At 39.3% G+C, this 144,179-nt stretch overlaps 1 protein-coding gene across 1 annotated transcript; it reads left to right on the forward strand.

Annotated features, from left to right (window-relative positions):
- Positions 1-19,808: 19,808 nt before the first annotated feature.
- LOC306863744 (protocadherin-1-like) lies at positions 19,809-101,341 on the forward strand (the record flags this gene model as incomplete). The annotated part of the gene is made up of 4 exons (XM_079407275.1): positions 19,809-20,600; positions 21,270-23,456; positions 77,433-77,652; positions 100,968-101,341. 4 exons carry the CDS (start codon positions 19,809-19,811, stop codon positions 101,339-101,341), a joined length of 3,573 nt encoding a protein of 1,190 aa, XP_079263401.1.
- Between the last annotated feature and the right edge of the window lie 42,838 nt (positions 101,342-144,179).

A 144,179-nucleotide genomic window follows, 5' to 3' on the forward strand; every position in this document is an offset into this window, starting at 1 on the left:
TTGGCCCCATTCATTTCCATTGTAAGTCCTTCACTGTAACAGATTTTTGTTCTTTTCTTTAAATCAATATTATGGCAGAAATGCTGTCTATAAATTATATTCCCAGAATATTCCTTTAAGTGAAAGTCTCTTTCCTTCCATTGAATTGCATTGTTGTCTATAAGAAGCAATTGAGGTATTAAGATCCCATTTGTGATTTTTCTTTCTTATGGGCTTTTTTCCCCTCCTCTGTGAGTTAAATAACCACTGTACACCGCCTGAGAAAATACAAGGCCAAACCTTTCTTCACTGTTTTTGACCAAACTTATATCCGGCCCATAAACGTAGGCACCCAGAGGCAGGAAGCGTAAATAAAGTAAATTGCTATAGGATGCCATAACATGAGGCTGTTTGAAATAGAGGGTGAAGTGACAGTCATTTAAAAGCTCATCTGGCTGGGCTGGCATGGCGTTATTCAACAAGACAAATGGCTGGAGTAGTCAGCTTGCTGTAGTGGCTTCACCAGCAGCCAGAGGAAACCTACTTAATAGATATTACAAAGCAAAGCGAGAAAGTTCTGCACTACTCTGCTCACACAAGCTATTTCTTAAAGGCCGCCCATGTTTCTTTCCCTACAGTACCTCTCCTCTTTTAGCCATCTCGGCATGCTGCGTTTTTCTCTAAAGCTTTCATCACCTCTCCTCCCCAGCTACCTTCAGCATCGCCTACACACAGCTGCCTCGAGCTTGACTTCCCGGGCAGATGCTTCCTCTGGACACTAGAATAGAGAGAGTATATAAGTTCAATGTGCATGATACTGACAAGGACAGCACAAGATATTTAACCGCAGTCAAGGAGGAGGAAAATATAGAGACTTCATCTATTATGGGGAAAGGTGTTATTTCAGCTATGGGCACTTTGGCCCTGACTAAACTCGCTTAAAACAAACTTTTCACACTCTCGTGGTTTAACTTGTCCAATAACAAAGTTCAACAATGTATATATTCATACATCGCTGGAGAATTCTGTCATGTTTTCTGAAAACCAAGAATATTTCCAGCACATATGAAATCCTGTATTGTGTTTAATGTCGATCTGAGACGGAAATGATGATGGCAGGAATGACGTTTTGGTGTTTTGCATGATTGGTTTTCGAAATTTTTAATCAAAGTAATATTACAATGACCAAAGACTTGTTATATTCGGCAATTTTAACTAAACCCCTGTCCACCGAGCCGTCGTGTTTTGTTTATGTCTGGAAGGCTACTTCACAGAGTGCGCTCTTGCAGGGTTTATTATAAGTGATGCTTATTAAGCGTCTTTGTGCTTGTTGATTGGGCTCATAAAGCAATCCAGTTTATGAAGTTAATAAAGTAGGCAGGTTAAGGTCACTATATTTTGATATATGGCTTATTTCCAATATAACACATTTGGATTTTTTTTTAGCAAAATCTGGTAATATTAATGAGTCAAAAACGTACCCAGTGATTTCTTGCACTGCACATATAGAAGAGACAAACTCTGATATGATTTAAATTAGTCATGAACAGCTAGTTGTTGATTTTGGTCCAAAACAGTGTGCATCATTTTTGTAAATGCGGTTGTCGTTGAATTTTTCAGGAGTCAAATCGTTGTAGAATGCAGTTGTCAATTGTAAATTACTGAACTGTGTGTGTACAAAACAGAACTAAGCACCAATGATCACCTGCTTTGTTTTCCCTTTGGGCTAAATTCACAATACAAGGCCAAACCAATCTTCACCGTTTTTGACCAAATTAATATTTATCCCATGAAAAAACACAAATGAAAAACAGTTACTTGTCAAGCTTTTCTGTATTTTTTTTTTTTTTTTTTTCTGAAGATGAGAACATTTCCACTATGTCTCAAAATATGTCTTGTTTAATATCAATCTGAGATGGAAATGACAATAGCGGAAAGGATGTTCAATGTTTTTTGGAATAAAATGGATGCCTCATTTGTCTTCCTAAGGCTAATTTCACAGCTAGCATATTAAATATCTGAAATACACACAATATACACATAATATTTTTTTATACTTTTGGCCTAATTTGACAATTGCAGCTTGATTGGAAATGAATAAAAAATATGAAATCTTCCTTGATTTCCTTTTGTTTTCTTCACACATTACATATCTCATATTTCATTTCAAGCAGCCTGTCCACTGACAGTTTTGTTTCCATGGAAACAAAGAACACTAACTTATGAAAAAACTTTATTGGGGACAAATGGTTGGTTTTAGAAAAAAAATACCACAACAACTGATAAATAATCACTGGTCTCTCTCTCTCTACGTGTATGTATACACACACACACACACACACACACACATACACATGTATATGCTTTCTCCCTCCCCTCTCTTAGTTTAAAAGCATGCAATAGTAATATTTTAAAAGAGTCTATAAACATAATATTATCATAACTTCATATAGCATAAATTAAAATGTGTTTAAATTCTGAAACAGCTAATGTTCATTTAACAAACGTTTAATAAAAAGTACCCAGATGCAGATGGATTTGTAGAATCAAATCTGTGTACAGTATGTGTGTGAGGGAAGAAGAAGGGTTGTAAAGATGTAGGGGCTATTTGTGATAAGTTGGTTGACATCAGTTGATAACACCGTGTGTGAGCCAAAACACCAGACTCTTTGAGCTGTCAGTCAGGTTTACACACACACACACCTCCATCTTTCTCAAACCTATCTGAGATGTCAGATTGGATAGCTAATAGCGCCATCGATGTGGAAATAGCATCTCAAAGCAAATAAGATGCTGATGTCTCTCAAACAGGAAGAAAATCAATTACACACCGTTTTTAGTTTTGCTGCTCTGAGACATAAAGGCCAAACACTATCATTATCAACAACATGAAAACAAATACAATACGAACTGACAGAATCACATGAGCAGCTATCTAATAGATGTCAATAGAGACTGACCAGCAGAAAGCAATTATATTACATAAATCAAATACCACTACAATGTAGAAGTAACTGCAATCAAATTGCATTTTCTTACCTCAGATGGAAACAGGTTTTGCTGATAACTTGTTTACATTCTGAAGTTATCATTTTACCTGTAAAATGAGAGCTAAGTAAAGAAAAAAAAAGTGAAACCTAGTCAAATTATAGAGTTAAAGGACCTCTGGCCAGTCTTATCAATGCAGAGTTAATTTTGCACATGATAAATGTTTATGTCACTGTTTCTATACTTATTACATCTCTATGGATATGAGCTTGAATTATCTTACATTGTATTTTCGTTTTAAGACTGATTAAATTGCACATTTTGTCATACTTAAGCAAGATCGGCATCCAATGGTGTGACATTGCTCTGCCTCGTTAGAACAACTAATGTACTTCTCTTATTAAAGTCTATTTTTCAGGATATTGAGTGTCTTTTTCCCCTTACAAATCCCTGTTTAACCTTGTTCTTGTTTCTTCGATTGCACATTTTATATTTTATTTCTCCTAATGATATTGTGCTACAACAATGACATTGTTGTAGGCTAAAACCTGATAATGAGTTCTGGTTCCATCGTCAGTGGGTTTTTGAAAGGGGTTTTGATCAAATGCCTGAAATAAAGTCTGTGATTAGCACAAACTCAAGATATTTTCGTGATTTATTCTACGATACAAAAAAAAAACCCTTGTGCATTTTTAAAGCTTTTACTTGCCTTAAAAAAGGCAGTTGCTAACAAGGAATAGGACTACAGAGGTTTCAAGGACATTAAACATTATCACCAAATAACAGCAAACAGAAAAACTCATCTACTCACTAGTCTGCTTTCACATCCTTTATAACCATGCTCTTGCTAGTTTCAGCCTCAGACGTCACGCCCACGGAACACTGGCTAAATGTCTGAGGCTTATGACACACTTATCTGGAAACACTTCAGAAGTTTCGAAGTCGTCATCGGATTGGTTAGATTATACAGGATTTCCGGGAGATGTGTGTGTTGCATTCTTTAACATTCCGTCTGGAGACAAAAATGCATGGCGCCAAACCCCCTCACGAAAGAAGAAAGCCGTCGTGTCTACAACTGACGACGTGCGCTTGTCAGGATCAACTAAACGCTGAATTTTCAAAAGTATGTGAAAAATTTTAAGTTCGCGGCATAGAATCTTTAAAATATATCCGTGAGATTTACACACCTGTCTGTTATTGTGACGACATTTCCATGCCCTGAAACGTGACGCAGCACAAAACGAAACGTGATTGGTTGCTTTACCTGTCAGTCATATGGCCTCTTGGGTGGGCCTTGGCCATTCAAAGCAGCCAAAGTTCCCAGACCTTCAGCCATCAATCTATGCAAGATTAAGCTCTTGCAGACTATTCTAACTCAAACTCTCAGGATTTGTTTTTCTTTTTTTTTTTTAAAGTTGTTGCAAGGTTCATGGTGGTGACATTAAAGTCATGCAACAGTAGTTCGTTAATAGCCTAAGCTCAGCTTTTTACTTCTGCCGATTGTATTTAGGCCTCAAAATTCATGAAAGTTGTGTTAATTTGTGAATATTATGATGAACAAAACATGTAAGAATTATAAACTCTTGTTGGTCACAGACCTTATTTTCTGCAACAATCCAAAAGCCAATGGAAAAATCCAATTGGGTTTTTGTAGAAGGAACTAGGGCGTTGCAAACTCATGGTTCGCCTACAAACATATGTCATTACTGGAGAACTCTATTAAACGTTGGTGTAAAATCAACATTTCAAATACTAATGCTCATATGCATTGAATTTTAGCACCATTTGTGGTACAGACATCATGACCAATGCATCAAATTGTCTGGTAACATCTTAACAGCCATACAGAACACTCTGCAATCATGTAGCAATGCCCTGGTAACTACCCACAAAACCTTACCGTATGTAGTTGTCAAGAACACACCTGAAAGCATGACAACACAATAAAAAGAAATTATCTGATTTGTCCTTACATGTTCTTGGTACGCTTCCAACATTCAATCCTATTGTTTGGATGTATCAACTATAAAACACTTTTGTTGCAATCAGCAGCACTTTCGATGCAAATGAGCTCTTCTGTTTTCAAGATCCCGTTGTGACCGAAACAAAGACAATGATGACTATAATGCATGTTGTTCCATCAATTTCTCTTCTGGTATTTTCGCTAGAAGAATAGACACGTAATCATTTGTCTGCAGTACACCATTGTTACTGTGAAATTTCAAATCGTTCTCATTACAAATTGGAGCCCACTGATTTACAATGGACATAGAAGTCAGTTATAATTACTCTGTGATATATGGGGGTTATTATACCATATTGAACCCTATAATACGATAAAAGGCCTCCATGCCATCCACCTCTTTCACAATCTGTGGGGGCGTACGCCGCCTCAGAGCATTGAGGTGTGACAGACCTTTGATGAAGGACTTCATTTAGACCTGTTTGTGCAGTGGCTGGTCAGTCTGAGCTGAAAGAGACCTGCGGGGGATCGCGTTAAGAGACCTCTCATTATAGAGAATGAGGCATTATGGAGTCTTCAAGCCCATTCAATGGCCACATACGGTTTATGTGTTTGCTTTTGGAATTTCTTTGTCTCGCTGGGATAGATCACAGGAAAGTGCCGGTTAGATCTCAACAACGTAGAGTCGAGGGGATTATGCCACCTGTTCGCGGTGCCAGGACTCATATTGGACAATGCTCAGTTTAAGTGAGGACAAATACTGGCCTCTGGCGAAACTGGCAAGTTAAAATTGTACACTTGCCACTGGAGAAGATGGAGACTTCCAAACTGTTACATAAAAATGTATTACATATACAGTATGAACATATTCAATCCAAGCCCTGAAGCTGATTCAATCTTCAGTTAATGTGGGAAAAGGAGAAGGAACTGTCTAAAATTTTGAGCAGCTTGGGCTAGCACAATGTTCTCACCAAACCCAAAATAGCTTGTGCCAGGGAAAAAAAAGTTAAAATTACAGTTAGAATTATTATTATTTTTGTATTTATTTTTTTATGGAAGTCCGTTTCTGCCACTGAATAAAAAACTAAAAAAGGTAGTTATGGCCGTTTTATCTCACAATTCTGACTTTTTTCTCAGAATTACGATACAAACTCTCAATTCCGTTTTTTTTTTTTTTTTCTCAGAATTGTGAGATATACTGTAAACACACTATTGAGAGTTACAAAGTCAGAATTGTGAAATATAAACTGGCAATTCTGACCTTTTTTTCTCAGAATTGCATGTTTGTATGTCGCAATTCTGACTTGTTTTCTTGCAATTGCGAGTTTATATATTACAATTCTGACTTTTATCTCACGTTTTTATCTCGCAGGTACCTTTTTTTTTAAATACAGAACAGGCTTCCATAATTTTTTAATAATAATGAAACATTTAAAAAGATTTGTTTATGTCCTTACCAAAAGGATATTTTGGGAACCCATCCATGGTAGTTCTGTGGACTTTCTGCAAAACCCCCCTTTCGGAACCTTTTATTTTTTTAAGGAAATGCCATTGTGTCTAGAATGAGGAAAGTGCATCACGTGCAGTCATTATGAAAAGACATGAGCCACTAGGCAAAGGAGAGACACAGACAACACCAATATTTGCTTGCTAACAATGCTAACTAAGAGTAGAAACATAATGCCAGCACAGTTTATTTTCCAAGCAGCATTGTCTGAGGCACTCTAATGAAAAATAATTATTTTAGCTTGTTCTCTAAGAGAGAATGTGCAATTTTACATTCTGCTGCCTAATGTTCCTTTGGATGAACGCCACGCACATTAATCCTTGTCTTTGCATTTAACAAAACTAAAGGTTTATAATCATCATTACTATTTATTAATTAAAATTTTTCAAGCATTGCTTCAGCAATTTGAGCTACTGTGAAAATTAGTCCTCCACTGAGGTAGCCAAGAAATCAGCTCTGTTCCAAAACCTAGTGAGTTGCTTCTGTATAGACAGCATTGTAAAACATCATAGGCACACTCTCGACGTGAAGACTGTTCCAAAGTGTAATTTATTAAACTTAAACTTAATTATGCTGGCTCCTAAGACACCATCTTTTGCCCAAATTCAAAGGCAACATATGTATCCTTCACGGAGAAAGAAATGAACAAAGAAACAAAGTTGATTATAAGGAATTTTTACTTCTTTCAATACTGAAAGTTATAAATAGTTTTAAAAACTGACTTTTTAACACAAACGTCCTGTATGATATGCATATTTATGCTAATTAAACTCATTCCTTTCATGCTGTGTGAATTTATATCAATTGTGTTTTGAGTTGTGTTGTTCACTGTTGCTGCCTAAATTAGCCATTTATGAGGTTTCATTTTAGCTAGAATGATGCCTTAGAAGGGAGCTTCCTATGTAGTCAGCATGCAGCTCACATGGTTTTCAAATTTAAAATAAAATTGTTCAGAGGTTTATAGTGTTTTTGCATTTCTGTCAGTGAATTTTGTCTACTGTATGTGGAATAATACCGTTCAGCACTCTGACACAGCGAAGGCAACAAGCCCTCGCAGAGAAACAGCCAATGTCAGGGATTTTTCTAACATTATATGATCTCTATACTTTCAAGGCTTCAGATGATAGGGTATTTGATGGGATTGTAGGAATTGTTATCTGTAGAATGTGAAGCTTCCTTCCATAAAGTCAGTCGGCTGGAAAAGCAAACTCGCTGAGTTTTCAACCATTATACCTGCTCTGTTTTATTCAAAGCTTTCAGGTGAAGATCAGAGGTTTGGCAGTCATGACAACTCACTGTGTGTTCTGTCGAAGTCTAATAAAACATTACAGAGTGTATGTATTCTGCAGAGTGTTTATTATTTATTATTGTAGCACAACATCTGCAGTCAGTAAAGGGGCCTTCATGCTGACAGTGATTTGCAGAGACAAAGTCATTCATTTTCTATGAGAGTTTGTGATTCTGGCAGCACGAATGACAGTGCCAGTTGTGGGCGTGTCCAGCTATGTCACAAAGGTGATAAAAGTTTAACTTTATGAAAATTAACAGGAACTCGATGCAGCAGCTACCAGTACGAATGAAAACAATGGAGTTCATGTGATCCGTCAATAGAGAGTGATTTTATTGTTCTATATGATTTGTCTGTGCTCACATGGTGCGATATAATTATGCATGGAAACTATGTTAGAAATTGTCTGCATTGAGTTTGATTCATGCATTGATAATTGTTCATCTTGTTCATGATATGATTAATTATGCACTACTGTAATTTTTTATACAAACACTTGTATAAAAGCCTCCGGAATGAATTTTGAGCAGGAAGAAAACAGATTCTGTTTAAAATAGAATGAAAGCGTATTTTTACCAGCAAACATCTCATTTGGACAGACAGACAGGTTATAGATAGATAGATAGATAGATAGATAGATAGATAGATAGATAGATAGATAGATAGATAGATAGATAGATAGATAGATAGATAGATAGATAGATAGATAGATAGATAGATAGATAGATAGATTTTTAAATTACAATTCTTCAATTCTGATTTTTTTCACAACTCTACTAGTTACATAGCCCGTCAATAATGTTAGCGCATCAAGCAGTAGAAACTAGTGACCAACAGTATTGTGACCCGATGACCTCTAATAATAATATCTCTGTGAGCGTGAATGGGGCATTAAGTGGTGTTTTTTAGGGGAAGGCAGAGCTGAAAGTGTTGGGTCAACCAAAATATAGCTTTTACATAAGGTCAACAAACCATCTGAATACCAATGTGCCCTTAAATTCAGAGATCCATGTGGCACTACTAGCTAAAAGTGTTTGGCCTTCTCTGAACACTACTCTCCTGTACCGTGTTCAAGGCTGGATCCACCGCTTCGTTTGAAAGGCGCAATTTTATCAGGTTCCTTGGGCAGGAATGTCTTGTTCTTCATGCACTGGCTCTATGCTGTCATAAAGCTGTTGACCCTGAAATATGCAGAAAAGGTTCCTGCCAGGTTTTGTTCCTAAGCCCAATTAATTGTTCCCTGCGGCCTTGTCACGTGTATCAGCCTCGGGGCTGAGGTATTAATTCACACGAGTTTCTGTAAAACAGTCGTTTTAATGTGTAAATGTCAGTTTGTGGAAACAAAAAATGCCCACACACATTATGCTTTTCCATTCATTACTAAAATCATCGGTGTGATTGGGGAAAAGAGTGAGTTGCAAAAGAACAATGCGTGTATCATCCGCATGTATACTCTGTGAAGTGACTATGAGGAAATGTCAAAACCATCTCATGATCAAGAGGAGAATAATCAAACTGCTTTGCTTGTGAAATAGAGCACTAACCAAAGCAACTCCTCTGCACCGCCCTCTGAGTTTGCTATCCCATTATGCAGTTTTATCCCCTTTGAATATTTCTGAATATATTGATTGGCAGTGGGGAGTGTCATTATCGCAAACTGTGTGAAGAATGAGTCACTGCTATTACACAATCAAAGAACAAAAACTGCAACAAAAGACGGGTGATTTTAAAGTCTCTCACCTTTCATTAGCACAGGTTTCAGGCTATACAAAACCTGGACGTAGACTTTCTTTTGTGAGACAAGTTGCTTCTGTCTGGAGTATTTAACAGAATTCTGTAAAATATGTCTTTACCACTGTTTGGGTTTCTAACACCACTTCAACAAGGGGCAAAAAAAAAAAAGAAAAAAAGGCAATTTGATGGCAAGTGTGTTTTTTGTTACCTTTTTTGGGGCTGTAATCCTTGTGCGTAGGTCTGCAAGATTTGGGAAAATAAAAAATATAACTGCAATTTTTTGCCATTTAAAATGTATGTCTGTTTGTAGGGCTATATAATTTGGCCCAAATTTTGTGCTTATATTGTATATCAATAAGGCTATATACTACAACTACTAATAATTATAATTATTATTTATTTTTTTATTTATTGATTGATTGAACATTTGCCTACCCCTTTTATAGCTTTTCACTTCACTAGACATTTATTGATGGACTCGTCGTCGTCGGCATCCTTCCGTCTACGTGAGACGATGGTGTAGTTTCCAGTGCCGCCACCTTGTGGCGACGCTGGAGTGTCCTCTCCAGTGGAAACTACGAAGCCTGGGCAGGGTAGTATGGAGAATCAGCTGTTGCCCATGCAGCAGACTCCCCCTCTCCGCGCAGCTGGTGGATCCAAGGGAAAGGCGAATGCCGATACAGCTTGGCACCAGCGGCGTCGCAGGAGTTGCCGGAAGGACGTTGAAGGCAACGTCGGACCGCCTTTGGGACTCCATCTCCGGATTTGAAATGGGGGTTTACTCCCCTAGCCTTCCCATGGGTGGGTATAGCCGCAAGGCAGCGGAGGTTTAGGATCAGAGTTTACCTTCTCCTAGATGGGCTACCAATCAAGGTTAACGAGCCCCATCTGCCGAAGCAACTGGTTTTGAGGTGCCAGAGACCTTCACCCCTTCTCCTGGTCCGCCAGGCTTAGAAACTGAGCCACTCGAGAAGGCCAGGAGCTGGATTTTGGTTGACAGAGGCTATCTGAGACGCACGCCGTTTGGGCATTTCTAGAGAAGTGAACGCTTATCTCCCACTTCCACCCCGGCTGTATCAACCTTGGACCACTTGATGGACTAGAGTCATACGAATTACCTGTGGATTATTGGGGCGTTTTTATCATTTGTCTGGACTCTCATTTTGACGGCACCCATTCACTGCAGAGGATCCATCGCTGATCAACTAATGTAATGCTACATTTCTCAGAATCTGCTTCAATGAAGTTACAAACGCATCTACATCTTGGATGGCCCTAGAGTGAGTAAACTTTCATTTATAAGTGTATGATTCCTTTAAGTAAAGTATAAAAATGACTAAAAAACAAAGAAGAAAAATATTATTGTTGTATTAAAAACAAATTGATTTACACTACAACTGTAAAGTTACAATGCTAGGCAGTCGTGGCCTAATGGACTTCATAACCCGAAGGTCGTGGGTTCGAGTCTCGGGTCCGGGAAGGGATTGTAGGTGGGGGAGTGAATAACCAACGCTCTCTCCACCCTCAATACTACAACTGAGGTGAGATCCTTGAGCAAGGCACCGAACCCCCAACTGGTCCCCGAGTGCCGCAGCATTGGCTGCCCACTGCTCCGGGTGTATGTTCAATTCTATGTGTACACTTGGATGGGTTAAATGCAGAGCACAAATTCCGAGTATGGGTCACCATACTTGGCCACACATCACTTCCCTTTCCCTTATATTTATGGCTGTCTTAGTTTCTTCATTTTTACATGTTAAACCAACTTTTGTTTTGATGGAAAACCGCAGGGAGCCCTTAAAGCTTCCGTTTTCTGCTTCTTATTACAAGTATGGGAAGGTGGTTGCCAAATACACATTAAAGCGACTCAAACTCAGAGCAGATGCAGAGATGAGCGTTTGTGTGGAACAGCATTTACTGCAAACAGAGCTGCTCTGAGACACTGCAGACACCTCAGATAATGAGCTGCTGGTGTGTAAGAACACAGTGCCATGCTTCACTCTGAAAAACACAGCACACATATTTATTTAATTAAATCGCAGCCATTGCGAATTGATAATCGCATATCGCAATCTTGCTTTTATTTCGCTTAATCGTGCAGCCCTACTTCTGAGACACAAAGACATAGTGAAAAAATGCCGTCTCATACGTAGCTGACCTCTGACCTCCTCCCTGTTGCATGTAGGTGGGCACAGCGTGGGTGGAAGCCTCGCTTTGATTGGCTGGCGCCAGGCTCGTGAATGATTGACAGCGCTTAATGAGAGCCCAGGAGAGGTAACCCGACAGCTGTTTGTTTGCTGCTAATGAGAGACTGGTAGAGGAGAGAGAAAGGCTCACACACTGGAACTCTTTGAAAGAGGCTGCCTTCAGAGCGCCTAGCAGAAAAGAAGAAGTCCTACCTCTCCCTGAGGGCCGTGCTCGGGGGTCTGCTGCAGTGAGCCGCTCTGGAGGCTCCTGGATTCTGCCACCGCTGTTCTCCACAGATCGGATTTGATGTTTGCACAGAGACCAGGGAGATGCGGCTCGTCAAAGCTTTGCTGTGTCTGTGATAATTAGGTTTAACAAGTTTGTATTGATCTTTCATAAAAGATGATGATATAAAAAGATGATGAACCATTTTTAGGATTTAGGTCATGTGATTTTGGTAACGATGCACGGTGGATTGGCTCAGTTTTATCTATAAAGAATCATACTTCAATTATTCTTTCTCTCTGAGCTTTTATAAATCCCCCACATTATGGTGGAAATAATTAAACGTGTAGTTTCCAACCCAAAAAAATCGTAAACGTCTGTTGCACTCTTTCCGAAGGACAAACTGCCTGCTGTTTTTCTTTTATACAGACCTCCTCTCGGCTGGTGGGAGCTGCATGATTTTAACAGACCGCATCAGGTGGCATGCCGTTACACCCAGTGTTGGAAACATCTACCGTGTTGAATACATACAGGGCTAAAAATATTGAGTTGAATCCTGTTTTGCAATGTAAACTCTGAATTAAGCATAGCAGGTTCTACTTTCTGCTCCGCTGGTCTCACGACAATCAATAAAGGTCTTGGCAGACTGTTTTTAAGGTACTTAAAGTGATAGTTATGGCAACATTGGAAATTCTGTCATCGTTTACTCACCCTCATGTTGTTCTAAACCTCCAAAACACAAGAAGAGATGTTTAGCAGAATGTTTTCTCTACAATGAAAGTGGATGGGCACCAGGGGCTGTCAAAATCTTTGTGTAAAATCTTGCTTGACCGCTTCAGTCATTTTTCACTTTACACCATTTTTCAAATTACATAGTTTTCAAAAGACATGAGGGTGTGTAAATCTTCATTTCAGGTAGATGATATCATTGAATGAAGGATGAATGAGGGTTCAGAAATTCACATGTTAATTTAATGCTTGAATGAGATGAAGGTAAACTTGCTGGCTTGCTGTCCGTAATGGAGGGCTTGAGAATGAAACACAATTCAAGCTCTGAACTGTCTTTTTGACTAGCTAAATACTGAATATAAAATAGAAATTAGTAGAAATGGAGGTGGAGTTAGGGTGATTGACAAGATTAGATGAATATACTTCTGCCAAAATTGAATTTAGAACTCCAAGATGAGAGAATTAAATGTCACCATACAATCACGAGTACCAAATCACTGGTATTTGCATGACGTTATCTTGCTATCGTGGCTCTTAAGATAGCACAGATGCTAACAAAACACCAATTTTGCCATCAATTCATGGGAATGAATCCAATCTTCTTTCAGATTCTGAAAGCGCGGTTTATGAATCCTTAACATTACAGTCCAATTCACATTCATTTAAATATACACTGTATGTATTATGAAAAAACTTCACCGCATTCAGAGATGGATAAGGTCACCGCAATGAAGTCACCGGAGCTACTGTGAGTGCAATTGTCATTTTTGCTTTAATGACAAATCTAAAACAAAGCTGACATAATAAAAGTTAATTTGCAAAAACAGATAACTCTGTTTTTAACAAATTAAAAAAATATATATTTTTTTTCATTGTGCATTCCAGTTAATCTCAATCAAACTGCAGTTGGGTTATTTTGATTAGGTTAAAAAATAATTTAAAAATATAGCTATACAGATAATTTACATATTGATACAGATAGCTACAGATAATTTACCTATTGATCAGATTATTTCAGGTTTCATCACTTGATACCCCTTCTGTATTCAGATTGAGCTCAGTCAGATCGATTGAGGTGTTTACATGAAGGCTTTTCAATCAGATTAAGCCATCAATCAGATTATTTGGTTGCATGTAAACATGGCTACTGTGACAAAAAACAGTGTTTTTTTTTATTTCATTCTGATTTCATTGATGCAATTATGGCATGAGCCCACACCTGCCCCCTAATTTAAACAAGAAAATAAACATAGGCTATAACAGATGCAAAAGTAGATGTTTCTTTTCTTTTCTTTTGCTGTTGTTAAGTGTTTTCATTCAAAGGTTAATCACGCATCTCCATTCATTCCTATATGTGCTCATTTCTATACAGTATGTTCAGGGATGATGTCTAGCCTTCTCTTCACACCAACTGTTACACAATCCAGCATCCTTTCTTCAGCATGAGAACAACAGCCGCTCTGTCTGTGTGTGTGCGCGCGTGGGCGATGGGGGAGTGGATTTATGGGGTAGATTAGAGCAAACGTGAACACGCTTTGCCAGCCGTGTGTGCATTCAAACGCCCGTGGGTGGCGCCAAAAGAGCAAAGAGCGCTCAGCTCTTAACTGTTGAATGCATCAAACTGTATTTGTTCACTGGATGCGATTCCAACTCGATCAATACTCATCACATTTTACGACCAATTGCTCAGTATTATGATCCATGCACGAGCAAATAATGACACAGCGAGCAGAGCTCCGTGGGTGACCCTTGGGTCTGATGCTTAAAGACTTTGAAGCCACCTTTTTAAAACTAACAGCTCATTAAATGAAAAACAGATAAAGACGTTTGCTAAAAGAAATGATGATAGATGCGACTCACCCATACGCGAACCGTTTGCTACCGAAGAGTTTCAAAAACGGGTTCAAAAGCGATTATTTTAATAAGGCCATCGCGTGGTCCATGCCATGTGCTCTAAAAGGACACTTTTGATTACATTTGATTTATAGGCATGTTTAGTGTAATGTTATGCCTACCAGCTCAGTTTCCTAGCCAACCGCTCATTAAATTACAGAAACATTTGCAACATTTGGAAATTTTAGTTTGTATACCTAACTGATTTTCGGCAATTTACGTAGACCCTAACTCACTTTTAGGTCCATCAGTTCAGTCCAAAGGCTCTTACCATCGGACCACATTTCTCGTTCCGAAGTAGGCGTTTTGAACACAAGAGAGTTCAAAGATCAATGACTCGTGAACCGATTCGGTCAAATTCTGCTTTTGTGAAAATAATTCATTGAAAAGGTCTGACCCGTTTTATTCACGAATCTGATTTGCTAATAGGAAGCAATGAAACACAATACAAAGGATATGGGCCATATATATTAGGCTATTAACAATTATAATGTTTTCCTAACCTAATTGTGCCTTTTTCATCAAACAGCCTGTGGCGCGCGAGAGCCCCACCTCCTCCGCCTGAGCGCGCTTCTAGAGGGGAACAGCGCGCGGTGCTGAGAAATCTCTTCACTCACTCTCTCACATGCATTGAAATGCAGGATTAACCCTGTGCGGAGAAGATCCCTGTGCCAAAACTGCGTTGATAGTCTACTTCTGAGGACAGCGAAGAAAACCCGACTCCATACGTTCTGCCATGTACTGTTACATTTTTACAGCATTTCTGGTACATTATGCGATCATTCCGTAACGAATAACAAGTGTGATCAATTTTGAGAGAACCTGTACTCTCCTGAAATTAGTGTTTGAGGATTTATGGACTGAAACAGGGGAAGTTGCTGGCATTAGAACTGTTCCTCTGTTGAGAAACAACATTTCAACACCCATCATCAGCCGTCATTTCTAATTCAATAACACTTAAATGAGTGCAAACGTTATCAAACTGACGCGGAGTCCTGGGAATGGCGAGGAAAAATAACGCGGCCACTTATGGATTGGTTTCCAACGAAAGGATTGTATGTTTTCTTGATGTCTGGATTGTGTAAAGCAGGTGTTTAGGGGTCCGTGTAACCACGAAGGAAACGTCAGCTGTAGTTGATCCTCAGACGAGAAGCCTCGGTCTCGGCAGGAAAAAGTGATCGACGAAGGTAGGCAGCGAACTTTATTGACGCCACTAGAAAATGAATAAAGCTGAGAAGGAATGCTCGATATGTCGATGGGTCATATTTAAATATTCCATACACGGCTGAATGCCGGTGCAGAAACTATAGTGATTTTGAAAGATTACGTATCGATGTCAGAGAATTGTGTGGCAGCCCGTATTATTTAGAGATTCCGAACCACATTTTGATTTAGACGGGGCTTATTGTGCTGCAGAATCAATCGAGCTGTTCAGGTTTACATACAAATAACCAAACGACACTTGTTTGTTGCCACTAGTAGCCTATTTAATGCGACGCGAATTCACGAATCGTATGTATTAGTGCAGCAAACGTTTAGCAGATCTTTTGGTGCGTATTTTAAGGTACCGAACATCTAGTCTTAGGAAAACGGCTGCGATTAAGATAGTTGACGAACGACCAGTTGAATGTGCTGTTTGCTGTGCGCTACTGAGGTCATGTATAACACTATTATCGTTAATAACTCGGCATCTAGCCGCACGGGGCTGGATTGTATTCCACAGGGCTGCAGATATAAAGGAAATCGCAGTGGAGCGCCCACCTGGTCTGGCTGGGTCAACAGCAGGATCAATGATTGGTCAAATCCCTGTAAGACTGATTACAGGATTCCCCCATCCACCATCTCCACCCACAACCCTGTCTGAGCTCAAAGGAAACGGATGGCGTGCATCTATGGGGTTTATAAAAAAACAAACAAAAAACAAATAGATAAATCTTTCATACCTCAAGTGAAATAATAATAATAATTATTATTATTATTAGGCCTATTATTATTATTATTATTGCTACATATATGATCACATATCAATAACTAAAACAAAAACTAATAATGAACTTAGAAAATAAGAAATGATTCTACTCCTAATGATCTTGTGCAAAACATAAAAATAGTGCATGGTCTTAAACAGCCATTACTGAATTAATTTGCCTGTAAAATGACCCAGCGTTTGTCCACTGGGAAAGGTATGGCTAATAATATGGGTAACTGATTTAATTGGACTGAGCTGAAATGCTAAACCTGTTGAACCTGAATGAATGCGATAACAGATGATTTACAGCACTGCAGAAAAATAAAGGTCACAATACTTGAGGGAAAATAAAATGTCTGCATGAACTATCAGTCTCAAGAGCAGAGCGAAAATGACTTCAGAACTTGTTTAGTGTGGCTTACATCCATGTTCATTTCTGAAATTGTTGCAGGCATCTTGTGCAGTGTAAGCAAGGCTTGAAATGTACTGAGGGTTCTGTCTGAAAGTGCTTGTGCTGTATTTTCAACAGACCTCTGAATATTCTCAGCACTGTATGAGATTGATACACTGGCTAAATGTGGCTGGTTCGTTTAGATTGTCTAGGCGTTCACTAGGGAAGTAATACACAGTGAACATATGCTCTGCTCTTTGCCTCTCCACAGCGTGTAACCAACTGATGTCTTTGAAACAAACCCTATAGTTAATGTTATCATCAACATATTTTTTGGCACTTTCACTTGAGTTTAGAGCTATTATAATAACCTTTTGTTCAAGAATTACTCCGTATAGCTAAAAATCAACAGCACTTAAATAGTTTGTTGAGTGTTTGTAGACTCTTATCGGGATGAGATGAAGTGCTTATGCTCTTGGGCTGTTTGAAGAGTCAGCGTGTTAAAGTAAGAGTAAAGCGTGTTTCTGTGTTTTACATTTTTATTATTATTATTATTATTATGATTTGCTGGATCCATGTATGAATCTTTTTCAATTTATTGTGGCTGTTGAGGGAGTGAAAAATGATAAAGGCTTCTACACCCTGTCAAAGGTGCCATGAAAAAGCAATCAAATGACCCCCCCCCCCCCCCCCCCCCCTCCACATTTATTCAAAAAAATGTGTTCACTTCCCTGTGAACCGCCCCAACAAAGGCAAAATGCAATCACTATGTCAATGCTAGAATAGAGGAAAAATGGCTTCAAAGTTTTTTGATTGATTTTATACTCTGTTTTCTCTGAATCTGAGGATAGTTCAGCTAGACCTGTCTGTTAGAGGACAGATCATAAACTAAGAGACCCACTTTCGGTCATAACCCACTTTTGATAAAATGTGTAGTTATTGTGCTTTTGTCTTTGTAGGGCAGTGCAGCGTCAGTGAATTTCTATTCAGTTTGAATTGAGTGGTTATACAGTAGAATTGGCTTGAAGGTTCCTCTGTTATAGGCAGTTTTATTGCCTACATTTTTTTTGTCACAAATCATAACATGCACTAGTCAATGACTTGGAGCAGCATACTTAAAGCCCTTAAGGTTTATAAATTCTGAGAAGAACAAAAAACCATAATGCAGCAAAACAACACAAAATTGCATTTTCTCTACTAATGTACGGGCCAACATATAATCACCGTTATTAGGATTTTTACATCTGTAGCATTAGATCCAGTGTTCCAGTCTCACTGCATTACTAGGGTCCACCTTCCCACTGCCATGAGTGTAAGTTATTGCCTGGGCCCTCAGAGGCTGTGCTTTATGCCACAGTCCCTAATCATGTTTTTACCCTATACACTATCAGCACAGCTACATCGACAGGATGCTGCCCTGCAAATGCAAAAAGAGGACACATCAATACCAGGGCAATTAGTGCATCAATATGCTGCACTCCAAATCTTAACAGATACGAAGGAATTGGATTTCTGATTGGATTTCTATGTATTCTTGTGTTTAGCTATTTTGTGTAACACTTATTTACTTTCTTTTGGATCATGGCCGCTTGCAAAGCCTGTATCGATTCTGGTTTGACTCATGCTCCATTCTAGATGTTACATGGATGTTTTGCATATAAATATACAGGAGCTTCAAAGACCGCAGCATTAAGTGCCCCAGCTCAATGAACTGTCTACTGTCATTTAAAGACACAACATCTTCTCAGTCAGGAAATAATTAAACTCTAAAACTATTTGGTGCTTAAAAAGGAGAGAAACCTGGATCCAGGGGAATATAGATGCAGATGCTAAAATAGAGGATAATGATTAATGAAGAGGCCTAGCAGGTTGAAAATCAAACATGAGAGCAAAACAGTGTGTAAATTAGCCTGAAACTTCTGAGCCTTGATAAGACAGATATTTCTCATCTGTCTTGAATAAATCTGTACTTTGAGATAAGGGCTGGCCTTCAGGTGCTCTGTGACCTGGGAGTGCAGCGTCTTAATATACCAGTGTTTCACTGAGGGGAATCTTTCAGCCTACATTCTGTGATGCTGAATGGTTCCTTTGCTGTGTTAGCAGTCTTCTTCGTACCTTTTGTCTCATCAGCACTTTGCATTGAGAAATTGCCTATTTTATGTTATGGGCCAATCAAATGAGTGTAACCTTCATTAAAGGGAAGTCATCCAAAATAATAGCCCCATCACTGGCTGTGAATATGCACTGGATTAAGCATATGTTGAGGAAAGTGCATTATAAACTGCATATAAGATGGTTTAATTTATGTTGTAAATAGTACAAAGCTTGCTGAGCTGTTGTTTCGAGCCTAACAGTAACCCATACCTTCTTATTAAAAAGCCCATTAAGAAGTGTCTCATTGCGTGTTCTAAATCATTAATTTTCAAAAGCAGCTTAGCTTGGACAGACACTCAAAAGAGTGATAATTAACATTTTCCTGTGTGGTATTAATAGAGATGATTTAACTCCCAGATTTAAGAAATGAAGCTTTTTTGCAGTAGTCATGCTATTGGTGGATGGTTTCAAACACCTTTTTGAAATACATTTGTACAGTAGGTCTTCTTTGTCTTTCTTTACATACAAGTAATCATCTACTCAAAAATGAGGATGATAAATAATGTAAGCTAATGAGAGAGGAGGCTTTTAGTGGTGTCGGGGGAAGAGGCATTTTCCGGAGAGCTTTTACAACTCTTAGCCTTGGATTTAGTGCTCGCAATGTGTACACAAAACAGTGTGTGCTGTGTTCATTCTGCTTTACCCTTGTCTAGTCCCTCGCTGGTAAAGTAAATTAAAATAAAAGAAAAAAGGAAGTTTGTTTTTCTCTGTTCAGAAGAGTACTACATGACACACTTGTTTACGATTTAACATGTTTTTCACACTGTTTTGCAGACTGAGGTGTTACCTCTCCAAGGGCCCATGGATCTCCCTGTGGTGTTGTTTCTGCTGTGGGGACTGTTCCTGGACTTTCTGAGTGGTGCGGTGGGTGGCATTCTATACCGTGTGCATGAGGAACAACCTCCGAGCACACTGATTGGCAGTCTGGCAGCTGACCAGGGCCTACCAGACACTGGACACCTGTACAAACTGGAGGTGGGCACTCCCTATCTGCGGGTGGATGGCAAAACTGGAGATATCTTTACCACTGAGATCCCCATAGACAGAGAGACACTGAAGGATTGTCGTAATAAAGGCAAGCCCTGCTTTCTTGAGTTTGAGGTGTCCGTCACAGATCTCATTCAGAATCAGAGTCCACGGCTGATAGAGGGAAGGATCGAAGTGCAGGATATCAATGATAACACGCCACAGTTTCCCTCACCTGTCCTTACCCTCTCAGTTCCAGAGAACACCCACCTGGGGGCGCTCTTCTCAATTCCGCTGGCCACTGACAAAGATACGGAGAGAAATGGAGTAGCTGACTACACCCTAACAGCAGGACCAGAGGCTGTAGCACTCTTTGGTCTGCAAGTTGCAGAGGACCGAGGTGAAAAATTGCCTCAACTCATTGTATTGGGAAGCCTTGACCGAGAACGGAAAGACTCCTACGATCTCACCATCAAAGCTGTGGATGGAGGCAATCCACCTCGCTACAGTAGTGCCTTGCTGAGGGTCGTCATTGCTGATGCTAATGACAATGCACCCCAATTTGAAAAATCCTCCTACGAAGCAGAGGTCGCAGAGAACAGCCCGATTGGACACTCTGTGTTACAGGTAAAATGGCAAACATGCTAAGTCAACCTTTAGATCCAAACAAGGCAAGATAAATTGCCTATTGCATCATGTTGGAGTGTGAAATTTTAATGAGCGCTGCTTTTCCAACCTCCCAGCTGTCTGTTCTTTACTTTGATGCCTTACATCAGTGGAGCAGGGCCTGACTTACCAAATTAATTTTCCTTAATTATGACAATAATCCAGCTTGATCATCACATACATGTTCATCTAAATAATAAATAAGTAAAAAAAAAAAATCACATTTGGTTAAATAAAATACATGTTCATTTTGTTAAATAAGTAAATCACTATAAACTATTGAACTATTAAAGTTGAATCTGAAAAATTAGATTATTGAAATGATCTGAGTAGTCAGTGAAGTTTCGAAGGAACCTCGCTCTCTATTGACAGCTTATGTTCCAGAAATCCTGTCATGCAATGCTTTGACTATTTTCCTAGTTTTGTGCCATAAATAGATTCACTCTGTTTAAATACCCAACATTTAATGCCCAGTGTCTAATGAATGTTGTTTTGCAGTCTTGTCCTGCAGTATTTTTTGTACATTATCTTGATTATGTGTAAAATCCAGTTTGCTGTTATCTTAGTACTTTACATTTGAATTGATTTCAGTCCAAGTCAAGTTTTAATAACTAAATTTTTCTATTGCAGGTGAAGGCTAATGATTCAGACTTGGGTCCTAATGGTGAGATTGAATACACGTTACATCAGGCCATTGATCCTGTGCCGAAACTTCTCCGGATAGACCGCTCATCAGGTATCATATATGTCAAAGGCCCATTGGATCGTGAGGAAATCAACAATTTGAAGTTTTACGTTGTTGCACGAGACAAAGGCCCCTCACCCAAAAGTTCTAAAACATACGTTTCTATTGATGTGACCGACCAGAATGACAATGCACCAGCAGTGGAGATTCGAGGCATTGGTCTTGTGACCCATACTGATGGAGTAGCAAACATTTCAGAGGATATGCCTGTAGGCACTGCAGTGGCATTGGTACAGGTTTCAGATAAGGATGAGGGAGAGAATGCCGTGGTGACCTGTGTGGTTGCTGGTGATGTTCCTTTCCAGCTTCGGCCAGCCAGTGATTCATCAGTTGACAACAAGAGGAAGTATTTTCTGCAGACCACAACACCTCTGGACTATGAAAGGCTTAGGGACTACCGGGTGGAGATAGTGGCAGTGGATTCAGGCAATCCAGCTCTGTCCAGCACTAACTCGCTAAAAGTCCAAGTGACTGACACAAATGACAATTCTCCCATTTTCTCACCGACACTGTTTGAAGTAGAGTTTGCTGAGGAGAACCAGCCTGGAGAAAAGGTGGTAGATGTAGTCGCCTCAGATGCAGATAGTGGCACTAATGCAGAGCTGGTCTACAGCATTATTGCAGACTCTTCAACAAGGGGACTTTTTGATATTGACCCTAACTCAGGTGAAGTACGTGCTCGGAGCCCTCTTGATCGTGAGCACAAGGAGCGCTACGAGTTCCGTGTTACTGCAGCAGATAAAGGGGTTCCCAGTCACAGGGGTACTGCCACAGTTGTAATCAAAGTACTTGATCGGAATGACAATGATCCCAAGTTCATGCTGAGTGGATACAGCTTCTCGGTCTTGGAGAACATGCCACCCCTTAGCCCTGTTGGCATGGTAACAGTACAGGACATGGACGAGGGTGAGAATGCTCAAGTGCAACTTTCCGTGGAACCTGATGTAGGCAAATTTGTGATTCAGAATGGTACTGGCACTATTCTGTCCAGTATCTCATTTGACAGAGAGAAGGAGAGCAGTTACACGTTCCGCTTGAAAGCTGTAGATGGAGGGGATCCACCAAGATCATCCTATGTTGGCGTGACCATCAATGTCCTCGATGAGAATGATAATGCACCTGTTGTCACCAAACCATCCAACTCATCCTTCATACGTCTATCTCCCATGGCTGCTCCAGACAGTGTTGTGGAAGTGGTCGAAGCGGAGGACATTGATTCCGGTTCCAATGCTGAGCTAGTATACAGCATTGCTGGGGGAAATCCACATGACCTTTTTTACATCTCTCCATCTAACGGTGAGATCACATTAACCAAGGAACTAACTCAGAAACACAGTGGTCTGCATCGACTGGTGATAAAAGTGAGCGATAGGGGCAAACCTTCCCGTCATGCCATTGCCTTGGTACACATTTACGTTAATGAAACCATTTCCAACGTAAGTCACGTGGAGGCACTTGTGGGGCATAGCTTGTACACCCCACTGGACATGGACATTGCAGGAGACCCAGATTACGGTTTGGCTGCCCAAAGAAGCAACATTGTATATGGCAGTTTAGCTGGAGTGGCGGGAGTGGTCACTGTGATTGTTGTAGTGGTCTTCATCAGGCATCGCCTTCAAAGAGAAGCTAAGAGTGGTTATCAGGCTGGCAAGAAGGAGACCAAAGATTTGTATGCCCCCAAGCAAGGGCCAAAAAGTGGCAAGGGGAGAAAGGGTAAAAAAGGTAAGCCACCAAAGTCACCTAAACCTCTTGGAGAGGATGAGGAAGTCAGCCTTCAAAAGAGTCTGAAATTTAACCTTGATGGGGTCAATGACAGCCCCAGGATCCATTTGCCTCTGACATATCCACCTGGAAGCCCTGACCTAGGCAGGCACTACCATTCCAATTCCCCATTGCCCTCCATCCAGCTCCAGGCCCAGTCCCCATCTGCCTCCCAAAAGCATCAGGCTGTCCAGGAGCTCCCTGCTGCCAACACCTTTGTGGGAACAGGCGGTGATGACAACTCCACCGGCTCAGACCAGTACTCGGATTACAGCTACAAGACCAATCAACCAAAATACAGCACAAAAACGGTACCAATCTTTATTTCTGATTTTGTATGTGTAATGCTGTGATGGAAAATTGGTTTAGCTATCAATTGCTTATATGGGTCATTAAAATTTGGTTCAGAGTGGCAAAGTAGTGGGTGTTGATAAATGAATATTTTGCTATATGCTAAATATTATTCTACTCATTTTGTTTGTTGTGGGTTAAATCACAGTGTATAACACGAAAAGACCATCTTGCCATACAAGAATCTGTCTGTTTAAAAGGTGTCAAAAATGGCTCTTGTATTGCATCATGTACCCTTTTATATATATTCTCTGGTCACTGTCTGAAAATACACTTCAATATACTTTGTGATCAGACAATTGCAAAGGTCCAGACACTAATTTAATTGTATTTTTGTGGTGTGGGTAGAGTGCAAAATGGGCATATTTGCTAGAGCTCATGTTTTCTCAGATTTCTCATGAAATCTGATCTACTCAGTGAGAGGGGCCTGTGTGACCTGCTGCTATTGAATAAGTCCAAAGTCATTTTCTTTGGCTTTAGATGCCAATTCAGTCTGACCCATTTAGATGCCAATTCAACATGCTAATTTCAGATGGAATCCAAGGGGAAACAAAAGTAAAGCAATTGGTGCCACAATTTGTGTGTTAATCAAGGGGAAACATAAGAAATTTCAAATTGAGTGTAATCTCCACTAAGAGTGGTAGTGAAGTTTACTGGGCAGAGGCTTGAGACAGAAAGCAAGGGCACATGGGTCCTGACTCCGTCAGTACCAGTCTGGTGTTTGATAAAGCCAGCAGATGCTAGATGACAGTCAGGGTGAGTACAGGCCTTGCAGACTCACTGACTGGGGAGAATAGTTACCCACGGCAGCTCCCACACCGTGATGGACAGCATATGGCATGGAAGTGACAATAGACTCCAGCTATGGAGAGCGTGCTACATTGGTGTGCATCGTTTCTATGTGTGTGTACTTCCAGGCTTCTGCATGTACTCATGTAATCCATTTGTGTGAATGTGGGCTGAGTTTCCTCTGTGTGGACTGGTTTCAGCAAGTCGACCTAACCGATCAGATTCTTATTCGGTAACATACGTTACATAAATAGATTTTTGTATCTGTGAGAGTTAACTGATAGGTGTATAAACAAGGGACAGATGTTGACTCATGTGACATCTCTTGGCAGATGTGAACTTGTGAGGGATCCCCCTCCATCCCACCCCAAACCCACATCAGGCTTAACAGATTGACCAAAATAAAAAAATTAAATCTCAGCCAAACTGAGGACAGATGTGGAGAGTGGAGCGTGACAGAGCGAATGGTAATATGCTCACCGATGTCTCAGTGCGTGTGGCAATGTGCTCAGGTGCGTGTGACATCCTTGGCTCAAGCTCTCCCAGTTTAAGCTCTGATGAGTGTAAACACAGTGGCCTTGTTTGCCGTTTATTGCCAGTGAGGATTGAGCGTGATGACTGGCTTCACTGCTTTCCTTCCTGGTCCGTAAAAAACTCATTAAGAGGAGTGTGTTTGTTCGGAAAGTCTTCTCCTGAGGTGTGAAAAAAACCCTCAATGCTCAATTCACAGTGGCATGGCCTGACTCCGTGAGCAGAGATTTGTTTGAATGTGTTGCTGTGTGTTGTGTTTGTGCGTGTGTCTTTCACAGTTCATGGATCTTCCCAAAACTCTCTCCCTATTACCTCCAAATGTGTTAAACTGTGTGACAGTTACCGAGGGGACTGCATGGGCTCATCAAGTACAATGTTGATAATTAGCTTGCTCATAGCAAAGATCTTTCACCTTTTTGTGATGTGCTCCTCTCTTTCCGGAACAGCCTTGAGTGAGAGACATAGCACACAGACAGGGATCAAGGGAGAGACCTTCCCAGCTATTTTTAAATGGGTGTGATGAGAGCTTGAGAAGCTGTAAATCTGTGCTTAAATTAAACCCATACAATTAAAATGCCTTATTAGACGGAGATAACACTCCGTTTGCCCCCCTCTTCTCCATAGGCTGCCCTTCATCTCCAACTGGAGGGAGGAGGATTGGGAGGCAGGGATTCAGGTTGGATTTTGGGGTGGGCTTTAATTAGTGAAAAACATCTCTTAACCTTGCAAGAGCCAGTGTGTTGGAAGAACACTCATAAAACACTCAACACACACACTTGGGGCTGGGCAGGTTATGGTATATATATTGAAAGATGATAAAATGTCTCATCTGGCAAAGATTTTGCATCTGTGCCTATTAATATGCATGACTGCTTTGCTTTTACTGATGAGGAAGAAGTTTTATAAAGAGAGCAGTGTGAAGCAAAGTTTAGTTGTTTAAGTTACCGTTTCACAACTTTCCAGTAGAATTCAGTTATATGCAATGTTGGACTGTGTTCACTTTTTTTTGCCTTTTTCACTTTTTTTATGATAACATTATTTAAGTCAAAGAAGAATTTATGCTTTCGTTATTGTCTGTGACAAAGTGACCTACATTCTGACTTGGAGGTAATGACAATGCTTATTAAGTGATTTTTTTTCCAGATGTTAGTTGTTAAATTCCATTCATGCTGTGTGCTCCTGATTATTCAAAAATGTGTAGGATGCTTTTGGGTTTGACAATGTTCATTTACTGCTCAGCTCACACAGCTCAAGTGGTGGAATCACAGACATTATTGGCTGTAAATGGATTATTCAAAACATTCATATTTATATTCGTTATAGATTTTTTCTTTAAAAACATTGTGTGTTGTTAATGATCTTGTGTCGTATGTCGAAATTGTTTATTATTATGTTGCATATTTTTTTGCCTTTGTTAAAAGAAATGCTTTTGTTAGTAATCTCCTTAAAGAGATAGTTCACCCAAAAATTAAAATTCTATCAACAATTACTCACCCTCATATCGTTCCAAACCCATAATACCTTTGTTCATCTTAGGAACACAAATTAAGACATTTTTGATGAAATCCGAGAGCTTTCTGACTAGGGGTGGGAGAAAAAAATTGATTCTTTGATGCATCGCGATTCTCTCTTCAACGATTCTGAAGCTTCTGAGCTTGGTTTTTTCCCACACGTGCGCACTAGAGACGCGGCAGGCTTCATTGCACAGAATTTGCGCTGTGAAACACGTGCGCATTGCTTGACAGTGTGTGCTTCCACCCGTCGTGTTTTTTTTAGATTTGCTTTGGATATGCTTCCATTTATGCCGTTTGGAATGCAGTACTATTAGATGAACGAAACTCGTGCACTGACACACTGACTAATTTTTTATGAAATTGATGTACACACAGTCAGTTATGTTTTCAGAGCAGGACAAAGCATGTGATATATTGAAATAGATGCATTAGTGTGAATGCAGCCTGTTAAAGCTGCCACTGTCTATGATCTCATCAGTAATAATCAAACGGCAATACTGCTGAGGAAAAAAGAAAATACCCATAACTATTTTCTGTAAACTTTCGGATACTTAAAGAGCACTTATTTTAAATAAGTAATTGTTTTAAAAAGTAGCCTGTTTATATAATAATAAAATAAAGTAAATTTTGCATAAAAATTAATTTGATATACAATTTATATGAAAATGTAGCCATGTGCAGTAATATTGAAAACTGAGAATGTGAAGCATCGTGATATTGAGTTGATGATGATAATCGTAATTGAATTGTTGTTACGGGGCTGACGAGACGTGAGACGTGCGGATCCATGTGCAAAGCTTTATTAAAAAACATGGTCAGACAACAGGCAGGGTCGGGAGACAGCAAACAGGTATGGCAGAGGCAAGACAGAGCAATCCGGGGCGCAAGCGTGGGTCGATGATCGGCTAACAGTATCCAAAGGGGCAAGGCAGAGAGATAATCCAGAGACGAGAGCAATAATCCAAACAGGGAGCGAACAGAGTCCAAACGGCAGAGGCAAAGGGTAAATCCAGGAAACAAGAGCAGGGTCAAACACGGCAGGAAAACAAGGCAAGACTAAGGCTAAGACAATGACTATGGCTCTGTAAAGTTGCTATCGCTAGAACAGTGATAAACGCTAACAATACTCGGCCCAGAGCAAGAGCAAGTCCCAGGCTTATATGGTGTGTGGTGGTGATTGAAATGATGATCAGGTGTGGGAGAGATAGAGAACAGCTGTGCGTGTCGTCAGTGCAATGTATTGTGGGAACTGTAGTCCAGTGTGCTGTACGAGTCCATGTGGTGAGTGAGTGACATCTGGTGGCGAGTTAACGGAAGAGCATGGCCAGGATTCGTGACATAGCCCCCCCCCAAGGAGCGGCTTCCAGACGCTCTTATATAGTCCAGGAGGGCGGTGGAGCGGAGGCGGAACAGGGGGAGGGACGGAGGGCCAGGTCCATGAGGAAGTGGGAAGACCGGGGACTGAGGCAGAACCGGCAGAGCAGGACACCCAGGCAGAACCGGAGACCAGGACAGAGCAAGAGCCCACCAGGGTGGAGCAGACGGACCAGGAGCCCACCAGACCGGAGTAGAAGACCACCACGGCGGAGCAGACGACCACCAGACCCGAGCAGAAGACCCCCACGGCGGGGCAGACGACCACCAGACCCGAGCAGAAGACCACCACGGCGGAGCAGACGACCACCAGACCCGAGCAGAAGACCACCACGGCGGAGCAGACGGGGCAGGAACCCATGACAGAGACTGGGATCTGGGGAGAACAAGGACAGACAACACAGAGAGAGCAGAGACAGACAACACTGGGAGAGTCTTCGTTGCAGGGCAGGACGGGACCAGAGCCCACCTGGGCGGAGCAGGAGACCCCCAGAGCCAGACAACTGATCACCATGGCGGAGTAGACGGAGCCGGAGCCCACCAGTGTGGCGTAGACAGGGCAGAGTATCTCCACGGCAGAGCGGACTGGTCAGGAAGCCATGACAGGATCAGGGATCTGGGGAGAACAGAGACAGACACCACAGAGAGAGTCCCCATGGTCACAGGAGCCGTGACCGAGCAGGTCGAGAGTTCACGGACGGTCTCTATGGCTGTGGCAGGACAGGGCGAGAGCTCACAGACGGCCTCTTTAGCCGTGACAGGACAGGGCGAGAGCTCACAGTCGGCCTCTTTAGCCGTGACAGGACAGGGCGAGAGCTCACAGAAGGCCTCTTTAGCCGTGACAGGACAGGGCGAGAGCTCACAGACGGCCTCTTCGGCCGTGACAGGACAGACAGTGAGTTCAGGGGCGGCCTTCATGACCGTGACAGGGCAGACAGTGAGTTCAGGAACGGCCTCCATGGCCGTGACGGGGCAGACAGTGAGTTCAGGAACGGCCTCCATGGCCGTGACGGGGCAGACAGTGAGTTCAGGAACGGCCTCCATGGCCGTGACGGGGCAGACAGTGAGTTCAAGAACGGCCTCCGTGGCCGTGACAGGGCAGACCGTAAGTTCAGGAACGGCCTCCATGGCCATGACAGGGCAGACCATGAGGTCAGGAACGGCCTCCGTGGCCGTGACAAGGCAGACCGTGCGTTCAGGAACAGCCTCCGTGGCCGTGACAGGGTAGACAGTGACGTCAGGAACGGCCTCCGTGGCCGTGACAGGGCAGACCATGAGGTCAGGAACGGCCTCCGTGGCCGTGACAGGGCAGACAGCGAGTTCAGGGACGGGTGCCACCACTTCGGGAGGTTCTGCAGCGGAAGCCGCCACCTCTGGAGGCACTGGAGCAGACTCGTGGACAGGAGAGGCCTCAGGAGCACAGTGTGCAGCCCACACACTCAAAATGGCAACCGCCATAACGGGAAGTACTGAGGTCAGGGGAACAGTCTCTGTAACAGACAGGGTTGAGGCCCTGGGAATGCCAGCTACTCGCACTGACATCAGTGGTGGGTCCATCACACTGGATATCAGACAGGGAACTTGAAGGACTGACCTTAAATCCTTGGGTGTGACAGACTCTGGCTGGAGCACTGTGACGTGGTGTGACTCTGGCTTGACAGCGGAGACGTGGTGTGACTCTGGCTTGACAGCGGAGACGTGAGCAGACTCTGGCTTGACGTGAGCAGACTCTGGCTTGACGTGAGCAGACTCTGGCTTGACGTGAGCAGACTCTGGCTTGACGTGAGCAGACTCTGGCTTGACGTGAGCAGACTCTGGCTTGACGTGAGCAGACTCTGGCTTGACGTGAGCAGACTCTGGCTTGACAGCGACGACGTGAGCAGACTCTGGCTTGACAGCGACGACGTGAGCAGACTCTGGCTTGGCAGGCATGGGCCGAGTATTCTGTTACGGGGCTGACGAGACGTGAGACGTGCGGATCCATGTGCAAAGCTTTATTAAAAAACATGGTCAGACAACAGGCAGGGTCGGGAGACAGCAAACAGGTATGGCAGAGGCAAGACAGAGCAATCCGTGGAGCAAGCGTGGGTCAACGATCAGCAAACAGAATCCAAAGGGGCAAGGCAGAAAGATAATCCAGAGTCGAGAGCAATAATCCAAACGGGGAGCGAACAGAGTCCAAACGGCAAGGCAAAGGGTAAATCCAGGAAACACGGGCAGGGTCAGACACGGCAGGAAAACAAGGCAAGACTAAGGCTAAGACAATGGCTCTGTAAAGTGCTATCGCTAGGTGAGTGATAAATGCAAACAATACTCGGCCCAGAGCAAGAGCAAGTCCCAGGCTTATATGGTGTGTGGTGGTGATTGAAATGATGATCAGGTGTGGGAGAGATAGAGAACAGCTGTGCGTGTCGTCAGTGCAATGTATTGTGGGAACTGTAGTCCAGTGTGCTGTACGAGTCCATGTGGTGAGTGAGTGACATCTGGTGGCGAGTTAACGGAAGAGCATGGCCAGGATTCGTGACATAAAACAAGAGCAGGGTCAAACACGGCAGGAAAACAAGGCAAGACTAAGGCTAAGACAATGACTATGGCTCTGTAAAGTTGCTATCGCTAGAAAAGTGATAAACGCTAACAATACTCGGCCCAGAGCAAGAGCAAGTCCCAGGCTTATATGGTGTGTGGTGGTGATTGAAATGATGATCAGGTGTGGGAGAGATAGAGAACAGCTGTGCGTGTCGTCAGTGCAATGTATTGTGGGAACTGTAGTCCAGTGTGCTGTACGAGTCCATGTGGTGAGTGAGTGACATCTGGTGGCGAGTTAACGGAAGAGCATGGCCAGGATTCGTGACAATTGTATTGTGAAACCAGTAAAGATTCACACCCCTACTTTTAAGATGGCAGTACTGACATACAGAGATTCCATAAACAATAAGCATAGAGACTGCAATTTTGGTTAAAATATAAAGTAGTAAATATATATATTTGCACAGCAAAATAATTAATTGGGGAAAAAATTTAGATCAAGAATCGTTTTGGAATCAGATCGTGACTCCCAATGCAACTTCCATGTTCAAGGCCCAGAAAGGTAGTAAGGGCATCATTAAAATAGTTAATGTGACATCTGTGGTTCAACCTTAATTTTATGAAGCAACAAGGATACTTTTTGTGTGCAAAGAAACTAAAATTTATTTTCTTCCTTCCACAGGGCTCTAGACTCATTATTCCCACTGGTTGCTCTTTTGCGACTAACTTTCTCAGTTGGTCGCACGAGCACAAAATTTTGGTGCGCTTTCGCTTTCACGTTCACGTTCACTTTCAAATTCGCGATCTTGGTGTCACCTTTTACAAGAAAAGATAATTGTCTGTTTTGCTTATATCTATAAACCTTTCACTTTTTAAGACTAAAACAAAAGATGGATTCTTTGTTATTCCTAAAGGGGTCATATGATGCGATTTCAAGTTTTCCTTTCTCTTTGGAGTGTTACAAGCTGATTGTGCATAGATGAGCAAAGGCTAAAGTCTCAAAACCAAAGAGATATTCTTTATAAAAGTTAAGACTCTGCAATGCTCCCCAAAAACGGCTCATTCAAACACGCCCCCACGTGTCTACGTCACGATGTGGAAATATTTGCGTAGTGCCACCCAAATGATCACGCAAAGAGAGAAGGAGTGGTTTCAGTAGCCGCAGTTAGTGCTGATGCAGCTATGTCAGGGAGACGCTGTGTGTTTCTATGCAAAAGCACTTTATTTGGCCTGACGAAAGTAGATACATTTAGGAATCATTAAGATTACTTACAACACAACAGCACAACCCAAATGTTCGAATTTGTGCAACGCATTTTATGGATGACCGTTTCGTGAACCTAGGAGAGGAGGTAATTCTGACTTTGCTATGACAATCTGGCGCTTCTGAATCAGCGACTGTAAGTATGTTTTGTTATTAGTTTAAGTATTTGCTATTGACTGTTAAAATGCGGAGTTTTGCGCATCGTGTGTGTGTGTGTGTGTGCGTGTGTGAGAGAGAGAGGGTCACATCACAGTAGAGTCAGCTGTCTTAATCATGGCTTGTGTGCAAATACATATGAGCATCATCACTGTGTCTGTCATGTGACTCTGTTCCCCTCTCAGGCTTGAACTGATGGTAAAACTAAGGACATTATTAACTGTCTTTACTTTGAAAGCTGAAGCTTGCGATTATTGTAAGGGGTGTTACATTTGCGACGCATGCTTTTGGTTTTCGGCCAATCACAATGCACTGGGTCAGTTGGCCAATGAGAGCAGACTGTGCTTGTCGGAAGGAGGGGCTTTGTAGAAAACAACTGGTTTGAGAGAGGAGGGGCATAGAGGAACTACAATAATGTACAGTATTTGAAAAATGATGTGTTTTTTGAACATTAAAGCATGTCAACATATTCTGTTACACCAAATACACAAAATAATGATCTTTAAAATAGCATAATTTGACCCCTTTAATTAAAAAGCACAACAACAATAAAACAGTAGGCTACAATGACAAACTAGCTTACATAACGTTTATTAACAAAAACTAATAAGATGAGGCATGGCATACACCACATGCTGTATTATATACTGACTAATGAATTACGGAATGTTTAACACTGAGGAATCAAATTTAAAAAAGAAAGAAAGAAAGAAAGCCTCCATAGCGTGATGTGAGGTAAAGAGCAAAGATAACAAGCTTTTCAAAACGAAAACAAAAAGAAAAGTAAAACTAAACTGGCTGTCGGTGACGGGACTTTTTTCAGGACTGTTTTTTTCCCCCACAAGAATACCAACAAGTGCATCTACTCTGGTCTAAGAAGCGGTCTTTTACTTTACTTTAGCTTGAAAGCCAAATCTTCCGTCTGTCATCTTTTCCTCATATTCGCATAATTTTTGCAGTGCGCTGAGCGTACCTTCGCGCTCGTGCTGGCGCAGCAAGTATAAAGGCCCGTTCACACCAAGCATGATAACTATATAGATAGCGATAAAGACATAGTTCTAAAAAATCGTTCTCAATATTAGCAGAGTTCAGACCACAGCTAACGATAAAGGCACAGGGAAACGATATCGTTGGAATCACTTCCAGAACAATCTTTTTCATCTGATGAATGATAAATGACAAATGCGACCATTTTGGTCGCAGTCTAGAGTCCTGTTCCAAGAGTACCATGAAGCATGCGTGTGGTGCTGCTGACACAGGAGCCGATGTTCTGACATAGAACCTGGATGCGCTGTGCCTTGTTTACAAGCAGAGTAATGCACACGAAATACAAGCACATGCACAGAAATTGTTGAATAAAGTCATTATTTTTGTTTTCTTATTTTTGGGTGAACTATCCCTTTAACATTAACGCTGGTCACAGGTGTGTCTACAATATATTGGCTATTTCATTATGGCTTCAAATAGGGCTGTGCAATTAATCGCATGCGATTCTCATGCGCAACTCGGCAGTAAAGCCGGTTCTGTGATTAGCACTAAATCTCCATCACCTGTTTTCAAATGGAGCGGCAGTTAATACACAGAGCCGTAGTTCACTGACAAGCTAGGCAATATCGTGTTCAATATCGCAGATGAATCGCATTCGATTATGAAAACGATATTGCGTAGCTTGTCAGTGAACAATGGCTCTGTGTATTAACTCCCGCTCCATTTGAAAACTGGCGATGGAGATTTACCGCCAATCACGGAGCCGGATTTACTGACGAGATGTGCATGAGAATTGCATGCGATTAATTGCACAGCCCTAGCTTCAAATGTGGTTTGGCCAACTGGAATTATGCATTGGAACTATTGGTTTTCTAAATGTTGTTACGTACTGTAAATGTTAAGAACTTATTCTTTGTTGTTGTTTTTGCAAGTATTTACAGGTGAAGTGTGTGATTTCTCTGCCACTAATGCTATTAAACACAATTGCAAAAATAATATTTGCCCCAACACATTTAAAAAACTGGTTGGACAAACAGGTACTTCTGTCCCAAACTAACACCATTGGTTCAGCCATTAATTCTATATCCAGACCACGGTTGGGTTCCTCGAACAAACAGATTGTAATTCCATGTAATGCTGCTAATGGTGAAGAAATGTCACACTTTACCTTTAACTCACTAAACCGTTTTAGTTCGTTTTCCAGGACAAATAGTTATTGTGATACAGTCATACACTACAGATAAAGTGGTATAAAATTTCTCATAACCTGATATACGATTTATAAGATTCAGTTCACCCTCACTCAGTCAGACTGCTTTGACCATCCAGAGCACGGCAAAACTAAGTAAAAAACTGATGTGCAGGCTAGCAAAGCATTGTAGCTGAAAAATAGCTCCAAGCCAAGCCCTTCCCTGCTATCTCCACTCCATCTCTCTATCTTCATATCTACCATACACGCCTCATATTCTCTGGCAAGCAAAGCTTTGAGATAAGAGGATCTTCCATCAAAATGTTGCCTTTCTACGGAGCGTTCTTCCTTTTCCTCGCCGTTTTTTTTCTTTTTCACTTTACTAAATTATGCACAAAATGTAATAAATGTAATAAATCCAGTATGGCCATAAATCAGCCCCGGCACCAAGAGAAGCTAAAAGAGTAAATAGTACCTTTAGAGCTCCCTACTCTTTGTATGGTTCATCTCCTACTCACATATTCTCTATGTGAAGCAGCCTTTCCTTTATCGAGGCTGCCTCAAGGCCCTTCCCAGAATCCCACATTTTGAGCATCTGCTCAACCCAGCTCTGGCTAATATCCATAGCAGAATGCAGCCGTAAACCTCAAACCTGGCGCCCACCCTCTCAGATCTCCCCTCAGTGAATACAGCCCATAATACTCTCAGACTGCTCCTCATTAGAGCACAATACTGCCGGCACTCAGCTCCCTCTCGGTGGACCAATCTACTGTCAGGTGCGAAGGCCTCACAGGCTCATGCTCAGTGTGAAGACAACTGCTGCACTTATAGGGATTCAAGAGTTCTAGGCACCCTCTCTGCCTCCAGCCTGCGGGAGTGAGCAACTAAACAATTATCAAGAAATACTTTGTAACTATATTCTACAGAGATCACTCACACTGAGGGAAATTAGCACAACAAGAAGAAATTCCATTGCACCTACAGCCAGTGCAATGTGTGTCAACATGGCAGATGTCGTTAAGACAACAGGGTGGGTCAGATATGCATTCTTGTTTGCTCTTGGAGTCTCGCAGGAGGGTCTCACTGGGACTAACAAGTCTCTGCAGGCACTTAGGACAGACTGGTCTTGGCTGACACTTCAGAATCGATTGACCTGGACAAGTGCTCAGGGATTTAGTGCACCGGGCAGACATATTCCAAATTAGTAATCTTGTCCAGTAGCGATAAGACGGCCACGAAGGACAGTTTACAGTTCTTTCTTAGCCATTTTGTAGTCTCAAACCACATTTTGGCCAACAACCAATCTTAGTATATTCAAGCCGGTTCTTCTGCCAAAATGATTCACTAGATATCACCACTCTGTTGGATCTCTACTTCAAATAAATGAGACCAACATGACATTTTCAGTCTGGGCTAATCGATTCTCATGATCTTGACAAGCATGCTGGGATGGGCCCTGCAGAACTGACACAGTAGAATTGGATCATCTCTCTCTGTCTCTCTCTCCTCCTCCCTTCATCTCAAAAGGACAGAAATTCTTTCAGAAACTTAGAGTTTCGAGTAGTGGAAAGGCCTAGCGTAAATCTTCACGCCTCTGGTCCGGTCCATGTACGCGTTGTTGGCGATTTCGATCTAACATCCCAATGATTACCTGTTAAGAGGGATTACAGCCCCTACCCAGGAGGTGCTTCACTGGCAGGAGACGGTTTCTCTGTCACCGAAGGAGATGGCTGAGGCTGTTGAGCTGTTTGACAGCGAAGCACAGCGCACCACAGTAGCACACAGATGTGCCACTAATGATAGTGTCGTCGAAGACAAGGATGACAATAATGCTAATGATCATGGTAATATGCAAGTGTTCACAGTCAGATTAATTTCCTCCCAAATATATTTCTGCACACAAGCACAAGGAGCTTGATTTATGTGAATGTTGTCTTGGAAGCATTTTTCTACATGGGTGTTTATGAAGCGCTGTCATTTTTTTTATTGCGCCAGAGGCAGAGCATCTCTGATTTCATCATATTACATTCTAAGCTATGATAAGGATGAATGTAGATAGGCTGGGCTGACACAATTATGAATAATTGTTATACAAATAATAGCGATCATTAGTTCACTTTTCATTAACAGCGCAGCTTTTTGAAACTCAGGCAACCAGGATATTATATTATAGTGATATATTGATGTACAGTATAAAGACATTTCATGGACTTTCCATATTGGCTTAGACTGTGGATGGTAATATGAGATTGGAATTTAAAGTGCTTGATAATTACGATCAGATCAATCAGGTGATTTTGTAATGACTGTGACAGGCCTATATAGAGTGAAATTCTCCAATATCTGTAGCTGTTTGCCTGAGCAGACGAAAGGCAGTGGCACTTGTATTCTGTGCCTCTGTCTCATTTCACCGCTGACAGAAACACGTTCTTTGAGTCACAGATGGTCAGAGTTGCACTTAATAAAAAATGAGAAGCTCCTTGAGGGAAAGCTATGTAGAGGCTCAGCTCCCTTATGGCATTGCCTTTAGTTCAAATATTTTATCACTACTCATTCCAGGCTCCTTTACCTTCCGCCAGGCAGATTAGTGCTTTTATCAATAAGCAGCTTAGCACCATTGCTTCTCTCAATAATGTGCTATGCCATTTCTCTCCTGCTGCTGTAACTCCTAGATGCTTCTCTTTCTTTCGGCTGTCCTCTATCCCATTTGAGTGGTTTTACTTGTTTTCCTTTACAGTGGTGGATGTACACTGTAAAAAAGGAATGGGTGTAAATTTTATTTTTATTTTTATTTTTTTTAAGTCAGCATAATGCTGATAGGTTTTACGTGGATATTGGAACACAAGTGAAGTATTATTTAGTTTCTCCGTGTCATAAACTCTAGGGGCAAGGCTTCTAAAGCGAGGTGTTTTTAGGGGCGTGATATTCAAACGGCGATTGTTTTCTGCCGCCACATTTATCAACGTACAATCTTTTGTTTCATAAATCACACGTAAATTGATTTGTGCGCTTGGATCTGCGTTCGTTTCTACGTTAGATTGATAAATGAGGCCCAGTGTGTTTCAAACTAGACAATGCTATTTTTTTTAGTATCAGTGTGACTCAAGGAAGCCCTGTATGATAGATAAAATATATTTACTTTTTTTACAGTGGTGCTTCGGTTTTTAGTTCTGTCCTTTGTGTTCTTTCACCCTTCCTTCATCTTGCTTTATCTTTCAATATGCAAATATAAGTTGTTATTTTGCTCATTCAAAGGCCAACAAGGCCAATCAGATTTCTGAGGCGCCAGTAATGAAGTGGCTCATTTTCTCAGTGCGATGAAAAATCAACTTTGCATGATGTAATTGCCTTGTCATAGGCTTTGCATGATAACTGTGAAGCACAACAATTCTCTGTTCGGTGTGTTGCCATGGAGAAATGAGCAACAGCTCAGCACTTGCTGAGGCTTATTTGGAAATATTGATGATATTAAAATTGAAGGCACTTTAAATAAAAAGCCAAACAATCTCCCGAAGACTGAAGATGCACTGAGCCTCATATATTTTCATTTCCTTAATATAATTTTCAGATTTGACAGACTGAGAAGATCTTGTTTTGAAATCTCGCTAACAATACTTCATTTCAGCAAGTGTTGAGGAAACCATCAGGAAGTTGGCTTCCCTACCATGCTTCATCACAAACCAACCTGAAGACTAATGCCAACTCATGTCAGCCCAAAAATGGCATCCATTTTGCTTGTGAATCCAACCGAGGCAGTTTAGTGGGCACTGATTTCAGTCTCTTCTGTGGGTCAGTGGGAAAGTTTCAGCTGAAGAGAGTGAAACAAGGACAAAGTCCTCTCAGACATCTCACCCCATTAAAGCGGTAGAGATCTGAACGTAATCCATTAAGCTCCATTAGGGAGGTATACATTCACACACGCACTAACACCTTCACAGCCTTGCAGTGGTGTGTTGTTACACTTACAATCAACTTTCATTATTCAGACACACCATTCATACATAATGCAAGTTACAAACTGCCAAGAGAAAACACGGTTTCATATTTGACCATGATATGTGTCGCCACAGAAAAGACGCCTAGGGGCAGACTTGCTAGAGCTTTGCTTTTATAAATATACTGTTAACATCACTTACTGCGCGCATACCCTGATCACGATCGCAATTTGCATTGGAAATCAACAGGACATGCCTTTTTTTTGTACAGGAAGGGTGGCAGGAAATGCAGGAACAGTCCTGCAGTCATGATGTGCTTGCTCTAATTCTCTGGTTTTGAGCTGTCAGTGACTCAATCATGCATCACATCCTGGCACAAACAAACAAGAAGATACAACTAAATCAATTCTTCAAATCCAGCATTCATCGTCAGAGGCTTGTCAGTCAAGCCCCTCGACAGCCCCAAGACGGCCTCGCTCTTACTGAGATGTCAACGAGCAGGCTCAACTCCTGACCCCGTCAAAATACAAGTCCTAATAAGATCTTCCACTCTTTGTCTCCACCCCTGAAGAGAATTGCTACATAGTGCAGTTTTGGAGAAACCAGCAAACCAATTATGTTCAAATTGTTCAGCCCACATCTTCAGCGGCAAGCGTGTTTAAGGCGTAGTTTAATATCCGAGGCTTCAAAAGTATTCGTAGTCGTAATGGAAAACATACATTTTAGATTGGATCCTAGATTGTAGAATAATCCACTTACCGGTAAAAAAGTGAGAAACCACCAAAAAAAAAAAGTGCCAAAGAGATATGCTGTTGCATAATTCTCTCTCCTGCTTTTGCTGGCTGACATGAGCAGTGATCATTATTTCTCTCACTGTCTTCACCCCACTGGGAAGGTAGGATATTAGAATATTTCATGAATATTGAGCTCTCCCTGGCTTTTTGACAGTGGCAGAAATGATGTTCTCTGCTGTTTCATGTTGGCACGAAACAGAACAAGGCTTAATTACGTAAGTCTATAAAATGGGGTGAGAAAGAAGAGCTTCTGACAATGTAAATTGTTCTGATGCGTCTCCTTGTATTAGTCTCTAAAGCAACAGCATCAACCGGAATGTAGTCAAGGATGACGAGGAATAGAAAGAAGCGCTGAATGCGTTCAGACAAAAGCGAGCTCCTCAAGTGCCCCACGGAATCAGTCTTCAGTTTAGCCGTCTGCGAAATAAACTTCTTGAACTCAACGATGTGGTGTAACATGCTCAAATCCACCTGGGACCGAGGAATGGTACATTTGCAATTTTATATTGGTCTGTGTATGCGGTGTTGATTTCTATTTAAATGGATGATATTTCTTACAACATTGATTCCGGAAGCTTTTCCCCCGCCCCCCCTGTGGAAATGGTCACTGGTGTTGAATAACATGGCTACACTTGATCCAGATCCAATATTTTCCACCATGTTGGAATCCCTTGTCTGACTAATAACTACGCACTGGTGTGAAAGAGAGCAAGAGAGAAAACGAGAGAAGAGACACGCAGGGAAAGCGTCCACAGCAGTCTAATCCTTTATTTCCCGTGGTAAGAGATTCTTCGGGTGAGTGCACTAAAGCACGTTCAGAGATGATTATTTGCATGGCAGTATCATGCTCTTATCTGTATAGAAGGCATGTTTAAACACAAAGGCCACTGAGAAGAGAAGCAGCGATAGCACTGGACATTGCACCAGTGATAATTATCTGTCCAAAAGCACTTGTCAGGATGATGAAATCCAATTAAAGCGCTTTAAAAAAAAAGCCGGAAAATAGGATAAAACCACAGAGTCGATGCACGGATGGTGGTTGGGTTCATTAGCTCCTTCATCTCTGACCCTGACAGACAGACATGTTTTGTGTAGGTTTTTCTTGCCCTCACTTTCTCAAGCCTCGATGATACAACACAGACTCACAACAATTGCTGCACTGTCAGTACAGATTAGACAAACATCCAATCTCTTTAACTCATGTTTTTCTGTTTCCATAATATGAGAAAATAATTGATGATAATAACACATCATTATCAGTGTTATTTCTATGACTGTTATCAGAATGCAGAGCAGATGCCCTTATCTGCAGTCGCTGACATGGCTCTCAGTTGTCCATTATGCGCTTGGATACACAGAAGAATTCAGGTTAATTATCTAGCTGCTGAAAAACACTCTATTCGTTCCCAGTTGGGGTTTGAACCTGCAGCCAGCGGGTCACCTGCTTGACTGTGCACCATGAAAGAGAGGAAGAAAGGATTGCGTTATATTCAGAAATTGCTCTACATTGCGTTGCCAATATTATAGTTTGCACAGTGACATCATTACAGCTCCATTGGATGTGAATTTGAAAGACACAGAGAGAGAGAGAGAGAGAGAGAGGGTTTACTGCAGTAGCTGTGCTCTGCCATTCATTACACACTGATGCTCTCTGAGTGGACACACAATACCTATAAATGAGTTTATCCAATTCTGCCGGCAGTGCATTCTGGACTGCTACCTCAGCTGCAGCCTTCCTCACATCCTACAGTCATATCAGTCCCAGCAGGGTAGCCAAAGATAGTGAGAAAACATAAGAGGGAGGAAGGGAGAGAGAGAGAGAGAGAGTGGGGGAAAAAATATTTTGTTTGTTACCACCCCTGCTTCATAGAAAAAATAAAAATAAATACCTAAGCTTGTATATTGCAAATGTTTTAAAATCCACTAGTTGGTGGGTTGCCTCGACCAAAGATGGCTATAACACCTGGTGAGAGCCATCCAATAGCATTCCTATTTATCTTAGTGGCACCTGGCGCAGGACCCCCTGGAAAGACACAGTTTGAAATCTACCATCTATGCTTGTGGGCTCAGTCTCAAACCCTTCACTAGTGACTATCTTAAGCTGTGACATGAAAAGCAGCAAACACTGGACAAAAAGAATAATGTTAAGCTTTCAAAAGCCTAGAAAAATACAAGTCTCAACTATAATAAAATTATTCGTTTTTTTCTGTTGGTGTAGTTAGGGCATCTACCAGCAGAGGGCTTACAGGGTCTCTCTAACCAGCCAAATCATGACCTTTTTTTTGTCTGAATGGCTAGTTCACTAATCAAACTTTTGGAAGCTGACCAGACACATTTCTTAGGAACATTTACACTACAGTTCAAAAGTTGGGCTGGTAAAATATTATTTTATTTTACTGTGAAAGAAATTAATACTTTTTATTCAGCAAGGACACATTTAATTGAGTAAAATTGATATTTACAGTGTTACAAAATATGTAATTTTCAAATTTTCTATTCATCAAATAATCTTGAAAAAAGTAAATATAAAGCAGCACAACTGTTGTTGTTTTTTTAATATTGATAAGAATAAGAGAACAAGAAAACATTTTTGTTAAGCTGCAAATCAGCATATTAGAATGATTTTTAAAGGATCATGTGACACTGAATCCTAAAGTAAAGACAAATTCAGCTTTGCCATTACATTTTAACCTACAGTACAATAGAAAACAGTCATTTTAAATAGTCACAGTATTACTGCATTTTCAAATAACACAAAGCACTAACAATTAACATTTACATTTCTTGCATTCCCTGGGAATTGAAAACTTTGACATTGTTTGGGTCTTGCTTCACTGTTTTGAGCTACAGGAAAGCCTAACAACGAAGGAAAGCCAATATGAAAAAAATCTAGACAAACTGGTCAACCTCGCTATCATCATGGCCCATCCCTTGTCTTATACTTCAGCTACAGCTTGGCAGGGTCAACTGTCCAGCTCAGTATGTGTGAGAACGTTCAAGAGGTTTGTCCTTCATCTAAAATAAAGATCTTTTCTGTTTTATGAAGTATAAATAAAGTATTAGGCCCGGATAAAGACAATCAAAAGGATCCTTGAGAAGCTCTGTAGAACAGGATTGAGGATATCCTATAAAGCTCCTCCTCAGGCTAAGAGAGTGCAAGTATATCAGTGTGCATGTGTGTATGTGTGTGCATGCTAGTGGAGGGACTTTGAAGGGGGTTTTAGGGAAAGAATTCTTGCTTGCTGTTATGAGGAAGAAGCGAACCAATCGGACAGTGACAAATTAATCGTAACCTTTTCTCCTCCAAGTGAGCTCCCCCTTACCCCCTCTTCTCCCTCTATTCATCTTTTCCCTCTGTTTCCTGCTTATATTGTCTTTGTCTGCGTTTCTGAAATGTCTTTGTGTTCAGCATGTCTCTGAAGAAATGGCCCAAGGCAAGGTCTCAATGTGTGGCATGAGTAGCACCAGACGCTTAATTCAGAATTTGGTCTGAATCAGGGTGCTGCGTCATTCTGAATTGAAATGGGATAGTGCATACTTGAAATGCCACCTACAGAAATATATAATATAATAATATCATAAAACTATAAACTATATACTATAAATATATTGATATGTATGTATTTATAAACTTATTTAGTCTGCATTTATTCAGCATGTGTTTGGGAGGATAAACAAATCTGTAAATTTTTCAAATTAATTAAACAATTACTATATATATATATATATATATATATATATATGTGTATGTGTGTGGTTGTTTGTGTGTGTGTGTGTGTGTGTGTGTGTGTACAGTATGTACATATGCTCAAATACTGTAAATGTGGAGCCAGTATACAATAAACCTTTAGTTCACTTCCAACTCATAAATGGAAAGGGAGCCATATTGTATTACATATTCTATTACCAGCAGTGACTTAATGTGTATTTAAAATAATATAGTCCAGTCCATATGGGATTTTTAGGATCAGGCTAATACAGTGGGTGATGAAGCTCTTTTCTATCTATAATTACAATCCTTATAACAGACATTTCTGCTTGAATTTTGAATTGAAATGCCAGGCAAGGCGACTATTAATTGCTTGGCTACATCTGCATATTTTTTTTTTCTCTCTTGCACTTTCTGTTTTTCCCTCCCTACTTTGCCTCTTTTTTTGGATGCCAAGCACTGCAGGCTGATAAGAAGAGAAGAGCAGGGCCACCCTGATGCTCACTGAGCCTGTCTATCTCCCCCTCTCCATGCTCGCTGTGGTAATGCTAATGTAACGGGCCAGTCCGCTAAAGCCTCTACACTTCATAACCAAGAACACACAACAATGTGTCACACTGCTCAACTGCTTCGCTTAGCAGCACACCCGTATCTATCTGCTCCAAATAGCATAGGCTACTACAACAAAACCGCCTCACCAAAAGTGTGGTTGCTAAAGATAGCCTATGGTATCGACAAGATTGGGAAAAAAAATATTGGCTGTTTTCAACAGAACGATAGATAGAAGATAATTAACAATACCATAATGCAGTATAGCATGAAATGAGAGAGTTTTGGAGATTGGATTCAGTCCCTTTGAGAGGGGTTTCAGCAAGCTTTTAAAATTATCTAGTGTTCACTGTGGCGTGCAATTATGTGTTAGATTGTTTGTAAGACTATCATGGTTCTTCAGCATTTAAAGACCTTGGAGAGGCAGATGTTTTCATTACTTTGCTAATACTTGAACACTTCGAACAAAATTGGTCTGAATTGCTATACTTATGTAATCACGTTCTAAAAGCAGATGACTCTCTTTGGTTGCTTGCGATGTCAATCACAAGAGAAAAGCACGAGTCTATAATCAAACTCTTTCCCTTACCTTATTCTTCAGCTGCTACCCCATTTATATTTACAAAACACCACTGTATATTACAAAGTCTTCTATTTTGTGGACCAGCAGCACACAGACATTTATGTCAAGTGGAGTCTTGCTCTTGCTGCTGTGAAGCACGTTTATTTTTTCCCAAGTCTGTATTTTTTTAAAGGCTTACCAGGAGATGAGGAACTACTCACACCTTAACTGGGTGGCAAACTTCCCAAGGCATAATTGTTAGGTATGGGAAAACGATGTCATACTCACACTCCAATTTCCATCTAAAAATATCAGACTAGAGAAAGCGGCGTGGAGGCACGAGTCTCCAGAGCACTGATCCTGAAAATAGACAGTCTATTTCCATTTGTTTTATTTGTCAGTTTTGCATACTTTCTTTATCCTTGTTTGCAAACACTGAGTCTTTCAGCAGTCATTTAGCTTTCTTCACACTGAATACCTGTTTAGAAATTCATATTTTTTCCCCTCGTTTCCCTTTTGGATTAATGTCAGCGTAAACAAAAGACCAGAAATGTGAAGTCCGAGCAGAAGCTCTGTGGGTTTTTGTGCTCACAACAAAAAGATTTGTGGAAACTGCAGGATCTCGCCCAGGGATGGATTGTCTCTGATTAGCAGTCCATATGAAGTGTCAACCGGGATTTGACAAGTATTATATGAAGCAGGCAATCCCCGCTGGAGATTTCTCCTGAGCTGAAACATATTGTCTGCTATTGTTCACCAAAGAGAGAGATGCGCCCTCCTGGACGACCCATGTCATTGTGTGATAAAGCTAATTATTAGCCTCAACTCGTTGGTCGTGTTGGCCGTGTTTTCTAAAAACCTGTCTGTGCAAGTTTTTTTGTGGCTTGTGGGAAGAGAAAAAAGTAGCATATTGGTGATATATTGACAGATTACTGCTCTGCCCCACTTTTCTGTGTTCAAGCTTTGTTGTTCAAGATGGCATCACTATGAAGGCACGGATCGGCTCCAATGTAGGGGAATCCTGTGCCATTTATTTCAGCTTGGTGTGCAAGGCTCTGGGGGCCACATCTGTATCACCACTCTGCTTTATTTATCCATCACAATCACAGCACAGCTGGGGTTCCACAAGGGTGTGTACTGAGCCCGTCCTGTTTTCCGGCATCGCCCTGGCTATCCAGCTGGGGTCCAAATGAAGTCTGAACCGCTTTTGTCCTGTATTCGCTTGTTGCGGTTGCAGCACAGCTGGGATTCAAACCAGCCTGCCCTGGCTGTGTTCTACATACCCCATCTCCATGGAAGCACAGCTGGGGAGGGATGCAGCCCCCTATACCATCTCTGCCAGAGCATCACAGCTTGAGCCTCCACAAGTCTTAGGGCAATCCGCCTGAATTGGTTGTGACTGAGAACCTCAAACACAGCATATGAAATGAGCTTCCCTTCTTAATCTTTAAAGCGTTTCTCGTGGAGGAAAAATCTTTATTTGCAACTGTTGTTTTTCTTACCGTCACCGAAATACTTTTTCAAAGTGATACTGGTATGTTTTGATATTCACAGGCAAGGTTGGAATTAGGACTCGGTAGTGCAGTCTGCTTCATAGTATAATACACATTGCAAAAAGTATGATGCAATGCAATACATTGAAATGCATCACGATATTATAATTGGATTGCAGTTGAACTCAGTTTCAATCTTTCTCTTGCCAGCTTCAGAGTTTGTGCTTCTTTGAACTAGCTGCTACTTCAATATTTAACTGTAAGATGGGGAAAAATCTCTCCTTAAAACTAAATGTGCATTTACTTTTAAATTGTAACATATTTATTCATGTTGCACCAGTCAATGTGTTAAGGTAAATAAGTAGAAACATTTTCAAAATGAAAATGTATTCAAAGAGGACATCTTTGCAGTTGAATATATATAAGAAAAAAGTTAATGCAAAAAGTCATCTCGTGATTTTTTTTATTTATGTTTTGACCTACAGACACCAATTGTTCTCTGTCCCCTGTAAGCAATCGCTGGACCATCCAACCCTCCTTAACCCACCAAATTCTATCTCCCAATGCAGTTTCAGTGGATGGTTAGTTGATGAACGCAAAAAATATTCAGTTATGCACTAAGTAATGCAGTCTGTGTTTCTGAAATATCTATGGATTTTACATGTTTTCATTTCTCTTTTCTCAAATAAAAAAAATAAAAAAAGCTTCCTCCTGGCTCTTGTGTTTTTAAAATATTTTTAAAGTTCAGCCTGAATTTAAATAATAACTCCGGCAGTTTTCTGAGTTCTGTAATTATGAGGGATTTTTTTTTTTTTTTGTTAGTTAGTTAGTTTTTTTTTTTTTACATTTTTTAAGTCTGTCTTCCTCAGCACCATGAATATTTGTGATAGATTAAAGGTGGCTTCTTGTTGATAGAGCAAATATATTTAATCAAAGTGCTGATTTGAAAGTGATTCCGATCTCATTTGATATGGCCTGTGTTAGCTGTGTATAGGCATGCTGTGTGATGAAGTCTGTCTGAATTGAATGTAATTTAATGCAAGCTTTTTGTGCATTTATCCATAATAGGGCAGTATGCACTTACAAGCACTGCTGCAGGCTTATTTGGTTGCAGACAGGCAGGCAGGCCATCCCTTGCCCCCCGCTGCCCATGGTCACTGACTCAGAAACAATTACTTATGGGGAACTTTGATGATTTGAAAGTAATTCAGTTTATTCTCCTTGATTTCACTGGTAATAATGCCTGCCTCACAGTCAAGCTTGAAAATACATTTAAGAAAAGTGGAGGAATTTCTCAGAATGTCCCAGTGGTGGTTTAAAAACGATGTGAAATCAAACTGACCTTATTTACTTTACTAACAAATGTTGTTGCGTGACTCATCCAGACGTGCTATTCTAAAGAAAAATGCCTGTTTTCATAATCATTTGCTTTCATAAAAGTGTAATAAATCTGCTCATGTAGCTATGGCTGGGCAGGTGGGAAAAATTACATGAACCAATAATATCATTGCCTTGGGATCACAGTCCAATCAAATCCTGATGGATAAAAACAAATTTTGCCCTGCATTACTTCCTTTTCTATTGTGCTTCACTTAGAAATATGTCACATTATGAGTGCTGAATGTGGTGCAAATGCCATTTCATGTGTTTAAAGTAAACAAAATCACTTTCTTAATTAACATTTATGATTATACGGTGTATAATTCATCCCTATTGTTCCAAAGAAAAAAAATGAAATTCCTTCATCAAACTCTGAAATGGCTTTTCTTTTCAACCCTGTGGGCTACTGGATAATTTAATTGTTAATGGTGATTTAGACATTGTTTTATCAAATTTGCATTAATATTTGGCACAATTCTGGTTTGTATTGCCCATTTTTCACAATCCAATCTAAAAAGTCCTGCCCTACTTTACACTTTTAAAAAAATATTTTTAATTGGCATCTATGGTGAACCGTCATCATCCATGGAAGCTTTCCACTGCACAAACGGTTCTTTATAGCGGAAAAAGATGTTTTATATCAGGGCTGTCCAAACTTGGTCCTGGAGGGCCGGTGTCCTGCAGAGTTTAGCTCCAACTTGCCTCAACACACCTGCATGGACGTTTCTAGTATGCCTATAAGAGCTTGATTAGCTGATTCAGGTGTGTTTAATTAGGGTTGGAGCTAGGGGTGTTGCGATATACCGGTATTGACGATAACTTAGCAGCGCTCTTACTGCATGACTTCAGTGGCGCCGGTGCAACTATAGGTTAAAGAGCTTAAAATACGGGTACGCAAGTTAACAGGTTAAAGTATCAATTTAGATGCTAATATGGCAACATTTTACTATAAGGTTCATTAGTTAACATTGGTTAATTACATTCGTTAACATGAAATAAGAATGAACAATACTTCCACAGCATTTATTAATCTTAGTTCATGTTAATTTCATAGGTTAATTTCAGCATTTACTAATGCATTATTAAAATCACAAGTTGTGTTTGTAAACAATGCACTGTGAACTAACATGAACAATGATCGACTGTGTTTTTATCAACATTAACAAAGTAATGTTAATAAATGTATTGTTAGTTAATACATTAATGTTAACAAATGACATCTTATTGTAAAGTGTTACCATTACTATTTATTCATCATACTGTTGATACCCCCCCCCCCCCCCCCCCAATGTTTCCATAGATATCGCGATATATCGATATTGTGAATTCTTATGGCCACAATAACCGTGATATGAAAAATCTAATATCGTGACAGCCTTAGTTAGAGCTCAACTCTGCATGACACCGGCCCTGCAGGGCCAAGTTTGGACAGCCCTGTTTTATATTATTAAAATGTTGTTCAAATGCTCTAAAAGTTTATTTGGGGAAGAACAATTCATCTTCTGTGGTATCATTATGAAAACTTTGAGTGTATTTTACTCAAAAATGCTACTCTACACAATTTAAATGCATCTTGAATGCCGCTTTATGTTGTCTTTTAAAGGAAAACTGGGGTCTGGATACATGTGGTGGTTTCAGAGATCAGAGATTAACAACAGGGTGCCTTAAAAGGAGTAATAGATGGAGATGGAGTGAGACAGTCTTAGAAAAAAACAAGCAAACTAAAAAGAGAGGTTAGAGTAGCCTTGGATTGAGATCGTAGAGAGGGAGTACTCATGCAAGAGATGGGGTCACATCCCAAACACGAAATGGGGGTCAACTAGCGGAGGGGGGTGGAGGGTAGAATAAAGGGGGGGTAAGTCATGCCGAGTGAAGATATGAGGGAGCCTCATGGGCCGGAGACAGCTGAGGTTGCTAGGAGACAGCGGGATGAGAAGAGATGTGCCGAGCGCATACAGAGAGATAGTGTGCCAGTTTGAAGACGGCAAGCTTTGTGCCAGTGATTGCAGAAGGCTGCCGTTGTGAAGGCATCAGACCAAATGAGCACAAGATACACCAACGTGAGATACTAAACTGGGATCTGTAGGCACGGGCATCTGGATAAACCTTCCCTCCAACTGCAGGCGCGCTGGTCTCGACACAGCACGGTGTCAAAAGGGGAAAATCATTACACGCAGCAGCCCAGCCCTGTGTATGCATAATTTAGATGGAAGATGTATCAGTAATTGGCAGGGTTTAAACATCGTGAGCTGAGGTAATTGAACAGTCTCCCTACTAATGGAAGCATGTCAGACATGAGCTTCCACCCAGTCGACAGTGAGTGACAGGCACGCTGCAGAGCCAAGAGAGAGAAGGAGAGAGGCATACAGACTTGGAGGAAGGAAGTGAGTCAGAGAGAGTGAAAGACAAGTCACTCTTCTCTTTGAGAGGATGTTGAGATGAAGATGTCATTATGAGGAAAGAGAGTGTTTGGCTAGCTCGCAGCCACAAGGCTGCCCGGACAGATTTTGCCTGCTTAACGCGAGCTTTGGTCTGGGTTGTCATTTTGCTAAACAGGCCGAGGGAGAAATAAGAAACACCTTAGAGTCCCTTCGGCCTCCCCGGCGGCAGCCACGTTGAAACTGTCCCATTTACCGTATGACAAAGAAGTCCACCTGTGTAGTAAACGCCAGAGAGCTCTGGATTACCAAAAAATAAAAAATAAAAAGGATCCAAAACGGCTGTCACAAGCAGGAATTGTCAGTGACAAGGAGAGGAGTGAGCAATTTAAACTACTATTACACTGTAAAAAACTCTGAAGCATTGCATCTGTTTCTGTATAAATTCTGTGTGTTGGTCATTCATGGGATTCAGAAACAGTTCAGTTTGGAAAATCCTTACCTTTTTTTCAACTACATATGATTCATTTCCTAGATACCCCACATCATTAGGCAGTAATAGGTAGGGTTGGGTACCGTTCACATTTTAATCGGTACAGTACCGGTATTGGTACCTGAAATTCGGTGCCGGTACCCAACGGTACCTTTTTTCGGTACTTTACTCTCTGTGTAATAACAAGAACATTTATTTCAGTAAAAAAATAAGTCCAAAACTCTCAATTTCAACATTTTGAACAATAGGGCCCTTCAATTTTTTTTCTTTCCAGAAATTCTTGTTTTATTTTTTCTGATAATCAAATAACGGCATGAAACATTTATTTATTTTTAATCAAATGAAAATGAAACCCTTTTTATTTTTTTTGGCAAAAATGTGAGGAGTGTACTCACTTCTGTGAGATACTGTATTTAAACAGTCTTTTAGCGTTTTAATATTCACATACACTAGTTCATGTCACAATTCGAATTAAGTGATAGACCTTCCTTTACTCATCCAAAAATTGACGAATTCCGTGGCATTACGCACTATAAAGTAAATTCCGTTTTTATGAATAGACTTCGCCATCATGTCCGCCTTTTCGCGGAAACCTATATGACCCTAGAAATGTAAGCACACTTCAGAACATTTCAGAACATTTCGGTTTGCCCTGTGTGTTGTGTTTTAAAGAGTTTCAGGGGTGACATAATGTCTCAAGGTCTTTCTCTCTCTGTCTGACTGTCTCTCTCTCTCTTTCTCTATCTCTCTCTCTTTCTCTCTCTCTCTCTCTCTCTCTCTCTCTCATATGCACCCAAATGCGTTCTCAGGTACTGAAATTTGCTACAGAATGATTTGATGTGAATCGGTACTCGATAGTACCGACGCAATTCGGTCGGTACCCTTAAAATTACCGAGTTCGGTACCAAAACCTAGTACTAGGCACAAATCAAACGTCCAAAAAATCATTTTTCCCCACCTCAAGGCATTAAATAACTTTCGTCATAATCATAGGAATGAAGCTACAAAGACACAAATTGTGTCTATGGTCTGTTTTTAGTTTTGTAAATAATATATTTTTTTTTTAATTTAAAAGTTTAAGTCCTTAACATTTCAGATGGTAATCAGCAAGAAATGCTTTCATTCTTAATTGTCTTCCCGATGTTTCCAAATATATTTATGCGACAAGGTGTGACCGGGTTGAAGACTGTAACACATTTGAAGGGATACACTGCCTTCCATTTTAATTTTTGGTTTTCTTTCTCTCTCATATTGTCCTTCTTTTTTGGTCAACATATCAACATGGCCAATATTGTCTTTCTGCTGCAAATGTGGGTGCAATTTGTGATGTATGATGCTTGTCAAAGTTTAAGTGGACATATTACATTTAAAATATATATTTATTGCAAAATATGACTTGTTATGATTTTGGTAATTTACTGAAACCATCTGTATTATATTTTTAATAAAAAGTATTAATAAATTAAGTAAATAACCCTGCCACAAGTTTACAACCAAGTTACAAGTTTGTGTTTTTTTTTTCTCAAAATGGCTATTGCTTCTCATGTAGTGTAACAGAGTAGACAATATATAGAAGTTATAAGTATAAAGTACATTGTGTAAACGTATGGATTAATATAAAATGTTGAAAAATAATAATTTTCCATTATAATATTATGTGACAGGGTTGAGTACCCTCCCTGACTATAATATGCCTCAAAAATATGAATAAAAAGTATGATACTAACCATTTTCTCAAGATGGCACCGCGCATGGCAGCCATTGTGCTTGACTCTCCAGCTGTTTTAGTGTTTTTGTTAGTTTTTCCTGTTTGTTGTTTGTCAAACACGATCAGTTTCACCAAGGAAGAACTGCTGAACATTCGGCAGAACACACCACAAAATATCCAACCGGTTTTCGATTATTCGGATGTTTTGCTGAACATAGTAGTCGGCGGAGCTGCAGCGCTGTTTAGATGCTTCAGGACACGCAGACTGGGGAAGCGAGCCAGCACGCTCGTGAAGCTCAGACAGCGTGGATATTGAATGCCTAGCATCCATCTGGCTAATCTCCGCTTACTCTACCCAAAAAAACGGACGAACTCCTCCTTTCCCCCCCCCCGGTTAAACAAGGACTTTTCAAACTCTGCTGCTCTGTGTTTCACGGAAACCTGGCTGAATGATGCCATCCCGGACAGCGCACTTCATCTGCCTAACTTCATGCTGATCAGAGCAGATTGCGACGCGGAATCAACGGGGAAATCGCACGGCAGCGGGACATGCTTCTACATCAATGAAAGGTGGTGCACAGATATAACAGTGTTAAAGAAGATGTGCTGTTCTGATCTAGAAACGCTCTTCATCAACTGTAAACCTTTCTACTTGCCGCAGGAGTTCTGCTCGTTCATTCTCGTGAGTGTCTACATTCCATCGCAATCACACGTGAGCTCAGCTTTACAGAAACTCGCTGATCAGATCACAGACACAGAACAACAACACCCGGACTCTGTTTTAATCATTCTAGGGGACTTTAAAGCAAATCTCTCCCGTGAACTGCCAAAATGCAGACAGCATGTTACATGTCCCACCAGAGACGGTAATATACTGGATCACTGTTACACAGCAATAAAGGATGCATATCACTCTGTCCCACGGGCAGCTTTAGGACTCTCTGATCACTGTTTGGTTCATCTTATTCCGACCTACAGGCAGAAACTGAAATCAGCAAAACCTGTATTAAGGACTGTAAAGAGATGGACTAATGAGACAGAGCGGGTTTTACAAGCCTGTCTCGACCTTACTGATTGGACTGTTTTTGAAGCTGCTGCAAACTGGATGAGCTCACTGAGACTGTAACATCTTATATCAGTTTCTGTGAGGATATGTGCATTCCTACCAGGACTCATCTAACTTATTAATATGACAAACCATGGTTCACTGCAAAACTCAGACAGCTCCATCAGACCAAAGAAGATGCTTACAGGAATGGGGACAGAGTCTTGTATAAACAGGCCAAATACACACTGGAAAAGGAGATCAGAGTGGCAAAGATGAATTTGCTAAGGATCCAATTCTCTTCCAGTGACACGGCTTCAGTGTGGAAAGGTCTGAAAGACATCACCAATTACAAGACACCATTCCCCGGCACTGTGGAGAATCAACAACTGGCAGACGATCTGAATGAGTTCTACTGCAGGTTTGAAAAAACACCATTCACACCTCCTGCAACCCCCTCTCCCCCACACCTGTACTGCAGATAAGAGAAGATGACGTGTGCCAGGTCTTCAAAAAGAACAATAGAAGGAAGGCACCAGGCCCAGACAGTGTGACATCAGCCTGTCTGAAATCCTGTGCTGACCAGCTGGCCCCCATCTTCACACAGATCTTCAATAGATCACTAGAGCTGTATGAAGTCCCCTCATGCTTCAAACGCTCCACCATCATCCCCGTCCCAAAGAAACCCAAGATAACAGGACTTAACGACTACAGACCTGTGGCTCTAACATCTGTGGTCATGAAGTCATTTGAAAAACTGGTTTTGGCTTATCTGAAGGACATCACCGGACCCTTACTGGACCCCCTGCAGTTTGCCTACAGAGCAAACAGGTATGTGGATGATGCAGTCAACATGGGACTGCATTACATACTGCAAAACCTGGACAGACCAGGGACTTGTGTGAAGATCCTGTTTGTGGACTTCAGCTCGGCCTTTAACACTATTATTCCAAACCTCCTCCTGCCCAAACTAACTCAGCTCTCCGTCCCCACCTCTGTCTGTCAGTGGATCAACAGCTTCCTGACAGACAGGCAGCAGCTAGTGATGCTGGGAAAATTCACATCCAACACCCGCACCATCAGCTCTGGAGCTCCTCAGGGTTGTGTTCTCTCCCCACTGCTCTTCTCCCTCTACACCAACGGCTGCTTATCTAAACACCCCTCTGTCAAGCTCCTGAAGTTTGCAGATGACACCACACTGATCAGCCTCATCCAGGACTATGACGAGTCTGCTTACAGACAGGAGGTTAAGGAGCTGGCTGTCTGGTGTAGTTTTAACAACCTGGAGCTCAACACGCTCAAAACTGTGGAGATGATTGTGGACTTCAGGAGAAACCCCCCTGCACTCCCACCACTCACCGTCATGAACAGTCATTCAGATTCCTGGGCAGCACCATCTCTCAGGACCTGAAGTGGGACATTCACATTGACTCTATTGTCAAAAAGGCCTTTGCCAGCTGAGGAAGTTCAACCTGCCACAGGAGCTGCTGAAACAGTTCTACTCTGCCATCACTGAATCCATCCTCTGCACTTCATTAACTGTCTGGTTCAGCTCAGCTACCAAATCTGACCTCAGAAGGCTACAGAGGGTAGTCCGGACTGCTGAGCGAAACACTGGTACAACCCTCCCCAGTCTCCAAGAACTGTACTTATCCAGAGTGAGCAAAAGGGCTGGCAAAACCACTCTTGACCCTTCACATCCAGCACACTCCCTCTTTGAACTGTTACTGTCTGGTCGACGCTACAGAGCTCTGAGCACCAGAACGGCCAGACACAGAAACAGTTTATTCCCTCAGGCAATCCATCTCATGAACATTTGAACTCTTAATAATAAACACGAAACACACAACATTATCATACTTTTTATTTTTATTTTTTAACACACATACTTATTACATTTCAAATTTGCACCTAACATACCTGTACATACTGAATTGTCTATTTTTTATATTGTGTTTGTGCTATTTTGCATATTGTCCATTTTGTATATTTGTACATTATTTATTTATTATTGTATTTATTTATTTATTATTATCTGTGTCCTGTCCTGTCGCTGTAATTCTGTCGCACTGTGGAGCTACTGTCATTAAAACAAATTCCTTGTATGTGCAAACATACCTGGCAATAAAGCTAATTCTGATTCTGATTCTGATTCTGATTTTCTGCACCACTATTAAAGAAACCTGAATGATGTAATTTCTGGTAAATGATGACACATATGTGTAGAGAAATTATTATGGGCATAGAATGGTTAGTGTGACAGGGTTGAGTTCAGACTGAGGGACATAAATTTAAATTTAAATAAAATATTTTGCCTTTTTTATATATTTTTTTACACAAGAAAGGAACACAAATAAATGCTTACATTATTGTCAAAAATCATAGAAACTATGCACATTTTGTTAATAATTTTCTACGTACAATCTCAATGAAGTGCCTCAGGGACATGACAAAGGCTGTGTTTACACTGCGAGTCTTGATGACCAATTCCGATTTTGTGACTACAGGTACATCTCAAAGAATTAGAATATCGTGAAACATTCATATATTTTAGATTCATTACATGTAAAGTAAAACATTTCAAAAGTTTTTTTGTTTTAATTTTGATGATTAGAGCTTACAGCTCATGAAATTAAAATGCTTGGTTTAAGATAGATGTAAAACAATATTTTATGTTAAAAAACATAATGCAAAATAAAATGCAATAATTATTTTTATTCCTTGTAATGAGCATACCAAAGTATTGTGAAAAGATTCTAACAATTCATTTTGGTGAACCACCACTTTAAAAACTCTTGGGGATATTATGAAATATTACAGAACCCCAGGAATGACCCATATATAAAGCTGAAAAAGCAACCATTCCTCCAATCTTCAGTGTCACATGAGTCATTCGGAAATTCATGTTGAAAACAGTTAAAGATTAAAGCTTCTTAGATGAACAGAAAGTTCAAAATATTTTTAAAATAAACATATCTATCTATCTGTCTGTCTGTCTGTCTGTCTGTCTGTCTGTCTATCTATCTATCTATCTATCTATCTATCTGTCTGTCTGTGTGTCTGTCTGTCTGTCTGTCTATCTATCTATCGGTCTGTCTATCTATCTATCTGTCAATCTATCTTAAATATAGTGCATCACGGTTTTCAACATTCATGTGACACTGAAGACTGAAGAAATAGCTCCTGAAAATTCAGTTGTACATTACAGGAATGACTTTTTAAAATATATTTTAATAGAAAACTGTTTGTAAAATTGTGATAATATTTCACAGTATTTTTACAGTATTTTTGATCAAATAAATGCAGCCTTGGTGAGCAGAAAGATACTTTCTTTCTTTTTCATAAAAAATAAATAATTAAAAATATTGACCAGTATTGTACATTACTTTAACAGAGAGCGACACAAACACACTTATAGAGTTAGCTGATGAACTCTTTGTTTGCTTAATTCTTAATCAGGTGTTTCTCTGTGCATGTTCTCTTCAGGATTTGTGAGTAGTGTAAAAAATCAAATTGACTGATGCTTCAAGAAAAGCTTATACAACAATTAATAACCTTGTGGCTGATGGTTTGTCTTGAAAGGTTTACACAACAACTGTTAAAAATCAATTCTATATGGAGAAAATTAATGCATGTTTTACTTCCAGAAACCGAATGTTGCACTCTGTTGCCTTTTTGATAGTGTTTGTTTACTGTAGAGAGTGTGTGCACATTAACTGGACTGGCCTGATATAACAATACAATTTATATTTGATACTGCTGTTGTTAGCTTTTATAGCTGTTTTGAAATATATTCTTGAAATGTATTCTTGACAATGTATTTGGTTCACACCACCAAAGAAACTCGGCACCAAAAGCCCCAAAGTATCATCAGGTGAGCGAAATCTCACACCCTGAATTGGCCATGTGTAGTAAAGGGAAGTGGAGTGCAAGCGATGAGCTGGGAAGTGGTTTCCGGAGTGGCTCGTGGTGCACACTCGTGCTCCACTCCTCTTTTCTGCTCTCCTCTCTCCCTTCCATTCATGAATCAGAGCCATGAGAGCACCAGCAGCCCTCATAAATAAAGCAAGAGGGGAGGAAGGAAACCTCTCTCTCTTTCACTCCTTCTTTCGAAGTCGCACGGCATCGCTCGATCCTCATTACGTAACCATTGAAAACAAGCCCAGCAAAAACCCTTCGCAGAGGCCTGAGGAGCGTCCTAAGAGAACCTATCGAACGATGAGCCCCCACTTTATTTTTTCACACACGATCAGAAAGCATTACGGTAGATACACAAAGAGTGCAAATGGAACCTTATGCATCACAATCGATCAGATCAGTTCTTTTTTTTTACGTTCTTTCTCCCTCATCAGTCAACTGAAGACCAAGCATGGCTATTGATCTTTGATGTTTGGCATAACTATAAATGCACACAGAGAAGAGGGAGTTTTATCTCTATTGGATTTCTCCTCCCCTCTCTCCTGGGACCCTTCACGCACTCACATCAAAATGCCACTAAAATGCCAGCAGGGAAATGGAAGCATTATTCACCAGACCGCCATTCATAGCAGAAAGATTCTGGCAATTTAAGCCCTTCTTCACATCCTCTTCATTATCTACCTCACCTGAAAATGCCACCGCCTTTCATGTGACTTATCCCCACATCAGACATCCATGCAAATTAAAAAAACCGAGGCAGATTTGGACGGAGAAATAGCATTTCTTTTTTATCGGTTTTGAAACCTTTCTTTTCCAGGACTGTCATTTAAACAATGCAGAAAGCGCAGGCTCAATATAGATAGACAGAATGCGAGGGTGGAAGAGGGGGAACGGTACGCTCTATATTTGATGAAGTGAATCAAAGCACTGCCACGCTAGCTGCCACCACTGGCGTCTCTGCCTTTTTATTTAAATTCAATACATTATTTATTTTTAGCTTGACAAGTTAATGCGAGGTTCTTTGATAGGAACTAAAGTGCAAGGGGCTGTGTCTTTTCATATGTTTGCCTTATATGTTTATGGCGAGCAGCGAGAAAAGAAAGCCTGTCAGATAGACACTGATGAACGCAGCTCTGAAAATGTCACTGAGCCGCCGGAGGTGAGATGGGTCCGCAGACATGTGACATCTTTAACTGGAATGACACAGATCACCGAAAACAAAGTGGAAATTAAATCAAGCCTCTCATTTTCTTGTGAGTGGCAATGAGGAGAGACAGGCAGGCGAACATGCTGCCTCGTCAGACGCGAACACGCTCCTTGAGACACCTTTAGTCAGCTGAGTAGATCACAAATAGGTCCAGAGAGATTCGCCGGGATACCTTGCCATCCCCATAAAGATACCGCAGCGGCAGGCTAAATGACGGAGGAGATTTATGGAGAAATCAGGCCACTTCAGTTCTACTAAATTGGTCTGCGTTGTTCTGCAGAGCACAAAAAAAGTGCTGTTATTAAGAGAGAGTTTGGTGCACATGCCAGGCAGGCCTCATTAATCTGATGTTAGGAACTGCGTTATTGAACGCGGTCTTGGGGGAAGGACTTCAACGGGTTATATCCGAGAAGATGTTGTGTCTGCACTGTTGGAGGGATAAAGGTAATGGCCCACACTCATTTCTTTTTCAGATGCTCCAGAGACACCAGAGTGCAGTCATGTGATGTGATGTGATTGTGTGCTCCCTGCTTTCCAGAAACGACCGGCGCATTTATGCATTTACACTCCCAAGCAAACCCACCCACGTCCAAGGCCGGAGGAACTCTCTCCGGATGGCTCTCAAACACGAGAAATCCATCTACTAAGTGTCATCGCAATGAGTTTCCTACCGCAGCTGGTTTAGGCTAATGAAATGTGTCCACTGAGGACGGCGGCTAAAACAGAGTGAAAAAATAGAGATGTTGTCGACATTCTCTATCCTTAAATCCAAACACTCTTTTTCCATGGATTACCTGCTCACTCAGAGAATGATCAGGTAATTGAAGATAACACCACTTCAGCTTCCAAATAGTACCGTGTCAGTGCTAATACCAAGTTGGCATAACAAGTGGGTCTCAGATTGTCAAGGCACATTTAGGACTTCATAGAGCACCGGTATTCCTTTCTAATGCCTACTGAGAGCTGCGGCTGAGGCGGAACACAGCAAATGTCTCCTTTATTCCTGCATTTGAAGGGGAATATAGCAAATCGACGGTGAAAAATAAGAAAGCGAGGCCAGACTTGGGCGGAGCGTTGAAGCGGGTCCACAATGGGGCTTGTTTATTTTTGGCTACCTAGATTTAACAACCCTGCTGCATTTACAAAGGCTGGTTTGAAAACTAATAATGAATATCAATAGCATAATTACCGAGCTGATGAAATAAAAGAGGATGGGCACCACCCGCTATTTTCCATGAAAAGGGGAAATGGATGAGAGCTCTGTCCATCAGTGTTAATTACATGGAGTTTTATTCAGCTCATGAACTAATTAATGTCTTTTTTGAGGGGAAATCTAATGGACCACCTGGTCATTTCATTAGACGCCAAAGGCCTTTATGGGTTTAAGAGCCAATAAAGCTTGTTCAGGAGCATTCTAATCCAAACCTTCATTGCAAACGAATAAAAGATACACTCATGAATATGGATGTGTTAGCCATATATGTAAAGCATGATAATGAGGCCTTTTGTTAACACTGACGCATTTCTCTCCATCCCTGATGGACAGTGATAATAAGTAATGGTAATGAAGCCTTATGGATTTATATGAGACTTTCAAAAGTTGAAGCACTAGGATCTCTATGTTTGGCATTTAATTTTTTTCTCATTGGCTCCTTCCACAGCAGTTTACACTGGCAGGTAAGACAGCACATCACTTTCAGCTTGATATTACACAAGCCTAGTAACACAGATACAATCTACACACTGTCAGCACACTGTGTATATGTGTGTGTTTGTGTGTTTGAGAGATCACGGTCTGTCAGAAACATGTCTGTCTGAGGCCTTCCAAAACTGTGAGCTAATGCTGTTTGATGTATTAACTAATAGGATGGGGCAGTGGGGGGGGTGTTAGCATGTGTGAGTGTATGTGTGGGAGAGAAACAGAGAAAATGAAGTGTGTTTTGCCTTTGTGTGCCACTAAATGAGAGGGGAGGAGTGTTGAAGTCGTTTGATGTTTTAATAATGTTTCAGGCTGATTGAGTGTCTCTTTGTTAGATGGTTTCAAGTTTCAATCAATCTCTCATTTCGACCAATGAGTAAACACTTTCACAGAAATATGAACAGAAGTCACTCAAATGTGACGGCTTTGATGTGATTATGTGTGTGCGTGCATAGAGTTGAATGGAATATTGTCACTAAAAAGAACTGCAGTACCAAAAATATTATTTCGCAAATTTCGGCACTTAAGCCGGATGACAATGTGCTGCTGTTCTATGTAGTTCGGCAGTGCAAGTGTAACGTGAAGCATATGTAAATGCGTTTACCCATGAGATTCATTAAATGTGCTTTTTATGCACTTAGCTGATTTGACATTATCACAGTTTCATTCTGTAATTTATCTATGAATCAAATCCTGATGCACTGTTAAAACTGTTACTTGGATCTAACTCAATAAAATTAAGGCAACATTTTCCAACTACTTTTTGCAAGTTTAGTGAACTAACTGATATTTTGAGTAAGGGCAACTTAATAATATGCATTTCAATGTATGCAAAAATATTAAGTAGCATTTTCAGAAAAAGCCAATAAATTGAGTACAATCAATGTAAAAAAATATCAGCATATTATACACATTAGACTTAATTAAAATAGGTAACATTTAAATGAAAAAATACTAGTTAATGTCTTCTGATTTATTAATTTTGACCAATTTGCCCTTTCTTTGTTTTGGAAGTGTAAACGGCTTCAAATAATTAGTTGCTACTATGTCAATTTCCAACATTTATTAAATCATTGCATTGCCATATCCAAACAGTAGCAATGAGCTGGACAGTGTAAACAATCAATAACATCTGTATCAGCTTATAAACTGCTGGTTAGTAAAACACCTTTACAGTACAGTGTGTACATAATATTGAAACATTTTAACACTAACATCACAGATCACAAGCATGAGCATCTGACCTCAACTTAAAAAGTACAGCTTAGCATAATACCTTCACAGCGTGTGTGAATATTTTGAAACCTCTTTAGTTAAACATCTCACTGATCCCACTAACTGACCAGTTTTTAAAGTGCAGCTTCACAGCAGGGCTATTTTGTGTATAAAATATAAACTTTTTTTCACACCAGAAATTATGACCTGCAGCATAGTATAAAACATGACAAGGACAAACCATTAGAACATCCTGAAAAATTCAACGTTATGTCCAATGTATAATGATGTTGAACAGACAAGTGCAGAGTGACAGTCATGTCTGAGTGCCTAGGCAAGGAGCTTGTTTTTCAGAGTCATGAACTTGGGGCTTGGTCTTGGGCGCAGTGTGTCAAGTCCCACGAAAAGTCTTTGAAACACCTCAAATGTTTTGGAAACCTTGGATGGATACTCAGGATTAAGTGCATGTGTCAACCCAAGCAGCATGCTTTGGCCAGATTTCCAAGATTGGTAAGGACTGGTATTCCCTCAATGATGATTACTACTGCATCTGGCTCACGGCAGACATAGATGCTCATATTCTTCATTTTCAGGTCCTCATGAAAAGTGGTCTCTGCAGCCCCCTTTGAGATAAAAAATAAAGTATTTAAGACAAACAATCTCCTTTGTTGATGAAAAACAAATACTCCACCATTATCTGCCAAATGCTGGTTCAGTCAGTTCACATTAACAGTGAACCAGACTGACCCAAACCTGCTTTGAGACAATACTTACACAGTAATCAGAGATGAGCTCCTGTCCACTCTCTCCCATATACTCAAAGAGGCATCTCAGAGTGACATCTCTCTTCTTCACTGCAGTGCCACTTGGCTCCTAGTTAATAAAACAATAATGAATAAATTATTTTTGTTGGTAAATTCACTCCAACCCTGTAATGCCATCATTACCCTAGGTCTGTATTAGTTTTCCTTTTTTATTCATTATAATATATTAATAGGTATAACACTTGAGACAGTTTTTTTTTCTAAATAGTCTAATAAACAAACAAAAACACCCATACAAGCAAGATAACTGAAAAACAACCTACTCAATTGATTAATATTGTATCTTTTAACTTTGTAACCACTTTTGCCCCACCTGTATCAGTTCCATCATCAAGTTTTTGATGCGTTGACCAGTTGCTCTTCCCTTGGCACTAAAGAGCTCGAGGACCTTTTGGGTGTGCTTGTCCAGCTGTGACATAAACATTGCTTCCAGGGGAACCGCAGTACATCTTCAGAACTCCTAGTTTACCTGTAGGACAGCAAATGTTTGACTGTTATTTAAGGGGGTTTAAAGATTAGCAACATCTGAACTTTATGCAAAGCAAAAAAGTGAGTCTACTATCTCATGTCAAAGTCACAATTTCCAAGAAGTTCTCAGAAGTGAGTTGTGTCAGGAAAAACTGAATGATAAGTCACTTACCAGGAATGGTTTGAAGAGGGCAGGCCATTTTTCCTTAAATTCTGCCACACCAGGAGACTTGGCAACCACTTCCTGTCTTCTCCTGCTGAACAAAACAAGAATGATTAACTTTAGTTAATTGCAGAATTTATTTTAGAAATTAATCCGAAACCTCATGTAAAAAACCCCACTGAATTTTTGTAATGATATCATACAGCACCTACAGGCAGTTAACTAATTACAATATTGGGAGGAGGGATGTTAATACAAATAAGTCAAAATCTTCTCACTTAAACAAATGGTTTTAAAATGCATCAACAAAATTCATATAAATATATCAAGAGACAGGGGTTAGACATCTGCACCCAATAATTACAGAGCAATAAAAATATGAAATTTGGGTTATGAGTTAGGCCTATGCATAGAGTACATTTTGAGCATACACTTTTGTGAAAGATGAACTATGCCGAATATTTGCTTTACCATAATTGAACAGCTTTGGACTAATTGATAATCACTCAGCTAACGTTAATGTTAACTGTGGCTTCGTGTGTGTCTGTGTGTCCACTACCAATGTCGAAGCCACGACAATGTTTTTGAAGTTACAAACACCTCTGAAACATTAAACTATCACACAAAGACAACATTACTTATACAGCGCACACACACGTAGATTTATACAGTATGTGGCTCAAGTTAACGAGCTGTTTGAGATAGAGCACTTTCGAATTTGGCGGTCGCAAAAGTTTGTAGGAAACAGAGCGATGCTTTTGCAGATTGCACAACACAAACACGTTAATTAGGGTAAAATCAAACTTTTAACAATACAAAGAGTTACTTACATGGGGTACGTGAAGTATAAATTACCCGTCTCCGTGGAAAACCCTGCTCGAATAAACTCCTGGAACAGACGAGACTGAAAGATTTGCTTGTTCTTCCGTTGCTGCAGGTGGGCAGGTCGTGTCTTTTTACGTCTGGTATCAACTTTTAAAATGAGTTTTGTAAAATCAATTTATGGTGAAGTCCAATTAAATTAATTTTATTATAGAAAATATTAAGTTACGAAAATATTCACACTTTTCACTTATTGATAACTCAAAAAACCAAAGAAACAAAAATAAATTAATTTATTGGAATAAATATAGTTTTTAAAATGAAGTCATATGGACAATAGCACTGAACGACTTTTTACAGTGTGGGATGTTTAGAATGCTCATATGAAATATATTTTTGTAAAACAAATAATGAGACCATCAGACAGCTGCAGCAAAACCATTTTTTATAGCATAAATTGGGTGACTTGTTATATTACTTAATTAGAGCAGCTTTGCATTGTGTTTGTTTTGCATGTACAGTTTGATGCAATATAAATATTCCGTTATGTTTGCCATCCAAATGAATTGCTTAGACATTTTGTTTTCTTACTTTTTGTTATCTGCAAAAAATGTGAGATTGATCATGAATTATTTACATTTGACTGAATCTATTCATAGCCTCGTTTCGTTTCATAATTTGCCCAAGGCTGTTTATTTGTTGCATAAACTATTGATTTAGTATCAGTATTGAGGAAACAGAGGCTAGTATCATAATGAAGCCAAAAAGTTAGTATTGATCCAACTCTAATGTATGCAAATGTGTATGTGCATACAGTGAGCATGAACACACTGGAATGTTGCCAGCAAAAAGACTGTGATTTATCTCCAAGTTGGCTTAGATGTTTAATCAAAGGCTGTTTTGTTGCCATGCACTTTAAAAGTATGTGTGTGCCTTCATCACAAGTCAATAATTGAAAAGGTTTGAGTTTTAATGGCAACTCATAATGCTCCCAGAGCTGCCTATTGCTTTAGTTGATGTTTGAGGTTCAAAGGAGCAATGGCCACTGCAGAAATGTAATGTATAATAATGTATTAACAGACAATGTGAATGTGTGATCACAGAGAGCCTTCTTTAGGAACCAGCACTGTGAATGTGTAAAAAATAAATAAATAAAATGGTGTTAACAGTGTCTCCAGAAAACTAGCACAGAATAATTATTTTCACAAGTATGTTTAACCTACGTTTCAATAGATTTTAGTCAGTTTTAGCATCTGTAAATTATTTACACTGGGTTCATACTGTTGTGGAAAACCTGCATATCAGGGATTTTCTAAAACAGTGATCTCTAGGCCTGCAAAAGTAATGAAATGTTTATTTCTGTGCTTATCTTTTAAATATATAACCAACTAGATATTGTTATTTATAAGTGCAATCTCTATAAAACAGACTGTATAATACGTTTATAATATGTATTTTAGCATATATTTAAATTTCATATCCAGTAATCATAAGTCACAAATTTAGGTGGAAAAAAAAAGTACAAAATTGTTATATTTTAATTAGACTGGGCTTGTTTTGTTAGATCAAATTAGCTGTATTGTGATATACTGCTACCAATGTTGCTTACCCATTTGATCTACTGTTGCTTTTAAATCTTGTTGCACTGCGACTGGTTTGACCACAGTTACACAAGGATCAATATTGTGTGATGTTATTGAGGTCAAACTTGGCACCAGGGTTAAAAGTTATGTAACAGCACTAATTTACCTACATTTTAGCAGCATTTTAAGTAGTTTAGCTTTAAAAAAAAAAAAAAGTACTCCCTTTCATGTGTTGTGCAAAGAGGTCCAGATCATTTTAGTCATTCAGTTCATTCATGTGGTCTATATAAGTAAAATGGTCAAATAAATGATTCAAACAGCAAAAAGAAGTCTGCAGCTTCTTAGTCTTAGTCCAGTATTTAACCATTTATATTTTACATTTGTGTTTTCTAGTTTTATTATTTCAGATTTAGAGCAGTAACAATAGTTTCATGTTTGTCTGCCGAGTAAATGGTCTAGTCAATGCATTGCAAATTATAGTTGTACATTAATAAAGAAGTTGGTCCCGTTAGCTATACTTTTTGTTAGTAACGTGTAGTGACCTAACCTAACTAATTAAATCCCTTAAAATTTTAGTACACTGTTTAAAATAATAATAATAGTTAAAAAGAAAGAAAACATAAAAGTAAATAAAACAAATATTCTATCCAGTACAATGTATGAGAAAATTTTATATGAAATTTTCTATTAATCTTTTAAATAAAATATCTAAATGTATGCAAATCAGATATATCACAGAAGGCAAGATTTTAAGCAAATAGTGCTATGAAATAGTGCCTGATTTTTGTAGCTTGACAGAGCTCATCTGCATTCACTAGTTGTATGAAAAACAGCATCATTAACATTGGAACAACATGAGGTTGAGTAGACATGAGATAGAATTTACATTTGGGGTGAAAAAAATAATAATTAAATTGTTGTACTGTATTGGCTGCAAGTGGTTTTAACACATACTGTTGCCCAGGTTTAAAATGTGGAAAATGTGACATAGCCTGCATATGTCCGCAGGGATCGAGACCATGTGTCAGGCCCTTTTTATGTTTTTTTTTTTTTTTTGTCCTTCCAAGCCAATTGTGAATGTCTATGACAGTTACAGTTGGACTGTGAGAGTCTGAATGTTTTAGAAGAGTTGAAAGCGCTCTGTGTATTTGACACGATCACTGCACTGATAAGGTCCCTGGAACTTTATAGCCACGGAAGTGCCGTGTTACATATAGACTCAGGACAGACTCTGCTCCCAGTCTGCCTCTCAGTTTGTGGTCAGAAATGCACTGAAATGAGTTGCTTTAACATGGGACTAATGGGTATCTCTGTCTCTATGTCTCACTATCTGTTTCTCCTAATGTCCTGCAGTAGTGTAATGGAGGTCAGTGTCTGCTGCAGAACATCACCTCTGGCTCCCGATTAGACCACTGACCTACAAAACCCCCCTATAAAGCCCAGCAAAGCCAGTGTCTCAAATCCCAGCATTCTGATTGGCTAAAAACATCTCCAATAAAACTAATGCAGATTCAAATTTGCAGCTTGGAGAAACCTCCTTTCCCTCCCATCTGCTATTCTAATCCCCAACTAGCTGACTCACTTCTTGATTTCCATGAGAAACGACGGGCTATCTTTGAAACAAATCCAAGAGAGAGTGAGAGAGATAGAGAGAGAGAGAGGGAAAACAGTTTGCCGTTGACTTGAACTGCAAAAGAAAACACTGGTTCTGGGAAGGATGGTATTTTTCAATCCCTGTGTTATCCTGGGTTTTGGGAGCAGGTGACAGGACCCTGAAGCGTATAGCCTACATATTAATCAGCAAACTAAGTGTTGAAATGTTGGGAAATCTGCAAACTTACATGTAGACTAATACCTGCCTACTTTTCTCACACGTTTTAAGCTGATTATGGAAGAAAATCTGTGGATTTTATTTATTTAGAATTAAGTTATGTCAAATGATAGCAGAAATGGTAGCATTTTCAAATTAGCCAAAATATTTAATTTACAAAAATACAAGGCACTGGGGATTTAATAAACCACAAGGAGCTTTGCCGCAGGTTTTTACTGAGGTGTAAGTGGAAGACAAGCAGACATGTTGTCTTGGGCTCTGATGGCAATTTATTAATAATTATGCAGTGATATTGAAATTCTGTCCAGGTAATGATGAACTGATAAGTAATGATAACCAACAAATGGCCAATATTAAAATTCTATAAATAAGAATGGACACTATTTCATACCATCTCTAATACTGGCTCATAAACCAATGCTGATATTGTACTGATATATTGTGTATCCCCATTTTTAAAAAAGACAAATTTATTGAAAACGATCCTTCCACCAGTTAACCCAGTTTGTCGATAATGATAAGTAGACGATACTATGAATTCTTACATTTAAACAATACAATACTATAATGCTGTTACCAATCAAATGAAATCAGTATCAACATATCATTGTGTTTGCAATGCAGAGGTGGCACAGAATCTGCATCTGAAGTGGCATTTAGATGCATTTACACTAGGGCTGCAACTATCGATTATTTTGATAATCAATTAGTTGGCCGATTATTCTTTCGATTAATCAGATTTTTTAAAAATCTCTTTTTTTGACAAAAAACACACTATTCCACATTGTGTCCAATGTCCTTCAAACAAACGTGCCAACTGAATGCTATGAAAACAGACAGTGCTTAATTTATTAGACCACCTGTCATAATAAAGAGAAAACAAATATTTTAGGAATCTGTCAAAAAATTGTTTAAATCTAAAAATGTTTTTGTCATTTATTGGGCAAATAACAAACTGAAACAACCAAATAGTATTAATTCACACAATAACAAAAATGGCCTCCTATGCCTTGCAACAGCTTGCATTCTTGCATACTTTTTGACTGTTATTGGGTATCTGAAAAAAAACACTATAAAGTGCTCTGCCTGTCACGGTGCACACACAAGGAGGACACAGGAACACGCAGATGAGGATATAACTTCAAATAATAGTCTTTACTGATGATATCAAGGCAGGGCAAGACACAGACAGGACCACCGGGGAGTAACGAGTAGACCAGACGAAATCAAACTCGACAGACAGGACTATAAATGCACAGGTTAATCATAGATAACGAGACGAACACGGCTGGACAAGAATTAACTAATGATTACATTTAACAAGGACAGGAAACAAACCAAATATGGACACAAGAGGCAGGAACACGACAGAGGACTGACACTGCCTTTCTTTCATAGATAACAGCAATAATTATATTATAGCATTAGAAATAGCCTACTACTGTTACTAAAGATCTTATGCATTTTGGAGGACTAACCAATACAGAAAGCTAAAAAATGACTTTGGTAATCACCAATGCTGTTAGTTTAGAGCAGCAGTGGCACAAACCTTACATAATTTGTTAAAAAACTTGCATAAATTTGTATATTGCATTGTATAGAGTGAATATAGTTAAAATCTCTATTAAAATTTTAAATAATAATAAAGATAATAAAGATGAATAAAATCACAAACTCAGTGTTAACCAACAGGTAAGTGTAATGTTCTGCAGGAACACATGTTCACTTTGATCACAGTCACGTCTTACTGACATTTCTTTATCCTGTAATAAGGTGGCTATGAAGCGTCTGATATTTATATTCAGAATTACACGCTGTTATCCCTTAACTTTTGGGGGAAATAGGGGAAATATACTTTAAAAACAAACTTCAAATCGCCAGTAGGTGGCAACAAATCACTGCATGAGTGAGTCATTGAATCATTCATTCAACCAGTTCGTTCAAATGGCTGATTCATTCAGTAACAAAACACTGCTGTGTGTTGCTCAGAGACACAAAAACAGTTCTGCTGTGGCTTTGTTTGGAACTCTTTTCATTGTTGAAATACAGCAAAAACAGGAACTGTTGTGTCTAAAATGTAAGTCACCTAATATTAACTTCTTGTTTACTGAACTGTTCATCAAATCAGTATCACATTTGCAATCATGCTGATATTTGGAGAATGTACTCGATATATTCGCATATCGTTTAAGTAAGCAATAAGTACCGTGAGGCCGTGACTTATTCACAATACAGCATGCATTGTGTACCTTATTGCCTTTATAAAACGGTTACTACATGATAAAAAGTGTTTAAACCAAAATGTGTGTATTGATACATTACTTTTTTGAAAGTTTGTTAAATGCTTCCACTAAAAAACAGTTCCTGACAGCAACAGTAAACGGCAAGAGAATATTCCAGTGTAGCTCAAATAAAAACAGACAATAGGAAGTCTGCTGTGTCATTTATTTTTTTTAACACCATATATGTTATTTTCTCACACACATACATCTGCTTATCTCTCAGCATGAGAAAACATCTGTTTTCCATCTTTTAGACTGATTTGCAGCACAGTACTAGTTTGTAAGCATCCTTTCAGTGAAAATTGGTGGACATATGGACATACAGAATCACGGAACAGAAAACTAATAAATACAGTAATATTTCCTCCTTATTTTGGAAACTGTGGCATCTCCCACCTGTTTGCCAACCTGTTTCTCCCACGGGAGAAGAGTTTCTTTGAGGGGGGAAGGGTTTGGTCCCAAATTAAAGATGAATGCCAGCAGGGGTCACTCATACTTCATTAAGTAACAAACAGTTCATTGTGCCGAAATACATAATACATGGAACAGTTGTGACACTATATTATTGATTGTTTATGTTGCTACAAGTGGTTGTTAAGGGTTTTGCTCAGTGATACACAGAACTGTTGTTGTGAAGCGGTCATAGCCGTGCTTTATCCTGAATAAAACACAGCTGCTGACCAATCAGAATTGAGGAATGGAACTAACCGTTTTATAAACAACAATTACAATATTACCACAGATGATATATTTGAATATATCTATGGAAATAATATTATATACATATATATTACTTTTTTTTTTGGCGATTCTGTGGTTGCACATTCCATACATACCTGCTCTTGTATACGTTAACTGCTGCCACAAACTAACTCCATGCATTGCAGGATACAGTGTAGAACTTCGCTTGTTTTAGTTTGTAATCAGATAATGCACAGAAACACAGAGAGAGAGAGAGAACGTTAGAGAGAGAAGGGGAAGCGAGCGAATGCCTTGACTTTCAAGCCATTATCACACCACACTAAGCACAGACAAACACTTTGCCTTGCACGCACACGCATGAATGCGTAATCACAAACTCCTCAACTCTACATGCGTCCTCACTTAATTGGAAATGTCGGATCAATGCTTTCTGATTACCAGGCTTCACAAGATAGTTTGTTTCTGGCTTTCGGCAGTGGTTTTTATCCGGCTCTGTGTTTTTTTTTTTTAAGACTAACCTCTCTCACTCTCTCTCTGCCTCCCTCAGTTCACTTGCAAGGCCCAGCTGTAGCCAGATCTATACTCACCCATCTGTAATCAGCTTTTAATTCATTAAGAGGACAGAGCTTTGAATTCATCAGCTCTACGCCATGTTGATTCACCCACTGGCTAAAGTGGGCAGAGGATGAAATGTGAGCAGAATCATCTACTCCATAATTTGCTTGGGGTCTTTAAAAGGCTTTGAATTCCTTTGATATTTGCAAACAGAACTCCAGACAAGAAGTCCTTCTGATTTCAGAAGTGAAGGGAGAAAGAACATGAGCAAGCTGGCTTCACTGCAGATTTAAAAAAAAAAAAAAAAAAAAAAAAAAATTCTAAGAGTAATTTTTACGTCTGGTTGAACACACTTAGGCAGCTGCCAAACCACGGTTTCACTCAAATGGATCAATAAAATAATTTTGTCCTAGTTCCATGGCCATGGCACAGAGCTCTGAGCAGGAGATGAAAGAGCTCTCCGGCTTCTAATTAAACATTCGTTTTTAATATAGTCTCTCTTATTTTATATGTTGAGGAAATTCAGAATGTGGTTAGTCATCTCTTTTAAATAAGAAGGTAGGGGAAATACTGTCTAGCTACATTAGTGGTGCTACTATCTGCTATAAAAAATGTATGTAATTGCAATGGTTCATATGTAATTCACATATTTTTGATGCATTTAAGATGCTATTTACATAGAATGCCTATAAATATCAGTTGTCACTCTTTATCTCCCAATAATGTCTTAGTAAGATGATATTAACATGCTTTTTTATATTTTTTCTGAGGGTCAAAACATTTAATGCAATGCAATATATTGATGATTGATGCAATTAAACATTCCTCAAAAGCCTAATATATAATTTTTAATACATTATACATTTATTCCAAGAATTTCCTATATGTTTCAGTCCAACAAGTGTTCTTCTTAAATATTACTTAAAATATAAATTAATTATTTTTACTTTATAAAGATAAGATTTTACTGCAAAAAGACAACCTAAAGAGGGATGTTTCAGAATGATACGTCAGGCTTTATTATACATGCGTACAAATATCACATATACCTTCACTTTCTAAAAATAGTATGAACTGTCAATCAGATGACAGAAGGCACGTAGCAGGTTGTGTACAACAGGTTTTGATTGCGTTGATTATTTAATCGATAATTTGAGTATCCTGATACAGTAGGCTTTATAGCATCAATGATCCATGCTAAAACGTCTTTGACTTGTTTACATAAGCATAGCAACACCATAAGAGAAACTGTGCTTGCTTTTCATTGGTTCCTATATGTACCGTCAATGTGGAAGATTTAAATTTAAATTTCCCACACCATCTTTACAGTACTTCTCCAAAACCACTGTGATACAGCAACTGTCTTTAGTAGTATAATTTTTAACTGTGAACTATATTCCAAGCTATTCCATCATAGTCTATTAATAGTGATGCACAAAAACAATTCCAAAGGGAGCTCCTAATGTCTAGCGCACGCTTGAGAGCTCTGTCATCTCTCCCCACAATCCCATTATATATCAGGTCCTTTAAGCAATTTGAGGCTGAGCTCCATGCATGCCTTCCAGCCAGGAGCTTTAGGGACTGAGATATTAACTCTGAAATGGAGGTTTAAGAAGGAAAAAGGTGTCCACTTGGGAGTGGATACTGAGGATTAATTTCTCAAGCGCTTTTCTCTGTCTTTTTTGTTGCTCTCTCCTTTCCCTTCCACCTCCACTTTGCAGCTTAATATTCTGACTGGCTCTCCCAGTGTCACTCAATATTTTCAAAACAAGGACTTTCAGAACACAGCACAAAATGAAATGCAATTTAGGACACCCAGCCCAAGTGTTTGTCCACCTCTGAATGCAAACACTTTCAATGGGACCGACCAAGTGCATCCTTCAGGATAAAGGACTTATTGCGGAAAAACGGCTGCTTGATCCACCCAGATTAAATGGTAATATTCAGAAAACTTGACATTTGCGCACCACTGACACAGCTCCACCTTCTAATGTTGTAAAAGAGACTTGTGTTATTATTTTATGTTATGCTGTGACGGATCCGTACTCTTCCTCTCTCGCAGGAAGTCAGATTTTTCACGTTGGAATATCGCAGGTATATACCTTTCATATGTTATGAAATGGGTTTTTCTCCCCAGCCTTAAAAGAATCGGCAGATGTCTCGGGTGCCCTCTGATATGAAAAATTCAATTTAAAAGGATGAGAGAGAGAATGGCGCCCGGGCCTATTTTCATTCTCTCACACAAAGAGATATGAGAATGATGTTCTATTGTGAGGGGGGAAATGATGCCAATCGAACTGCAGAGAAATTCCTTCATAATTCAGTTCAATTTCCTCCAAATCCCAATGGTGGCTTCAGTTCCAGAAAGGTGGGGTAGGGGAGAGATGGAGAGATTGTGAGGGAGTGAAAGATGCCAGGTGAGAAAAGGGAGGAGAGAAAGGTAAAATATAGAGGGTGTGAAGAAACTGGGAGAGAAAGGTTAAAATTTAGATGGTGTGAAGGAAGTAAAGGTGAGATGGAGAGGTGTTATAAAGAGTGTAGATTAGAGTGTTTGTTTCGCATCCCGCTGATGGACAGGAGGCTGAAGAGTTTGAAAGGTTATGGGTTCACGACAAGGTCAACAATGACAGCCATTGCAATCTAACAAGATAATGCCAAAAGCTGGGTTGCGGATTCGGCTACTGTATGTTTTCCCAGTCAGGACAGAGATTCTTCTAGTTTAGCCTGCTGTGTCATCTGATGTTGTAGACAACAGAAATGAAGTTATTTGTCTTGCGCTCAACATAATCATTTATGTAATATAGTCTAGACCAGGGCTTTTAAAACTTTTACAAATCTCTCGCAAAGACTCACAGTCAACCCAGGAACCCACAATATAATAAAGGAAGATTAATTTGCTTTAGAACTAATTTATTAGGAATTAAAAAAGAAATTAAGAACATAAAGATTACTACAGTGCATTTTAAAATCAAGTGTACACATCTAGTTAATGGTCATTCAAATAGTTAAGAAAATTTTAATTCTGTGGGGAGTTTAGAGTTGATTGTTTGAAAGCTTTTTAGCTGTCAGTTTTCCTTTTGACCTAAATAGCCTGTAAAAAATAGTTTTCCATCTAGATTGTTCTTCTTTGGAAACATTGGTAATACATTAATGTACTGCAGTGTTTATTTTTTTCTTGTTATATTTTCATCATCAGTACTTTTTATTAAAATAGTTGAATTATCATGTCGCCATTAGCTACAATATAATAATAAAAAAAAAACTTTAACAAACATTTCTATCTGTATTTTCGTTGACAAGATTAACACTAAGAGAATTCACTGAGAAAGCATTTTGCCTGCTTTTAGTGCTGCTTAATTGCCCACGCTGTCTTTTCTTAGTGGCCAATTCACTAAAGAATTATATAACAGTGTGATTCTCTTTCAAATGTGAAAGTGTGTTCGTCTACACCATGCATTAGAATGTATGATCAATTATAGTGCTCTTCTCCATAATTTGATCATCATTTGATTAACAACTGCTGCCATGGTCAGTAGAAAATGTGCACAAGCATCTCTTTGTCATAAAATTGTGATTCCTACCAGCTTTTTTGTTCATGTTAATAGAGAGGTGTTCATTGCGGCAGGCAAATACCACTGAGTTTTGTGAATAAGGCTTAATTTGCATAGAAATGAAAGTTAATTCAGGTGCTATTTCAGCACATTTACCTGAACGTTATTCAGAATATCTACTTTTGTGTTCTGCAGATGATGACAGAGTTTTCACTGAATTATAAGCTCCCTTTAACTTGGATTGTGAGTGGTTAAGACTTTAAATTTTATATTGAAATAAAAAAAAAATAGCTGCGAACAAAAGTAACATTATTTTGTTTATCATGAAGTGAATTCACTCCCTATGTTCTATATTTTATACAGCATCTCTTCACAGATCCCCAGTGGTCACTTGTTTAAAACCTTTGCCCTAGACCAATAAAGTGAAGTATAGATGTTTTTATTTGACTTAGCATTTTGTAATTTTTTCAAGGCATTAAAACCAACTTTTTGTACAGGTGTTTCATTGACATGTCTTGAAAGATCTGTTGTGCTGTCTGCTGTGATATATTATGTGTTGGAAATTGAAGGTTGTTTTCTTAGCTGCTGTCCTATGGTTAATTTAGAGATCTTTCCTGCCCCTGTGCACCCACACTGAGTAGGAGATGTAGTGTGAACCTCTGTGCTCTCGCTTGGTTAAAGTCAGTGGGTGAACTCTTGCCGCCGTGCGTTAGTTAAAGGGGATATGAGCGAGCGTTCAGGCTGCAGGGCTGCAGGCGTGTGCGAGGATCAATGAGCCGCTGCTTCAGAAGGCATGTAGAGCAGAGGAAAAATGAGCTGCGCAAACAAACATGACAATGAAGGAGTGCACCTCGGAAGAGATGCAGCCAGCATAAAATCACAGAGAGCTGAGAAAAGGGGGGGGGGGGGGTATAGGCACATACGGATCTGTTCTTATTTTCCATCCGACTCTCACCTCCTCGGCTTTTTCCTCTTCCATCTTCCAGAGTTGTGTTTCTCTTTTTTTTTTGTAGGTGCAATAGCTTGGAGGCAAGAAGTGTGACACTAGGATCTTCAAAGAGTCCAGACTTATCAAAGAGACACAGGGAGGGAGGAGAAATGGGGAGTTGGGGAGGGGCACTCTGGGAATGTGTTGGAGAATGAAACAGAACGGAGGGGGTGGTCACGAAAACAGGAAAAAGTGAAGACATGAAACAAGAAGAAGAAGAAGAAGAGTGGCTGGTGATTGAAATGAGAGAGGGCAGGAGAAAGCCATTGTCAGAGCTGTTTAGCATTCACTAGTGGCTAATTGCACCAACAAAGCTCGGGAGATACAAACCCCTCTGTATCTGAGAGACATGAGAGCTTCTCCCTCAATAGATCTCCCTCCCTGCCTAGAAAGCGGCACTCATAAAGCAGAATGTTTAAAACTGGTACAGGGTTTGAGGCTGCAGCAGCGCTGACACAGTAAAAGCCTGCATTGGCCATACGTAGAGTACAGGGGATCGAGCTGCCACTTCTAATGACAAATCTCATAGTTCACGCCATTTGGTATGACAGCATGCAGGAGTAATGGGCTGAATGAATCACTGGTAGGAAAAGCTCAGCCTCGCCACCCTGCCTGCAGCTTAAACCATCCCGTGTATCGGCTATCCATTTGTGAAGTATTTCACCTCAAACCACAACTCGTACATGATGAATAGACAGATATCAGGCAGCACTCCATTATCCGCTCAGAGGCACAACACCCCAGCCCAACAAACGCCATTTTCTCCCTCTGTCTCCGTTTCCATCAAGTGAAATGCTCTTGCATATTCAGTATTGCTTGTTTGTATTATTCCATTATTTTTCCATGTGCACTGTTCTAGTTTTACTCAGATTCCTTTAGGGCCATGTTGTCTATCTCTTTATTTTGTCCAGTCATCTTTGTGGTGCATAATCAAACCTTTCTTTGGCTTAAAATCTAGTTTAACAGCCAGTCCCAGTAACCCTAATACAGTTCTCAATTTCTGTCCTGGAGACTGCAGATTAGCACTCACCCTCTACAATCCAAGTCTCTCTACAATCTAAATCTCAGTCTCCAGTCCAAAATCCCTCTCCAATTCAATGCTCCCTGCCTAGTCTCATCAAAGTAAGACTTTCTGCCTGGTCCAAATCTCTCTGTCCTATCCGAGACCCTTTTCAATCCAGGACTCGCTGCCCAGTTCTAGGCTGTCTCTCCAGTCCAAGACTCTCTGACCTGTCCAAGATTCTCTGCCCAGTACAAGACACTATCCAATCCAAGACTCTGTCCACTCTACAATCTTAAGATTGTCTCTCAGACTCTTCTTCCAGTCCAAGACTATTACGAGACCCACTGCCTCCAAAGTGCCCAACTCCAATTACCCGATTCACAGTCATGAAAATCCATGCAGGTCAATTCTAATCAGGGATCACTTTATTCCAGGCACCAGTGCAGAACTCAAGCCAGCCAGAATGGAGACTGGCCCTCTTACATCCAGAGCCAAAGCCCTGTTCCTTTATCTTGGTCCTGCTTCACTGCTACCCCCACTACACAACACCCTCCCCTGTCCCAGCTCTGCAGTGCTCCCCCTTTAGGGAGAGAGAGACTGGACCGTGTGCTGAGACTCTATCCCATCTGCAGAACTGCAGCTTCCAGCACTAAGGGGGGATAAAAGTGCTGACTCTCGAGCAATGCCTGTAGGAGCAGTTTAAGCAAGAATCCATATTTAAATAACTAAATGCCTCTCTAAGGTTTAAATAGCGATGTGTCTGAAGTACTGTACAATTCTAGTCACTGAAAATGCCATTATTCCAGGATGATACCTGGGATGGCAACGATATTAGCAATTAAAATATCATAACTGTAATAACGCAACTTTTTCTAATAAAACTACACTTTAGGATTTTTCTTTTCAAAATCCCTTACTGTAGATCAAACGCTACAATTTGCATATTACATGTGGCCTTGTAATCACTACATCCCTTTACAGTGATCAAGGGGTGCCATTTGCATTTTCTACAAAGCATGATAAGCACATTTTACAATAGATAAAACAATGACTAAAACGTGCGCCACCCGAAGATTGGTGTGCATGCGTTCCCTTGCACATCAAAGACTACAACTTAATAAGAAAATTAAAAAAGGAAATATATTAAAAAGTTACCGCCCCAAGACAAAACACCCCATGGTTCTCCCCTGTATCTCTTTCTCTCTTCCACACACATACACACTCATTGTATGAAAGCTCTGACTACAGAGGGACTCATGCTGTGAGTCCATGTCTGAGTTTGCTAAGGAAGTCGATGTAATTACTGTGCAGTGAGAATGTTCATCTACGCACTTCAGTGCCTCACTAACCGTAAATACCAGGGCACAAAGGTGCACACGAAGAACAGGTCTACAACTCATGAACGTGAGAGTGAGCACAAAGTACAAATGTTCAGTGGACGTGTGTGCACAGCGTACGAGCAATGAGGGGATGTGTGTAAGTAAATAGATTTTGGGTGGGCAGAATGACCAAGATCTTATATCACGGTGCAAGTAATTTAATATCATGGTAACAATATATATCATGATATAATATAGTTAATGTTGCTGGAAATCGAACCCCTACATGTATACATCCAGTATATATAGTACATATTACGACATTAATGCCTGGTTATTTAATATATAAAACATTATGGGGTTTGATTTCTATCAGCCATTTATGTATGCTTAATTGCGATCACACCTCAGTTGAATTCTATACTGCAAGTTTCAGGACAGCCATTAATAATGTACAGTCACACTGTACACCGTTCTTATGCCGGATGCATGCAGTAGAGTGCAACATGTCAAAAAATTACTCTCATTATAATTTGCAAAGCTGTCTGTAATTGGGGTGCACATCTATGACCCCGTCTGGAGAGTATGCTGTCATTTTCTTCTTCTAAAACGCCAGCATGTATGTAAATGAACAATATGTTGCATGACTAGCTACGCAAATGTACAGATTAGCAATATTTGTGTGCGCACTGCATTTCTGAACAATTTGGATATTAAATTTCAGAAGTCATCTTTGTGGTGTGAAGAAAGCCAAGAAAATAATAGATGAATGAGCTTATAAATAAACATCCTGAATTAGAGGGGAAAAAAGAAAGCCTTATGACTTTGAGATGGTGAAGTACGTAGCGTTAATTGCCTCTCTATATGTTTTAAATGGCCGTGTTAATGGGCTTTTTTATATGAACTGAAATTGCTCTCTTAATGGCCCTAATTCCTGCTCTAAAATGGTTCTGTTTGCCAGTCTGTGTGTGTTTGTATGTGTGTGTGTGCAGCCTGGCACTATCGATCCCTCCCTGCAGTCGGTGAGCTGTGAGCTCACACAGAATTGGGAATGGAGGCTTTTTTGCAGGATTCTGTGATTTCCACTGTTTTATGAGCTCTGCGCCTCTGTATTTCAGCATGAGTGTTTGCCCTCATTGGCCTTGTGAAAAACAATGTGGTCACCTAAGCAGTGATATCAAGGGAGAGTTATATTGCTTTCACCCCTCTGCCGAGAGATACTCTAATAAGTGATTCCCTCTTTACCATTTCCCCTCAATTTGAACAAAACGTTTCCTCATTAGCCACCCTTCTGGAAATTACATATAGAAAATGCCCTTCTGCTGAAGTGTGATATTACAAATTTAGTGGTCAATTAGCCTAGTTTTAGGACCTAAAGTTATAATTAGATTGTTGTGTGACTGAAGGCCCCTCTTTCCTCTCGATCGCAGCTCCCGCATCGCAGAGTGACGTTCTCCACAGCCAATCCCATGCAAGATCAGCAGGACTCCTCTCAGCAGAGTTACTACGACAGTGGTCTGGAGGAGTCTGAGACCCCCAGCAGCAAAAGCTCTTCAGGACCACGTATCGGCCCCCTCGCTCTGCCCGAGGACCACTACGAACGGACGACCCCTGATGGCAGCATCGGAGAGATGGAACACCCAGAAACCGGTAGGCAATTTAGACTTCTGTTACATCTCATTTGGCAGGGTAACACTGGATCCATTGAAAAGTTGCCCAAATTTCGTCAACACTGCTTTGTTTTGGCCGAAGCTAGATCTATGAGTTTGGGGTCAGAATCAGACTCAGCAGGGTCTGTGTCTTGCCCATCAGCAAGCCCTCAATCACAACAGCAAATCATTCTTAATGACCCTCTCACACAAGTGTGCTAATTAAAAACTCAGACTAATGGAGCTTTTGGTCTCTGAATAAATCTGCACTTTGACGTCTGCCCAGACAACAGTGTGCTGATTGTAAACAGCTTCTTTGCTCAAGCCAAACTGCTCTCACAGCAGCTGCTGGGGTCATAAAACAATGAGACGGAAAACGAATCCAAAAAAAAAAAATGCAAGGACTAAGCGGGATAGTCTAACGTCAATTTCATTTAGCCATTACTAAATTCCGCCGGAGACGTACTAGACATTCTTCCTGTAATTCATTTATATTGTCGCTCTCATAACCAGAAACATCCTCCCAGCAGCTGCCACTTTAAACGTTGCCCTTGCGAATTTATCTCTGTTCAATTTAAGCTCTATTTCCACAGCAACCGTTCCATAATATCACTTTTTCGCACATATCTTCTTCAGATTTTTGCTCTATTAGTGCTGTTGTGCTTAATTACCATGCTGATATCCCTATGGATGTCTCAGTGAACTCAGGTTAACATTTTAGCTGTGAAATATACCTTAGTCTTCTCACGTCAGTGTTTTAACATGCTCCGTGAAACACAACGTCCTGTTGATTTCACACTGGGAACCTGCGCCACATGTGGGGTGTCTGCCAGCCCCACAGACATGCATCGGATTCCAGGGGAACCGTTTAGGAACTGAAATGTCAGCACTGCATGTCACTGGCTCTGTGTTCAAACAGACAAAATCCTACATAACCTTCTGTTTGTACATTGCCTTGTGTGTCTCACCTTAGTCTTATGTGTTATGCGTTATTTTGCATGATGATCTTTAGCCAATATCTTCAGGAAGCCATGAATAGAGAGACTGATAATATTATTTTAAGTTTGTCATAGAATACAACAAAAATTTAAATATCTCCACAGTTTTTTTAATAGGACTGTCAACCCTCTGAATGATGAACAGAAATTTAAGTCTGACAAGAAATATTCACACTGTTATATTTTATAGAACCCATATAATAACTATACAATAATAACAACAAAACTATATTATTCTTAATATTTTATTGTACTTTACTGTATATAGTATTGTTTTGTACTCAAATATTTTTTTATAAATTATACTACTGCTAATAAAGCAGTATATTAACATAACCACAATAATACTTATTTATACTGAAAAATATCAAAAATAGTATTTAATAAAATAAAATAATAAAATATTTTATTCAATTATATTATAGAATTTAAATAAGACAATCAAGTAATATATTAACACAATAATATAATTTTACTGTAAAATAGTATTATTATACTTAGTATTATTATTAAAATAATAAATTATAAAAAATTAAACAAGGCAATAAAAATATATTACGATGACAATACTACTTACTTTAAAATAATAATAATTATAATAATTTTATTTAAAACAATATTTTTAATTAACTGTAAAATTACACAAGGAGATCATAAAGCTCCTTTTTTTTTGTTGACAGCGGTTTTTATAAACAATTATCATTACAAACTTGGGAAGATGGTTGCCACTTCTTGCGTTTTAAAATGCAGATTATAAGCGACCAAAACTCACTGCACTTGCAAAGATGGAATCCTGTGAAGAAGCTTTTACTGCTAACCAAGCTGCTCTGAGACACTGAAAACACAGACTGCTCACTTGAAACAACGTGCTCTGCTTGCGTGTAAATAAACACAGTGCCACGCTTTAAGCACTCGTCAGATCCACACGAATCACACATATTACCTATGTTTTTATCGAAAAGTGACAAGTTAATAATGTGTTCATTTTATTTTAATTTTTTTATACTTTTTTAGTGGCCTTTTTTGTTCTGTTGATGTCTACAAATATTGTTTTGGTATTCTCTAGGGAAAAAACAACAACAGGAGGGTGAATAAAAAATTGCAAAATGTTCATGTTTTGGTGAACTTCTCCTTTAAAGACTAGCATGGCACAAGCTGGCTTTTTGTTTTTTGGGGGTGTCACGAGAGTGCGAAGACTGAAGATTGTTGGCATCTTTGATTTGATCCAGTTTGATCTGAAAGTGAGTGAGTCTGACAGCCCTGCTAGCACCGCCGGATGGGCACGTACACTGATCAGGCAGGGAGGGGAACTGTTAACCAGAAGTAGACCTAATTAAAATATGATTCTCACCTCAGGGAGATTATAAGAAATCCCTCATTGAGAAATGGAGGAGAAAATGATTTTAAAAAGGCAGTTGTTCCCACTCCCCCACCCCCTCTAGCCATCTACCGTACAGTGCTGCATCCTGCCCCCTATTTATTTTTGCGGTGAGATTTGAGTGACAGGGTGACAAGCAGGGGCCAGTGGAGGTTTTTGTTCGCTGCCGTTGCGATGATTGACAGGTGGGGGGGGTGTCACTCCGTTTAAGCTGGATGAAAAGCAATATGTGAACTTCACACACACATTCCTGTGCATCTGTGGCCCACAGCAGAAATGACACCGTGGATCCCGAAGCAGTTTGGCCTTTGGTTATGAAAAGTCTCCTTTTTTCTGTTGCCGACGTTGGCCCATTCGGGCACGAAACGATTGTGTTTCATGATTTGCACTGACCTTTGTTACCAGCGCTCTTGATTCCCAGTTCTCATTGACAGTGCTGGAACACGACGCATTGTTCTCTTGCCTATTTTAGATATACAGTGAACACCTGCAGCCTGTGACTGATTCAGTGACCGACTGCAACTCTAAACCAATAATTTCTGCAGCCCGGGACAACGTGTTGAATATCGTCCATCTCTCAGGCTGAGCAAATGGCAGATGTAATATTTCACATGCCCTTGACGGGATATTTGACACAACAACCATTGTTAGCTGCTATCAATACAGAGCGCAATATACATGATACCTCTAATCCATCCATAATACCGCAAACTGACATACCAAGAGCTCTGCTAATGTTTCAGCCTGTCACTACACCGCTCGTTTGTCAATCGACTAATGATTGATTGGTGTCGTCTTGACAGAGTTGCGCAGCACAGAGCAGAGTCTAGTGATTTATATTATGCATATACAGTGCATTGCATTCATCACAACAGCCACAAACTGTCGATCACACTGTTTGACACTGGTCAACAGATATGTTATTTTTTTCCAAGAGTGGCCAGTATGTATATATGTAGTAAATTAACTGATAATAACATCATAACATTATATTTAAAATGTTATTATTAATAAAAACAATTAAAATGTTTAAATTATGTCCCATTGCAAATAGGAAATTATTCAGAATAAACGACATTATTCAGCAAATAACAGTGTTATTTTAGTATCATTGATATACTATTATATTTGTCTGTATAGTTTTTATAATTTTTTTGTTTATTTATTTTAGTGCTTGAACTTTAAATGAAAAAATTTGCCTTGACTACTGCCTTTAAAAAAATAAGTTTTTAAACATTTCATTTCATTTAATAGTTAATTGTATTTAATTGTTTTTATGAACTATTATCTGTATACATGCTGGTGATAGAGCTTAACTATTTAAACCATAACTTTCCTTTAATGCAGTATCGAAAAAAGGTTTGATAATCCAGTAGCTATAATTTATGCTGTTTGCATTTTGTTTTGTGTTTTCTACTTTTCTAGCAATGCCCAATTTTTGTCTCCACAACTTTTTGAAAGTTTCTTCAGCATGGATTTGTTTGGTTAGTGTGTGTTGTAATGGACTGGGCATACGGTGCTGGAATTTGTTATTTTTACCTCTGCATGTTTGTTGCGGTTATTATCAGTTGTGGAAAGCAACAGTGGCATTTTCTCTGCAGCTCGCACCTCTCAGACTTGGACTCTAATCTATTGCTTTTCAGCAGCTTGCTATCCATTCTAGTGAATTCACAAAACAAATTGCAAACAAATGTCACCCTAGTCCAAATAGGCATCCACCAATGTACAGTTGGTTTATTAATTATATAAACCAGGATTAGAACCTAGAACCTCTAGCAATCAAAGTAATAATGTTATTATAATAATGTAATATTGTAATAATGACCATCAAGACACACATATAGTTCCATTGCTGACCTGCAAGATCCCAGGGAAGATTAATAGATCAGATTAAACATGTACAAGATCATGTAAAATTGATTGTACATAACCTAATTAATATTTATGAGAAATGTCTGTGCCGTTTTGTGACATCACAACCAGCATTTCTGTGATTTCTAACTGTGACGTTAGACCATTCTAATTAAGCCTTATTTTGTGCTGCAGAAAACACATTTGTCTCTAACAGCAATGTAATTGTAAAAATGTACACTTTGACATCTCTCATTTTGCTGTTTGTAGCAGTGTTATATCGTTCCATCAGTAAATATCAAACTGAAGCTCAGGCAGTTGTCAGGCATATTCTTATTCTTAAGAAGTCAACAAAACCCCGGCGTCTCCTCTGCGTGAACACCAGTCAGTTGCAGAGGTTTACACTGGATGCTGGAAGAGGAAGTCTTTGAAGTGTGTTTCCATGGCACCCGCACGATTCCCCTTTGATCCTGGATCAGATTGAAGTGTATGATGTAATTTGGTGGTATATGGTTGGGGAGAGAAGGGGCGGTGGTCTTAAATTCTGGGATTCAATGATTTAGTGGAAAGAAAATGTTTTCTGTTTTGTGCTTTCTTTCTCCCCCTCTCTCCCCCACATCTTTCTGTCTGTCTTCATGTCTCTCTGAGTCTTTGTATTCCTTTCTGTCTCTCTCTCTCTCTCTCTCTCTCGCTATTGCTCTGTCTTCCCCTTGTTTTCGGTCTCGTTTTTGTCTCTCTTCTCTTTCTCTCTTGCTCAAGGCTTTTCTCCTTAGAGAAAAGGCTCAGACGGGCTTCCTGAGATCTGTTATACACAATTTGATTTTCATGTAACATGATCTGTTGCTATTGATTTCTACAGTTCTCATTTTGGCCTTAACATCAGCTCTGGTTTTTGGTTTTGCTCTTGGTTTTTGTTCTGTACTATGTTTCCCTGATGTTCCTGTGTATGTTTAAGTACTGTGGGACAAATGTAAGACGGTCTTTTGTGCACAATATTTAAGAGCAAAAACTTGCATTTACCTCTTGCAGTCCAGTTTAACTAGGTTATAAATGCATTTAAGTAGCACTGTGTTGTATTTAAATGAAGTAATTGACTGTTTTCAATGCAAGTACACCTCCTTTCTGTGTAAATGAGGCTCATTATTGATTCGATTACACAATATTTTAATGTATCCTTGTTACAGAGTAATTATACATTTAAGAACAAGAACATGAACTTACTAAACTGTAAAATGATTTTTCAAAGTTGTAAATTGAAGATTATTGATTATGTTTTACAAGAAAGTGAAGTTCTACCTTAAATCTGAAAAATGTTTAATTATTTAATTAATGTAATTAATTAATTTATGAGTAAAAATTGTTTCAAAGTAAATCCTACATTTTTTAGTGTATATGGCAGGAATTGGTGTTTAGTTTAGGGTGAGTTGATTTAATGTTATTACTATAGTAAATATATAGGGGCTTTCACAGCCAAGGAGCCTTTTCATAGTTCCTAGAACTATTGGCGGAAGTACCTTCTTTTGGCATGTCCGCACCGCAGGAACTAGGAACGGTTTTAGTTCTGGCAAGTAAATTAGCTCCTACTTCAGAGTAGGGTCTGGAACTGTACTATAGGAACTACCAGTGAAATATATGTGTACACTGATTGGCCAAAAGCATATGAAACACCAGTTACCTGGCATTTTTAAAAAGCCATGTAAAAAGATTTACTCCACGAACATGGAAAACAGCAAAAAAGGCATTTAGGCTACCTGTTGTCTACAGCGTTGTGTCCTTTTCTGAGCCTCAATGATATATAACACTGCAAGTTGTCATAGGAGATTTTGTCAAATTACCATGTTCTTTCAATCATGTAAATTGTGCGTTTCAATCATGTAAATTCCTTCTCCGTTGTCGAGAATCTCACAATAAACAACAAAAACTGCTCCGATCACAGTGTCCATGTGACACTGTAAAATAAAGTGTTACCATAGTATTTATTTTTCACTCGGAAATTGCTTGTAAATTTCACAAAGAAATGGAAGGTAATGCATTGGATTAAAGCAAAACATATTCCAATAATATAAAAAAATAAATAAATAAATAAATGCTTTATGGTTCCAATTAAACATGCCAGATCACAGTAGTCCGCTGTATCCTCCACAACCAAGTACATCGACCAGAAAAAGAGAAATGTAGTGTGAAAATTGTTCAGCCATTGTATATTTGCATAATTCCTCTAGTCAGTGAATTGGATGCTAAAAAAAACCTTCCATGTGTTTTTTTCCCCTGTGTTTTGGTTCAGAGCTTGGCTAAAGACTTCCCATAAGCCAACTTTGAAGAAAATCATTGATTTTGTTAAATGAACATTTGCCCAAGCAGCCATACATGTTTATGCAGTGATGAGTAATTTGCATCACTATATCACCATATGTAGGCAGATAAATGATACAGTTACTGTATAATAATTAGATTAATGTTAATTAGAAATCATTTTAAACTCTATTGTTAATAAACAGAAAAAAGTAATCGCTTCCCATGGACTGAATGATTGTCAATCTTTTTAGCTGTATTGAACAAAATCTTTCAATAAATCTGTCATCATCGTGGACATTATTAGAATTGATGAGCATCATTAGTTTAAGTGCTGGCTAATGCTTATTAGTATCATATTAGCATTATTATGAAAAATGAACATGAAATCAAAAGTGTACAGTACTTATTTCGCTTGCAGATCTCATCAGTGATTGTTTTGAGTGGTTAGTGTGTTCGTATGTGGCCCCATCTGCTTGAGTTACAGTAAATGTATTACAAATGAACCTGCCTGTATATAGACACATGGCTATGGTGGAGACAACATCATTTCAGTGAACTACAACAGCTTGCGCTTCTCTCTAGATTAGGGCTGCAACTAACGATTATTTTGATAATCGATTAGTTGGCCAATTATTCTTTCAATTAATTGGATTAAAAAAATATTTTTTTTTATTTTATTGACAAAAAACACACTATTCCACATTCTGTTCAATGTCCTTCAAACAAACGTGCCAACTGAATGCTATGAAAACAGACAGTGCTTAATTTATTAGACCACCTGTCATAATAAAGAGAAAACAAATATTTTAGGAATCTGTCAAAAAATTGTTTAAATCTAAAAATGTTTTTGTCATTTATTGGGCAAATAACAAACTTAAACAAGCAAATAGTATTAATTCACACAATAACAAAAATGGCCTCCTATGCCTTGCAACAGCTTGTATTGTTGCTGGCATTATGTACTTTTTGACTGTAATTGGGTATCTGAAAAAAACACTATAAAGTGCTCTGCCTTTCTTTCATATATAACAGCAATAATTATATCATAGCATTAGAAATATACTACTGTTACTAAAGATCTTATGCATATTGGAGGACTAACCAATACAGAAAGCTAAAAAATGACTTTGTAATCACCAATGCTGTTAGTTTAGAGCAGCAGTGGCACAAACCTTACATAATTTGATAAAAACTTACATAAATTTGTTTTAATAAATTTGTATATAGCATTGTATAGAGTGAATATAGTTAAAATCTCTATTAAAAATTAAAATAATAATAAAGACGAATAAAATCACAAACTCAGTGTTAACCAACAGGTAAGTGTAATGTTCTGCAGGAACTACTTTGATCACAGTCACGTCTTACTGACATTTCTTTATCCTGTAATAAGGCGGCTATGAAGCGTCTGATATTTATATTCAGAATTACACGCTGTTATCCCTTAACAGTTCCTACTCTCATAAAATACTCACACTGCATGTTGACTTTTAAACCTTAATTTAACTTTCAACAACAGATATTTCAGCACAATGGATATTTTTGTGCTGTATAGCCTATTAATTGTCTCCCTCCCTGTGTTCCGTCTGTCTGACGCGCGTCCGCCGCTCATTCTGTATTTTAAACTTAACAAGACAGGCAGCGCTAGCGGTGAGAACGTCTGCCAAAACAGGTTCAGAGTTTTAATCTTCTCTCTTAATTGGACTCGTTTGATTGGACGAGCCAGGTGTACAGAACTCATTTATGTAGGAAATCTGAGTGACAGCCAGCGAACAATGACATGCTCGCAAATGCTGATTTTCTCTTTATTGTGGCTTCCTCCACTCGAGAGAGAAGGAAAAAGAGGAGAGATTGACGCTGATGAATCATTCCTTCCTGATAAGTGGTTGTTTGACTCTGATTAGGGCTGCTAATTTTGATTTATGAAGGAACTATCAAGCATGTTTTTTTTTTGTATCGAACATCGTAGTTTTCTAACAACAATCCAGTCTTGCGTGCGTCTTGAATAATTTGACTCCCAGAAACGCTTTTAAAGGCTCATTAGACACGATTGTCAAAACGCTTGGTCTCTAAGGCACCGATATTGGGTCCTACTCGTGTTAGATTGCTTTTGTACTCTTTAAGACAGGCACTCGCCTGTCCCACAGGGAGAGGCAAGTGCACAGGTTTCCTCCCTGAGAGCTCGCTGGTAGTTTTACACAGGTCAGCGGTGACATTTGACCACATCTCGGCGCCCGCAGCATGTCCTGTGTGTGGTGATCAGCTTGGGCTGTTTGATCCCCAGATGGGGGTATTTGCATGTGGCCTGGCTGAGCCTCCTTTTGAAGCCCCAACACGTGCCACAGCACATATGGCCAGAGTGAAAAAAGAGACAGAGGTAAAATGGAATAAAATGGCATTTGCATAATGATGAGGAACTTTAGCAAAGCCGTGTGATTTTTTTTTTTTTCTTTCTTTCTTCTTCGTTCCTGTGATGTTTCGGGTGCCTTATGAAGTCCTAATAATGTAGCATGTCTTTTGAACTCTGCTGACAGCTTCTCTCTTAGTTTCAAGCTCTGGGTTTTAATTAAATCATTTTTCATTGTGTCCTGAGCTTGTTCAGTCACACGTTGCATTCAGATCTCATGCTGCTTTAGTGATTGGTCTTGTTTGTGAGTTGTTTGTGTTTGCGTGTGATTGGTTGCTAGTTTTTGGGCATACCAAAGTTCAGTGTCTGACAATGCGTACGGCGATGGAGAAGAACTTCATAACTGGTTTATATTCAGAAGTGCATTGTAAACAAGTGTACTTTTAACATTTTAAAGAGTCACTTGAGAGTACACTGGTTTGGATTTACTTTGAAGGATTTTCACTTAGATTTTTTGCAAATAGCAACAAAGAAACAGTAAGTAACACAAATTAAACGTGAAATTTTGGAAAGACTGGAATAGTATTTTCTTGTCAAATGTACTACACTAACATTTGTTTTAAGTACAATCTTTTTAAAAATGTTTTTGTAGCATGTCTTTAAACTATGCTGACAGCTTCTCTTTTAGTTTCAAACGTTCAAATCTCACTATGCTTTGGCTGTTGGTCTTTTTTTGAGTGATTTGTATTTGTGTTTGATAATTCGCTAATTTGTTTGGCTAACAAATGCATATGTGATGGAGAAGAACGTTATAACTGGTATTTATTCAAACGTCTGGTGTAAACAAGTGCACTTTTAACATTTTTAAGAAAACTTGGTTGTTGGATTTACTTTGAAACAATTTTCACTCAGAAATTACTGGTAAATTTCACAAATAATTACAACAGCAAGCAACACATTGAAGTAAGCGTGAAGCATAAAGAATGAAATACTATTTTTCTGGAAAATGTACTACAAAAAATAAAAAAAACTTCTTTTGAACTCTGTTGACAGCTACTCTCTTAGTTTCAAGCTCTGGGTGTTAATGAAACCATTTTCATTGTATCCCGAGCTTGTTCAATCACAGTGTTCACAATCATTGTGTTCAGATCTCGTGCCGCTTTGGCAGTCAGTATTATTTTTCTGAGTGATTCGTGTTTGTGTGTGATCGTTCACTAGTTTGTTGGGTGAACCAAAAATGACGTGTCTTTGTTTGTTCTGTATGTGACAATGCGTGTGTTGAAAGAGAGGAAGTGAGAGGGACAGACAGAAGAACAGAGTGTTAGTCTGAGGGGGCTTGTTTGTCTTGTGGGTGCCAGCTTGGGTTGTTGCCCAGGTGCCAGTGTGGCGTGACGACGCGGGGCACGGCTCTGTTCAGACAGATGGCGTTGGGCCTTGTCAGAGTCCCTGCCTGTTAGTAGAATTGATTGCAGAAGCCCGAGCCAGCCTCTCTGCTCTCTGCTCAACCTTCCCCACAAGAGAGAGGCGCATGTGATGCTCTGGATTTTTCGGACAGTATTTTTTTTCCCCTGGTGGTTGTTTCAGGTGGAGGGGGGAGGAGTGAAATAATGTGTCCTGGTTCTATTTACCCTCAAGAGGTGATCTGTCAGTGGCTCTCTGGCCTTAATGCCAGTTGCTTCCAGCACAGCTATTGTGCTCATTGTTCTATCGTTCATTTTTATTGTTCTGTACTGCACCGTTTACAGTTACAGTGCAGTGGCAGGAAAAAATAACCAACTAGGGCTCAGATGTATCTGTATTGCAGAGTTTGGGTGAATGCAAACAGAGTGCGAAGACATCAAGAGAGTGGGTCACAACCCGGTCTAAAAGAGTGTTCTGGTTCAGAAAACTGTCCCATATTTCTTTTTAAGGCACATATAAAGAAAGTGAATGAGGCTATGAACAAGAAGAATGAACAAATTAAAAAAGAACAAAAAAACAAGATTGTGCCTTTTTTTTTAGTATCCTTGCACTAAAGGCCAGTTCTCATCAATAATGATAACTATAGTGACATTTTGAAGTGTTTGCTTCATTTAATCAGATTTCCTTTTCTTAAAGGCTTTATTCTGAAAGCTCAATGCATTAAAATAATATATCAAACTGCATCTTCCAGCTCGAGCATGCAGCGTCTTCCGCTTAGTTCATTTTGTCACACATTTGAAAGTATTTGGTGTCTAATGGTGTGTGCACACCAAAAGCAAAGTGAATATTCACATTGTGTTACTAGCTTTAGATTAGGGATGCTTTTGCATCATTCACGCGAATAAAAACATTGTACCATGAGGAGTGTCTTCACGCACATAATCAAAAACCACAACAACATTTCATTCTGCCATTTTTTCCGTCATCAACTATGTTGGAGATAACTACTATTACTGTTCTGTACCTGTTGTGGAAGTCCTAAATACGCCGGAAAACTAAACACAGACATGTCTGGGTTCACAGCTCCATCCAGAGGTGCACACAACTTGGTGAATTTGACCGTTTTCTCTCGGAATTGCACCTGGACTGTGTCAAATCGGACATGTCAATAAGCTCTTCGCTGATCGGTTTGTATGTTTCTGCCTCAAGTTGAACATTTTCAAATTGCATGGAAGATGCAATTGAGGCGAATATCGTCTTTGCATTAACTTTGTATTTAATCTACTCACACAAATAATTAAACTCACATTATGAAATAAATGTTTTTCTCCAATGCATGTCGGCTACCATTATTGGCACCCCTAGAAATTCTTATGAGAAAAAATATCTCTGAAGTATATTCCTATTCATATTTACATTTCTTAGCACACCAGGGTGATTATGAACATGAAATTGTCCAGCCATGACTTCTTGTTCCACAGGATTATAAATATGAGGAACACAAAGGCCAAATTCCCTTAATCATCCATCACAAGGAGTAAAGCCAAAGAATATAGTTCTGATGTACAGAACAAGATTGTTGAGCTTCACAAAATAGAAAGTGGCTGTAAGAAAATAGCTAAAGCATTGAAAATCCCCATTTCCACCATCAGGGCAATAATTAAGAGGCTTCAATCAACTAAAGATGTTATAAATCTGCCTGGAAGATTACGTGTGTCTATATCGTCCTAATGCACGCTGAGGGGGAGACTTTGAGTGGCCAAAGACTCTCCGAGGATAACAGCTGGAGAATTGCAGAGATTAGTTGAGTCTTGCGGTCAGAAAGCTTAAAAAAAAAAAAAAAAAATATATATATATATATATATATATATATATATATATATATATATATATATTGTATATATCAAACAGCCCCCACTTCACCACATGTTGTTCAAATGGGTTTCAAGAAAAAAACTCCTGGCTCATCCAAAAAACAAACTCCAGCATATTCAGTGTAGGATATCAGAGACCAAATCAGACAAAGTTAAGATTCGATCAGAACATCGAAACATGAGAAGCTGAAATTCCACAGAGAGGCCCCAAGAAAACAGGACAACGTCGTAAATCAGATTCCTAGCTCCAACTAGTCTGAAGCAAGCAAACTAACCAGCAAGCCTCTTTCACAGAACAGCTTACAACCTTGAGACAAAAGAACACTTATTGATAATTCCAATTCAGGAAGGAGACTGTCAAATTTGGGGCAAATAATCAAGACTGATGGTCAAAGAGATGGCCATCACGTGTTCCGTGATTGAATTCATGAGCTTCCTTAGACTGACTTCTCCCCCACATAGAAGACAGACCAAACCGAAATTCCTTTGTCTAAAGAACATGTCTTCGTTCTCCATAGAACTACACAAAGACTTTCTTTTTCATATGCACATAAAATCATCCCAAAAGGACATTTCTCTGCAGAACCCCATATTATGTTTGTAACCCACATATTAGACTATCATGTTTTAATCAAATATTATGTATGTCTTTTTAATCATTATTGAATAGCTGAAGGATTCATATGCGTGTTTGGTATGTATGAGTATGTATGAGAAAAATCATGCTTTAAATGTTTCTTACAATCAATTCTTTGTCAAATGCATCATAGTCTTGTTATAGAAATCATGTTCAAAAGTATACTTTACAAGAGCCTTTAATATCCAGTGCAGAGTTGATGTTGTATGGCTTGGTCATTGAATCACTGCCGCCTCAGTGATCAGCTGTAAAACAGTGATTCTGTTCAAATTCCCTATAAAAAAATAAATGATTCCCTTTGAGCTAAATTAAACTATTTGCTTCATATTACGTTTTTATTACATTACATCAGTTATCAGACACGACTGGAACTATAAATGGCACTGACTTCTATGGTCAGATGAAACATAAAAAATAGCTTTTTGGCAGCAAACCTACCATATAAGTTTGGTACAAAGCTTCCATCAGGACAATAATCCAAAACAAACATCAAAATCAACACAAAAATGGGTCACTGAGCACCAAATGAAGCTTCTGCCATGGCCATCCCAGTCCTCTGACCTGAACCCTGTAGAAAATGAGTGAGGTGAACTGAAGAGAAGCAGCACCAATATGGAGCTGTGAATCTGAAGGATCTGGAGAGATTCTGGATCAAGGAATTGTCTCTGATCGCTTGTCAGGTGTTCTCTAACCTCATCAGGCATTATAGGAGAAAACTCAGAGCTGTTATGTTGGGAAAAGGATGTTGCAATAATTGGGTGCCAATAACCATGGCTAACGTGAACTAGAGAAAAACATTTATTTCATAATGGGAATTTCCTCCTACATTCCATTGATTTACTTCAATGAAAGGTTACAATTTTGTAAATTTTTCAAATGAAAGCTCAAAAGGATAAACAATGCAGATTTATTTTCACAGCCACCTTTGCTCATATTTACCAAGGGTGCCACTATCAGTGAGCGGCACTGTAAATGACCTCAGCAAAATCATTTATTTAATATTATTTAATATTATTTAGCTGGTTATTTTCTAAAATAAACAGTAAGGATCTGATCTTTTATTTTTTTTATTTTTGTGCAGGTGCACTCTCTTCCTTTTCTCCAAATGCCCATTTTCAGCTCTCACTTCACGTATCGCTCCGATGTTTACCCAGGATTGTCTGTAATGACCGCGAGGCAGTCTGGCCCAAGTGGTGGAGATAACATCTGTCATTAGGACAAAATGGATCACTCAAAGTACAGCAGTGGGTTCAGGGCTTGATGGGGTCTCGGCAATGTGAGCTGATCATAGATAAAAAATTTGATGATTATCGCCTTCACAGAACGTCAACATCAGCCTTCGATTTGTGCCTCAATGAAACTGATTATACCCTCATCATTTCACATTACAATATAGCACAAATAAGCCCTTTCAAACCTCTCTCCTGCTCCTCGCTCATTTTCCAGCAAATAACGCCCAATTTTTGTTTAAGTTACATCATGTGGACTGACAATTCTGGCAGGATGCTGTATATCGAACTATAGCATTCCTTTGCTGCAGTGAGATTTCTCATCTTTGTGCCACATATAATTCTCTGATCCAAGTTTCATCTCGATCTGCTCATGTGGTTCAGCCTGAAGTCAGTTAATCCAGTGGAAAGTCAGTAATATATCATTCCATTATTATTAATTTAATGGGCATGAGATATTAGTTAATTCATAAACACCAGTAAAGCTGATATGTTGGTGATTCAATCGATTTTTTCCGCAAGTTTCAATAGATTCAGTATTCTTATGTGAGCAGTCGATTTGAGCATGCTTTCCGTGAGCTTGCGTGCCTGTATGCTAATCAGAAGCAAAACCTTTTATACTGCCATGTGGATTACTCACACAATAAACACCTTTGATTGTCTGACAGATGGAGAACATTACAATACACATAGCACAACATAACCCAATAAATAACGTGCAAAGTTGGGGAAGTTGACATTATAGACTTAAGTTAGAAGAGTATAATGGGAACTGTTAGACATTATAGAGACGTGGGGGATAATTTTAAAAAGTACATAAAAATACTCCACGGTGTTTGTATGCTTGGTTGCTGCGGACTGACGTTGCAGAACAGTGGCTGATGGGATGTGATGAGGCGAAGCCGGACAGAGCTAGGATTAGCTCAAAACAAAGAGGAAAGAACAACATCTGAGCTCAAGCTGTAGCTTCACAGTCTCTGTAAGGAGGTTCCTGAGCAAATTAGACACACCACATGCCAATGGACCATTTTTACCCTGTTGAATTGTGACTGTAATGACACGTTTTCACAGTTATTAACATCATAAATGTTTTATTACATTTTCATTAGGGCTATGTCATTCATTGAAATCGATTTTTCGATTTGAGATAAAATGATTATGCCAAATTCCGCCTCTTTGCAGCGGTACGTTTATGCTCCTCCTTAAAAGCCCAAACTTCTAAGTCTTAGGGGTTTTGAACGACATGAGGTTGAGTAAATGATGACAGATTTTTGGGTAAATTTTGAGTGTTTTTTTTTTCTAATTCAATTGTGGGAGGAGGGAGAGACTGATGGCTAATTTTAAATCTTTCTCTTTTCTGACTAATGTAAAGTCATAGAAATGCTATTGTGAATTTTATTTTTATTTTGCTGTTGACACAGATAGGAAGAAAAATTATAGTTATCATAGTTTCCAGTCACCATTATAGAAAATTACCCAAATTTGATGACTTCTGCCTCTGAAAACCCTGGAAATGTGAAAAGGTCCATCAGATGATCAAGGAGGGGTTATGCGCAACCAAAATCTGTGCACCACCTCTGCAACGCAATGACTTGCCCAGAAAAGCTCTCTTAGAGCAGGTAGAGCAAAGGGCACTTTTGAGAGACTGCTGGCTTGCGGCCAAATCCACTTCCACCCCAGTTGGGCTGCTCATACAGGCAAAAAAAAGCCCTGGGGCTCATACCTCCATCTCACATACACACACACGCATACACGGAGAGCCAGTGAAGCGCTCTCTAACTACTGAACTGGCCTGCCATGATGGATGGCACTAGAGGGAGCTGAGCTGTGTGGCTCTGACATGTACTTCCTTATTTTCAGCAGTGCTGAGAGGAGCAAGTCCACTGCGGCCACTCTCCATCTTCCCCAGCAAGCCATAGGCAACACTGTTCGTGTAGTCAAACATACGCTGTAAATCCGCACACAACGCAGTCATGTTCCCTCGCACGTATTGATGTGGCCATACACACCATTGCCCATTCGCTCCATGCTCTAATGCTTTGTGATTATACAGTCACACACCAGAAAGCCAGATTTTAATTGTTACCCCATAATCCAACAGCAAACTGATAGTGCCAAAGTGTGTTGTATCAAAGCCAGATACGACCATACAAGCGCCAGCAATCACCATAATAAAACCCACAACATGCTACAGCCAAGCAGCACCACTCTGGCGCCAAGAGGAAAATGATCCCTAGCCCAAAAATTGCTGCCCATCAGGAGGACCTGGCAGAAGCGAGTGGCTAATCAGTTCATCAAAATGGCCGCACCACCTCCCAACCTCTCTCCCTCTCCTCTCTTGAAGGTAGAGGTCTGAATTTGACGCAACTGAGTGCAGCATGGGAAAAGTTCTGAATCTCTGAGTGCAAGAGGGAAGATGTGTGTGCAGGAAGCGGGAGAAAGAACTCACTTGTGGGACTCCCACAAAATATAAATATCTAAAAATAAAAATTACTCAAATTTGTTTTAAGGTAGAAAATGTTCAGGGTTGGATATTCTCCAAAGGGACATAATCTTGTGGAAATGAGACTGAAAAATTAATCCCGTGCAGACTTTTATTTGGAGAATCTTTAGATCTTCTAGAAGAAGCTTCTCATCAGTTTCGTTCGTTCTCAAATGGAAAGGCATGGCACAGCACACCAAACACTGGAGGAGGAAAATGGAACCCTGCAGCAACCCAAATGCTCCAAGCTGCTATCAACACTCTCACAAGTACAAAAATAGAGTAGTACTGTGCTCAATAATGAATCAAATCATCCTTGAAATCTTTTTTGCACTTTCTGGAGTGAAAAATTTAGAGGCTGAGATTAGCTTAACAAAAGCTCCACGCTGAGTCGGTAGAGATTGAAAGATGGGTAGACATGATCAGTTGGTTGAAATGCTACTTGTTGTGCCCTCAAAGGCCCCGCTCACTCCAAATATGAAGGGTTTTGTAACCGAGAAATGACCTGCTTCCAGAAATTTCCTTGTCATAGAAACAACACGGCATAATAGATGTTCACAATGCTTCAGCACCTGAAAAGTTCTTAAATATGTATCCTTCTTGTCTTAGCCATTATGTGAAGGATTCCAAGATCTGTCTTATTTTGTGTTATTTTCTCAGCTGATTTGTCTCATTTTCTTTGTCTTTCCTGGTTGCTCTAGAGAGGAACATGATGTACTCAGCAGTGCCAGCTTGTTAGAGGAGCTTCTGTGTCTGATAATAACCTCAGCATGTCAGGCAAAACCAAGCTGTGTCATTTTCCCTCCGCAAGAAGACGGCTGCCACAAATTATTATCGAAATATAGACATCATTGTTTTTTCTTTGGTTAACCACAGGGCACCTGATTTTTGATAATAGATTCTTATAATTACACGAGCATTTTAAACATTTGATTAAAACTGTGGACAATTGTGGAGTCAGACAGATTATTTTTGTCTGGTGTGCTTTTCCGTGAACTGGACTGTAATTTCCAGCTGATTAGAGCACAGCGGCGCACTCAGAAGCAGCAGGTAGAAGGAAAGAGATGGAGGGAGGGTAACGAAGGGAGAGAAAAAGTGGCAGATTGGAGAGAAAGTAAAACAGGATGGGAGGGGGTGGGAGAATAAAAGCAGAAAAGCAAGGTAGAGAGAGTCATTCGGAAAAAGCACCAGAAAAAAGCGGATCAGAGAGACAGAGAGAGGGCAAAAGGCTGAGGGTACGTTAGAAAGTATGCACGCCGGATCAAACAGAAGGTGTTCTGTGAAATCTCAGGAAGAGCAACATGCCCATTTCCCCTCCCCACTACCCCTCGGCTGGAGATCAGACAGAAAGGAAACCTGCCACAGATCCACGAGACCAGTCATCCCACTGGTTCCCTGATGCAAGAACACTGCAAACCCACCCTTACATGTGTCTTAAAATGAAGGACGGGCAAGTTTTGCATGCTAAGGTGGTCACGGCAAAGCGCCTGTAGCGTGCAGTTTACCTTTTTTTGTGCTCTTTCATCTTTCCTTTTTCCGACGTCCCTTTGGTCTCTACCGGGTTGTGTGCTGTGATTAAGTCTGTAAACCTAGATGGTTTCAAGCTTTTGTTGTACAGAGAAAACACCAAAGTGTAGTCCAAACCCCATACACAATGGCAATCACAGTAAATGCCAAAACACACACGCCTTTAAGATGTGAAATGACATTTATGAATGCAGTAAGCTACTTGAAGCTATAATCAAGCTACAGTCTTCTACAGCCAATTAATGTGAATGCTGGACAAATCCGAGCTACAGTCACATTATCTGGGTCTGTGTGTTAGACTTCACAAAAAAGGAATTCAGTGCTTTGAAACCATTTTCACTAAGAAAATATTTACAAAGAAATGGCAAGTATCACTTTGAATTAAACATGATATTTTGAGGCAGAAAGAATGCCGTTTTTTTTTTTTCTTGTAGAACGTGCTCCAGTAATCTTTATTTTATTAACTATGTGTAACAGTGTACTTGACATTTTAAAAAGATGAATTTAATAAAATTGAATAAAACTTGTGAAGTGCATGTAAACACACTTACTGATTGTATCAAGGATAAGCTGTATGGTAAGCAACTGAAATATGATAAAAGACACCAATAGTGAAAAAATAGTTTCAGTTTTTTAATAAAATTTTACCTGAACTGTTGGTTGCATAGGAGCATTTTAAAGTTGTGGCACACCTAATCAGAATTACAGTAACTGTTTTATAAACAGTACTTCTTTAACCCTAAAAAGGGCAAAATTATAAAGAGACATCAGAAAATTTATTTATTTCTATTTTCAGTCTTATTGTAACTCAAATAATACAATTTCATGATTTTTTTGAAAACTTGACTCTTATTTTTTTTTTTTTATGTTTATATCCCCCAGAATACGTCACCCCTTTGGAGGTATAAATTCACTGAAAACAGAACACTTGTTTATCAATGCTTGTTACAGCATGGCTGTAATTCCTGAACACTTTGGAATACAGACCTAAGGTTGGTCTCTTTTTAATGAAGACACATAGCATATTATTGCTGAAGTGAAAGCATTTAAAAAAAACTAAAGTATAAAAAAGTTATAGAAGTTTAAGTTTACAATAAAGATAATGTAGTATACTATTTTTATTTTATTTTATATAAAATAAGTATTTTATCAAATATGTCGAACTCTAAAATTTATATGAATTCAAAGCCATATGTCTAACCAAGTTGTGTTCCAAATTTGAAGTTGATATCACAACAATAGTGGTTCCTGTGAGATTTTGTTTGGGCACTATACCAAAAATATCCACTGGGTTACAAACGGATTTTTTTGATGGAGTTTTCTGACACCAATCATTTTCTGACACAATATCTCTTCTATTACAAAACAGTTACCAAATATGGAACCTTGACTGTCAGATATTTCCAACGATATGTGTTTTGTCAAGATTACAAAAAGATCTGATTTTCGAAAACACAAGCCACAAAATCACAGAGTCTATGTATGTGTTTCTATATCTTGATTTATACCCCTAAAAGAGCAAAGTATCCCCTGAGATACAAACATTTAGAGACCGATTACAAAAAAATTGTAAGCATTTAATTCATAAAATTTCAATGTAAACCTAATAAGATAATGCTGGATAAGAGCTTTTTAAACAGGTAAGTCCCCTCCAACATGTGTAAATATGTGAACTAGATCAACTTTTATTGGAGGGTGAGTAGATTACCCACTACAGGCGGCCATGCCATTTTAAATGCTTCCTGTGAGCTAAGAGAAAATACCCCATCTAAATATTCACAACAAACACCCTTTCAAAATGAAACCAAGAAATAAGACCTACACTTTCACTGCTTCTTCCCACAGCTTCTCAAATGCACATGCTTTCCTTCAGTTCACCTAAACCAACTTCAAAATCCTTGTAAATAGATATGCATTTAATTTGCTATTATTCTACAGTTTAAATAAAATATATTGGAAGAAATGAGATCCAGTAATGGATAATAAATGTAAGAAACTGTTTTCACACCTGCCTACATAGAGCCAGAAGAATATCACAAACACACACTTTTCTACACTCCCAACACCTCACTGTTCAAACACCATTTGTAGCACACATCTTTCTTGCAGACACGTGTGCACACACTATTACTTCACAAACACATAGACAGTAGCAGCATCTAACACACATGCTCCTTTTCCTACGCACACCCCATCCCTCACACACGCACACATAGGTTGTGCCTCTAACGCACACACTCAATTATATTCTGAGTTCACCACACACTTTTTTCTCCCACACATTCTAGCCCTCGCTCTCTCTCTCACACACACACACACACACACATAAACAGGACTGTAGGACTCTAATGTGTTTGTTCCAGAGGGGCGAGCTGATCTATTCCACTTGGTGAGATATAAAGCCTCTTTCCTCCTCCAGTAAACGCCCCCTTTTACACTATTCCAGACCTCTTTGATGTATTGACCATGTCGGCTCCTGCTCATTGGGATTTTTTTTAAGCATACGTACCTTTGTGCGGTGGTGGGGTCAGTGTGGTGTTTTCGTGTTGAAAGAACTGTCAGTTATGTTGTGCCGGTGGAGCCTCACAGAGCTCTTTTTAATGAGTGCATTAAAGCTGCTTGGATGTTCAAGGCCAGTAGAGGTACATCCCCTGGGCCCCAGCGTTTGCCTCAGGGCTGCCATCTGTAGATCTCTTGCACATTTAAGGTTCTCCACTACTTTTCTCTTCATTTTCTCTGTCTCTGGAAGATTAAGTAGTTTGGAACTGTGGCGAGAATCGAAAGTGGAGAGAAAGGTAACATGGCAGGCAGAGTGTGCAGATCAGAGGTACTTAACGTTCTGTGGTCCGCAACCCATTCCTTAGGATCAAAAATACTTGCGACTAGAGATGGGAATCATAAATAATCATATGACGTTTCTAAAAAGAACATTATTTTGTGTATTTGGTGTAATGCAATGTGTTTATGCGGTTTAAGGTTCAAAAAACACATTATTTTCCACATACTGTACATTATTGTTGCTCCTCTATGCCCCGCTTTTCTGAAACGCGCTGATTTTTACAAAGCTCATAGTTCTGAGAAGCGAGGCGTGCTCTGATTGGCCAGCTATCCAGTGCGTTGTCATTGGCCGAATACCTCAAGCGTGAGACGGAAATGTTAAGCCCCTTACAGTATTGTGATGCCGTGTCCCGGCATCATATAACTTTGTTGTTTTTGAAAAATGTGTAAAAGTATGATATTTGGCATAAAAAGCACATTTGCTGTTGGGTCTAAATACACAATAATTAGCATGATAGTAAATAGCTGGCTGTCTTTTTTTATTTGTTGACATGACATGGTTAAAATAATCATCATGTTTATAATGAAACCATCATAAAACAGGGGTTTCAAAGTCTCCACAGGGGGCACCAGAGCATGTCAAAGGAGGCTTGCAGAGTGGTCAGAATTTTTTTTTATTAATTCATGATTAACTCTTTCAATCAACACATTGCAATAATATATATATATATATATATATATATATATATATATATATATATATATATATATATATATATAACAAAAAACTAAAAAGTCCAAAAATGCATAAGCAAATGCATTTAAGCAGTCAGTTGAAAACAGAGCAAATGCTGTGAAAACCTGGCTGATAATGAGAACCAGAGGGGCGTAAGTGACATTTTTGGTGAAATGGAGATATATATATATATATATATAATCAAATGAAAACTCTTAATGAGCTCTTTCTACTGGCAAAAGTATTGTCATCCATGAGTATAATTTGTTATTATAAACAATTGAAATCAGTACACAAAGTCAGATCAAACTATGGTAAAATTTTGTTTTGGCTCTCCTGTAAAGTTGGTGAAATGTCACTTGCGCCTTTCTGGTTCTCAACCCTCGATATGAGATGGTGGAAAGAATATTCCTGCGTCCAGATTTCAGTAAAGTATTCATTTAAGCATTTATATGGCTTCAAACCACAACCTCTTTTGTATTCTGTGTATTCTTTCTCACTGTGAAATATGAACTGAACAGCAGCTCAAAACACCAATGAGCATAGGATACAAAAACTATTCTCTCGGCTGGATAAAGAAAACCAGTGTCACACTAGTAATGTTTTGATGGATGATATTTGTAATCAAGGTCAAGACGATTATAGTGACTTAAAAGCAGTCATACATTAGCTGTGCGAGAGTCTGTTATTATTGATGTGCACACTCTTGGCGAACTGATCGCAACAGCATTGCATTACGTCATAAATAACAGTGCATGCACATGCCTTCATTTGATCCTCAATTCCCAAAACTACTTGAAATTCTTATCGATGAATTAAATCATTTTGTTATTTTACTGATTTTTTTCAAGGCTATGTCTACCTATAACTATAGATTCTGATAAAAAAAGTATGATGAATAAAAAGAGCATGACCCCATCTGCATTTCCAGTAACCCCACATAGGTTTGTCATCGAGAGGTTGAAAACCTCTGGTGTGAATGCACAAGGGTGATGAACGTGGTCCACAGAGTGGAGCAGATCCTGAGAAAGAGTGCATGTGTTTGGCGGATTACAGGGAGTGTGTGTTATGTAGCTCTCTGTGTGGCTCTTTCGGAATGAGGTCACTGGGTCTCGGCCCTATTTAATTAATTAGGGAACAGTGGAATGGAAAATGGATAGCAATCAGAGGCTCACTAATTTCAGACCTGCCAATCAATAAGCCTTAGCGCTGAATTTTCCTTCAGGGGCCTTAGTGGGTCTCATTCAGTGTTGAATGTAGGATACTGAATGCAAGTGTGCCAGTATATGTATATGTACATAAAAATTCAAGACATGTACATCGAGGGATTGCAGCCCAAGGGACAAATGCAGTGAAAAGTGAATGGCACTTTTGTCCTTTTGTTACCAAACATTCATTCGAATGCACCTAGCAACCGTCAGTAACATATCTACACTGTGAAGAAAGTGTTTCAATTCAAATGACTTGAAGGAATCAAACCAGACGAATCTGACCCAAAGTAGCCACTGAAGAAATCCCAGTATGCAGTGCATAACAACTGCACTGTGCATAGCAACAACTACCTCTCACATAGCAACCACACCACAGTGTATAGCAACCACTGACAGCTCTTTGTGTATTCCCTGTTAGTTGCTTGTATTTGACGCTAGGTGAACTGCAGTGTCTCTGTGACTCACCCGGTAGAAATGAACTCGAGCGTATCAAAACAAGTTTTGATTTGCTGTTCTTTAATGTCATTTTCTCATCATTAAAGACTGCTTTTTTGTGTGCCTTCCTCTCACAGATATTCGCTCACTGCCTGATGTTGCCATGACGGGAAACTGCAGTCAGGAGTGCAGCGAGCTGGGTCACTCAGATGCCTGTTGGATGCCCGGTCAACCCTCGCCCGTCCGCAAGACCCGCAACCCCCCTAAACTGTCCACGTTTGTGCCTTATCAGGAGAGGGGGAGCCTGGGACGCCTGGCCAATGGGAGCGTGAGGCTGGGAGGAGAGGAGAACAGGCCACGCCTCCCACCTTCCCGTAGTGCCTACTCCAGTAGTGACCACACCCCCAGTGACCACGCCCCACTGGAGGAGGTGCCTCTGAGCGTTACATCAGAGTTCCCGCCTACCAGCCCCCCCTCCAATCACGCCTCGAAAAGAGAGATATACCTGTGAGATAACCACACCCAACATCTTTGATTGACGCACATCAGAAATTACAGACACAGTTGCAAAAAGAGAACATCGAATTTTGCGACAGGATATCAATTGGATAGTGGAAAAACACGCTATTATCATAATGTCCGAGTAGATTGATTTTATTTATTTATTTATTCATACATCTATTTATTATTACTTTCAACATGTTTTACTGTTCCTTTCAACTATTTGTACTGTTTTTGCATACCATCAAAAACAACCGATGCATACTTTTACGTGACTAACCGACTTTTAGGTTCGCTAGCGAACAGAATGTTCATGGTTTCTTCTACTAGACTACCAAGTGCTGAAGTGGGCAGGAGATACTGCTGTAAAAGGGTCTTGAGCCACATCCAGAGTGTCTAACACTCTTAACTTGATCCTGTCCTCAGAGGAGAGCAGTCTTTATACATGTAAAACGCTGTAAATACATTTGTATGGTGTATATATGAATATTACTATCAGGCTCAAGTTGAAAAATAGAGACAAATGTTACATCTAAATCAGCCTGAATACACCTGAAGTGTGTGTCGGTACCACTGCTTTCGAGGGTTTGAAAGTTTGCAATGGCCTTACGGGAACATGAATAGATGAGCTGGGGTGGAGGGAAAAACGTCCTGATAGTGCTCCATGACCCTTGTTGTGACCGTCTAGGACCCACATCCTCACCTGCTGTGCTGTATGTCCATGTGCACGCTGCAGCACGGTGTATAGTTGTGTGTTCAGTGAGGGCAGGCAGTGTGTTTAACAGCGTTTAACTCACTATAACAGACCTTAACATATGCCAGTGTGTGCGTTCATGCATCAGGGGACCTACTGTCACGAAAAGTAACACATGTGGCTTCTGACACATTAACACGCTATTCAACAGATGAGAATGTGCGTGCATACTTTTGTGTCATTCGGCAGAACTTGTGTTTTTGGCACTGTGAATCTCTCCTGAACTCCCACGATGTAGTGCAAACGCTGCCTGGCACTCACACAGCACAGCCTTAGTGAGGAGGCGACCACCTGCCTCCCCTCAAATTATCAGTAGAGTTTTGTTAACTTGACAGTGTGTTAAGTCCACAAACACACCTAGTCTCTATCAAATGGGTCCTTTTTCACCACACTCATAATCACGGTCCTGTTTTCTTTGTTTACATAGTTTTTACAGTTTGAAATGAAATCTTTGTGTCCTATTTAGACTTTGTTTGAAGAACAAATGTATTAATGCCTTAAAACAGTTGTATATAACAATCACAATGGACAAATTAGACTGATAATCCTGTCTTGTCTTTTGCATGTCAGTTGTGCATGTTTTTTTCCACAATCAAAAAATTATAAATCTTACAAATTATCACATCACCATTCACCATTTGCCTATTTTCAGACACTTTTTTTTTACACAAATGTTCTGTCGTCCATCAGTTGGGTATTTCTTCAGGTTAGTTCATTTTCTTTGACACTGTGCTGACTATCTAACCTGCTCTAAAGCTGTCTCCCTTCAAGTTTCAGAGAATCTCTGGGAGACCATTTTGACAATAACTATCTAGTGTGCTCAAGAACCATATATTTGATGGACATTGTCATTACTATTGCATCACGGTGCATCGCCTCGATATCTCTACTTTTTCCACACATACTGCAGCACAGTACCTGCCCAGATCCCTGCGCTTGGGCGAGCGTGCTTTGTCTGCAGGGGGGTTGACGATGAGCATTTCCTTAATTAGGGTGAGTAATGAGTGTGGTGCAGCTGGCATATGCGAACACTCTAGCCCCCAAAGGAAGCACAGATCACAGAAAGATCCCGGTCCAAACGCTTCAATTGTTTAGCGAGTCGCATTTTTCACTGCACTTACCTCATCGCGACTGCCTTCAGCACCTCTCGCCGAATAATTAAGGCTGAAACGTATGGAAATTACTGGACGTAGCCATGATTAAATAAGGCGAATGATTATCCCGCCCTAAGGAAAGAAAGCACATTATGCTGTTTTCAAAGCCATTTAGTGACTCTGATAGAAAAAAAATCCAGCGAGAGTCATGATCCAGCATAATTAGCCCAGCTCGCTTTTCCTCCTTCGTGCTGCAGCCGCGCTCTTCCCAGGCGAACGTGTGAGATCGCTGACCTGGACTTAACACGGCTAAAAGATAGAGATGACCACAAAACTCTACCACCACTTAAAGGCTTTCATCTATTCAAACTCTGAGTGAAGCAGGTTCTGACCTTCCTCCACTCTGATGCCAGCCTGAGTCAGATAGTCTGAAATGCAGGTTTTGACTCCTCTGGCTTCATCTCGGCTGTTTTATTCCTTGTAATTCTAAGGCTAGACTCCTAGAGTCCTTCGGCCCAAAATGCCAAAGGACGGATGGAGGAGTGTCCACTTCTCGTGGTTGTTTTTTAAACTGGTGTTTAGATGTGTGCTCTTTCGCTGTTAGATGTCTGGATGTGATGAGACGACCGTCACGAACGAGGGAGTCTTTTCTTCGTCCTTAGAGCAAGACTTTTCTTCATAGACTAACAAAAACTGGTGTTTGTGGTAAACATCTCTTAAAAAGTGTTCTGTACATAGCTCTCCACATTCCCCGTGTGTGGTGTCAAGCAGGCGACGAGTTGAGCATGAATTCCAAAGATAATTGGTAGAAACCGTTTACTGTTCTTGCTGAAATGTTGGTGCCGGTTCAGAAACCTTTTCTTGAGAACAAAAGCGACGTTCACTGCACAAAACTCATCTTCACCGTTCACCCCCAAACTGAAGACAGCTGCCTTGAAAGTATGTCTTTTGCAGGAGAGTTCAAACTTGTTATCCTTAATTGTTGGTTATATTTATATAGGACTAAAAATGCTTGTGATGATCTGTTTTTGTACAGTTTTATGTACATGCAAGTGAAGCTTTTTAAATCTTACAACAAAAGCCGATGGCATATAAAAATCGTAAAGTGTTTATTGAGATGTGCACATCTTGCCTTGGATGGATTGATCTTTTTTGCCGAGTCAGTGTGAATGTGGCCGTCGTATGCCTGCACCGTATTCATTCACTGGCTCCTGTCACAGAGGGCTTTATCAGATTTTATGTTTATCGTGAACAGTGGATTGTCTGATCCGACTTGTTTGTTTGATTCTCATGTGTTTTGTTTTGTTCCGTTTCCGCATGTTGAAAACAAACCCCTTGTAATAAGTCCTTGCAAAGTTTGTAATAAAATTAGTGAAGAAAAAAAAACTAAGAAATGCATTTGCTTGGTGAGTCATTGTTTAAGTATGAATCTAGGGACTGTGATCTCTCCATACAGCATTTTCATTAATAAAGCAAATTGATCTGACAAAGATATAAGACTCAATTTTTTTCTCTCTCTCCCATTCTGGGTCTCTTTACCAGTGTAAACAGAGAAAGAGGAAAAGGTTATGGTTTCGCCAGACTGACAGGAACGTAATAGAACAGAATAGCAAATGTGAGATCTAGTAATGTGAAGCTCTCACTTCACAAAAGCTCTCCATCAATATTAATGATCAAAAAAACACAAGACCCCAAAGTTTCTCAGACTCAGAAACCTAATTCTCTTCTCTACAAGGAGTTAAACCGTTATACCCAAGACCTCCCAGTAATCGACAGCACAATAAAGACGAAGCCATAAAGATGATAACGCTGAGATGAAAGACAATAAATCAATCCAGCTTTCATTTGGTGCGCTGTCTTTATAGATATGCCACAACGTAATTTGCGTACCTCTGAAATGATAGCTTTCACAGATTAAAAATAAATGGATGTGAGCCAGCGAACAAATGCTGTGAAAAGCGAGAGCCATAAACAAGTTAAAAAGAATATCAAACGTACAAGATGGAAAGTGAGGTAAATACTTGGAGCAAGTATGTGAGTAAACAAACGAATGTGAGAAATGCACATTACGCTGTCAAATGCATGAATAGAAAGTTTAGAAGGCCAAACTGCCCTCTAATGGTCGTCAGGAGAACTACAACTCCCCAAAAAGGCAAAGGATTAGCCTTAATACCTGATACTCAACAGTCAGGATTAATGAATCAGATAGCCTCCCTTTCTGCTGGTGTTCTTCAGTTTCTTGTTGACATCACCTACAGTGTACGTGTTCCCGAGGACGGCGGATGAAACGAGTGAAGCTGCATGAATAATAATTGAGATCAGGATGATAGCGGTTTCTGGACAACGTAGAAGCACATTTCGCAGACAGGGATGCTCGTAGCAGCTTATTTAATGGAGGCTGCGATGGGAGGACCCACTGAGTTTTTTTCATTAATCTCCTTCTAATGGATAGGTTTTCACTTCGCCTCGCACTCTGCAGGCTGAGCTTTAAAAAGAGCCATTTTGCTGGTGTTTTGTTTACGTTCGGCTAGGGCATTTGTTTCTTGTTGCGGAGGGAGCCTCAGCAGAGAGGGTCTTTTCTTCAAGATGAAACTACCCCCTTGGCTACTGCCTACTGTTGATGTGCTGTTGCCATAGAAACCTGGCCCCTCTCTCTTTCTGTTCCTCCCTCACCCACGCTCCTTCTCGCTCGCTTCGTTAAGCGCGGTGCTGCTGGCAATTAGAAGCAAAGCCAGCGGCGGGGACGGCTGCCTCTCAAATGTACTCTCCAATTAAACACTGTCAAATAATGGTGCATCTCAAAACCGCTGCCTCCCGCCGTCCCCTCCTATTACACGACACATTTGTGCCTCTAAAAGAAGGATAGTTAAAACCGCACCTAAACAAGCAGACGCAGAGATCGATGCGTGCACGAATTCCAACCTTTTCCGGCAGCATCTGTAATGATGCTAAAGGCGGCATGCTTTTCCTGTAGTCACAAGGCGTTAAAAACCTGATTATTCTTTCATTCAGCACAAAATGCATGTAGCTGCAAGCCCTAAAAAGGTTTTCTCCACAGTATTGATTGCATATTTTTCAGGAAAGTGAGGTGTTTCACAGATCGTGGGCACTTAAGACTCATAGAAAATTGCTGGACTAAAGCCCTCTCATATTCAGCTATTTGTACCGCTGTCCTACATATCGACTCTCATACACTATAGACGTAATTGGTGCATTAAAATCGATGGCACAATTTAAACAGCATCATCATTAAAAAGGTTTATGTGCAAAGTCAATAAGCACAGCGGAGATGGTTTTGGAACCACAGGCAAATGCAACATCGTACATGAAAAACTAATTTTGCGTCATATTGTATGTGCAATCATGTCGATTTTTGTTCATGCAAGCTAGGTACTGTATACACTCCTCCACTGCCCAATAGTGTCAATAAAACGTCTCTTTGTCTCATTTAACACCCGATTACGTCCCACCTGAACTCAATCTTCCAATCGTCTATGATCCCGAAACAGCCTAGAGCCATCCATCAGCCCTGACAAACACAGCGGCCATATGCCACACCTCACGGTAGTGGCTCCTCACCCATTCGTTGGGCATAAACGCCCCCCTTTCCACAGTCGCTTAGGCCTCGGGAGGCTTCTCCTGTATGTTCAAGTGGAAAATCACTTTTTGAATAACTACTTGTCCCTTTCACATTCATTCACTGCCTCGTCTGTGGCATTCTGCTTGATAAAAATGGCAGATAGCTCATGACTGGCAGTAAGAGAGAGTTACAGTGTACTGTAAGAGTCACATCTGTGGAGCAGTCTAACAGGAAGTACTATTAAAAGTCATATTTTATTGACCCATGCTGTGTGTGTTTGTTGGGTTGTTAAAACGTGATTATTGAAATGGCAAAGACATGACAGAGAGCTCCAAATCAACGGTGCCTTAAAGAGAGAGTTAGCTCAACACTTCCCTACCCACCTGCTGAGCAGCATCACATACCTAGAGACTCGTTTGAATTCATCTTCTAATCCTAGAAACATGACACTTTAACATTAATCTAATTTACTGCAAGCCTCTGCCCAAATGGAATTAAAATAGCTTTTCAAACCACTGGCGTACATGCATTCAGCAGTGTCTGAGTCACCTGCTGTATATTTTTATATGTGAATATTTATATTCTGTAGGAATAGTTCACCCAAAAATGAAAAATTTGTTATCATTTACTCACCCGCGTGTAGTTCCAAACCTGTATACGTTTCTTTCTTATGTTGAACACAAAAGAAGATATTTTGAAGAACCAAACAGTTGTTGATCCCCACTGACTTCCATAGTAGAGAAAGAAATACTATGGAAGTAAATGGGAACCGTCAACTGTTTGTGTCAGGGTTTGGGCCCGTTTTGCCTTGTTTTGCTCCTGTTTCTGTTCCTGTGTAGTTATTTGGTCATGTTCTTTTTCTTGTTAAGTTAATTGATTATTCCTCGTTTAGTTTAATTATGATTCCTTGCACCTGTGTTTGTAATTATCCCTTGCATTTAAGTTCCTGTTTGTTCTGTCTTCTTTTATCGGGTCTACTCGTTTCTATCTCATTGTGTTCGTTCATCGCCTATGTTAGATTATCACCTGTGTTTTGTCATTAAAGACTGTTTGAGCTATTTTGTGCCTCCTGTGTGTTACCTGCACAGACACATCGTGACAGAAGACCCGACCCAAATATAAGATGACGGCTGAGGACAAGCTGTGGGGTTTGCGGCAGGCTGGTCGGAGGTTGGAACGGTATGTGAAGGATTTCCTTAAACTTGTTAACCAGCTGAGATGGCACAATGCCGCTCTTGGTGCTTGCTTTCAGCTGGGGCTGGACGACGAGACGATCCGCTGCGATCTTCCCGTGTGTTGATTTTTCCCTGATCGAGCTGATTAATCCCATTTTTTTTATTTGAATGATTCAAGTTATGAAGTTGAAGAATTAAAGGAAAAGTTTCAGTCTCGTCATCCAGTCCCCTCTGAGGCACACCGTGTCTCGCCAACTCACCCAACGCCAGGAACCCCCACATACCGCACCAACAGCTCAAGCCGCCTGCCCCGCCCCAAACACCCCCGAATCCTCCGAAGCTCCACAATCTATTTTTTTTTTTTCAGTCCTATGGGAAAAGAGGTCCAGTCAGGCAAAAAAGTTTCTTTTTTTTCAGTTTGCAACAGAAGCTTAAAAGGAAAGTTATAGAAAATAAAAACTTCTAAAATCAAGAGAAGATTCAATAACTCGACAAGAACATTCCCCTATGAGAAACTCACTTAGCAACCCTAGACAAAGTGGATAGAAGCAGATGCTCAAGAGGTAGAGTGTAAAGGCAAGAAAATGGAAAGCAAGGAAAGATAGATCTTTTGTTGTAAACACAGGGGGTGCAATTAAACATCATGTGTACAGCTGCTCCAAACGATTTTATTGAAGGCCTTATGGAGTTACTACAAAACATGCTGCCGCTAATGGTGGAGAGAAGCAGTTTATTTTGGAGGGAGATCAGTCGAGAACCTAATCAGATCTGCTTTTACATATTTATCTTGCACGAGTAGGGCCGGATTATTTCGACGCGTTTTGTGCAGCAACATTGTTTGCATTTATTCTAGAGGTTTGCATTTATTCTAGAGGTTATTCACCTGAATGAACCCTACAGGCATGGTGAGCTATAGTGCTTCCTCTGACTCTAAGGGTGCAGAGGCGGCTCTCCTGCACTTGCTTGATGGCTTTGTAAAGACAGTCAGGGTACAGTTGGAAAACATGGCGTTTTGTTGAGAAATGTTGTAGCTGCTGGGGAGAGCAGAACTGGCAGTTCCCAGAGAAGAAGAGACAGGCTACATGATGGAGCAGGGAAGGGTCTCTCATTTAGAAGATGAATACTGACAGGCGGTCTCCCGGCAGACCTGCTCCTTCTGTCCAATGCGAAATCTAAAGGAGAAGCACTGATTAAGCACACACCTGGGCGGCTGAGTGGCATCAGCTGATCTCAGCTGTGGGAGACTCTGATCAACCCCACACGCTCAATTTCTGCTCTTTCAATCCTTCTGTATCAAAGTATAATTGCCATGCTGTTGGACTAGGTCTGCGGTTATATTTTAGGCGTTGGGGAACGGTCTCACCTGTTTGCCGATGGCTGAGATTGGATGCTTGTGATTAGGGAGAAAAGCGAGTGCATTTCGGTGAATAATGCAAAACATTTTTTATCTACTCCACCGATGTAGCATTGAAATGTTTTGTTTGTGAAGCGGAATTTTTTTGTTTATTTATTTATTTTTTCTCCGATATGTCACAACTCATGGTAGGCATGGGCGTCTTGGCCTATAGTGACAGAGAAGGAAAATATATTCCGGCTTTAATGACAGGCACAGACATTAATAACAGGCACTTTCCAGTATCGCTTGTCATCTACCTAGAAAATAAAAATAAAAAATGTTAAAAAAGAAAGTGCCTACCTTTCGCTAAAGCTCTGATCTTGTAGTCTCATTAAAGATCACATTTTTTCCTAGCCCTCTCCCTTCTGAATAAAACTTTCTTCCTTTCGGAATCAATTCCCTTCTAATTAAAACCACCCTTTCTTTGTGTCCGTCATCTAATTAAAAGGCTCCCATTCACTTTTCTATACGTCGATCCACTTAGCCGCACATAAAAAAAAATTCTCACCTTTTTCTTTGCAGATAGCTCCGGAAAGTTTCAGCCTCTACAACCCGAAGCTCTCCTCTGAAGACAATTCTTTCGTCGTTCCTTCTCTCATGTCCGCAGTAAATTGGACTGAGAGTTGTTGGTAATTGAAGATCATTGTCTCCCTCCTCAGGCAGCGAGGCTTCGTCGTAGCCCTAACAATACACCTCTCTCCCTCGACATCCAGCCAATTTCGGCCCATCCACTTTGTTGCTTCCCAGACTGGATCTTCTAAAGCCATGTGGAATTGGAGGTTCCATCTTGAACCCAGAGTGCAGAGTCACTTTTTTCAGCTATTTTCTTCCACTGTCCTCGGCACCGGACCTGTGTCTACCAGGAGAAGTATCTCTCCCAGTTCACTAACTTGCAGACCTGACTTAATGTGTTTTCAGACAAGAACTACACTCACCAGGCCTGGCTGTCCAATTACGATAGTGCAGATTGTGCCTCAAAACATCAAGACATTGAATTCAAGATAATGGCGAGCCATTATTCAGCGCATGATGTGTTTTTGAAGAAACGGTTGAGGTACTTTGAATAGTCTTAGTAAAAAAAAACTAAAGCATATGTTTTGGGTACCACATGCTGTCACATTTCTTCTCTTCCACTCTCCATAAATTTGTTCTTTTTTTGCCAGGAGGCAGAAAGTCTTTTGTTCTGGGGAGGAAAATGGGGGGAAAAGTGAGACTTCATAACCTCTCGGCTGAACTCTCAAAGATTTCATGATGGAATGGAGAATATTCTCCAGAGGATGTGTTGACTTCATAAAGAGTTTTAAAGTGTGAAAATGAGCCCTTTTTTCCAAGCAACACTAATCATGTAATGTAAAAGTGCTCTATTGTAGGAGAGAAGCAGGAAGTCAAATGCATTTTAAATTTATTTCTTACACCAAAACTGACATGTTTCACTTTTATAATGAGTACTCCCTTCACACTTGACTAAACTTGTATTTCCTTTTTGTTCTTGTGAGATGGAGGATGCCAGCGGAGCTCTACTCTCTCTCTTTCTCATCACTGCAAATGTGTCTGAAGTAGAGCTGACGAGTGTGGTCAGGTTTCTCACACAGTCAGAAAATTAAAAGGAATAAAGCAGATACATCAAAAAGTCAATAATTCCAGATCTGTTGTTTGCGTTGGTAAAATTCTGTAAGAAAAAAGCAGAGGTTTTGACAGAGAACAAGACAATACATGAGCAATGGACCTTATTCAGGAGAGACATCATATTTCATTTTAGCAAATGAAAATGATACTGTGAGGGATAGATGTACAGTCTGTTCATGTCAATCAGGGTTGGACTTGCTATAAAAAAGAACCAGGATGAAGGCTGAATTGTGCACTGGCCTATTGTCCACGGGCATTAGGACCTGGGGGAGGCTGTCACTGCTGCCACTGCACCTGCTATTACTGTTTACTCTATCACAAACCAAACACTTAATTCTGTAGGTGCTTTCACAGATTAAATGCAGCATCCAAAACAGTCAATCTAATCGTCATTCAGACAAAAACTTTGCTTCAAGAATGAGCCACACTGCTGAAGTGATCTAATCACTAGCACACCTTGAGCACATGTGAGTTAACCCATTCCTCTTATCAGCAAGCCATATCGGCATCATTTTTCATATCAGGCCAATGCTGATATTTACATTTAAAGCCATTATCGTCCGATTCCGATATTAGTCCAATAATATCGTGCATCCCTAATTGTAATCAATAAGTGACCATGGGCAAGAATTGTGTTCAGCAATGCAGAATTATGAATACCGTAATTCTATTCCGGTGACATTTTTGCCCTGTATTTGTGTGACCACAAATGACTTCACCACGCCACTGCTCTTGCTGTTAAAAAGGTTACAGACTATACTTAATGGTATCTTACAAAAAGTAGGCTGTTAAGCTAATTTTAAGTAGAGAGAGTTGAGTAAGATAAGCCAATTTTCACTTATGTTCTCTAAACATTCAGAATTGGGACAGTGGAAAAATTAACATACCTAATTTTATTTCAGGTGTCTCAGGGCTTAGCATTAAGGATGACCTGCTAGCCAGAGTGTAATTATAATAACTGAATAATTTCCAGCTATTATTGCAGATTTTATTTGTAAAGAACACTTAATATTTAGTTGCACTTATAACACTTATACTTGCCTGACAGAGCAAGTATAAAAATATTGATCATTCAATTGGCACAATGTGTGAAAAATACATGTTGTAAGAATCAGATATATATAACAGTACCTTGAGACAATATATGGTGTCTACCCTGAATAAGGCCATATTACTGAAAGGTTTGTAAGACAGAAGTCTTTCTTACATTTTTTCACTCAGAAGGTGGTGTAATGTCTCTTCATGGTGAGGTAACTTTAATGGCCTGTTGTGGTTTAGGCTGTTTTGTGGCGGTTACGGAGCGTTTACTCACGAGCTCTTTGCAGAAGCACGGGAAGCAGGTGACAAATCGTCGCGGTCCTTGCGTCAGTCGTGCGATAGGACCACTCATGCAAAGCAATGTTTCCGGCTGCTTCAAATGAGATTCATATCATGAACGAACACTCTCTTACCTTACAGCGCAGAGAGAAAATGGTCCAGTGCTAACCCTCTCCCAGCGGCTTTATAAAGAGGAGATCTTGAGGGAAAAAAACCCACTTAAGCTTCAGGTTTGGGGATGAGATGAATTCATCATTTTATAGGCCTGCATAAATGAAAGGCTTTGTGTGAGATAACCTGCTTCATCTATTTTCACCCATAAAATTCAAACCTAAAAATGAATTATGAGCGGAGTCTATTACTCTCCATACTACATATACAGAGCTTCAATCACCCAATTACCATCATTTTAATATACGTCCATGATTCTTTTATGAAATGTAATTTTAAAAAAGAAAATAAGTTCTACATAGATATAATGAAGCATTCTTATCTAAACATTTAACCCTTTCATGCATGAATTATGGAAAACATTATCTAGATTTTTTTATGATTATTTTTATTACTCTAATATGATGCTAAATTTGAAATCAATTTTCATTTTTACAAAATTCAGTATTATTTAAAAATTATTTAACTGTCCACATATGTGGATATCATGCAACAAAGGCGTAAAATGGGACATAAAGCCACAGCTGACAATATGGAATATTGTGGGGGGTTTTAATGGAATGTTATGCTATTTATATCAGCTTAGTTATTAAACAATAATTTTACAAATATAATAACAATAAAACACATATTGTAGGAACAATAACAGTAGTTACATATATGCGGAAACCTATTAGCAATATGGGCAAATCATGGAAAACATTCACTGCTGTCACGGTCACTTCCACTGTCCTCTGGGATATTCTCTATTATTCTGTACTGACTCCTTGATCTATGTTGTCCCTGTTTGGAAGGCAAAATGCAAATTTGTCTCCATGTGTATGTGTAAAGTTTCCATGTAATGCTGTAATATGTCATTTAAAATGGTTATTTATGTTGATATATTTGCTAAATGTCTGTTTTATTACAATATAAGACAATTCATAACATAGAATAGAAATACTAGCAGGTTACAGAAATCAGACTTTATGCAATCTGACTCCACTGTTGCATGATGTCCACATATGTCTACAGTAGGTTTTTGGTGAATAAAAACTACATTTTACTCTAAATTTTAGTTTATAAAATACTAACATATTCATCATACTTCACTGTACTCATACTTTTTTCCCCCTCAATTGACCTCCTTGTATAAAAGTTTTTCACAGCTGCCTGAGACATTAAGCACATGGCTATCACTGTCAGCCATCTTGGATTAATTATGTCATCAAGCAATGAATATTTGGAATGCAAGATATAGCCACTGTTAAAATATTGCTGTCAATCTACTGACATTGCCCTCAAGTGGTTTGGAGAAAATTACCATGATAAATGAACCCTAAATGGAGTTAAATTAACACCATGCATGAAAGGGTTAACCTGCTGTTGCTAAAAAAGCTATAAGCAAACATAAATCCAGTCCTGTCTTCTAGGGTGCCATCTTGGCACTTCAGTGCAGTCGGGGATGTTTAAACGATCAGGAAATTGCGTATACACATTTTAAATCAGTTTATCAATAAGACACGATTTTTAAAAGGATTTTAAGATGAAACATCAACAAGGCATGTCATTTGAAAGTATAAAAGCTGAACGCTGAAGAAACAGTTAATGAAGCATTTTAAATAGTTACATCTAAAATTGTGTTGCAACCAGGTATGGTAAATTATGGACATAATTAGTATATCAAACAGAATTATCAGACATTGGTCTTTCAATTTTTCTGAAAAAAATACTAAGAGTTCCAAGATGTTCCAAAGATACGCTAAAAATTACAAATGTATAACATTTTATCTATGCATGAACATTAACTTACAATAATCAAAGACGACTTCTTTTAAATGCTCATGTCTTCCATCAGCAGACTGTATTCTTCTTCTTTCAATTTAGTCGCGTTTGGCAAACTATTAAGAAAAAATAAACTTAAGCTATTAATTCCTCAGAAAGTGAGAGGACCTAAGAAACCGATCTGAGAAACATCCTTAACAAAATTTCAACAACCACACGTCTCCTTGTCTGACTGTCAGCCGTTTGGGCTCAGAACCAGCCTAATTCGCGAATGAATCCCTCGATAGAATCGGTTCCCTTATGAATCTCTAGCGAAGCGGTCAAATCGGTTCGTGATTCGTCTGAATGAACCGGACAGTACGCGCTGGATTGTTTGGAAAGGTTTCCCACTTTGAAACATACACACCTGGGGTTTGTTGTGTGAGAAATACAGGTGCATCTCAATAAATTAGAATGTCAGGGAAAAGTTCATTTATTTCAGTAATTCAACTCAAATTGTGAAACTTGTGTATTAAATAAATTCAATGCACACAGACTGAAGTAGTTTAAGTCTTTGGTTCTTTTAATTGTGATGATTTCTCAACAAATTAGAATACTTTATAAGACCAATAAAAAAACATTTTTAGTTAATTGTTGGCCTTGCTTTAATTACTGCCTCAATTCGGCGTGGCATGGAGGTGATCAGTTTGTGGCACTGCTCAGGTGTAATGGAAGCCCAGGTTGCTTTGATAGCGGCCTTCAGGTCATCTGCATTGTTGGGTCTGGTGTCTCTCATCTTCCACTTGACAATACCCCATAGATTCTCTATGGGGTTCAGGTCAGGCGAGTTTGCTGGCCAATCAAGCACAGTAAAACCATGGTCATTGAACCAGCTTTTGGTACTTTTGGCAGTGTGGGCAGGTGCCAAGTCCTGCTGGACATGAAATCAGCATCTCCATGAAGCATGAAGTGCTCTAAAATTTCCTTGTAGATGGCTGCGTTGACTGTGGGCTTCAGAAAACACAGTGGACCAACACCAGCAGATGACATGGCAGCCCAAATCATCACTGACTGTGGAAACTTCACACTGGACTTCAAGCAACATGGATTCTGTGCCTCTCCACTCTTCCTCCAGACTCTGGGACCTTGATTTCCAAATGAAATGCAAAATTTACTTTCATCTGAAAAGTGTCACGGAATGACCCTCGGACAAAGGAATAAAAGGTAAAACAGGTGAGTTTATTGTCAGCAACAGGTGCGGGTGCAGATGAATGGTGAGTGTCCTGAGTGATGTAAGGTTTCTTGACTTGAATGAACTTGTAACCATGGTTCTTGGTTCACAGGAGATTGTGGGACGGAGCTGGAAGTAAGCACACACCTCGGATGATGAGTATGGAGATGATCCACAATGCGATAGAGACTGGAGAGGACGTTGGAGCTAGGAGCAGAAGGTAGCTCTGGAGAAGCCACAACAGGCAAGTAAACCAGGTCTGTATCTCAATGTATCGGTAGGATATCATGTAGAGAGTCCACTATGTCTGAACAAGATCGGACATCGAGTGAAGTGAGGTGTGTGCTTATAAATGCTGACTGATGAGGGAGTCGATGGCTTGCAGGTGCATGTGGTTAATGCTCTGGTGACGGAGTGCGTTGTGATTGGGTGAGTGAGCCTGACCGATCTGTGACAAAAAGAGGACTTTGGACCACTGAGCAACAGTCCAGTTCTTTTTCTCTACAGCCCTGGTAAGACGCTTCTGACGTTGTCTCTGGTTCAGAAGTGGCTTGGTAGCCCTTTTCCTGAAGACGTCTGAGCGTGGTGACTCTTGATGCACTGACTCCAGCTTCAGTCCACTCCTTGTGAAGCTCTCACAAGTGTTTGAATCAGCTTTGCTTGACCGTATTCTCAAGCTTGCGGTCATTCCTGTTGCTTGTGCACCTTTTCCTACCCAAATACTTCCTTGCAGTCAACTTTGCATTTAATATGCTTTGATACAGCACTCTGTAAACAGCCACACCTTTCAGTAATGATCCTCTGTGACTTACCCTCTTTGTGGAGGGTGTCAATGTTTGTCTTCTGGACCATTGCCAAGTCAGCAGTCTTCTCCATTATTATGGTTTCAAAGAACAAGAGATACCCATAATTTATACTGTAGGGATGGTCATTAATTGAAACTCAAATGTAAATATTCTAATGTTTTTGAGATACTGATTTTTGACTTTCATGAGCTGTAAGCTCTAATCATCGAAATTAAAACAAAAAAACTTTTGAAATGTTTTACTTTACATGCAATTAATCTAAAATATATAAAAGTTTCACTTTTAGAAATAACTTACAAGAAAAAATGAACTTTTTCACGACATTCTAATTTATTGAGATGCACCTGTATGTGAATACAAAATATTTCATTTTAAATTTTACTTTGAGAAGCTTTTATATTTGAAATAGCATGAAAGCAGAACTATTCTTTTATGAAGAGATGGATTAAGTGGATATTTATCCTACAATTCATTGAAACCAGTGCGTCCTATCGTTCAGCACTGAAGGAAAAAGTTCTGCATCGAACGACTTGCCTCAGGAAAACATCCAACAGTGTCAAAACACTACACGAAAACCTGCTGTTTTGCCATTTTTACATTAAATATGAATATTTATTTCATAATAAGGTATATACTGAATCATATATCAAAGTATTTTTGAGAAACGTGTCACGTGATTAAGATTAAGAAGGATTGTCAGCGCTTGTGTTGTAAAATTGACAAAGTTGTTTTCTTAATTTGCAGGTGTTTTTTTTTCTATTTGCAGCATGCTGAGCTCTCTCGGCCACCGTAGTTTGAACTGTATTTTTGATCAAATAAATGCATCCTTGGTGAGCATAATAAGAGACTTCATTAAAACGTTTAAAAATCATAATTTCCTTTTGACAACTTTTGAAAAGTATGTAGTTGTCAGTTTTATTTCAATAACTGTGCCAGGTAAATTTTTTAAAGAGAAATCTTTGAGTTCATATGGAAATCTGTGATTTTCACAGTTTTTGATGTTGTTGAGGGATTTTCTCTCTATCTTTCTCTATCTCTCTCTGAAAACACATCAGAGGCATGTCAGCAAAAGTCTCCATTTGTTCTCTATTTAATGTGTAACTGTCTAGGAGAAACCATTGAGATGGAAGAGTTATTTTCCTTCCTTTACAGACGGTTCTCACAGGCCTCACACTGAGCCGCCGTAGACTCTTCGCTCATTTCTACCCCCTCCTCTGCCTCCACTCATTTGTACATGATTATTCGCTAAGGGCTAGGTTCATCCCACCCCCTCCCTGTGGTTTGCACCAGAGATAATTGGAGGAAAACTCTGCACAGATCAGCCTATGTGGATATAATTGTCCACTCACCCTGGACTGTGGTCCTTGCCTCAGAGAAACCTGCGCATAAAACAGTGGCCTGTCGATGGTAATTCCAAGTAATATATGATGGTTGTTTGTGCTAGTTTAAATTAATACCTTTGCTTCTCAAATTAAAGATTTGGTTTGACCTATTCCCTTCTTTCTCATTGGTCATTTTTGTTTCTCTCCGCTAGCTATAAGCACGAAAGTGAGAGGCTATTTGTCTACATTCTGCACACCCTGCCCTGTCTATTCTCATAGGCAAAGTCGCAAGGAAGGAAGGAAAATACCGAGTGAAGCTGCAGGTTTGAAAACGAGAAATGAGGTCGTAAAACAAGTCACCGTCATCCTTGCCGCATTATCTGACAGCGCCGGCAAAAAAAAGCTTAATTTCACGTCGAGCATGTTTGTGCTTTTGCGGGGTACTGCTGTGATTCGCTGAGGGCATGAGACGAGAGCAGAGAGCTGGGAATAAACCAAGCAGGATGTCATCTGTCACAGAATGCTGGCAAGGTGACAGACAGCCACCCGTGGCACTTTATTATCAGTGGGTGTAGTTATGAAAATTATAGCTGTGCTTCAAACAAACGGGGCATAATTCATGTCAAACTGCTCCCTATGTTAAAAAATCATAATTTATAGATGGAGAATTGTATACTGATTGTCGAGGAAGATGCTTTGTTTTGACAATCAGCAAATGATATGGTAGAGAGACCATTTCCTTTTTTGCTTTTAAGGTAGCTGTGGAATCCAGAGCCTCATGTGGGACATCAGTCTTTATTAGATGGTGAAACCATGAAGCGCTTGTGGGCTTTTGCATCAAATATTGCAGATTCAACCAAACTAAAAAGCTTCGGCATCCTTTTAAAATCTCTATGACCAGTGGTATAGTAAAACATGGATAAATGCATCATTTTACATGGACATTAATGTTGCATGTCCTCAATCTGGCAACCCGCATGAGCCTCGAGTCTGAATTTTCTCTCAAAGTGTGCAGGCCGGGTGGCTTATGATGGATCAGGCTGTATCCTTGAAACGCCATCATTGGGATATATTCTAGTTGGAGACAATCTTGAATCCGGTATGCTGTGGGAGCTGAATGTGGCGCTTAAATTTGCTCGCTGTGTGGTGGGTCGATCAACATTTAGATCCACCGAGTTCATTTTATGCCGCCGGTGATTGCGTGACAGTTCCCGACGCAGTGTAATGTGACTGTATGGGGTGTTGGCAGGCCGTTCTAATGTGATTGTGTATGCGGTGTGAAGCCGTCTAATGCGGGACTGCTTGCATTCGCCGGGCCTCAGCTAGTAAAGAGATGTTGCAGTGGGGAAGTCCTGCAGCACCATAATGTATTTACTCTGTAATTTGTGTCTCAGTAAGAGGCCATATATCCTGTTTAAGAGTGACACCTCCCCTCCCTGCGGCCCACTGTATCCATGCCGCTCTGACGGAGACCTCAGCTCGCTGTGCTGATGGATGAGCACGTCAAAGCCACTTCTGCCGCAACACACACACACTCTTCTGTATGCAGCAATGCATTCGGACACACAAACTTGAGTGTGCACAAATACATGTGTAGTAACTGAAATCAAATCACAACAGGTAGATTATTATTAATATTATCATACTTTTTAATGATTGTGATAATGAATACACATCTATTATGTAATATCACGTTTTAATTTTTGAATTAAAATTAATTTTGAGATGTTTTTGTGGGGCATAATTATTGTATAACAATAAAATAATAATATAATTATATAACAATATATTATATAATAAAGATCATGCCATTACTGTTATTAATACACATTTACTATTGTTTTTATTTATAATATATAGTAGTTTCACCATCTCTGACAATTTTTTTAACTTTTACTATTATTTCTTAGAAAAAAATGGCAAAAATGCTTCACGATTTATTAATATTTATCAGTAATAATAATTACAACAACTATATTTCTTGTATTTTCCATTTTCTCGATGGTTACAAACAGCCATTAAATTGCTTAGAATGCTTTAAATGTTTTTACAAACCATTTGAAACCATCATTAATATGAGTTTACAAGAACATTATTGAGAACATAGTACTTAGTTTTAATTTCTAGATCACTAGAATATATATATATATATATATATATATACACACACACAGTGGTGGCCAGAATTATTAGAACACCTGACAGATCAGATCTGAATATGTTGACTTTTTTGCCTCCAAAACATGATTTCGTTTCATAATGTTAAAGAAACATGCAGATGGTTGCACTGATCACAAGAAATATCAGATGAAGGAAGTCATACTGTTTTTATCCACTTTTAACTTTTAATATTTGGAATGTCCACCTTTTGCAGCAATTACAGCAGCACATCTCTCTGCCATAGTGTCAATATATTTCATGAAAACTTCAACACTAATGTTATCCCATGCCTTCTGCAACTCAAGCCAAAGGCTTTTCTTTGAATGTACAATAGTTCTTTAGTTCATTTTCTTTTTAGATCCAGTTTATTTTCTAAGTTGCCCCAAATATGCTCGTCCGGACTTTGAGGGTGCCAGTCCATCATTTTCAGTGCTCCAGCAGATTCCTTCCATAGCAGGTAGTTCTCAGTAGTTTTCAGTATATATATATATATATATATATATATATATATATATATATATATATATATATATATATACTGAAAACATTTGGGTTTGACATCAAAAGATGAATATCAGACAAGATATTTACATGCCGGCTTTTATTTCCAGGTATTTACATCTGGATCTGACATACAATTTAGAAGGTATCACTTTTTGTTTGAACCCACCCATTTTTCATGTGAGCAAAAGTATTGGAACATGTGACTGACAGGTGTATTTTGTTGCCCAGGTGTGTTCTATCAAAATGATTATTCAGACAATAATTAGCACTGAATGTCTGATCAGTTTCAGATTTGGGTTTTGCCTGTTCAAACTGCATTTACAGTTAAGAGGTGTAACCAACATGAAAACCAGAGAGCTGTCTGTGGGTGAAAAACAAGCAATTGTGAAGCTGAGAGAAGAAGGAAAATCAATCAGAGCCATTGCACACACATTGGCCATAACCATTTCAACCATTTTGAATGTCCTGAAGAAGAAAGAAGCCACTGGTGTACTAAGTAACAGACATTGAACAGGTACACCAAGGAAAACAACTGCAGGTGATGACAGAAACATTGTGAGAGCTGTCAGGAAAGACCCTAAAACAACTGTAAGTGAGATCAGCAACAACCTCCAGAGGGCAGGAGTGAAGGTATCACAATCTACTGTTCGCAGAAGACTTCATGATCACAAGTACAGAGGCTACACCAGAAGATGCAAACCACTCATTAGCAAGAAGAATAAGAAGGCCAGGCTGGAATTTGCCAAAAAGTACAGAGATGAGCCTCAAAAATTCTGGGACAAAGTTTTATGGACTGACGAGACAAAGATTAACCTTTACCAAAGTGATGGAAAGGCTAAAGTTTGGAGAAAGAAAGGATCTGCTCATGAGCCCAAACATACAATCTCATCTGTGAAATGCAGTGGAGGTAATGTCTTGGCTTGGGCTTGCATGGCTTCTTCTGGGACGGGCTCATTAATCTTCAATGATGATGTAACACATGATGGCAGCAGCAAAATTAACTCAAAAGTCTACAGAAACATTTTGTCTGCCAATTTAAAGAAAGATGCAACCAAACTAATTGGGAGATCCTTCATCATGCAGCAAGATAATGACCCAAAACACACTGCCAAAACAACAAAGGAGTTCATCAGGGGCAAGAGGTGGAAGGTTTTAGACTGGCCAAGTCAATCTCCACACTTAAACCATGTAGAGTATGCATTTTACCTGCTAAAGAAGAGACTGAAGGGAGTAACCCCCCAAAACAAACAACAACTGAAAGAGGCTGTGCTGAAAGCCTGGAAAAGCATTACAAAAGAAGAATGCAAAATTTTGGTGATGTCAGCTTGATGCAGTTATTGAAAGCAAAGGATTTGCAACTAAATATTAAATCTTTTTCACTTTAATCTTTGTTAATTCTATCTGTTCCAATATTTTTGCTCACATGAAAAATGTGTGGGTTCAAACAAAAGGTGATATCTTCTAAGTTGTGTGTCAGATCCAGATGTAAATACCTGGAAATAAAAGCTGGCATGTAAATCTCTTGTCTGATATTCATCTTTTGATGTCAAACCCAAATGTTTTCAGTCTACAGCAAAAATAAAAGAATTGTCCTCACTGTCCCAATACTTTTGGAGGGGAGTGTATATATTTTATTTTTTTGGATTGGACATTGGATAGATATTAGCATATGCATTTGTACACAAATAAATACATTCACATAAACTATACTCATTTCAACTACTTAAGCGTCTCTGCATGTAAATTTTGTTTATTGTGCTCATGTCAGTGTGTCAAACACATGTTGCATGTTTTGAAGAGCACAGCAGGCCCTCTGTCACCATAGTAACAGATGTGCATGACTGAAAGGATTCTTCTCACCGCTTATAAGACACATTTAGATAACAAGAGTTAGAAGCTTCTTTTCCCACTTTCATAGTTCGGTGTTTCTGGACATTTTAGATGTTCCGCTATTCAGGTAATTGAGACTCTTCAGCTAATGAGAAGAATCAAGTGTTAGATAAGAAAGAGATCCAACATGTGTTGGTGGTCCTCCAGGAGCAGGTTTGAAAACTGCTACAGTTTACCGAACCTTCCTATGATAATTTCATAGATTGTTGGCTAAATTTGCTGAGTTTTTTGGATAGTTCTCCTGATTATATAAATATTTTGGATGAAGCAGAAGGATGAATATAAAAATAATACTTAATTGGTTTGCAAGTGTTTGTGTGCTTCATGTTCTCACAGCATGAATATAGTAGTGGCCTGTATTTGGACAGTTAAGTCTTGTGTAAAAGGCATGAATTTCATTACATAAGTTAACAAAATGTCAAACCAAGTGGTATCTGCAAATAAATTGTGCCAGAGATTTTCCAATTACGTTAACCAGCTCGTCCCAAGATCACATTAACTAACATGTTTAACAACCAGAAACATAATCTAAATAGATTTTCAAACAAAAAAGAAAGAAATTGCAACTTCAATTATGATAAATGCAACTTTTTATCTTCTATTTGTTACTGTATCTCACTATGTAACTATATATTTCACATGGTGATGTTAGATCTCGCAGTGTGATTTTTGGATCTCACATATAATTTTATTTTACAGTTGCTGCTTTATGTCTCACAGTCGCATAATTGCATCACAAAGAGGCTTTTTTCTCACAGTCTTGAGTTTTTTTATTGTAATTACAACTTCATCTCACATCATACAGTACTGTATGTATATCCATTATGTAATTCATTGACAGCAAAATGTGGTGAAATGGTCAATGAAAACCAAAAATCATCACCCTGAAAATCAGATTACAGGCTAATCCAACACGCTTATTAAAGCATCTTATAATGTAAGTCAGTAGTGTGTATGGCCTCCACATGTCTGTGTACACTACTGAAAACATCTAGGCATGCTTCTGATGAGATGGCAGCTGGTGTCCTGGGGGATTTCCTGCCAGACTTGGATCAGGGTATCAATGAGCTCCTGGATAGTCTGCGGTGTTACTTGGTGGCTTCAGATGCTTCCATACATAACGTCCCAGAAGTTCTCAATTGGATTCAGGTTTGGGGAACGTGAGGGCTAGGCAGTGGCATCAGTGTCTTCATTATCCAGAAACTGTCTACACCCTCTGGCCACATGAGGCTGGGCTTTATCATGCACCAAGAGGAACCCAGGGCCCACTGCACCAGTGTAAGGTCTGACAATGGCTTAGAGCAGGGCTTCTCAATGTCCGGACTCCGGGTCCGGAACCGGGGGGAATTCAATCCGGACCCGCCTCCATTTCGTATTTCAAGAGCACTAATTATATTTCCTACTTTGATAAACACATGCTAAACTAAATCATTTGTTTAGTTTTTAAATGTATTTTAGGAGATGGTCCGAAATGAAAGCACAGGCGAGATATTGAAACTTTTCCTTCATGACATTTGCTGTCATGGCATCCAGGGAGCATATGACGTTTGACATAATCGGGCGACATTTCACCGCTAATATGAGTAATTTAAAAAAAAAAAAAAATTTTTGTTATCATTTAGATTATGGCCATTTGACAGTGTCCAGTGTTTCCCATACATTGTGTTATTTGTTGCGGCCCGTCACAATATCAAAACTGATCGCAACAAATTGATTTTCCAAAAGGCTTGTACTTGGTTGAATAAACTGAGCACTGCACGTTTCAAAATTTTAATGCAGCGCGGGTGTTATATGAATATATCTGTGAAAAGAATATGATGTAATTGATGTAAACAAGCTTTGATGTAATTTTCATTTTGTGTTTCCTGTAATGCCTGATAAAGTAGCGCTTGTGTGCGCAGCGCTTATTTGATTACAGCCGTTACCGGGGAAACCGCTATATCTCCTGCTCCAGCAGCGCCTCCTGCTGGCAGAGAATCAATTTGCATTTGGAAATCTATGGAAAACACTGGTGTCAGCACTCAGCAAATATAAACAAAAAGCATGCTTCAGGGGGCGTGTTCATTAAACACGTTTACCAAACAAGCCAGGCTTATTTCAGTTAATCTGATTTATTTTGAACCAAATTAATTGACAATAAATTAGACTAGCTGAAATAAACCTGGCTTACTTGGTAAATCTGTTTAATCAAACAGGCCCCATGCTTAGGTTTTGAGCCATGTATTATTACTATGAATTAGGCTACTATACTACTACTACTACTATTACCATCTTGTGCTCTGCAATAAACAATTACTCTACTCTTTTATGAGATAAAGGGGGGAAAAAAGAAAATTGACATTTTAAACAAACATATCGGCCAAAAAATCAGCATCATATATTGGCCATCAGCTGCCCTGATTTATAAATATCAGCATCGGCCAGAGAAAAACCCTTATCGGTCAACCTCGATTGCAGACACTTAAATGAATTGTTTTGCCACTTTTGCACTTGTTATTAATGTATTTTGAATGCAAAGGGCACTTTACTTTACTTTGTTTATGTATGTTATTTAAAAACAAGTTTTGTAATAACCAATTGTCCGGACCTTTGACATTGATGAATATTCAGATTTGGACCTTTGAATGTAGACTTTGAGAACCCCTGGCTTAGAGGATTTCATCCCAGTACCTAAAAGCAGCAAGGGTACCCATTGGCACCTGGAAGTCTTTGCAACCCTCCAATGTCCATTACTGACCCACCACCAAACGGGTCATGCTGGCTAATGTGACGTCTGTGATGATTCCCTTAATTTTTTTTATTTATAAATTAGGGCCGCACAATTAATCAAAATTAAACTGCAATTGCGATTAGGCAAAAGCTGCGATTTTTATGCACAGCTTGTCAGTGGAGCACGGTTCTGTGATCAGAAGTAAATACTGCTCCACCCGAAAGCCAGAGGGCGCTATCGCGCTAAAACTCCAAATATACCCTGCATTATAATAAAGTATATTTCTTAATTACAATAAAGTATATTTTTAATGCAATGCTAATTGACATAGCCTTTATCACTGCAACGCAAACTAGCTGTGCTTTCAGATGGAGCAGCATTTACCACTGATCACAGAGCTGTACTTTACTGACAAGCTGTGCAAAACAGCTTTCATAATCCCAAACATATTTCATAATCGCACTAAACCAGACAGTTTAATAGCGATTTCAACCCAATTTCAATTAATCGTGCACCCCTGTTGTAAAGTGTTCTTGTCTTATCTTTCTTTAAAATGAATGTATCTTGGTTTGATATTTCGTTATATAATGCAATGGCATTCATGCATTTTTAAGTGCAGCTTAGGCATCCAGATACTTTTTAGGGCCACTGTACCTCTAAATAATGCATGCGCCTACAGCAAGTTTACTTTGCTGAGGATCCTCAACCATCACAGTTCTCACGATTGAACAAAACTACCTAGCTGTTCTAATGAATCTGCAAAAACAAAGAGCTTCCGTTGTTCACCAATTAAAGAAGTGCAAGATTGTGAAGGTGCAAATGTCACTCTCAGATTCAGCATGCCTGTTCCCATACATGATTCGTTCTTGTGGGCCATGAGTTCCTGGTAATTGAAGTGCCAGAAAGACGGAGGGGACAGCTCCCACCGGAAGAAGACTGTTCAGGGCCCTCGAAGTACCTCATTTGTGGGCCCTTTTACCTTCAGACTATCCTTCGTGAGGTACATATATGAGCTCCATGAGAAAGCCATTTCATGATTCTTTCCTGTACCGGATAACAGGAAGTGTGAAGTAGATCTGTGCCGATCTTCAGTCCGCAATGACTCATCTTTTGGTGCACGACATCTCCTTATGCAGTCACACCCTGCTGCCGGGGGCAGAGAGCAAGAAGTTATTCTGTTAATATGCAGTAGAATAAACACACAAGGTGTCTCTTTTGGGAGGGAAATCGATGAGTCCTGCTTACACAAATCTCCAGTGGAAAATGGGACAGCTGAACTGTCTCAAGATTGATCACGAGATGGACACAGAGAGGTCCTTCACCTAGCTGAGCTGGTCTTGTGTTTGTGTTTACATGCATACTTTTGTACCACTGAGGGAAAGCCGAAATACAGTCTGCAAATTCCCTCCTGTCCATGATCAAGTCTGGGTCAGCGCTGATAACATATTTAAAGATCCTTTATTTATGACCACAGTGACAGAGCTGTAATGGGTCAATGCTGATAAGACCTAAATGGACATGAAGACGTACATTATAAATGCCTAAGCGCAGCGCTAAAAGGCCCTCTTTAAAACTCCAAACTCTCCCAACCTAATTTAATTAAAATGGCCAGCTGATAAAAATGCTTACACACTATTTCAGTCACTTAGAGCTCATGAAATATTTTCCAGTGTGCACTGAGGCACAGACGGAAGGAGAGTGATGGCAAACTTACTGGCAGCCAGTGCTCGCACATCAGACAGTTTGTCACAGGACACGTCTCTGCACACAAAAATGCTCTTGACTGGAAAATGGGACCACAAATTCACTATTCTTCTAGTAGAGGAAAAACGTAAAGGCCTGTCTGTGCCAGAGAACATGAAGTAGTACATTTCTTTCAGAATGTTTTTTTTTTTCCTTGCCACAGTTGCCCTTGGTTTGCTCAATGGGGAATTTGTAAGGTCCTATTTTCAGTAAAGGTGGTTTGAAACAAAATGTATTGTGAAAACGTGTACAAATAAAACTTGACTTTATTGGACTTCTTTTCAGTGACTGACTGATTGTCAATCCTGGAGTTTTGTTTTAGTTTTGTTTTTTTAAAAACAAGTTTTGTTTATTAACGAAAAATGTTGACAAAATCTTGACTAGCTCTCTTTGGTGCAAAGTAATGAGGTCCAATTCTTGAATTTTGAATCAGTTCATCCAGTTCTCAAAAATCAAATGTTCTGAATGATTTGTTCGTAAATCAGATTAATTGGGTTTTCAAATGAATCTGTTAATCTAATCACAGCGGTTAACAGCTCACTGAAGGGAAAGATTATTGGTGACTAACAACTTAAAAATGTTTCTGTTTATGACACAAAACTGTAGGACTTGGAATATAACGCATCTATCAGATCTATCTATCAGAAAGGCTGTTGTCTCAATGCCAGTGTTTCACAAAGAGGGCAAATCAATAGTCATTGAATCAGTATCTGGAATCATCCATTGAGAGCAATTAACTGAACATGTTGTATATGTTCATTGTATACATCGACTAGTTGATGTTGAAGACACAGTGTTGTTGACGGTTTGTGTATATTTTAATAGTTCTTTAGCTAGCTCTAGCATCACTGTTCTTTGTGTACTTTGAGTACCAATACTATAGTGATGTTAGATGCTGCACTGCCATCTATTGACATGGTTCAGCAAATATTGTCTCTTGAGTTTTCACGTAAATTACACAATAATGATCTTAAAGTGGAAACTTGGGAATCACTAATCAGGATTTTCTGTCAATAAATCTTTCCACCTTGTCTTTGCTGTACTGATACACTTGTTTTTTTGTCCTCTTTCTTCTGTCAACAGACCTTTTCTGCTTCTTCAACCATACAGGTATTGATTCCTCCATTGTCTTAATCAATAGATGATAACGATAAAGTAAACTAAAAAATGGGATTCTAATTTTCGTCTAATTTTCATCTTCACATCACTAGACAATATTATGCTACTAGCACATCTACAGAGGCGGCAGCCAATGACTGCAAGAATTCTTTCACGGGGGGCAGTCGTGGCCTAATGGAGAGAGAGTCGGACTTGTAACCCCAAAAGTCGTGGGTTCGAGTCTTTGGTCTGGCAGGGATTGTAGGTGGGGGGAATCAATGTCCAGTGCTGTCCACCCTCAATACCATGACTGAGGTGAGACCCTTGAGCAAGTCACCAAACCCCCAACTGCTCCGTGTGTGCGTGCTTGTGTGTGTATGTGTTCATCTTCAATACTCACTTCTGTGTGTCACTGCTGTGTGTGTGCACTTGGATGGGTTAAATGCAGAGCACAAATTCCGAGTATGAGTCACCATACTTGGCCACACGTCACGTCCAGCCATTTCACTATTGTACAGGTGAAGTCAAAATAATACATTTTCTCTCTGCACACAGAATAGAGTACGTCAGAATATTACTCAACATATTGCAGCTCAAGTGCAGCAAATTAAACACATTTTCCTTTGCTTGTACATCAGTCAACTGCTGATCCGCCACATCACAAAAATAAGCATCAACCCCCACTCACACAAACACAGAAAAACAACTCAGTTAACAAAGGTGTTTTGACAGCAATACACCTTTTTTCTCTAGATGAGGGTGCAGGATGCTAAGGAGGCTGTTACAATGTGTTGTGTGGGACCTATTAATATATGCAGTGCAAACAAGCATTTCAAAACGGTCTCCTTGTGACTTTATGCAAAACTTATGTTTGACAGGGTCAAATTAATGAGCTGTTTGTGTCAAATAGCATTCGTCATTTTGGGATAGCTGCCTAATGAATGCAAGCTGCACTAATACTTTGGAGATACTGACGGCGCATGATGAGCATGTACATAACAAATCTTTATTCGATTTAGAAACAAGCAGGATAAAGCTTCATCATTTGCACTTGGCTTCTGCTTGCAGTTTGCCTTTAAAAAAGATATTACACACCCCAACATTCACGAGACGCCATATCCAAAATGTTGCTGAGGTTTAAATTTGGGTCATCAGAGCCACTTTTGAAAGCAATTGTCTGCATTCATATTTAATGACTTTTATGAATATTCATTAATTATGGATGCTTTTCTGAATGTGTCCCCAGGATGACATAAGAGAGGAGTGTGATATAAATATGGGGCTTTAATGGATTTCCTGCATGCAATAAGAATCAGCTGTATTTCATTTAAAAAATACATATATAATGATTCATATTGATTGTGATTTGTATTATTTGCGATATTTAAAATAAAAGTCGGACCTCTGTCGAGTGCAATTGCCAAATGAATTATGACGGACATTAAAAATACAATGCAATTCATTTGATGGCACTCCAAGCTACCATTCTTAAAGTATTAATGTGCTTTATGGGTATAATTTGCATGAAATGTTAATGGGGTGAAACAATATTTTTTTTTTATTTATTTATTAGTGTCCCGAAAGGTGAACTAACTGCCCCCTAAGGGCAAATGGCACTCTGTTAACTAAGTTCTGTGAAATTAACCTGAATCCGTCATGGTTGTGTTCATAAAAACAGAGAACCTGGATTGCAATTTCATGCATCGCTCCTGTTAATCTCATTCATTCTCCTTTATCTTTTCTCCTTGAACTAGAATAACGATTGAGCTCGTCTATGCCATGGTTCCTGTTACACACCTCATTTGATTTCCCTTTCTTTTTATCTTTCTGTTTCCCGCTGCCTGTCTGTTCCTGGCAGGTAGGAGTTGTGTATTGTCTGACATCCCGGGTGCTGTGATGGCTTTGGTCAGCAGTTTTAAAGAGTAATGACTGCAGTGGTCGCCAGACTTTTGCTGCGGGGTGTCACCGGCAGTACCATTTAATGTATCCTGTTTGCTCTATTACAGTCTGCCAATCCAATGAGCTCCTGCAGCCCTGGACCTTTACGGATGATGCGGAGATGGACCCGAGAGTCGCATTTAGCCTCACGGAAACGCTCATGGCAATGGCTCTAAAACTAATATCGGTGAAGGAATGGCCTGACTGAGGACTCAATGCAGAATCCTCTTCTTTATTTTTGCTCCTCTGCTAAAATCAATTCAGTCACCAAACTGAAGGGAACGCATGGGGTTTTTTGTTGTCGTTTTTTATGGAATATTGCAGTGTTTAATATAAATTATTTATCTATCATTATTTATTTATTTTTATCTGTATGCCCTTATAATGCTTCATCAAAAAACATTATTTTCTGATGAGACAATAATCAGGAGAATAATTGCTTCTCTTTCACACACACAGCAGTTAGCAAAATACAATGATCCATTCAATTCCAATGGACGAAATCAAGTCCCATCCAATATTTTTCCTCATTCAAGAAGTCATTCACTCGAATACGCATTACAATATGGAAGAAAAAACGATTTTGACTTCCCTTTCATGCTGACTTACCTAATACAAATAAGCTGGATAAGCTGGTACAGTTAATGTTGATGAATCAAAATAGTGTGGGTTATAAACTCAGGCAGGAGTTTATCATCCTTGATTTGCTGCTTTGATAAAACATGCAGTGAAAACATTAAGGCCACTTTGCCAATAATGCAAAATAAGCCTTGCAAACTTGTAAAGCGTTCAAGCTGGAGAGTGAGAGGGAGATTATTAGATCGTCAGCGGAAGTAATGGATGTCATTTGCGGATGCATATGCTTCCAGTAGGATCGTATGAAAGACAGGACAAATCTGATTATGGAGCAAAATGACTGTTGTATGGAAAAGATTGTTTACATCTTAAATCAATTGAACTGAGAAGGGACTCCGGCTTACTGATCCCTCAGTACACAGCTAGTATAAACCCTCAGTCTGTTTTCTGGAACATTCTGTTTGGTGGCTTTTTAATTAACTGGGGGTGAAGATTATTCTCTGACGAGTGAATCACGCGGAATTCAAACGCGGCACTAAGCTGCAGAAACAATGAGCTGCAGTTATAGCATCTTCCCACTCTGAAGAAGAATAGGATTGACCAGAGACAGGAGCGCATACTAATCTATCCAGCTGGCATTTCCTGTCAATATTTACGGCGTAGCAGCCATCAGCTTGGCATCCCCATTTGTACGCATTGGAGGGAGGAACAATCTATGATTTCTATTTCTATGGCAGACATTTATCATTTAATTACCAGCAACAGGTTGGAGGTAGAGGAGATGAGCGTGGTGAAACTTGCTCCCGGCGAGGCTGCCGTTACAGAACTGCTGCAAAGCTCAAGAGCTCCCCCACATGCTGCCTGCAGAGCCAGAATAATACTCCCTTCGGTCATCTGCAGTTATTGCTCAAGCAATCGTGCCATATTGAACTGATTTCAAAACAGTAAAGCATAGACGTGTGGCAAGAAATAATGCAGGCACAAATTATCCCCCAGAGTGCCATGAGAAAGCGGGGTCTGTGATGACGTCCAGAGGGACAGACTGCACAGAGAGGCGGTCGCAGAGTGAGCCTGCTGTTTTCTCACGAGACGCACAGTTCTTCAGGAGCAGAGGAGATCCAACGGTTCGTTATTGAATAACAGCAACACTCTGCCACAAACACATATTTTATTGAAACTATGTTGGGGGGGGGGGGTCGGGGGAGAAAAAGAGAAAATCCTCTTTTCGTTCTTATAAACTGAGTGGAAGAATCACCCCGGAGGTGACTTGTCATACGATATGTGTAGTGTCATTGTTCCAAAGTGCAGCTTCCTTCCTCTAAGGCGACAGCACTGTGGGACACGGCTTCTGTCATTTTTCATAATAAATATACATGAGTTTATTCATTTTCTTCTAAAGCGGGGAAATATGAACTTGGACGCCTGTAAAGATGGAGACGATCTCGTTATTGCTGGTGACAAATGTAATTTTATTTTCCATTCAAGTCTCTATCATGCTTCAATTCCTGTTGGCTAGAATATTGACCATAATGATCCTTAATCTCATCATTCTTTATAACTTCTCTCTGCCTATTCGTGGGTGCCGCTGGCCTGAGGATTGTCAGTTCAATTCACAGAGCTGACAGAGTGTAAATCAGCCAAGATCATCGTGTTCTGCCTGTGTCCGGATCCTTTTCTTTGCCTGTCTAATCGTGGATTCGGTTGTTCAAGTTTAGCAAGGATGTAAAAGTTTGGAGTACTGTAATGAAAATGGTCATGAATGCGACAAAAAATACAAATCTTGGTTTAATGTTCTAGTAGTCCATTAGTTTCAGTAGTTTAATAGTTATTTGATATGTGTATTTGTCAGATATAATTTCCTTTACATAATAAATACAGAGCGAGCCGTGATGTCTGAATCATGAATATATTTTTTCCATCAGTCACTCAAAAAGATTCACAAAAATCTGACTCAGTGTCAGTCAGTAAATCATTCAATGTTACTGAGTTCAACAGTGACTAAACAAAAGCTGTGAGCCAGTATTGTTATTTGCATATACTTTAGTAACACTTACATCATCCTTATTACGGTCTGATTGTTCTTATATCAGTGTGTACTTAAAGATACATAATCACAATAGTTTGCATGGTCACACTTTATTTTAGGTTGCCTTAATTACTATGTTCTTACATCAAAAAATAAGTACAATGTACTTATTGTGATCATATTGTATTGCAAAACACTTCTGCTGCTATTGAGGTGAGATTAGGGTTAGGTTAGGGACAGGTTTGGTGGTATGGGTTGGGTTAAGGTGTGAGGGATGAGTCAACAGTGTAATTATAAATGTAATTACAGATGTAACTACATATAGGTATTTTTAAAAATATACTGTAAGTACAATGTAAAAATATGTACACAATAAGTGCATTGTATGAAATTATTAATTTAAATATAAGTACATAGTAATTAAGGCCACATAATAGTGTCACACTTCACTAAGAGCAAGGAGTCAGGCACGAGGAATTCACAAAACGAGAGTCTTCAATATCCAGAAGGTGACAAACACTGACTGAAAGGACTGGGGCATTTAAAGACAGGATAACAAGGAAACTAAGGAGACACACCTGGGATCAAATTAAACAGTCAACATGAGGGAGAAACTGGGTCACAGGACACATGGGGAGCAAAAACACAACACCAGGTCCATAATCCTGACAAATATAAAGTGGGACTGTTTATATTACTGTATTAAAAAAAAAAAAAACATGTAAACAGAAAATAATTGATATTTTTTTAAAATCAGATCACTAGAGTGTAAGCATTAAATTATTCATTTTAGGAGCCAATGGTCCGCTAGTCATTTTTTTTATTTTTTTTGGTTCTGAGGCCCTGTGAACATGTACTAAAGCAAATGTTTTTAAATTACATATTGCTTACAATGAAACCAGGGCAAGTGAAGCGAATAAATGTCAGCATGGTGACTGATTTTGAAGCGGCAGGTTGCTGTGCAAGGTGATGCTGGTCACCATGCCCGTCTGATTTGCTTTCAATGGCTGACCATTAAGAGTGAAGTGTGTGGGTGCGATTCTTTTGTGATGATACATTAGCAGCACAAAGAGCAATTATAAGCTGTAGCCTTCAGCCTCGCTTCATTCATTATACGTCCACCGTTTACACCACGCTCTCCAGTCCCCACCACATGCAGCCTCCGCCAGAGAGAGGGGACCAAAGGGAGATGCTAGAGTCGGCTGCTATTAACAGAATTAACTCCAGCTGGGAGCACCGCCCTGGGAGAACACACCAATTCCATTATCTCAGCTGGACCCGAGCCACTCCTTTCCTCTTGATCACCCAGTACCACCACACCACAGGCGAAGTGCTCAGAGCTGCTCACTGCTCTCAGGGCAGTCCCCGCTAGACCCGCACTCTGCATGTTTGAACTCTCTAGCACTTGCTGAACAGCAGCATAACTAAAGCATTTGCACTTGAAATATTAATCTGGCCCTCACACACACAGGCCGCACAACCACATTTCAATCTTTCCTCAAGAATGTGCTTTTTATGTTTTCATACATTTTATGCAGCTATTTTTGCCCCAGTTCAAATGATTCAGGGGGCTTTTTTTTCCAGAGTTTTGTTGAACTTTGTTGAACTGAAGACTTTTGTAAGTTATCTTTGGTTTATTTCTACAATGAGTGAGTGAGTGAGTGAGTGAGTGGATGAACATACAGGTAATTAAATGCATGGATAGACAAATAGGGGAAAAAATAGACAGACAGACAGACATGAAGTTCAGACAGAAGAATATGTAGGTAGGAAGGTAGACAGACAGATAGATGATAGATGGATAGATGGATAGTTGGACAGGTAAGATAAAAAGCAAAGATTTAGAAAGATTAACTGTATGGATAAACAGATTGACAGACATACAGACAGAAAAAAGGATGGATGGACAGTTTAGAAAGACAGTCAGAAAAGGAAAACAAATGGATGGATGGGTAGATTATAAAGAAAATAAAAAAAGTTGATGAAAGTATAGAGAGAAAGATGGATGGATGGACGGATGTACAGTTTAGAAAGATAGACAGAAAAGAAAAACAGGTAAACAGGACTGGTGGATAGATACAAAAATGGATGGATGGATGGATGGATGGACAGTTTACAAAGTGAGAAAAGAAAAATGGATTGATGGATGGACAGTTTAGAATGACAGACAAAAACAAATGGATGGATGGATGGGATGTTTAGAAAGACAGACAGAAAATAAAAACAGGTGGATGGACAGTTGTAACGAGGACGCTGAGGCAGGAGTAGAATCCATGTGCGGTTGTTTATTCAGAAGAGCAGAGTATAAGTGAGCAGGCAAAAGGTCAATACCGGAAAGACAGTCAACAGGCGTACAAAGCATAAAGATGATCCAAGCTGAGTGATATAACAGGCAGTAGGTCAAATCCAAAAAGACAGTCCGATTGAGCAGCCAAAACAGAAGGGATAATCCAAATAGCGATAAAGAGGAGACAGAGCTGGGATCAAACCGTGTAATCAGTCCAACTAGCAAACAATCCAAAGGGAGATCCGAAAACTCGTGAATCAGGAACAAAGCAAAATGGCAACAGGTAATCAGGCATAAAGTGTAAATAGACGCTCGGTAAGGCAGGTCAAACTGGCAATACTTCGCGAATTTGTGAGCACATGGTCCGTCCTTAAATACTGCCAAACAGGAAGTGATAGTAGAAGCAGCAGAGGGAGCATGCAGTCAGTACTCGGGTGAGGGCTCCCTCTGCTGGCGTGGTGTTACAACAGTTTAGAAAGACAGTGAGAAAAGGAAAACAAATGGATGGATGGATGGATGGATGGATGCATGGATGGGATGTTTAGAAAGACAGGCAGGAAAAAAAGATGGATGGACAGTTTAGAAAGACAGTCAGAAAAGGAAAACAAATGGATGGATGGATGGATGGATGGATGGATGGGTGGATGGGTGGATGGGCAGATTATAAAGAAAAGAAAAAAGTTAATGAAAGGATAGAGAGAAACATGGATGGATGTACAGTTTAGAAAGACAAAACAGGTAGACTGATGGATGGATGGATGGATGGATGGATGGATGGATGGGTGGATGGGCAGATTATAAAGAAAAGAAAAAAAGTTAATGAAAGGATAGAGAGAAACATGGATGGATGTACAGTTTAGAAAGACAAAACAGGTAGACTGATGGATGGATGGATGGATGGATGGATGGATGGCTGGATGGATGGATGGGCAGTTTAGAAAGATAGACAGAAAAGAAAAACAGGTAGACTGGTGGAAAGATACAAAAATGGATGGATGGATGGATGGATGGACAGTTTAGAAAGTCAGAAAAGACAAATGGATTGATAGATTGACAGTTTAGAATGACAGACAAAAACAAATGGATGGACAGATGGATGAATGGATGGACTGGCAGAGAGATTTATGGATAGACAGAAAAGCAGGTAAGAGACAGGTGTGTAGACAGACAGATAGATGGATGTACGTAGACAAGTAAGATACATAGAGAGATAGATTGACAAGTAGATGGAAGAATGGTCAGAAAGACAGACAGGTGAGATAGATAAATAGGGAGAAGTATAAAGATAGATCTATGGATAGATAGAAAAGTAGACAGACAGGTAAAACAGATAGACAGTCAGATGGGTGGCAGTCAGAAGGCATATTGTAATATAGATATGATTAACAAAGACTAACAATTTTTTCACTGCTGGGGTAGTATATGTATTACATCATACTGTTTGTTACATTTCAGGATGTTTGAGTCCATTTGGACTGTAAAGATGTTTCTAATAAAGAAAGGTTTGGTCCACTCAGCCATTCATTTCACAACCATGAAGTGCTGAACACAGCACACTTTGTAGTAGCGTTTCTTACAGGCCATTTTCGTTTTCAGTGTCAGGACTGTGTTTACACCGTCTTCTCTTGAGTGCGGTAGCTTGGAGCATTTCACAAAAGGAAGTATGCTATTGATTGTAGCAGACCTCTAGTTGCTTTGTGCATTACTAATTGCATTTGCAGATGGATCAGAGAGACAGCGGACAGCCGTCTATATAGCACTTCATGGCGTTGGTTTTATGAATGAGGCTGCTTGGTATCGATCCCATAATTCTTCCTCCAGAAATGCATTCTACTTGAAACACGCACTGTAAAGAGCCTGATTCCCATCATACCGTAATGTTAACATCTCATCAGGATCTGTCAATAAGACCATTTTTCCAGAAAAATAAATAGTAATTATGCTAACACATGGAAAGCTTGTTAGATCACTGTTTGATTTTTCTTCATGACTGTTTCTGTATTCTTTTTGTTACTTTTGTAAACCTGGAAAGTACAAGTTATTAACTGCATGCAAAATCAGTATGAGCTGTTTACAATGGTGTGTGTTTGTTGACATGTTGTTTCCCTGAGAACAGATATTCAAACAGATGTCAGAGTGTGTGGTCACATCTGTAGTGACAGGCGAAAATTGCTAAAACAAACCGCTGTGTTCTCTGTACTAACAGCGAGTAAGGTGATAAGCCCACACTTCCGCTCAGAGACCCAGCCTTCTGTGTGTTTGTGAGTGTAAAATGTCTGTATAATTTTGATAAGTCATTTGCCAAAGAAAGAAGGCTTTTTTTTATTTTTTTGACATTGCATGACATTTTTAGGTTGTTGCTTGGGTATTCTGGATTGTTATTAGGGCATTGCTAGGTGGATTTCCAGGGTGTTCTTGGTTGGTTGGTTGCTAGGGCATTGCTAGGTTGTTTGAGGTGGTTGCTAGGTGGTTGTCATGTCTGTCTTCTGTACAATGACATGAACATGGTGTGCATGTCTATAACTGCTCTTATGTGTGTGTGCGTGTTCTTGTTTGTGCTTTATTTATACCTGTAGGTTAGATTTGATCCTCAGTCAGTTGCAATATGATTCTTAATCTGGTCTTTTTAATTGTGTTTGTGTGTGTGCTGATGAGAGATATTGACTGATTGATGGTAGAGATTGTGAGGAGCAGACCCCTGTCAGGAGACATGGCTGTGGATTAATCTTTGCATACCAGCTGAGACAGATGAGTAACTGAATTCTCTGATGGCACTGATAACGTCTCACCACAAATGCTGCACGCTCTACTGCAATCATCTCAAACACCATTTGCAGAGAGACTAGGAATAGTTTTTTATTTATTTTATTTATTTTTTTCACATTGTAAATCGCAAAGATTTGGTCATGTTTATTACATATGAGAGGGAATGTTTGTGAACCTTTTGAATTTTTTTATTATTTTTTTTCCCCTTATTCCAGTAACACAGGTTTTACTCGTTAATGCATAAAGGGTTCATACACTTTTTTCTTTTGACCTTGATTAAAGCCATTGATTATGCATTTAACCCTGGGTTATCATCTTTTTAAGACCAGCTGTAACACTTGCTAGAGAAATGTTTCATGCTGGTAATTTTGAAAGAAGTTTAGCACAGCTAAAAATGATGAACAGTAACAGCAAAAACATTCATTTGAGTAATGAAATGAGAATTATATATGATTATATAATTCTGCTCGCATAAAATTAAAGGCAATAATGTTTGCCTACAAAATCACCACTGGCTCTGCACCCCTTTACCTAAATTCAGTACTTCAGACCTTTGTGTCCTCTAGAAGCTTGCGTTCTTCAAGTGAACGACGCATTATTGTGCCATCCCAAAGAGGCACAAAATCACTTTCACTGACTTTTTCATTAACTGTTCCCTCCTGGTGGAATGACCTGCCCAACTCAATCCGAGCAGCTGAGTCCTTAGCCATCTTCAAGAAACAGCTAAAAACACATCTCTTCCATCTTTATTTGACCCTCTAACTCTAGGACTCACTATTCTAATTCCAACCTAGTCTCATGGCATTTACATACCTGGGTGCACTTTTTAGCGAGACACAAAATACGTACCAACAACTACGCATTACTGCAGTTTCAGTTTTCTAAAGAAACAAACACTAGAGGCAGTACAACTCTGACACCTTTTACTCCTTTTCACACAAATTTACAGAGTTTTGATTAATAAAGCGTATTTTTCGCAGAATTACTTTAAGAATATCATGTTACAACTTCAAAACAATATTAATATGCTGGGAGATTTGAAAACTGATGCTTTTGAATGTTAGCATCGCACATATCCAGCCTCGTATCTATGGGTTTTCATAGACAGAAAGTTTGTTCGGTAGCTCACGGAGTACGGAGCTGTACTTAGAAGGCGAGGAGCTCCAGTTCGTGTATACGGTTCGACAAAACAGTTCAAATCTGCATGAAAGGAAGTTGAAATGGAACGTTGCATCAACAAATACGTTTTTATAACAGTTTTGCATTTGTTAAAACTATCGGGTTGGTTTAGGGTTGGGTTTGGTGTAGGGCATATTTCCAACACGATAGAGCATTAACTTTTAGGGACAGACCCCGGATATTTGAATTCTGAACTGCCGCAGTATGTACCTATATCAACATAATAAAAACACAGCAATACATACCTATATCAACATAATAAAAACGTGCCAGTGTTCACGTATTTAACCTGTATTTTAGCGCCACTCAGTGGACATTTCTCTTTGAAACTGCGGCGAAACGTGCAGTAAGGTATGTAAAACGGTGTCGCACAGAAAGTGCACAGAGGTACGTATTTTTATGGGACCAGGTTGTCTAATTATGTTTTATTTTTCTATCTTCTTTGCAGAAGAAGATAGATATGTTTTATTTTTCTATCTTGTATTTATTAGTGTTCTTTGTATCTATCTGACCCTCTAACATTGGACTTTTTTATTCTATCTACTTGTTTTCTTTATAAAAAATAAAAAAAACACTTGCTACGTGTACTGCGTTTGGCTAACTGAGACTTGTCATAGCACTTACATATTGTTGCTCTTTTGTTGGTTTTGATTGCTTCTATTGTCCTAATTTGTAAGTCTCTTTAGATAAAAGTGTCTGCTAAATAACTAAACGTAACGTAATGTATATTGTAAAAAAGGGGCATAATAGGTACTTAAGGTACTTTTAATTTTAAACGATTGCTTCCTTGCTAAAATAAGTGTCCTCTATCTATAATTTAGCTTTCTCCAATTAAAAAGTCGTCTTGTCTGAATCAGGAGAGAAATATGCACAGATCAAGCAATGTTTGCAAGCGAAAAATAGTTCAAAAACAGTTCTAAACAAATGCGTTGGTGGATATTGATTTCAGAGGATAACAAGAGATTGACTTTTTCACTGGTTATTATTGATTATGGACTTGTTGTTTGGCCAGAATCAATGGTTTAAATTTTAAATATCTTGATCTATTTGTTTATTACAAATACACAGATTTTCACTTCACAAGACATTAACTGATGGACTGGAGCGTATTATTTTATAGTGATGTTTTATCAGCCGTTTGGACTCTCATTCTGATGGCACCCATTCACTGCAGAGGATCCATTGATGAGTGAGAGACATAATGCAAGTGATGAATTTCTCCAAATCTGTTGCCATGAAGAAAAAACTCATCTACATTTTAAATAGCTTGAGGGTGAATAAATTTGGGTGAACTATTTCTTTAATTTTCACACAAGACTTCCTTAAACCAAAGATATATACATCTATCTTTACAAACTATGTTTTGTCCATTGATCGCCATGTTTTGTTATCATTAAGCACACTTATCCTCAACAGTGTTGCATGACTTCCATGTCAAAGTATAATTAAAGTACTTGTACAGACTTTTATGAAGGTTAGATCGCATTTTAAGCTGCATTCATGTAGTAAATCACATAATTGCAAACATCTGTAAATAACAGTCCATGGCAGTCCACGTCTTTATCTATTTAGGACGTTAAGTCCTGCTGGAATGAGCACCCTCGCCTCTAAAATGACCGTCACGGCAAAATCTCCCACAAATCTCTGCGGCCTAGCTGCATATGCCCCCCATGAGCAGAGTAAAGCAGCATGAAGGTTTAAATGACCCTGAAATATGATTTCTCATTTTTATGTCTAGCATTTTGAAGGAAACATTCATCACAGCATAAAAAAGTAATTGTTTTGAGTTTTTTTTTTTTCTTTTGATTGCAATAAAGTTGTAAGGCGCACTTTAAATCTGTGACTGCACAGCACATTTACAAGAATAGCAGACGGTATACTATGTAATGAATTACTAAATTAGGTTTTTATTAGTTTCATGCCCCAGAACATTGCACCCCCTTTTTCATAATTACCTTTATTACTCTGAGAACTCTGAGAAAAAATGTAATTGAAAATTCATATTTTGATAAAAAAGCTAAGTAGCACATTTACAACTGTCATGCTTATGTTATCTGTCTCGACTGGAAAATGAGGACATTGTGATGTTTTTGTTTGCTTAACAAAACAGAGCGCCGAGAGTCTAACTAAAAGGCTAAATGGCATTTCTGAGCAGTAATTGAGGTTGACTTTCATGTTCAGAGGGTGTACCCGGAATGGAACGACCCTTTTACTCGAATGCTGAGTGAAACATTGGCATGTTAATTACAGTAAATATGTTGGAAAAACTCGCTGGAAATGAGGAGGTCATGTTGGGGTGTGGAATTATTTGTCATACAAAAGGCACAAAGCACAAGCCATTTCATTTCTCTCTGCACTCAGCACGTCTTTGAAACAAATATTTCTGCATTCATTAAACGTTCCACAGAAACATAATCGAAGGCCACACAATCAAGGTCAAAATTCTGACACATGCAAAACTGTTTTATTGGTATGTGAATGTTTGCTAATTAAAATAAAATTTAGGCCAATCATTTTTGCCTGTATTTTTAACACAATAACTCTAGCTGTAGACTAATTAAATTGGGCTATTTTGAAAGTAAGTTTTTCGGACTGATTCAACAAAGTTCGAAATGTCAAAAGTTGACAGGCTGAGAGCAGATCTGTAATTGTGGAGATGGAAATGTGGGAAAGGTGCTGATGTTACTGAACATATGAGTGAAAACCACCAAGGAGTTTATAGCACTGTGTCAGAGAATGAGGGGTGCCAGGTGGGATCAGGCTTGACTGCTCAAGTTAATCCTCATTACCGAGCCCTCATTTCACAAGCGATGCAGTCGTGCGGAGCTGTGATTCATCTTTCATCTGGGCCTGCGCTTGCGACGCACTCATTGCTCATAAAACTACTCAATAAAGCATCTCAGAACAGACTCTGGCTGAGTGGTCGTGGAAAACGCCTTTGTCGCTGCACCATGCTGTTTGTTTAATGTAAATGAATGTGGCCTGATTTCAAACTGTGCGTGTAGTTACACAGTATGTGTACACATTGAAGGAAATAAACACCTTGTTGTTGTCAAACTGGCAAGTTCCTTTTTGATGAATGGCAGTGTAAGAATTAAACTGTGTTATTATGATGCAATTTTTTGTCAGGCTAGTTGGGCTTGAACTGTCTGACGCATATTGGCTGCGTTTAAACTGCAAGTCTTAATGCACAAATCTGATCTTTTGACCATATCTGATTTTTTTTCTCTGTTTACATTCACTTTAGACATGACTGGTATCGTTATCGGTGTTTACATTAATCCCCACCCAAAATGATTGTCTGCAGTGATCGCTTTACTATGCACATGGTAGACCCTTGGGTTTTAAATGGCTGTGCTATTAAAATTATTCAAATAATTCACGTCAATAGCCATTATTATTTGCCAGCATGGACAACGGCTGTTATGGATGTTTTGCAGCACAAAATCTGACTGAACGGATAAAGACCGGAAAAAAACAGTCATTTTTATTTGTTAGACTATTTTATCTACTGCTCGTTAGAGGTAGAATTCTTTAGTGAAATAAAGATGATATTTATTGAAATTAATTTGAATGAATTAACGAGAAAGAGAGAGAGAGAAAACGAATGAACGCATGCACCCACATGCGAGTGAGTGGGTGATTGTGAAGCATTGCGAACAAGCTTGTTGGTTCAATTACAAAAACTGCTAAGTTATCACCTCATTGCTGAGAAATATAATGTAGCTTTTAGCTGTTGTATTTTCAAAATTCATGGGGCAGGGGTTGAAAACCAGCTCCTGAATGTGCAATTTCTTAGCTATATAAAGTTTCCATCTCAATAAAATGCGAGCGCATACAGCATGCCGGTATTAAAACGCCATTAAAAATCTTTATGAGCAAATGTCTCGCCCTCGCATTGGGAGTTCTGTGGAAAATCGGATATTTGTGTTTAGACGTAGGTGGGATGTCCAGATATCGGATGTGTATCCGATTAAAATTCATATTTGGAAGTGGCTCAGATCGGATTCGAAAAAAATTGTATCTTGCACGGGTTTTTGTGTTTACATGTGTGCAACAAATTTTGATCAGTGTCAGATGTGAGCAAAAAATCAGATTTTTTTGTAACAGTGTAAACGCAGCCATTGACACCTATTGCCGTGGATGTAGAAAATGCTAAACTCAAGCAAAAAAATTACAGTAGTAGAAATGCCCTATTCAAACAACACTGATTATAAGGAGGTTAACAAGATGAAGTGTTCAACTGATCACGTGATCTCAGCAAGCATACCCCCCAGCAGCTTTAAAAGGATAGTTTACCCCAAAATTTTAATTCTTTCATTAATTACTCACCCTCATGTCTTTCCAAACCCATAAAACCTTCGTTCATCTTTGGACCACAAATGAAGATATTTTTGATTAAATTCATTAGCGGTGGAAACTGATACAGAAGAGAATAAATAGTTGAATAAAGTCGTTATTTATTTATTTAGCACACAAAAAGTATTCTCATGGCTTTGTAAAATTACGGTTGAACCACTGATGTCACATGGACTATTTTAACGTTGTCCTTATTATCTTTCTGGGCCTGGGAAAGTTTGAGTTGCATAGTTGTATATGCAGCGTCAGAAAGCCCTCGGATTTCATCAAAGATATCTTAATTTGTGTTCTGAAGATGATCGAAGATGATTTTAGAACGACATGAGGGTGAGTAATTAATGACAGAATTTTCGTTTTTGAGTGAACTCTCCATTATACTATTTATTTTAATTTATCAGTATTTTAAAATGTAACTTTATATACATTATATTGCATTATTTTATTAATACAAATGTAATAAATAATTTTAAACATTATTATTATTATTATTATTAACAATATCATTATTTGTATTAATAATATCATTATTTTTATTCACTTTTTGTATAAAACTTTTTTGTATTTTTATTTTTTGGGTAAAACTTTGTGATGAGGGAAAGGAAGGAAAATACATTTCAGTTTTAAAATGGCAGATTATTTTTTATGTGCTAATGCTGTAATGCTTTTTTTGTTGTTGTTTTTTTATTCATAATACAAAAGTTGAGAAACAAGTCTTTCATCAGTGAAATTTTCATCATCGTTAATCATATTCTTAAATGAAGAAGTTTCATAAAATCCAACTTTATCTAAATGAGTAATGCAATGACAGTCATTGCAGGTTAATAAATAGATATGCATAAGATGGGCCAGACTTTGAAATGGGGGGAAAAAGATTCATTTAACAGGACTCCTCAACGTATTACTTTTACATACTTCTATGTTTGATTCAAAGAGTGGGAAAGAGACCGACCGAGAAATTAGCCTTTTCATCTAATGATTTTTTTTTTCATCATTTCAACACATTGAAAGCATCAGAAATGGCTTGATTATATGCATGTGACTCAAAATTCAACCTACATTACGCATCTTTCTCAGAAACAAGAGTATAAAAGAGTCTAAGATAGATCCAAAGGTCATATTTCTCTCTGTAAGTGCATCAAGAATGCTCTCCTATTCAGCACTACTTATTCAGAATCATGCAAGATAATTATGCAAAGCCACATTTTCAGATTAAATCTTAGATGTGGTTAATATTTCCAATTGTCAGAACTGTAAAACACTGAAGCAGAAATTAAGCAAGCCGAGCATTTGATTTCATGAATTCATCTCTCCTCTCATCCCCAGTGTAGCACACATACACGATGAGACATCAAAATTCAGCAGAAAGCTTTATTATGCTTCAAACGGACATTTTCTGT

The sequence above is a fragment of the Barbus barbus genome, assembly GCF_936440315.1.
Source record: "Barbus barbus genome assembly, chromosome: 45".
In the NCBI taxonomy this organism is placed as follows: Eukaryota; Metazoa; Chordata; class Actinopteri; order Cypriniformes; family Cyprinidae; genus Barbus; species Barbus barbus.